This window comes from Bos indicus x Bos taurus, chromosome X (assembly GCF_003369695.1).
Source record: "Bos indicus x Bos taurus breed Angus x Brahman F1 hybrid chromosome X, Bos_hybrid_MaternalHap_v2.0, whole genome shotgun sequence".
In the NCBI taxonomy this organism is placed as follows: Eukaryota; Metazoa; Chordata; class Mammalia; order Artiodactyla; family Bovidae; genus Bos; species Bos indicus x Bos taurus.
This window is the reverse complement of record NC_040105.1, coordinates 23,501,927-23,646,105: the sequence shown is the minus strand read 5'-3', so window position 1 is coordinate 23,646,105 and position 144,179 is coordinate 23,501,927. Positions and strand designations below refer to the sequence as shown.

Genomic DNA, 144,179 nt, shown 5'->3' with positions numbered 1-144,179 from the left:
AGTCATGTCCAACTCTTTGCAACCCCATGGACTGTAGCCCACCAGGATCCTCTGTCCATGGGATTCCCCAGGCAAGAATACTGGAGTGTGTTGTCATTCACTTTTCCAGGGGATCTTCCCAACCCAGGGATCGAACCCAGGTCTCCTGCACTGCAGGCAGATTCTTTACCATTGAGCCACCAAGGACAGTTAAGACAGAGATATTCAGATAAGTCAGAGACAAATACTGTGCACTATCACCTATATATGTCTTCCCTGGTGGCTCAGAGGTTAAAGCACCTGCCTGCATTGCAGGAGACCTGGGTTCGATCCCTGGGTCGGGAAGATCACCTATACGTGGAATCTAAGAAATACAACAAACTAGTGAATATAATAAAAAAAAGAAGCAGACTCACAGATACAAAGAACAAACTACTGGTTTCCAGTGATGGGGGAAGGGGCTATTAAGGGAGTGGGAGGTACAATCTGTGGGTGTAAGATAGGGTCAAAAATGTATTGTACACCGTGGGGAATACAGCCAGTGATTTTGTAATAACAAAATGGAAAGTAACCTTTAAAAAATGTATAAAAAAATTGTATCAGGGCTTCCCTGATAGCTCAGGGTAAAGAATCCGCCTGCAATGCAGGAGACCCCAGTTCGATTCCTGCATTGGGGAGATCCCCTGGAGAAGGGATAGGCTACCCACTCCATTATTCTGGCCTGGAGAATTCCATGGACTGTATAGTCTATGGGGTCGCAAAGAGTTGGACATGACTGAGCGACTTTCACTTCACTTACAAAAATTAAATAAACCTCAAGATAAATTTCCATTCAGTGACTTTCCATCATATCACCATGATCTAATTCTCTCCATAAACAGCACTATATGCTATTTTCTTATTTGTACTTGTTTATTTTGCATTTTAAAGTTAAATTTACAAAATAATTCAAAACTATTTGTTCACAATAAGCACAACACCATTTAAAATCCCTGCCATGCCATGCCTTGCTTAGTCGCTCAATCATGTCCGACTCTTTGCGATACCATGGACTATAGCCTCCCAGGCTCCTTTGGATTCTACAGGCAAGAATACTGGAGTGGATTGAAAATCTATGCAAAATATGCAAAGAAACATCTAAAACTAATACTAATATGTGGATTTACCTGGTAAAATCATGGGTTGTTCATATTTTATTATTCATGTTTTCTGCATCTTCCAGACTCTCTTATTTATTGTGCTTTCATAATTTTGGAATCAAACAAACTAAAAATCAAATTTATCCTGGAAGAGTTGTAGCCTCGGGTCTGGCCTCTGCCTAGAAGCCTTGCTGCCTTCCCCATCGGGGTTTTAGAGGCCACACCCCCTACTTCACTTGTTTTCTTTGTATATGTCTATCATGTTACTTCTTGGGTCATTCAGGATATCTTCTTTCCCTGCTGGTCTCTCTGTCTAGAGTGTGAACTCCCCTGAGGAACAGAAATGAAGGTCTGTGTCTTTGAGGTTGTATTCCTGATACCTACAGTACATATATATAAACTCATTCTGCCTTTAAACATTTATATTCATATCTATGCTATGCTACTCTCTAATCATAATGAAAAAAAGCTTTCAACATGTCCAGTTCCTATCTACATGATTGTCTGCATCATTTTTCTCAAAAGAAGAACATGAACACAGGTCAATAAATTGTCCACACAAGTCACTCATAATTGCTCAATCTAATGATTCATGCCTCTCTTAAATTAGAACAATCATACACAGCCAACCTCCAGGGCAGGTTGGGATTTCCTGGATTCTGTTGCATTATTTACATAAACAGATCCTAAGTGGATTGATTATGTGTTTCAATATCTGCCCTCTTTACATTTTGAGGGTGTACTATTACGACCACTGAGTTGAATGACTTCAAATGAAATTCACAAATGATCTCTGACAAATGACTTAACACAGAAAAGAATACCACGCAGGTGTCAAGCTTCAGAATAGCTTTTGATGGTACACTGGAGAGTCTTACTGGTTTAGAGAAGCAATTAGAATTGCAAGGGTCCTGTAGACCTTAAAAGTTATCCATAATTCTCCTAAGAGTTAAAAGTGCAAGAATAAGGAGGATCCTTAGGGAACAATATCAAATCGTAAAGCATTCAGACACAAAATAGGTAATAAAATAGACAAGTTGGTCATCAGCATTGTTCTTTGGATGGTTTCTAGTTGCTAGTGGAAAAATCAACATGAGATACATATGTTTACAAGGAACTTGATCTATAGAAGAGTAAAAATAGAATGTGATCATTTCAAGCAGTCTATTAACACAGACAACAAAAACCCACTTGCTTACTGACACCTCACATTCTTCTAAAAGGATGAAAGCCTTTAATTACATATTAATAGGTAAAGTTCTCTGCTCCTAAAGATTGTTACAAGTTCATATAAATTCACAGTTCAGTTCAGTTCAGTCGCTCAGTTGTGTCCGACTCTTTGCGACCCCATGAATCGCAGCATGCCAGGCCTCCCTGTCCATCACCAACTCCCAGAGTTCACTCAGACTCATGTCCATCAAGTCAGTGATGCCATCTAGCCATCTCATCCTCTGTCGTCCCCTTCTCCTCCTGCCCCCAATCCCTCCCAGCATCAGAGTCTTTTCCAATGAGTCAACTCTTTACATGAGGTGGCCAAAGTACTGGAGTTTCAGCTTTAGCATCATTCCTTCCAAAGAAATCCCAGAGCTTATCTCCTTCAGAATGGACTGGTTGGATCTCCTTGCAGTCCAAGGGACTCTTGAGAGTCTTCTCCAACACCACAGTTCAAAAGCATCAATTCTTTGGCGCTCAGCCTTCTTCACAGTCCAACTCTCACATCCATACATGACCACAGGAAAAACCATAGCCTTGACTAGACGGACCTTTGTTGGCAAAGTAATGTCTCTGCTTTTGAATATGCTATCTAGGTTGGTCATAACTTTCCTTCCAAGGAGTAAGCGTCTTTTAATTCCAAATAACTGATATTATAGTATTATAGTCTTTTCTGTGAACAATTTATTTTTAAAAAATCATTGGCTTCCTGCTTACATTTTTTAAACATTAAGGTCCATAGCAGAAAGTTTAGGGGAAAAAAAGAAAATGATTTCTAATCCTATCACACAAGATTAAAAATTTTAAATCTTGGCAGTAATATTTCTGAAATTAATATATCTTTGTGTCTGTGGAATTGTCTTTCTCTTCACCAAGCATGCACAGAAAATAACACAAAAACTTATAAAAATCTAGTGATGTGAACAGATATAAATCTATCACAAGACAATATTGCAGATCCTATGATTGCAGTGTAAATCATTTGCCACTGACTTAACCATATAGGAAATGCTAAAAATATTAGCAATTCTAATTCTATCATTCTAATTTATACCAAGTGTTGTGAATATAAAAGAGAGGTGGATAACTAAACTTTTCTTGGAAAATTAGGCAAGGTAATCTGTGTGTTGGGGCATACAAATGAGTAGGAGGTTCCTGAGTAAAGAGTAGGATAAAGACGATTTAAAGGTAGCAACAGCAATATGAAATGTAGAAACTTGGGGAGAAGCTAGAACATAGGGTTTCAGATGAAAATGGTAGTAGAGAGGGTTACAGATAAAGATAGGAGAGAATTACACTGTGAAGAAATGCATTTCAGTGTGGAAGTGGAGGAGTGTATTTTTTTTTTTTTTTAACCAGGAAACTGATAGCCATTTGGAGATAAGATTAGAAGTTTTTAGATGATTAATTTGGGAGAAAATTAGAAGGAAGTGGAGGAGTGTATTTTTTTTTTTTTTAACCAGGAAACTGATAGCCATTTGAAGATAAGATTAGAAGTTTTTAGATGATTAATTTGGGAGAAAATTAGAAGGTGAACTAAATAAAGGGACTTAATGTTAAGAAGATCAGATAAGTATCTTACAATATACCTATAAAAATTACTGCTGAAATAGCTCTGAATTCTCTCTTTAACATTATTTATATTTATCAAGCCTTTTATTATCAAACCATTTCTTTCTCATTTCATTTTCTGTTTGGTTTGTTTTTCCTGCTACAAAATCATGACATATTTTTCCAATCAAGCATACATGAACTAAAATCATCTTTTAAGACAGTATGAAATATCTTATCCATTTAGTAGTGAAAAATACTAACATTAGAAAAGACTGATACCAAATAAAACTTAAGCCCTCTAAATTCGTCCATTCTATGCAATTCTGATTACCATACTAAAATGGCTGCAATTTAACATTTGTGTCAGCTAGATTCAAAATGTTTTTTTTCCACAATAGTGATTGTAATTTTCACACACATAAGGAGTATTTTAAAAAGCCACTCAAGATCTAATATTACCCCTTAACTTGCCATATTATTCTTTAGAACTTTGAGTGAAAGTAAATATGAGACATAAATACCATTTCCTTTATTTCTAGGTGAGGTTTTTAATCTTACTTGCAAAACAGGAATTGTACTTACGCCCGAAGGTAATTAGCTGTATTATTTTAGAATGACAATAATAAACATATGGAGGCAAACACATCTCTAGGTCACTCCTGAAGACACTGGGGAGATACCAAGGCAGTTAAGACCCCAAGGGTTAAGACACCAGAGAGAAGAAAATTCTGAGTAAGAAGCCTCAAATCCCATGCTGCATTTCCTAGCTGAGAAGCCAAGCAGGAAGCAGTGAGTGAGAGGATGAGCAGATGAGCAGAGCTTCTAGTGGTCTTAGATAGCCAACTGGGCAAAAAGTGAGGTTGTGGCCCTGATAATCACTCGATATACAGTTGTGATGGCCAGAGAACTCAGAGTGAAACAGAAATAGAGTAGCCTATACAAACATTAAAGCCCTGTGATGAATCAGCTCAATTCACAGTTGCTTGTTTACTTGCCTCAAACATTACATGTGCTAGAACCTAAAGCAAGTTCTCTCAGAAGTATATCATCCAGCCATTCAAATCATTGCTACTGCATTTTCTATGTAATGTTCAGCCATCAATAAAAAAGAAACAAGCATATGAAAATTAGACCAAATGAACAAAAAAGTAAGAGGACATATGAAGTAGAACCAAAGAGATCCAGGTACTGAGGTTGTCAGAGGTTGACTTTAAAATGACTGTAATTAATACTCAAGAAACAAAAAGTGAGTGGAATCATCTGTAGCAGATATGCAATGATAAAAATGTCCGGGGAAGTACTTAGGTAGATAAAAATGAACTCATACAGAAGCAGAAAGAAATAGTCACCAAAACAATACATGAATGTGGATGAATAGTGGCCATTTAAAAAATAAAATACTGTGATGTGTGGTCTAAATATATATATAAATTATAAAGTTACATAAAAAGTTAACAAAAACATGATAGGATAGTGAAAGGAGTTAGAGTATTGTATGGTGTTTGTGTCATTCTGGAAGTGGTTAACGTACTAATTTATAATAGACTCATGACTCAGTGATCAATATGGTAATCACTAAAATTAATACTCAAGAGAGTTTAAAATAATGTATATGCTGACACAGGGAAAACAGGCTATATTTTAAAAATCGAAAGAAGAAGAAATGAATGAAAAAAAGGTGGGGGGAATTAGAAATTACATTGTTTGGTAGCTGATTCAAGTGCAAATATATCAGTAATGACATTAAATATAGTGAGTGAGTGAATGTGGGTCAGGTTTGAATCAAGTTTGGAAGCAAGGACCAACTGTGATGGTATACAGAGAGAGACAGTATACCATGATGGCAGAAAATACTAAGGAAGAGACAGTTCTGAGATGTAAAGCAGAAAACAAATCAGTTAGGCAAATGAAGATTTGTATGGCTGGCTGGGGAGAGGATGGCAAGAACATAAAGTAGCTATAAGACGTTTAAACTACTTTAAGATTGTACATTAGTCTGCTTGGGCTGCCATAATCAAGTACCACAGACTGGGTGGCTTAAACAACTGAAATTTATTACAGCACCATTCTGGAGGCTGGAAGTTGAAATCAGGGAATCAGCAGGGTTTGTTCCTTCTGAAACTTTGAGGGAAGATTCTGCTCCAAGCCCTTCTCATTAGTTTGTCAATGGCTGTCTTCTACCTGTCTTTTTTCACATCATTTCCCTCTATGCATGTCTGTGTCCAAATTGCCTCTTACTATAAAGGACACAGTCATCTCTGACTACAATCCACCAGAATATCCTCATTTTAACTTGCTTATTTTTGTAAAGCCACTTCATGGATCACAGCCTTGTGCATGGCAAAGGAGCTGGCATAACTCAATGAAGCTATGAACCATATGCTGCAGGGACACCCAAGATGGAAGGGTCATAGTGGAGAGTTCTGATAAAATGTGGTCCACGGTAGGAGGAAATGGCAACTCACTCCAGCATTCTGGGCGAAAGCAGAAACAATGCCCAGTTGTGGATGTGTCTGGTGGTGAAAGAAAAGTCCAGTGGTGGAAAGAACAATATTAAATAGGAACCTGGAATGTTAGGTCCATGAATCAAGATAAATTGGATGTGGTCAAACAGGAGATGGCAAGAGTGAGCATCAACATCTTAGGAATCAGTGAACTAAAATGGACGGGAATGAGTGAATTTAATTCAGATGACCATTATATCTACTACTGTAGGCAAGACTCCCTTAGAAGAAATGGAGTAGCCATCACAGTAAACAAAAGAGTCCAAAATACAATATGTGGGTGCACTCTCAAAAACAACAGAATGATCTCGGTTTATTTCCAAGGCAAACCATTCAACATCACAGAATCCAAGTCTATGCCCCATCCAGTGAGGCTGAAGAAGCTCAAGTTGGCAAGTTCTATGATGACCTACAAGACCTTCTAGAACTGACACCAAAAAATAGATATCCTTTTCATCATAGGGGATTAGAATGCACAAGTAGGAAGTCAAGAAATACCTGGAGTAACAGGCAAATTTGGCCTTGAAGTACAGAATGAAGCAGGGCAAAGGCAGATAGAGTTTTGCCAAAAGTATGCACTGGTCATTGCAAACACCCTCTTCCAACAACACAAGAGCAGACTCTACACATGGACATCACCAGATGGTCAACACTGAAATCAGATTGATTATATTCTTTGCAGCCAAAGATGGAGAAGCTCTATACAGTCAACAAAAACAAGACTGGGTGCTGACTGGCTCAGATCATGAACTCCTTATTGCAAAATTCAAACTTAAATTGCAGAAAGTAGGGAAAACCACTAGGCCATTCAGGTATGACCTAAATCAAATCCCTTACAATTATACAGTGGAGGTGACAAATAGATTCAAGGGATTCAATCTAATAGACAGAATGCCTGAAGAACTATGGACGGAGGTTCATAACACTGTACAGGAGGCAATGATCAAAACTATCCCCAAGAAAAAGATATGCAAGAAGGCAAAATGGTTGTCTGAGGAGGCCTTACAAATAGCTGAGAAAGGAAGAGAAGTGAAAGGCAAAGGAAAAAGGGAAACAGATACCAAACTGAATCCAGAGTTCCAAAGAATAGCATGGAGAGGTAAGAAACCCTTCTTAATTGAACAATGCAAAGAAATAGAGGAAAAAAACAGAAGGGGAAAAAGTGGAAGCTGTGGCTGATTTTCTTTTCTTGGGGTCCAAAATCACTGCATATGATGACTGCAACCATAAAATTAAAAGACGCTTGCTCCTTGGAAGAAAAGCTATGAGAAACCTAGACAGCATATGAAAAAGCAGAGACATCACTTTGCCAGCAAAGGTGTGTATAGTCAAAGCTACTTTTTTTCCAGTTCAGTTCAGTTCAGTTCAGTTGCTCAGTCGTGTCCAGGACTGCAAGCACGCCAAGCTTCTCTGTCCATCACCAACTCCCTGAGTTTGCTCAAACTCATGTCCATTGAGCTTGGAATGCAATCCAACCATCTCATTCTCTGTTGTCCCCTTCTCCTCCTGCCTTCAATCTTTCCCAGCATCAGGGTCTTTTCCAATGAATCAGCTCTTTGCATCAGGTGGCCAAAGTACTGGAGTTTCAGTTTCAGCATAAGTCCTTCCAATGAATATTCAGGACTGATTTCCTTTAGGATGGATTGGTTGGATCTCCTTGCAGACCAAGGGATTCTCAAGAGTCTTCTCCAACACCACAGTTCAAAAGCATTAATTCTTCGGTGCTCAGCTTGCTTTATGGTCCAATTCTCACATCTGTACATGACTACTGGAAAAACAATAGCTTTGACTAGATGGATCTTTGTCAGTAATGTCTCTGCTTTTTAATATGCTGTCTAGGTTGGTCGTAGCTTTTCTTCCAAGGAGTAAGCGTCTTTTAATTTCATGGCTGCAGTCACCATCTGCAGTGATTTTGGAGCCAAGAAAATAAAGTCTGTCATGCTTTCCATTGTTTCCCCAGCTATTGCTGTGAAGTAATAGGACTGGTTGCCAGGATCTTCGATTTTTGAATTTTGAGTTTTAAGACAGCTTTTTCACTCCCCTCTTTTAATTTCATCAAGAGGCTCTTTAGTTCTTCACTTTCTGCCATAAGGGTGGTGTCATCTGTGTACCTGAGGTTATTGAAATTTCTCCCAGTGATCTTGATTCCAGTTTGTACTTCATCCAGCCCAGCATTTTTTTTCCAGTACTCAGGTACAGATGTGAGAGTTGGATCATAAAAAAGGCTGAGTGCTAAAGAACTGATGCTTTCGAATTGTGGTGCTGGAAAAGACTCTTGAGAGTCCCTTGGACTGCAGGGAGATAAAACCCCAGTCAATCCTAAAGGAAATCAACCCTGAGTATTCATTGGAAGGACTAAAGCTGAAGGCCTAATACTTTGGCCACTTGATGTGAAGAGCCAACTCATTTGAAAAGACCCTGATGCTGGGAAAGATGGAGGGGAGCAGGAGAAGGGAGAGACAGAGGATGAGATGGTTAGATAGCATCACTGACTCAATGGACATGAATTTGAGCAAGCTCCAGGAGATAGTGAAGGACAGGGAAGCCTGGCGTGCTTCAGTCCATGGGCTCAGAGTAAGACATAACTTAGCAACATAACGACAAGAAGCTTTGTAAAGACCATATCTCTAAATTAGGTCACAGTGTGAGGCACTAGAGGTTAGGACTTCAACATATAAATTTGTGGTGGGGCACAATTCAATCTATAACACAGTGTTTATCATTATCGTCGTGGTTTGAAAGTCAAATGTGTTTGGAATGCTTTACAAGGCAACAGAAAATGTTTTTAGAAACATAAAAATGTTAATAGAGATATATAATTCCTGTTATACTTGAGTATGAGCAGAATCTGCTATCAGCAGTAGTGAATCACCTTAAGGATGTTTTATTTGTGTTCAATTCTGAGTTGCACACATAGGAAAGATTTCAAAATCTTAGGAAGGATCAGTGAAGAGCCCCTAAGTATTAGTGAACATCAGTTAATATCATTTTCAAAGAACAAAAGATATGAATTAGTTCAGTTGTTTGATGAATGACATTTACCACTCCCCGTGCCCAGAATATACCTCATACCCACCTCAAAAGTGTTGGCTATATTTTTACAGTCCCATCCCAGACATCTTACTCTTTGTGGCATTTTAAATACACAACAATTAGGCACACACTGATAAATACTGATTTTTCCTAAGTTATATTTTTGTTAAATAGCTGCTCAAATAGCCTGCTCCGCTTGGATTGTCACACAACACCTTAATTCAACCATGTGAAATTATACTTTTGTTCTCCAGAGTGTATTGTGTTTAATCCAAGAGGTTTGCAAGATACTCAGTTTGTGAAGATGCAACTTATATATTGCTATTTAATTGTAAAAATAAAAGAGAAATGAAGATTTATTGATATTTTTACATTAAGATGAATAACTTTGTCTACCCCATATTGGTCACATGTCATAGTTGCTATGTGAACTACTTTGAGGGCAATGTTTAGAGTTCCATGAGAGGGCTTATAGGCCCTATGCCCCAACCCCCATCTCCATCCATCTATAGCATCATGAGATGATTTGTAGACTTTGTATGCCTAGTTAAGATTCTTTGATTATTTGTCTAGTTTTAACCAATCAAACCCTTTGAAAATGGATGTGACCTAATAAGATTTCTGAAAAGTAACATTAGAGTGAAGATACTATGAAAAATTCCAGCACAAGAGAAGAGCAATAAAGAGAGTGCACTGGCACTTCTAGCAAGGATTTCTCAGCTGGGACAGGAAGGAAAACTATGTCAACCTAATTATTTCTGCTCAAAGTTTAAAAAATACAAATCCTGGAGAATACTATTAGAAAACTGAGTTTGACCTTTGACCATCTTTCAAGCCATAAAACACTGTAAGACTCTAAAAACTAAGCTTCTAGAACATGAAAATAAATCTCAATAATTGGAAGTAAAAAGTTTTATATGTATATTAATGAGAAAATAATGTTAAATGTTAACTCAATAATTATCTTCTTTTCTGTGTCTATTTTGGTGTTTTAAAAATGCATATATTATTATATTATATGTATATATTAAACATAATGAAATAGATATACATATATTGAGATGCTCTAAACCGTTTTGTGCCGGGGACCAGCCCCGGCTGAACCAGGGTATTCGAAGGAGAGACGGCGTAGGCGAAGATCAGGAAACAACTGCTTAATTAAACGTTAATTAAGGATATAAAGAGTAATAGAATGAGGATAGCTCAGTAGGAAAATTTAGTGGAGAAAAGAGGCTGAAATAAGGATAGCTCAGTGAGGAAATTCAGTGGAGAAAAGAGGCTGAAATAAGGATAGCTCAGTGAGGAAATTTAGTGCAGAAAAGAGGCTGAATAATTCAGCCAGAAGGTAAGAGAAAGAACGACATGGTGAGACCAAGTTTCGGTGAACAAGGCCCGCACTTTATTTTTCAAAGTAGTTTTTATACCTTAAGTTATGCACAGAGGATAATGGGGGAAGGGGTAGAGTCTTGCAGCAAGCCAGGCTTTCTTCCTGCAAACTTATCATATGCAAAAGCTTAGGTGATTTGCATCATCTTCTGGCCCGGAGGCCTGTTAACATTTTAAGACCTTTTCTTCAGAAAACTTATTTTTCTCTAAAGGTGATTGGTCAGGAGCCACCCTCCAAAAGCATTAGATAAAGTTGCATTCCTACAGCGAAAAGGTGTGGTGGGCTACAACAAGAAAAAGAATTAACTCAAGGGTCCCAGGTTACAAACATTAAAGCTACTATTTACACCAATTATATTAACCAATACACTGCCAGGGACACAGTAGGTAAGGGATATGGAAACTTAGCAGCAAACATTGGCCCAACAAGTGAAAATCCCTTCACCAATACAATTTCTAATCAATCTTTTAACTACTCAAAAGAATCTGTGTTTAGACAGTTTAGAACATCTCCTGCCTCTCACAGTTGGGAGGCTCTGAACAATCACATGTGGCCGGAAAAACCTATTCAGGCAGGCTAGAGGATTTCCAAAGGAGTTTGTAGGTTAAACACTGTCACACCCAGGAATTATTAACTGGAGCTGTAAGCTAACTTTTTTCAGAGAGGTAGTGGGGGACAGCCCCCCGTAAAGTCAGAGGTGTAGGTGAAAGCACAAAGCAGAAAGTAGGCAGACTGGTTTTGGGGGTATATGCTCGAGAATTTCCAGGGGGACTCCTGAAGCTCGATCCCGCCTTTGCGTATGCCGAGCCTCCTTCCTCATGACCTTTGTCATGGGCGGAGTTCCTCACACTGGCTACCGGCAGTGATAGAATTTCCAGTTGAGCTATTCCAGATCCTGAAAAGTGCTGCACTCAATATGCAATATGCACTCAATATGCAATATGCCGGCTCCCGGCATCTCCCCCTTTTTTATTTCTTAAAACAGCCAGATGCAGCTCAGTCGCGAGCTTTTGAATGTTCTGCCGAAGAATCCTGACAATACAAGGAAGAATGATTATGAGAAGCACAACTAGAACTAAAGATATTAGACAGAATGTTTTTTCCAGAAGTTAGAGAAGGTGTGAAATAAGTCATTAGCTGCTCCAGCGGTGGTAAAATCCAGTCGAGAGTGTTCCAGGGTCTGTATTTGATTATGAAATTTCCCTAAGTCCAGGCCAATGTCAGAGCTGTTCCAAACACCTGAGATACGATTTTTGATTTTTTCCCATTCATAATTTGTCTCGTTTACCTTTAAAGATGTCACGCATATCCACCGTTAATCAGCGTGGCAAGACAGAGCCATTTTCACTTTTAAAGCCTGTAACTCAGTCCCAATATGCATTATTGCCTCTTCTAAGGCGTCTACTCTCATCTCCAATTTTCTATCTATAACTTCCTGTGTTGCTAGAGTTAAAGAAACATTTTTAGACATGGTATCAACATATTGGGCAGTATGCACTTGTTGAGTCAATGATATTGCTGCCGCAGTAACAGAAGTAATTGCTGCTATTAAAGCTGATATTCCTAAAATAAGTAAAGCCCACAAATCGTCGTGATCACATTAAATCTTGTAGTTGTTGTAACATAGCAAGACTATAGTTATATCAATAAGTGGTTACATCATAAGATAAGGTGGACATTGTAACACTACCAAAGAGCAAACATTATATTGAGGGTTTAAACAAAATGAGAGCATGCATTGTTCACAAGTCACTACATTGGGTCCACCAGTGAAAGTCACATGTACATTAAGTTTTCCAGAACCATTGGTAAAGAGAAAAACATAAGGAGAGGGTAGACAAGCCAAAACAGAATAAGTAGAATTATTTTCTGGTTGGAGTTCGCGCTGCAGCAGCCCCATCGGTCGTGCCAGGATCTCAATGTTTATATTGCCTCCCCTTCTGGCGGGCTTCTCTTTTGTGATCGAAGCAATGGGGGAACTGGATGTCTGGGGGTCTGCAACATGGCGAATCAACCTGTCTTGGATCTAAATTGGAGAATCTGCATCCTGTGGAAAAATACAAGCACATCCTCGACCGCTAGTTAATAATGGGTCAGGACCCTTCCATTGTCCTGAGAGGAGGTCCTTCCATTTGACTAATGGTTTTGCATTTAATTGCTCCAGGCATCAATGACGAAGCGTTGCAGTAGTTCCAGCCAGATCAGTATTTAGAATATTTATTACGAAAAGAGCATGTTGCAAGATTTGATGGGGAGAACTATACTTAAACTCCCCTTCTTTTAGTTTTTGAATTTGGATTTTTAATGTTTGATGCGCTCTTTCAACAATGGTCTGTCCCTGGGGATTATAAGGGATGACAGTATTATGTTTAATTTGAAACTTTATACAAAAATTCTTGAAAAGACTTAGACGCAGGAGCATTGTCAGTTTTCAGAGCTTTTAGCAGGCTCAAATATGAAAAACAAGTAAAGAGATGTTGTATTACATCTTTAATTGCTTCCCCTGTATGAGCAGTTGCAATAATAACATGAGAAAAGGTGTCTACAGTTAAAGAACAAAGGACAGTTTTCCAAATGAAGAGACATGAGTTACATCCATTTGCCAGAGTACGTTAGGTTTGAGATCGCGAGTATTAACTCCCATAGGTAGACTATTATAAACAGTGGGGCAATATAAGCAAGAACACACAATCTCTTGAGCAGCCTCTCTGGGAATTTGGAATTGATATCTTAAGGCAGTAGCATATTGACGATAAAGTAAGTGAGAGGCTCTGGCCTCCTCAATCACAGTAGCCACTGTATTTCAGGTTAACAAGTCAGCCAAATCATTAAAGGCATTTTAAGGGCCGGGCAATCTGGAATGAGCCCGAATGTGTCCAATGAAAAATATTTTATTTCTTTTCCAAATTTGTTGCTGTAATTTAGTTAACAAATGAAATATGGTAGTTTTATTTTCAGGCAAAACCGCAGTTTCAATGTGTGGAAACAACCTGACAATATACTGAGAATCAGAATAAAGGTTAAATTCCTCATCTGCAAACATAGCAAAAGCCTCTATGACTGCTGTTATTTCAGCTCTTTGAGCTGAAGTTTCCTGTGTTTTTAAAACCTTTTGGTGATTTTTAGTAACTATGGAGGCTTTACCGTTTGCTGACCCATCAGTAAAAACTATTTGAGCATTTGGAATAGGAGACTGTTTACATCTGACAGAAAAAATAACTGGATGTCTGGATATAAAATTCAGCAAAACATGTGAGGGTAAATGATGCAAAATTTTGACCAAAATGGTTTCCTATAGCAATCTGCCAATTTTTATCAAACATTAGAAGAGCAACAAGTTGTTCCTTATTATATGGAATTACAATTTCTGATGGCTCTTTACCAAATAATTTAATGTTCCGCTTTTTTCCTTTAATATCAAAGTAGCTATCAATCCCGGATAAGAAGAAACTACCTTTTTAGTTTGAGCGGGAAGATGGACCCACTCTAGGGGGCTGTTTTGCTATAAAACCAATTTTTTGTCTGGCCACCCCAATTACACCTATGGGGGTTTTATTGCAAAGGAATTATCAAGCAGTTGTCAATTTAATTTTTAAAATTTTTTTAAAATTTACATTTTAACAACATAAATTTAGAGATATGTTAATTTAGGTCTAATGTTTAGTTTAGGTCTCTATAAATTTAAATAAATGTATAACCTCCTTATCTCATTTTGGTATACAGATATACCTAAATGCAAAATGTATTTATATATGGCAACAAGTATAAACTTATTGACATACAATATATATAAATCAATATACTTGAATTAATCTTATAATTAATATATCAATTCATACATATTACAGCAATACAACACACACACAGCCAATACCAACCAACACAAACCAATGTACTGTAATAATACATGTCACACATATATAATTATACAGCATACAGAACATATATCATCACAGCACATCAATCCATACCAATTAATATCAGCCACACACATTATATTACTGCAATATACATTTAATTATACAGTATATATATAATACATATATTGATTTATATACAAATTAAGTAAGTATAGATCTATAAATAGAATTAGGTATACCTTTATTATATTTTATTTATACCCATATCTAATTAGGCAAACTGTAATTAGGCAAATATATTTATATTATGTATTTATAACAATATATAAAGTATTGTTAATTGTACCACCTGTTGATAACTAAGAAATTGAGAAAACCCTTCTCTGAGTATCTCCTATTTGAGACAGCACGTCCCTCCCCCATAGGGTAAAGGGGAGCGTAGGAACTACATACGGTTGGAAAGTTCCACAGGTATCTTCAAACTGCCAATCTAACATTTTTGAACTTTTAACTACTGTGGGGGCTTGAGGGCAAATGAAACAAAATTTGACCCCTGAAATCTATCAGGGCAACTTGCCAATTATCACTATTTTATAAAAGACTTGCAGTTGATCCTTATTGAGTGAAATTATTATATTTGCTACTTCTTTTCTAAAAAGTTCCACACTTCTTTTTTCCTCCTTTTATAATTAATTGTGCCACCAAGCTGGGATAAGATAAAACTATTTTTCTTGGGATCACTGGTAGATGGAACCAATGGGCCTTTTTGTCACAATCACCCTGTAGGTGTATGTTTTATGGCAAGAATAATTTAATTTCATCTTTTGGTAATATTAATCCTAATTAACTGATCATTTAAAGTCTCATCTACTTTAACAAGAGCCGTCTGTCTTATTAGTCAACTTTCTCTTAGAACTGGAATTAGGATCGCTTTTTAAGCAATTAAACAAAGGCTTTAAATCTGCAGTAGTCAGTTTTAAATGTGGGCATATCCAATTAATGTCCCCTAATAATTTTTGGAAATCATTTAAAGTTAGTAAACAATCTCTCCGCAGCTTCAAAGGGGCATTATCAGTTTTTTAAAACTTTTGGCCGACCTAAATATGAGAAGTAAGTAAAGAGGTGTTGCACAACATGTTTATAAGCTTTTCCAGTTATCGTTTTGTAACCTAAATCTGATCTATAGCTTTTTAGATGACAAGCAACCATCTAATCTTTGCTTGAATACTTCCAACAACAGGAAACTCACTACTCTTCAAGGTTTTAAACTCTCCCTCACCTTTTTCTCTACAGCATTCCCACCCCGCATACCAGTTTTTCTAATCTCAACTCATTTTCAGTAGTATGTGTTGGCCAGGAGCTGGGTCAGTCTTTCCCAGCAATGTTAAGAGACGTCTGTTCCTGTGTCTAATAGCCCTGACATTTTATTTTCTTGAATTAAAAGATTTTTTAAAGGCCTTGGAGCTGTACTTTCCTGCACCCAAAAGGCTAGATCACTAGATCTAAATACTCTGTGGCTCTTAGCTTGAGAAGTCAAGTTTTTCTTGTCTGATACTAAGGTAAAAGCAAAAACTGTGTTATTCTTTGACCTTTATTAATTTGCACAGTTTTGGTAGGCAGCGAGATCAAAACTTTAATTTCTCCAATATAATCAGAATCTACTACACCATACACCACCCAAATTCCTTGAAAAGAAAGCGACCTACACCCTAGCACAAGTCCTACAATGCCCTCAGGCAGGGGGCCAGCCACTCCCATTGGAATCGTATCAGGGGTTAATATTGTTGCTAAATCCCTTTACTGTCCGCTTTTTTCTTAGCCTGGGTGAGACCCCCCTGAGGTAGGGTTTTCTCCAAGGAGCACGCTCTGCATATTGTGCAGGCAGTCTGTTTTAAAATCTCCACTGTTCAAAAAACTTTTTATCTTCCTCAGGCTTAGGCAACACTTTGAGAGGCTTTGGGGGCAAAGTGGGGAACTCTTGGGCCCTGGAAGGCGCAAACGGAGGCGGCGGCGATCGCCTTAAATCAGAAAGTGGTGGATAAGTTTTTTTTTTTTTTTTTTTTTTTAAGGTTTGTGCAGTGGGGGTGGGGGGGAGGGGGAGCTCGCCAGGACACCTGGTCACAGCGTCTCTTACAGTCTCTCTCTCTCTTCCTCTCTTCCTGCTTTTCTCACTTTTCTCTCCCCCTTCCTTTTTCGCTACCCTTCTCTTTCCTTCGTTTCTTTCCCTTTACCCTCTTCTCTTCCCTAATCTTTTTTTTTTTTTTTCTCCCTATCTTTTTCTCTGTTATCTCCTTTTTTAACTTCCTTTCTCTATCTTGCTGCGTTCCCTGATTCCTTCCTTCTCCGTTCCTCTCCTTTTCACTCTTTAGCTCTTTCTCTATCTTTAGATCTTTCTTTATTTTCTTTCCTTTTTTCTTTTTCACTTTTTTTGTTTTTGTTTTTCTTTTTTTGCTTGGGTGAGGCCCCCCTGAGGGGGTTTTCTGCAAGGAGCAGGCTCTGTATATTGTGTATTTTTTTAAAAAAAGCTCCTTTGTTTGAAAGAAATCTTTTTTATCTTTTTCAGCCTTATGCAATGCTCTGGGAGACTTTGGATGTAAACTGGGGAATTTTTAGGCCCTGGGAGGTGCAAGCGGAGGTGGAGTAGTCGCCTTAATTCAGAAATTGTTGGATAATTTTTAAAGGTTTGTGTAGAGGGGGAGGGAGCTCTCCAGGGCGCCCGGCCGCAGCGTCCTGTAAGCCCTCTCCTACCTCCGGAGGTAGAGCACAGTCTCCCTCCTTTTCTTCGTCAATGGCAGAAAATATGATCTGCGCAGAAGGTGGAGACCCACTACCATCCACCGCTATAGCCTCTCCCATAGACTATCCCACAGCCTCATGATGAGGGTCCAGAACATTTTTAATCATATTTATAGGATAAGCTTTTAGTTGTTTTTTACCTTCACCCAAGTATCTAAATTAACAGTAGCCTCTTTAACAGTTTCAAGATTACTTGTATAAAGAGTTGCCATTCTTAGTTTCAGTGTTACCCATGTCAGAAAATTAAGTATAATAGAAGATAAAGCTTTTAGCTTTTAAAAGATCAGGCTCTTCTTTGGCCTTTTAACTTCAGAAAACCGTTTTCTTTCTCTAAGTCTAACTCTTTAACACTTTCAACACTTCCCACTCCTCTCGCCCTGTCTATCCTACAGGGGGGTCCGCGGCACCCTTGAGTGGGGTCCTAGCCGTCCCGAACACTGGAAGAACAATAGGGCTGGTGACCCAGATTGTTCCGGGGGAGGAACAGTAGGCTGATGGCCCAAACTGTTCCAAGGGAGGAGCAGTAGGGCTGGTCACCCAAACTGCTCCGTGGGGGAACAAGAGGGCTGGTCACCCAGTTGTTCCGAGAACGGGGAGCAATAGGGCTGATGGCTCTGATTGCTTTGGGGAGCTTACCTTCGAAAGTCCCTGTTTCGGGCGCCACCTGCCGGGGACCAGCCCCGGCTGAACCAGGGTATTCGAAGGAGAGACGGCGTAGGCGAAGATCAGGAAACAACTGCTTAATTAAACGTTAATTAAGGATATAAAGAGTAATAGAATGAGGATAGCTCAGTAGGAAAATTTAGTGGAGAAAAGAGGCTGAAATAAGGATAGCTCAGTGAGGAAATTCAGTGGAGAAAAGAGGCTGAAATAAGGATAGCTCAGTGAGGAAATTTAGTGCAGAAAAGAGGCTGAATAATTCAGCCAGAAGGTAAGAGAAAGAACGACATGGTGAGACCAAGTTTCGGTGAACAAGGCCCGCACTTTATTTTTCAAAGTAGTTTTTATACCTTAAGTTATGCACAGAGGATAATGGGGGAAGGGGTAGAGTCTTGCAGCAAGCCAGGCTTTCTTCCTGCAAACTTATCATATGCAAAAGCTTAGGTGATTTGCATCATCTTCTGGCCCGGAGGCCTGTTAACATTTTAAGACCTTTTCTTCAGAAAACTTATTTTTCTCTAAAGGTGATTGGTCAGGAGCCACCCTCCAAAAGCATTAGATAAAGTTGCATTCCTACAGCGAAAAGGTGTGGTGGGCTACAACAAGAAAAAGAATTAACTCAAGGGTCCCAGGTTACAAACATTAAAGCTACTATTTACACCAATTATATTAACCAATACACTGCCAGGGACACAGTAGGTAAGGGATATGGAAACTTAGCAGCAAACATTGGCCCAACAAGTGAAAATCCCTTCACCAATACAATTTCTAATCAATCTTTTAACTACTCAAAAGAATCTGTGTTTAGACAGTTTAGAACATCTCCTGCCTCTCACAGTTGGGAGGCTCTGAACAATCACATGTGGCCGGAAAAACCTATTCAGGCAGGCTAGAGGATTTCCAAAGGAGTTTGTAGGTTAAACACTGTCACACCCAGGAATTATTAACTGGAGCTGTAAGCTAACTTTTTTCAGAGAGGTAGTGGGGGACAGCCCCCCGTAAAGTCAGAGGTGTAGGTGAAAGCACAAAGCAGAAAGTAGGCAGACTGGTTTTGGGGGTATATGCTCGAGAATTTCCAGGGGGACTCCTGAAGCTCGATCCCGCCTTTGCGTATGCCGAGCCTCCTTCCTCATGACCTTTGTCATGGGCGGAGTTCCTCACACTGGCTACCGGCAGTGATAGAATTTCCAGTTGAGCTATTCCAGATCCTGAAAAGTGCTGCACTCAATATGCAATATGCACTCAATATGCAATATGCCGGCTCCCGGCAGTTTTGCTAGCATTAGGGTCTGATAAAACAATTGGGAGATTTATACTCTACATATGCTTTATTTGGAAGTAGATATATCAAGTGAATTTCCAACTGAAATTTCTCCATTTTAAAAAATCACACTTACTTTGACAAAGTGAAGCTAGAGAGTTCTGACTAGTAAGTTTCTGAAGTTCCAAGATCAATTCAGAAGCAAATTCTATACAAATATAACTAGCTCATTAAAATGGACATAGGCCACAATGTGCTTAGCTAAAAAAAAAAATAACAGAGTTGAATATACTTTTCACTTAATCACAATATGTACTGAATGTTTATTGTATGTCAGGGACTTGTTGGACTCCTTTCTGGTGGAAATGACAAAACAATAAATACATGATGTGTCAAATGTGATAAATGCTAGCTAGGGAGATACCTATATTAGGATGCACTGGCTAAAGAATGCTAGTGAAGGCGACTATTCATCAAAGATGATCAGCAAAACCCTGACTGATGAAATGAGTTGAACAGTGACTGCAAGAAGTGCAGCAGAAAGCCATGAGCTGGCTGGCTGTTCCAGGCAGAGGGAAATGCAGGACAAACTCCCTGCATGATGTGTTCCAGTAACAGCAAGGATGCCAGTGGAAGAAGTGGAGGCAGCAAGGTTGGTACTAGTAAGACAGTAACAGGCAGCAGAAGACTAGATCAAGAGCAAGCCTTCAGCCACTGGAAGAGGTCTGTATTTAGCTCTGAATGAAATGGCAAAGCCACTGGAGGATAAAGAGACAATAAGTGACATAACTGAAAAGGATGGACATGTTTTAGAAGTATGACTCTGGCCTGTTGAGTCATAGTCATCTGAGGATAGAGAACTTAGCAGAGAGACCATTTCTGAAAATGTAATAATCAAAGTGAGTGACAATGATGACTAGACCAGGATGGCAGCCATGGAAGGGTGGGAAAAGGTTGAATTCTGGACATATTTTGAAAGTAGAACAAAAAGTATTTGCTGAGGAGTTGGGAGAGAAAGACCAAAAAATCAAAGCTCCCTCTCAAGTTTGAGGCCAAAGCAACTAGAGATTGGGAGGAACACATGTTGGGGGAGGGGAAGTTGGTAGAAGGGTAGCCTGGAAGTGCTGGTAAGGAACAAGGAGGGTCCCCATCCCTAGGACCATGGCACAAGCAGGTGGAGGGGGGAGGCTATGAAATAATGGAGTAGTAAAGAAGGAAGCTGCAGAGGAAGTATTTTCTCAGTGGAAATTCAGGCTTGGGATAGAGTAAGAAGGTAAATGGACGGTTTTGGAAAGAAAATTAGTATAAATGATTCACTTTGCTATTCAGCAGAAAATAACACAACATTGTAAATGAACTATACTCCAATAAAAAGTAATTAAAAAAAGAGAATTAGGCTATATGGAGTTATGACATATGGAATTTTTTCTGGTTCAAGAATAACAGGAGTTCTGGAGATCAGTGGAAGGGATTGGGGCAGTGGGTTTTGGGACATGGGGACAGACTGAGGGTGTGCAGACTCATGTGGGGATGAGAGTCAGGGTAAGGAAGTCAGTCACTGATATAATGAAAATAAATGGCATCATTTAGTAATCCTATCTATCTAATATTTTGGTAATTGATATTAGGATATCATTCAATTCAAATATAATATATTATGGTTTTTGAAACATAAATAAATTTCCAAAGAACCCTTGACCCAGAGGGATGGTATGGGGAGGGAGGTGGGAGGGGGGTTCAGGATGGGGAACACATGTGCACCCGTGGCAGATTCATGTTGATGTATGGCAAAACCAATACAATATTGTAAGTAATTACCCTCCAATTAAAATAAATTTTAAAAAAATTTTAAAAAAAGAACCCTTGAGGATGAACCATGTGAAAAATTGAATGCTAGGGATAAGAATAACAAAACATAAATTCTCACCTTCCATGAAATCTTAATTTAGTTGGGGATTTAAGCCAAATAACTGAGAATTTCTATAACCTACTATTTTATAAAAATGAAAAACAATACAATTCATATACGGCTATATTTATTTAAACAAGTACCACACAGGTGGTATATTTTAAAAACTTCAAGTTCAGAGGAGAGATACATAACTGTGGCCTGGGTCAAGAGGTGTCTTGACAAAGCGATAAAGAAGCAGTAAAAAGGGGAGGATGCATTCCAGGCAGAGAGAAAAGATCAAAATTTAAGGAACTTTTCTGAGTTTCTTGGTAGATGTTCTTCCTTCTATCTAAAGCATACATTATCCATAAATATCTAAATATTTCACTAGTATGGTTATTAACTATTGGATGATTATATTTCAGGGATATTAACCAGCTTGTCTCTACTGACAAAGCTGTACATTTTTATTTTTAATTATGCTACTGACATCAAAAAAATCTGAAAGCAAAGAGAGCAGATGTGTACTCCACGGGATTTAAAGAGTAGTCCATCGTCCATTGCACCCACTTAGGTTCAGGCAGGAAGAAACACTTGCTAATGAGTCAGATGATTAGCAGCATTGAGTTTATTTAGAGGAATTCCATGTGTGAGGGTGGGCCTGGAGTGAGTACACCCAGAAATAGAAATGTGAATGCCACCCTGTCAACATTATGAAAGTACAGATATACTGACTCAGCTTCGTACAACTGAAGTTTATCAATTGTTACTGTTCTAGGCTGCAGCTTAAATCTAGATGTTCTCCTAACATGGACTCAGCTTATAGGTGCTGTTTGGCTAGGCTGCCCACACGGCAGAGGTATATACTATAAAAAGCTGAACTGAGATAATGCCATGCACTTGGAAAGTCTATGACAAGAATTCTACTGCCATCAAGAGCATCTTTCCTTCATAGCAGGTCAAACAAGACTCTAATTCAATTTGTGGGATGCTAAAATCTTTGGTAGAGAAATAACCATACCAGCTCCCTCGAAGCAGCAGGAAATACTCCCTCTTCACCAAGCTGCAAATTATTTCACAATCACTATTTGATTTTAGACATAAACTGAACTATTCACTGCAATGATTGACACTATTAATCATTAACTGGCTCTAAGTGTTAAGGAGAATACACACACAGTAACTGTCTGCCACAAAAATAAAGAAAACCATCCTTTTTGGTTTCAAATTGTAATATCTGCTTAACTATTCTGTTTCAGTGAAATGTTGAGTACAAAGTCACTGTGTCTGTTTTCAAAATATGTGGGTTTCTTTTTACTCTGAATTTTTTTAAACTACATTTTAAAATGCTGTTTTAATTTCTGTCTTTTCTCCAAATGATTGTCTTGTCCCTCTTTAAGAAACCTGCTGATTTCCAAAAATGTTTGAGATATCTGATAATCTGAAAGGGATTCCCAAGGTCCATTTCTGTCAGCATTTAATTCTAGTCAATCTCAGGTAATACTTACTGTTGTGCAGTTACAGTGAAAAAATCATTAACCTTCCCAGAGTAAATCAAACATATCCTCAAACAAAAGCTTTACGCGGGGGACCATCTCCTTAAAGATTATCGCATCACACAGCTCAAAGTACAGTTACTCTGTAGTTTATACCACTAGGTGATTCTGAACATAATCACAGATATTGACATTTGTCTGAGGATGTAGATTCTTTAAAAATTTTTAGGTTAATGACTGTGTATATCATAATTATGCAAATAGTTGAATCCATTAACAAAAAAGAGTTACCTACAAGATTTTTTTGTGGTCAAAACCTATAAATAAGCTCTATGCTCAAAAGGAAAGAAGGTTCGACACTGGAATCCAAATACCTAGGTTTGAATCCTATGTATTTTGTCTTTTAAAAAAAAATTAATTTACTTATTTTAATTGGAGGCTAATTACTTTACAGTATTGTGGTGGGTTTTGCCATACATAGACATGAATCAGCCATGGGTGTACAGGTACACCCACATACACCCATGGCTGAATCCTGTTTGTCTTTAGGAAAGCTAACTGACCTCTCTGAATCTATTTTCTTTCCTTTGGTTTTTTTTTTTTATTGTGTGTGGGGGGTAATCTTTATAACAGTGATCTTACCTTCTGTTTCATGGTTGTTGAAAAAATTAAATAATTGCCTGTTACATATGTGATAGGTAGTGACTAAAGCTAACTGCCAGTTTTGGCTGTAACCTCAGAAAAATTATTTAAATCTATTACATAGCTACAAGAGACAAAGGAAGGGAAATACTTAGTATTAGGTAATAACCAGTATCTGGGAAAATAATTATTTTTACAAGCATCAATTCAATATTATATGCTCTCCATCCTCGACTGTTCCATGTACCACCACGGCCTCCACACTATCAGAAGGCACCCGGTTCCCATTTAAAGGCAACGCCAGTATCTTCAAAAGAGAAATAAAATTAGGATTTGGCTGGAGGGGAGGCAAAGATCTAAAACCAGACAGCATGACAGTCAAGAGGTACGACTGGGAAAGGGGACCTTCAGGGCAGTGAATAACCAAACTCTTCGGATTCTGTCTTTAGCAATCTGTGGAACCTCTGGAAGAGGCAAAGCCAATAGACAGTGGCTATGGATATCTGGAGCTCAGGGATGAATTCTAGATTAGAAGATTCATGAGGAATTCAACAGCATTTAGGAAGGCGCTGAAGCCATGTGTCAGGGGGAGGTAACCCAGGAAAAAAACACAGGATGAATACAGAGGATTTAGGCAGTATCTACAAGATAGGATTTGGCCGGAGGGATACTTAAAATTGAGCTTACTCAGAGGAAAAAAACTCACATTGGGAAATACAATCACTGGCAGATATATACAAAGAAAACCAAGATGAGTACTCTCACAGAAATCTGAGAAGGAAACTTTTAAAGAGGAAACAGTAGAAAAGTCATTGGATTCAGTGATGTGTTGGGACATATTTCTAAGAAACCTAAGAACAAAAGCCACCCTTCTTTGAGTGAGGAACAAATTAGTAACTGAGAAACTGCAAAGATAGTAAATGTAAAATATTTCATGAGGAAGCTTGGTTGAGAAGGGAGGAGAGAAGTTGGACACTGCTTATCATGGGACATGTGCTCCAGATGTAATAGTTTCTGAGTATGTTTTAGGCCGAGGAAACATTTAGTGCAGAGAAAAAAAGTAGACAAGGCAGAGGAGACCAGATCTGACAGAGGAACGGAGATGATTCCTGAAGAGAAGGAATGGACTGAAATCTAATCCTTAATGTGATTTCCCTTGACCTCCAAGTGGGAACAAAGACAGTCTGTCATTAATGCCCAATTTGAAACTGTCAAGAGACCCAACACAGCAGCAGCATCTGGTCATCTGCTAGAAGTCACATTCTGTTAAGTGGAGATTATACAATAAATTCATGACTTTCAGTGTTGATAATTCCATTGCTCTGCCAATTGAAGAGACAGCATGCAAACATGCTCATTTCCATTCACTAGAAAATTGAGGGTAAAGTAGAAGACATAAAACTGGGAGAAAGCGATGGATCAGATGAAAATTTCCAACTGAAATTAAAGGAATGTACTGAGCCTGAAATGGGCTATGTGTGCTGTGTGCTAAGTCACTTCTGTTGTGTCTGACTCTCTGGACTGTAGCCCACCAGGCTCTTCTGTCCATGGGATTCTCTAGGCAAGAATACTGGAGTAGGTTGCCATGCCCTCCTCCAGCTGATTCCCAACCCAGGGATTGAGCCTGAGTCTCTTACATCTCCTGCATTGGCAGCGGGGTTCTTGACCACTAGCACCACCTGGGAAATGGGCTATAGGACATGAGAATAGTTTCTAGAAAATTCAGGGTAAAAGGCACTGTGATGTGTTGGCTGGAGATTACAAACAGAAGGTTCATCCTAAAGGATAAAAGCTATCTGGGAAAGTTAGAGCTCAAAATTTGTTCAACTTATAATACCTGGGGCAAGAAAGAGGACTCTATGAATCCAGAAAAAAGCATGGTGTCTGGAAGTCAGTGGTTTTATCTGAGAATGTGGAACCTCTCAACATTTATTTTGATTGAATCTTCGCTATCAAGGACCATGATTTTCAAACTAAAAAGAATAAAACAAACATGGTCCAGAGATATTTGAAGTACACAAGAGGTGATAAGATAAGAGAGAATGAGTTCAATTCACACAGGATACATAAAACATTCGCAGAGCACAGAAAGAACTAGCAAACCCCGCAAATGGAACTTTTTGAGACCTTTTTTTTTAAATTTTATTTTATTTTTAAACTTTACAATATTGTATTAGTTAAGAAAAAGAATATCACCTTAATTTTCAGGAAAAAAAAGAGATAGAGATCATAGAATCTAGGAACCATAGTGACAAAGGCAAAAATACTAGGTGTGTCAATATACAGATATACAGATCATTTGTCCATATGAGAGATCAAAGTAGGAAAAAGTGAACATACATAGCCTGTACAGACATCTGCAAAGGCTCTTTAGGAGAAATGGCTTTTGAAGATTGGGGACATTTTAACAGATGGAAAGGAGGAGGGAGTGGGACAGTGGGTGGGGCACGTCAGACAAATGGGAGCAGCACGACAGAGAAGGCAGCAAGACTGGCCTTGTTAGGTTTGGAAAAAATAAATGGTATAAATATGGTAGAACAGAAAGGAAATCTGGTGCCTAAAAACTTACCACTTTTTAAGTGGGTATATTATGCCAGAGGCCCCCAACCTTTCTGGCACCCAGGATGGGTTTCGTGGAAGACAATTTTTCCATGGATGGGGGTGGGGGGAGTGGTTTCAGGATGATTCAGGCACATTACATTTATTGTGCATTTATTATTATTACATCAGCTCCACCTCAGACCTTCAGGCATTAGATCCTGGAGGCTGGGGACCCCTGCATTATGCTCTTCCTGCTAACAATAACATTAGCAAAAGATAGGAGAATGTGAATGCCAAGCTAAAGCACACTTCATATTGACCTTTGGTTTTTATGTAGAGACTGCCTTGGTAATTTTAAAGTCTGTCTCTACCTGAACTCAACCAATCCAAGAGGGAAGAAGAATGTCACTATGAAGACATTCTTGCAAATTCTCACACTTTATGGATCCTTTAATTTAAAGGAAGCTTCACACCTCTATACTATATCTGGCCCTCCAGGTCAGTGATCCAAAACTTCCCACACACTCTAAAGGTTTTCATTACTCATTTCTTAATATGCCACGGGTCTTCTGTGACACATCACTTCAGAGTGTAGGTGTTCTGATGTGGAACAGATGTCAGCCCGGCAGGCAGAGCTGTGAAAACAGGATGGAAACTATGGTATTTGACGTTTGTATGACCTAATTATCAATTTTTAATGGTGTGCATTTTGTTGATTTTAAGTAAAAAATTCAGTAAAAGTCCCATATTTCAAAGACAGTCACCCATCAATACTAATTCCCTTATTGTCAAGATGCTGTCACCTGCCAGCCTTCTTAAGACCAAATGTGGAATGCAGTATGGCAGTTTTATTTATGTGTAAATAAACTCACACCATTGCCTTAAGGTTCCAGAGTAAAGCAAACAATATATTTTTCTGAGCAGTTGGGAACAATACTAGTACATTCCAATGGCAACATTCCAGCAGGTGTCCTGGTAGATATTTTACCAGCTCTAGCAGTAAATTAAGCAATGACAGTGATCACAGAGATGGAAAATTCAATCAAGGCTGCACACTGACCTCAACTTTTAAATCATATAAACACATAAATTGGATTTAGGATAGTAGCAAAGGCTGCATGGTAAAGACAGACATAAATGTGGACAAACATATACCTGGTTTGGATACTAAAGACAGTACCTGGGGTCGAACTAGGGATTCCCAAATTTGAATCAGATTCTGCTTTCGGGTTAATCATCTCTAAAATGGGAATAAGTTGCATGATTGGGATAGTTCAGACAGAGTTTTCACAGCAGGGAAATATGCCTGGTGCATGCACAGTAGGTGAGCATTAATTTTATTGTAACATTTGTATTTTCATCTGTTAATATTTCTTGATCCACCTTTGATCCACAGGCCTATTGTCTAAGTGATGATTTAAATGATTTGAAGTTTTTGGAAAGCCTATTAAATATGAACTTCAAGTCTGTTAATATCATTTTGTTATGAAATACCAATTTTTCTCAAACAAATAATATTAATTATCTCACAAGGGCTTCTGTTTTGTCTTCAGTACAGCCCATTTCTGCACAAGTAACTCAGCTTCTACTTGCAGGGAATTTTTCACCTAATCAAGTATTGACATAGAAAATGTATTCCTGTCCTAACCCAAGCAATAAACAGCTGACACAAAGAGGTTCAATATTTGTGCACCAAGTGTTATACAGATGATTTGTGATGACACAAAAGTGTAGTTTTCATCTTCTGAAAGCATTTCCTTGGCTTTCTGCTGAAAGAAGGGGAAAAATCTGCCATCACTCCTTTCTATTTAGACACCTGAATTTCATTGAGAAGGAGACTTGGTGACAAGAGTGACATGATTATATGCTGCCTCGTGCCTTGCTGAGCAGGCGGGGGTACCAAGGCCAGTGGAGATAAGGGAGAATGTGAGAAATGAGGAGTGAGTTCATGCATCTGGTGTTTGTTGATTCTCTAATAATCAGAAAGATTATATTTAGTTAGAAAAGACGCTGCTGTGTTTTTCTGCATTTTTTACATGGCCATATTTTAACCCCTAATTAGCTGAAGTTGCCTTGGTTTTCCCTAATGGCCAGCCAGCTGGCTTCAGAGTATAATATGGCCTGATGCCAAAGCCTGGAGTATGAGGCACCTCTGGGTCTAATGACTGCCTGTGGCCTCAGGTCACCTCCATCCACCAAGCACGAGTGACAATCTGATTTGTATATCTCTTGTCATTACAATAAAGCAGACTCACATCGCTTATGGCATCCATTTCCTGTCATTCAGAAAAGGAAATGGTGCCTTTTTTCTCCCATGTCAGTTTACTTGCCAATGAAAACAGGTTTTCCTGAAAGAGCCAATAACCTCAAGGCACCTGTATGGGACAAATTCGTTCAAAATACGGACATACTTTCTTCTCAAGCTGTTGAATCAGTGCAGCCTCAGGCCAGAGGAAACTTGGAATGCAAGCCAATCACCAAAGACAGACTCAGGACATAACCCTGCAGTGTAGAGATCTCATTGTACAACACAGACTTCTCCCAGTTCTTTTAAGTATGTGGAACAGCTACAGTTTTGCCCATTTCATATATATCGTCTCATCTCTATAGTCCCCAGTTTTCCTTAAGAAATTGATAAAAGGGGAATACCCATCCCAACAAAATGCTCCCCACAGTCCACAGTATGGAAGAAATGGGCAGCAAAATACAGTCATCTATCACTAACAGCCACCACTGAGCTACTTTTAGCTTATTTGGAAGCCAGCAGCGAATCCCACTCAGAACTCCCACGTGCAGAGCCAGGCTCCTACCTACACAGTAAAATCAAGACACTTTTTCTCCTCGGCTGATCATTTAACATTTCTAAAGTCTTCTGAAGCCTACCAAAAAGTTGAATAAGTAACATTTTCATTAATGTCCTTGATCTACAACTCTAAACACAGACACTGAATAAATCAAACCCCAAAGTCCTTTAGCACCAAAGTAATGTTTTTCATTTGAAATATCTTACTCTTCTTTGAAAATGGAAATATCTCTTGAAATGAAACACAGATCTAAACTGCTAAGGGTTACAATTACTAAGAGAGAGAGAGAGAGATGTGCTATTTCCTCAGGAGAATATATTTCACTTTTTTTCTGTAATCTAAAGAAAAATGTTAAGTTTCATTTTACTTTTGGTTTTGACTCCCTTCTCAATGGTTCTTTATTAGTATATATCTTTAGGAATAAGGGACTTCAACATTATGTAGTTATTCGTGTTTCCCCAATATAACAGGACTTCAAGCAAGTTCAAGGTTAAAAGGGCATCAATCCCAACCTGAGAGTCATTCTATATTCAACACAGAAAAAAACTAGTATGAAGAGAGGCAAATGTCTGTTCTCCCATTTTGCCTGGTGAGGTGTGTGCATTTCCTGTTTCTGTTTCTCTCCTTGTTCAATCTCTTATATATTGTGGACCTTATCTCCCTGAACTTTAACAGACATAATTCAGACCCTGCAAAGAGTGACCCAATGCCTTGGGAATTGGCATCAGGCCAGGCTGACAGATGGCTATCAGTTCAACAAGAAATATGCTAGGTTAGAGCATTACCAGCCAAATTCTTCTTTGAAACCACTCAAAGGGAAGCCTGTGAACACGTGCATACTTTTATACACAGAGATTTTCCAATTAGGCTATTCTAGTGTTAGCTTAAATAGAGGACTTAGAAGTAAATTTAGTTGTCTGTTTTTGTGGATTTACTTGTTTCCTGGATTTTGAATTTATGTGGTTATTCATACACAGCAGGGAATGGGTTTTATATTTCTGAAATTCATGGAAGGCACTCAGAAACTGCATCCAAAAGGCTTCTTCCTCCTGTGCAAGCCTCCAGCCAAAGCAGGAAAACAACTGCTCAGGATCGTTTTTTTCTAGATGCTGAAGCTTGCTACGGAACTGCTTGTGTATTTTTACCCCATCTTAGACTCGACTGAATCTGCTACACAAACTAAATGAAGATGAAATATCACCTTCTTTGATTATCAGTAAATAGTTCACAAATTAACACTAAACTGCAAATGAGGGAATAATGTGTCTTTTTGAGAAAACCAGATGCTTTCTCTTCTGTAGTACGTGCAATAACAGGGTGGAATGGTTAATGTACAATGCATGCCATCTGCTGACTAATACAGAGTATTTACAAGCATAAATTCTCCCAATAACTGTGTTTGGTAAATGGTTATGTGAATTAATACAACTATATTTGAACCACAACTTGGATCTTGCCAATTTTGTTTCACTTTCCTAGTCAGGACTCGGCATTCTCTCTAATTAGAAAAAAATGATAATAAAAGGCAGGGGCTCTAAGGTTAAATTCGATGGTAAGTTTTCAAATGCCTCTCAGATATGCAATTAATAATGAATAAATCTGAATGTTTCTCCCTTTATCCATGTCAATTAAAGGAATAAAATATGTTTCTTAAAACCCCATAGTAGAGCCATGAATCTCTGAGCTTTACCTGTTCCTGATATATGTGTTGTGCTACTTTACACATCAATTTGAATTAGATGGAAACCATATCGCTGGAGAAATGTAATTTGTATTTTTGTTTGGACACAGCAAGTACTATAGATAATTATTAGATATTGTGTACAATTTATATTCAGCAGAAACAGTTCAAAAAAATAATAAAGATTACCGATCTCTGTTGTTAATTTAATAGTTCAATCAGTACCACTGAAATGTGTTCAAATGTACACCATTCACAGGTACTAATCTCATGTACATAATAATTTCCATCTTTAAAAATAAACAGAATAACAGAATATTAATTTTGTATTTTTCTAACCTAAAATTTCACCTGTAATGACAGCCTCTGATTTACTGCCACAGATAACTCACAGTTTGATTTTCTAAGTTCAAATATCATTTTCAGTGTCTTGGAAACTTTATCACAAACTTCATTTGACTGGCATATAAGTTAACAGATAACTAATCTCACCACCTCTATTTTTTTTCCATTAGCATTGCAAATACTCCCTTTTAAAGGATCATAGGGAAAGCAAGTATGCACCAGGCAGAAAGTGATGATAGTTTGGATCTTGAAACAAGGGACTCTCACATCTCACTTTGTGAACAATTAAGCACCTTTCTACCTAAGGGCACTTTTCAGTCTGTACAATGAAAATAGTCTTAACTGGCTTGAGGAGTCACAAGACAAAGTTTGAGGCTGCCTGGATGGCTGGAAATTAAAGAGAAAATTTCCAGAAAAGAAAGCCAAATAGAAGGGAGCTCCAAAATCTGCATGGAAATGCCATTCAAATACTTGGCTGACCTTCAGACTATCATGTGCATGGGAGACTCGAGGAGCAACATATGGAAGGCTAAACTAATTGAACAAAGACTTCAGCTGCTGTCCATTTCAGGCAAGACAGGGTTTGAGTCCAACAAAGGTAACTGCCTGCTACAAGAAAATTGACACTGTTCTGGGAAAGAAAACACCCTTCAGAGTCTCTAACATATAACTCATGCTGTCTACTAATACAGGCTTTCCAGCTGGCACTAGCTTCCAGGAAACACAAAAGATGCAGGTTCGGTCCCTGGGTTGGGAAGATCCCCTGGAGGAGGAAATGACAACCCACTCCAGTATTCTTGCGTGGGAAGTCCCATGGACAGAGGCACCTGGAAGGCTAGTCTATGAGGTCACAAAGAGTCAGACATGTCTGAACAGGTCTACTAAAGAATCAAAATTTATTAGATGCGAAACACTGAAATGTGACTCGTGTTCAAGAAGAGAGGCAGTCAACAGAAATCACCCTGGAAATGACCCAGGTAATGGAATTAGCAAGCAAAGATCAGCTATTAGAAATACATTCAAATACTTAAAGAAAAACTATGGTCATAATGAGCACACTGATGAGAAATGTCAGGAGAGAAATTGAAGTTTGCTTTCTTTTTAAAGGACCAAATAGAAAGTCTGTAAGGGAAAACAATATCTTAAATGAAAAATTCAGTGGATGGGCTTAAAAAGAGATTGGAAAAGCAAAGAAGGATTCCGTAAACTTGAAGTTAGATCAATAGCAATCACCTAGTCAAGTAAACAGGAAGAAAATACACTGAAAAACCAAAAGAGACTCAGTGATTTGTGGGACAGTAGTAAATGGTCTAAGATATATGCAATTAGTATCTTAGAAAAGAATATTATGAGAGAATGAGGCAGAAAAAAAGTTTAAAATGGTCAATTTTTTATGAATTTTATGAGAAATATTCACTTATAAACTCAAGAGGCCCAGAAAACCCAAAGCAGGATAACACAAAGAAAAACATGCCAGTCAAACTTCTGAAAACCAAACATCAACAGAAAATTTTAATGCAGACAGAAAAGGAGCCAAAACATTACACATACAGGGGCACAATTAATATGAATGATGACTAAGTTCTCATTAATGGAGGCTAGATGTCATATTTAAATTGCCCTAGGAGGAAAACAAAATAACTTTTATTCCACAATTTTGTATACACTGAAAATACCCTTTAAAATGAAGGTGAAATAAAATCATTCTTTTAAAAAATTTTTAAAAGACCTGAATTATTTTAAAAAAATGCTCAACAGTATTTCTTCAACCTAAAGAGAAAGTATATCATAAAAACCGAAATGTAAAGGAAATAAAGGTAGCATCAGAGGTTAATATCTGGGCAAATACAAATGATAACTTGTTCGTGCCATTTTTCTTAAATTTATTTAATAGACCTATGAGTGTTTAAATCAAAATAGAAAAAGTAATTGTGAGTTTCATAGAAGTATCAGAAAAATATAAGACAACAAAACATTAGTAGGTGTAAATGGAGTTGCAAAGGTGTAGTACGGTCCTTAGACTTCTTGTGAAGTACTAAAATACTATTTGAATTTTGCCTGTGGTAACTTAAAGATGTATACTGTAATCTCTAGATCAGCCACTAAAATAGCTAAAGACATACTGTATATTTGAACAAGAATGTCTATACACCTTATCTATGATAGGTAAAATTGAGATAAAACCAAAATGTCCATCAACAAGAAAAACAAATTATGACATATCCATGAAATGGAGGTATGTAATTACAAAACAGTGAACTAGGGATATACAATAACAATAATGAATCTCAAGTAGTCTATGTTAAGTGAAAGAAGTCAGGCACAACAGAGTATATTCTAAATGATTCCATTTCTAGGATGTTCAAGGAATAAGTAAAAGTAATGTATGGTGACAGAATTAAAAAAATAAGTTGCCAATGAAGTATTGTGCGACTTTGGTCACCTGATGTAAAGAACTGACTCATTGGAAAAGACCCTGATGCTGGGAAAGATTGAAGGCAGGAGAAGGGGACAACAGAGGATGAGATGGTTGGATGGCATCACCGACTCAATGGACATGAGTTTGAGCAAGCTCTGGGAGTTGTTGATGGACAAGGAAGCCTGGTGTGCTGCAGTCCATGGGGTCACAAAGAGTCAGACCCAACTGAGCAACTGAACTGAACTGAACTGAGCTGAAGTATTGTGGGTTGACTATAAGTGGGTACGAGGAAACTCTCTGGGATCAAGGAACTCTCCTATTTATTGAATAGGTGAATCATTACAGAATTGTATATATTCATCCAAACTTACCCTTCATAACTGAACTATACCCTTCATAACTGAACATTTCACTGTGTGTAAATATAGCCTCAATGAGGAACTGTAAACAAGTGCTGAACTCTAGTTAGTAGGTTTTCTTTTTGTACTGGCTGCTGCTGCTGCTAAATCACTTCAGTCGTGTCCGACTCTGTGCGACCCCATAGATGGCATGGGTTAGCAATTCTGAAACAACTTTTGAATCTCAGGTGTGAACAAATAAGTATATTAAAGATATTAGGTGAAAGATTTTTCATTGTTGAGAAGAGAGATACAAAGATGGAAAGAGAAGACTGTTATAGGGAATTGAAGTTGTCAGGTAAATGTGTGTCTTTCCTAGTTCAGGCCACTGAAAAAGAAAATAGCTCTCCAGCAACAGGACCATCTAGCACCTAGATCTTGGTTTCTGAATACTGTTTTCCACTAAAAGGAAATATAACTCCTTAGAAAACTGGCTGACACCAGCACTGAGATTATGCCAAAAAATAATTCTTGTTGTTTAGTCACTAAGTCATGTCAGACTCTTTGTGACCCTATAGACTGTAGCCCATCAGGCTCCTCTGTCCATGGGATTTCCCAGGCAAGAATACTGGAGTGGTTAGCCGTTTCCTCCTCCAGGGGATCTTCCTGACCCAGGGATCAAACCCGTGTTTCCTGCATTGGCAGGCAGATGTTGTTGTTGTTGTTGTTTTTTATCACTGAGCCACCAAAGAGCCCCCCAGAATAATGAAATGCTTAAAAAATCATGAGAACACATTAAAGCACGCAATAGCCAACCAGAAGGTACTCACAACAAGCCAAATCTGAGGAAATTTGAGCATTAAAATAAACAATAACAGTAAAAGATTATAACCCATTGAAGAAAATAAGAATCTATGTTTGCAAATTAATATAATGAACAAGCAAATAAACAAATGGAGAAGGAAAAGCTCTTCCTCATAGTACAATAGAATGCCAACTAATAGATGTAAAGGAATAATGCAGTTAGAATGTCATCAATGAGAAATGAAATTAATGGATATAATGTGATGAAAGAGAGGATATTTCTATAGCTTCAATGCATCACTCCACAAATTACTTATGCATTACAAAGAAAAATGCAGTTACTTTATATTTATGAATTCTGGGAGATAGCACTTTAACCAAATTCAGAAAATAACGCATACCTATACATATACGCATACACTTACAGAAAGAGGGAACGATAAAGTAAAGGGGGGCAAAATAAAACATAAACAATTGGTGACCTTGATGAGGGATAATGGAAGATCTGCCAAAGTATAATTCTTAAACAAAAAACATAGGAGAAACAGAAGGAAATTTAAAAATCAAATATCAAGTATGTAAATTTCATTATTGGGGCTTCCCAGGTGCCGCTAGTGGCAAAGAACCCACCTGCCAATGCAAGAGACATAAGAGATGCAGGTTCGATCTCTGGGTCAGGAAGATCCCCTGGAGAAGGAAATGGCAACCCACTCCAGTATTCTTGCCTAGAGAGAGTCCCATGGACAGAGGAGCCTGGTGGGCTACAGTCCATGGGATCACAAAGAGTTGGACACAACTGAAGCAAGAAACAGAAGTAAATTTAAAAATCAAGTATCAAGTATGTAAATTTCATTATAGGTATTATTATTATTGCTTGGTTTTTACTAAGCATCGTGATCATAATTTTCATTTAACTACAGCACTAAGGATCACTCTGAGAGGAGATCTTGGAAATGTGCTATTTTCTTTGGAAACATATCAAAGTGCTGAACCTGGAGAAAGCAGTTCCCTTCATTTCCTGTACATTAATAGAGAGCAAGCATTAAGATGCATATCATTGTAAGAACTGATCATAAATTGTAACCAAAAGTCCCACCTGCTTGTGGGAAGAGGATATGAAGAACTGAGTGAGTCTTCTCATGACAAGATGGAGGACAGGTTAGAGCAGGTTAAGTTCTAAAGTGATGTTTCAAAATACCTATGCATTTTAACTAATCATCATTATAAATGCAACATGAGGAGCTAGTCTATATTTAATTTACATATTCTCTACTACTTGAAAACTGCCTGTTGCTTGGACCCTATATAAGATGACCATGATGAAGACCATGTACAGCTATCCAACTTACTTTTTAAAATTGTTTCTGATCCATGATGCACTGAAAAACATGCCAGCTTCTCTGCTGAACTTGATTGACTTGATTTCTATTACTAAAAAGAGTAGTACTTTTTTATAAATATTATTTTTAATTTATATTTTAATTGAAGGATAATTGCTTTACAGAATTTTGTTGTTTTCTGCCAAACCTCAGCATGAATCAGTCATAGGTGTACATATATTCCCTCCCTTTTGGACCTCCCTCCCATCTCCCTCCTCATCCCACCCCTCTAGGTTGATACAGAGCCCCTGTTCGAGTTTCCTGAGCCATACAGCAAATTCCCATTGGCTATCTATTTTACATATGGTCATGTAAGTTTCCATGTTACTAAAAGAGCAGTACTTTCTAAAATCTAATTTTTACATAATTCAACATCCCTTTCTTTTATATATTCCTTATAATGTGCCTTCAAAAAATAGTCATCAGTCATGAGTTGTTTCAAATTCATTTTTCTTCATTCCTTTCTGCCAAAATGCCCCAATCCTCTGAGTTCCAATACTTCTAGGTTTGCATTTGAAAACCTCAGTAGCCCAAGTCTCAACCCCTGTAACTTTTACTTCCTTGCAACCCTCATTTATTCTGCTTTCCCTGGTGTACTTTTTCTGATGCTGGTGCTTCATGTCTTTAAAGTGCAACTAGATTTTTAACCCTAGCTCATCCCTCCAGAGCCTCCCTCAGCAAAGACTTCTAGAGCCACCTGGGATTGGTACAGAAGACATTCTCATAATATAGAACAAGCTCAAGACTTTTCACTGGGGCTGCATCTAAAGAGGGCCTATGAGCCTTTATCAGAGAGATGCTCATGGGGAAAATGGAGTTAGAGTTCTAAGAAAAAAGGGGAAAAAACTGAGCCCCCTCCAAGTCAGGGAAATAGAAAATATTCAAAAGGGTGACACATGTAAGTTAGATTTGAAGAAAATACATAAATTATATTTGAACATAAAAGATGGCAGAAAATACTTTTTTCAATTTCAGGAATAGAGATGCAGATGTAGTGACAGACTTTAGACGTGGGGTGGGGGGAAGGGAAGGGTGGGACTTGAGGAAGGGAATTAAGAGAGTAGCACTGACGTATATTTACTACCATGTATAAGATAGAGAGCTAGTGGGAAGTTGCTATATAGCACAGGGAGCTCAGCTCTGTGCTCTGTGATGACCTAGAGGGTGGGTGGGGAGGGAGTGGGAGGGAGGTCTGAGAGGGAGGGGATATATGTACACATATAGCTGATAGTCAAAGCTATGGCTTTCCCAGTAGTCATGTAGGATGTGAGAGTTGGACCATAAAGTAGGCTGAGCGCTGACAAACTGATGCTTTCAAACTGTGGCATTAGAGAAGACTCTTTAGAGTCCCTTGGACTGCAAGGAGATCCAACCAGTCAATCCTGAAGGAAATCAACTCTGAATATTCATTGGAAGGACTGATGCTGAAGGTCCAATACTTTAGCCACCTGATGTGAGGAGCCGACTCATTGGAAAAGACCCTGATACTGGGAAAGATTGAGAGTAGGAGAAGGGGGCGACAGAGGATGAGATGGTTGGATGGCATCATCAACTCAATGGACATGAGTCTGAGCAAACTCTGGGAGATAGTGAACAACAAGGAAGGCTGGCGAGCTGCAGTTCATGGGGTTGCAAAGAGTTGGACACGACTGAGCAACTGAACAACAAAAACAATAGCTGATTCATGTTGTATAACAGAAACCAACAGAACATTGTGAAGCAATTATACACCAATAAAAAAATGTTTTTCTATGCAATGCTGAAATAAGGGTTGAAAACAAAACATTCAGTAAAAACATTTACTTGGTCAATATGAGAAAAACTGTATTTTTGTATACATATGTGTGTACTTATATATATATCATACACACACACACACAAATACCTTTATCTATGGTTAGTATTTAAATGAGGCATAAAATATTTCCATATAAAATATTATAAATATAAAATAGATTAGTGCTGTTAGCCACAAAAAGTATCAAAACACAAACATTTCACAATTATGAGACTTTGATGGAATCCATCCAAGGACACACCTACACAGAGTCTGCTAAACCTCAAAAAACCCTTAACTAATCCTTAAATTGAAAGCTGACAATCAAATTGTATTCCAGTGATTGGGTGCTTTATTTGTATATAAACTTTAAATTTTTTAAAAACTTTCTGTACGTATAAGATACTATTTTTACCCTCAGGCCTCGCTCAAAAACTTAGCCATTTGTTTAGAACAAAATCTGCAGCATTTAAAATTAATCTCTCTCATCCTTAAATAACATTTGCTAAAATAAATATTTCCTAAGTGAAATAAATTATTCATTCACTATAAAAGACATATACCTCATGGTTAAATAAAACACAACAATATCAAGCTACCAATCTGTTCGGGCAATGCATTATTGTAATGATAAACAAATTACTGTCTTTGATAAATTCAATGAATACCATTTAAAAGGAGGACTGAAGCCAAATAGAAAGTACTAATAGAGATAAAGCAGGGAGTTAGCAATGTCCTTTGAAATTGAACATACGCATTTTAACAGGCATTATCAGCCTTCCATGTTTTAAAGAATGATACATTAGGCACCACTCAATGGTCCAAGGGAAAACCTTTAAGTTTTATTAAGCATGATTTGGTATGCCTAGTTTTAATGTGAATACTTCTTATGAAGTGTTAACATTATGCTTTAAAGCAATCGCAACAATAGAATAAAGCATATTGATTCAACAACACACATTTATTCAGCAACTATGTATAATGTGTAAGGTACCATCAAAGTCTGTTCTAGATCTCAATTCTAAAATTTGTTTTGTTTTCCTCTGAACAGGAAGTTCTTCATTATGTTTTAGGATATCAAAAAAATTTGTAAACTGGTGATCAAGAGATTTTCTCCTTCCTAAAATTTATACTGAAGTATATTATAATATGTAAAAGGACACATTTCATAAGTTTGCTGTGTTGTGTTTAGTCGTGTCCGACTCTTTGTGACCCCATGGACTGTAGCCCGCTGGGCTCCTCTGTCCATAGAATTCTCCAGGCAAGTATACTGGAAAGGGTTGCCATGCCCTCCTCCAGGGGATCTTTCTGACTCAGGAATTGAACCCAGGTCTCCCACATTGCAGGCGGATTCTTTACTATCTGAGTCACTGGGGAAGCCCAAGAATACTGGAGTGAGTAGCCTATCCCTTCTCCAGGGAAACTTTTCGACCCAAGGATCGAACCCAGGTTCCCCACATTGCAGACAGATTCTTTACCATCTGAGCCACCAGGGAAGCCTATGAAACTCAAGTTCATTCTCTGACTCTGTGCTGTCCTTTTTATTAATAATTACATATCTGTAATTAATAAAGGCAGAACAATTATGAAAAGGGACAGCACAGACTTAGAGAACAAACTCACAGTTCCTAGGGGGAAGGGATAGATAAGGAGTTTTGGATAGACATAGTAAATTGGATAACCAATAAGGACCTACTTACTGTATGGCACATAGAACTCTGCTCCATGTTATGTGGCATCCAGGAGGGGATGGGGGTTAGGGGGAGAATGGACACATGTATATGTATGGCTGAGTCCCTTCCCTGTTCACCTGAAACTATCACAACATTGTTAATCAGCTATGCTGCTGCTGCTGCTAAGTCGCTTCAGTCGTGTCCGACTCTGTGCAACCCCATAGACGGCAGCCCACCAGGCTTCCCGTCCCTGGGATTCTCCAGGCAAGAACACTGGAGTGGGTTGCCATTTCCTTCTCCAGTGCATGAAAGTGAAAAGTGAAAGTGAAGTCGCTCAGTCGTGTCCAACTCTAGCGACCCCATGGACTACAGCCTACCAGGCTCCTCCGCCCATGGGATTTTCTAGGCAAAAGTACTGGAGTGGGGTGCTATTGCCTACTCCGTAATCAGCTATACTCCAATACAAAATAAAAAGTTCAAGATATTGTTTAAATAAATTGCATTCCAAACAGTCAGGAGTGAAATTCTACCATGTATTAAGTGAGAATACTAATTCATGTTTCAAAAAACCTCATCACCAAAATAACAGGCAATATTTCTGACCATATCATAATAACTGAGCTAAGAAGCATACACCATAAGATTGAGAGGCTATTGTTGTCTTCATCAGTAGATAGCCAACAGCTCAAGAAATGAGTTTAGTGACATTTTAAAGTGCTTTCAGTGATCTCATAATTTGAATTGCACTCAACTATGATCTCTGATGGCTAGAGCAAAGTTTTAGAGTTTATGGGTATTGTACAAGCATCTGAATGAAAGCACTTCCAGCTCAAATTCTAAGACACACATTACCAGAAAAAATAAACTTTAATTCATCATTTTTAATATTTAAATTGAAGTATTTGGCACTATCTCTTCATATAAAGAAAATATATCTATATGAACAATGAGATCCTTAAATACCCTTCCCTCAAAAAAAAAAAAAAAAAACCCGCTTCCTTTCCTGATACACAAGTATTTTGAAATATTCCTACCACTTTAAATTTGCAATGACCTCATCATTCTCATCCTGGTTTCTTGCAGTTCTCTTTTTTCCCACTATTTAAATCTTGAATAAATAATAGGTCTTTGTTGAACCTCACTTGATTCTCTTATTCTTCTCTATTCTCTTTTTCTCTACTTTGAAGTTTTCTAAATATTTTGAAATATCACAAGAAAACAGAAGACAGTATCTTACTTTTCAATTTTAGACTAAAATTGCAGATATTTTCAAGCATCTTTGTGCTTTCAGATAAACAACTGTATTGATACAGTTCACCTTAGAACAATGTGGGTTTGAACTGCCCAGGGTCCACTTATACGTGGATATTTTTCAATAGTAAATACTACAGTACTACATGGTCGGTCCATAGTTGTTTGAACTGTGGATGCTGAGGAACCCTGATGTCGTAAGCCAACTGTAAGTTATACATGGATTATACATTGTTCAAGGGTCGCTGTGCTGTGAAGATGGTTAATTCCTCCAAAGTACCCTTAAAAGGGTCTCATTGTCTAAGATCCCTGTCTCTTTTTCCTGAAGTTACCAATACATGCAACTCTAAAGTAAAATTAACATCTTAAGAGCTTTAAAAACAATTCCCATGGAAACCAAATTGAAAAATATTTTTAAGAAAAGTATATTTTCCTTTATATCCAAAATTTATTGAGTGCTTACATATACCATATCTAACCCAAGAAGTTTGTATGTATCATCTCATTTATTCCTCACCTCAAAAAGGGAAGAAACACTCTAAGATAAATTATATCAGTATTGTGGTTGATATTCTTGTTTAATAAATAAAATATAGTGAGGTTAAGTAACTTTCCAAAGACCATGCACTATCAAATGTTGGGGCCAAGATCTGATCCCATGCAGAGTGACAAAGAAGTTCACCTACTTAACCACCATGCCCTGTTGTTTTCCGGATTTGTACACCTGCCTGCATATTCCAAATACTTATAATTTATTCACTGCTCCATCACAGGACTCTCAAGAATAATAAGAACTTTCTTCAACACCCACAATCTAGAGTAATTACTTTTAGGAAGCTCCAACTTCTCTAAAGCCTGGTCTGTCAAAAAACTAAGTTGACATCATTGACATCAACCGAACATCTTAAGACTAATGGTCCATGGGCATATTCCAAAGGAAGATGGAACAGTTTAGGCATGCAAAGTCCAAGGAAAAAATTAGTAACTTGGGGATGTGTGGTAGTTACAAAGGAAGAACAAAATATGTCTAAGATTCAGGGAAAGCAGGTACAAGAAAACTAGAAGTTGGAGCATGGGAAGCAAATAAGGTACAGAACATATCATCAGCACTTAAAGCTTAGAAAGGATGTTTTTGAACCTACAAGACCATCCCCTTATTTCTACCTTTCCTACTCAACCCCCTAGAGTCAATGCCAAATAAGCCTGTGTGAAGGCTGGTGGGAGGTAATCACATACTCATAGTCTGCATGGGCAGGAGGCCAACATCATTTAAGAATAAGTTTTCCTCATGGCAAGCTAGCATGGGAGCCCTGGAAAACAGGCAGTGACAAATCAAACACTGTAATACACTTTCAGTGGGAAAAGGGTAAAATATCAGGTATCAGAGTCTCCACAGGTAAACTTTCCCTACTTACTAGTTTCATATTGGGCCAGCCCTGGGGAATACTCAGAATTAATGGGATCACAATATTAACAGGATTTCACACAGTCTAGGGATGCATATCTCTAATTAACTTGCTTACCCTCATATCCCCACTGCTTTTTCCTTCTCCTTTTCCAATCAGAAATCAACAGAGAAAGGTAAGTAAAGAGGTGTAAAGTTGGAGAGACTGAATTCCTTGGGAAGTCTAGAATAGCTTCAACCAAATGGCAGAATGGAAGAGGATGAGGGTATGGAGATTAGACATGTGCACTCAATAAAAGGGGTGTATTCAGACCAATTAAGCACTGTGTCCAAGCTGTGCAATGTTCTAGGGCAAATGACTTCATAATTGTGTGCCTCAATTTCCTTAGTTGGAAAAATAGGTATGACAATGCTTTCTTCATGGGGTTATGAGGCATTGAAGTAAGACATGTGACAGTATCTGGTATATCTTAGGCACTCAAAGAACTCCACTATTCTTTCTCTGAACAACCACACAGATATCTATGCCTCTCTTAAGGCATTAATTTACTTCCTACTTGCACTATAGTTATTTCTACACACATCCTATCTCTTGAACTAGTGTGTGAGCTCACTGACAGCAGGATATGTCTCTGATTTACGAGTATCTTTCTTAGTTGGAATTTAGTAAATGTTTATTTGGATGGATATGTTTAAAACAGAAAAGATCACTGAATGACAATAGAGTGCATAATAATCAGCCAAGTAAAGATTGGGAATAGAACCTGTCAAATTGCCCATTCACAGAACTAGAACAAATAATCCTAAAATTCATATGGGACCATAAAAGACTCAGAGTTTCCAGAGGAATCCTGAAGAAAAACAAAGAAGGAAACATAACCATCCCAGACTTCAGACAAAAATACAAAGCTACAGTAATCAAAACAGTGTGGTACTGGCACAAAAACAGACATAGAGATCAATGGAACAGAAAAGAAAGCCCAGAAATAAAGCCACATACCTACAGTCAATTAATCCTTGACAAAGGAGGCAGGAATATATAGTACAATGGGAAAAAGACAATCTCTTTAGTCAGTGGCATTGGGTAAGCTGAACAGCTGAATGTTAATCAATGAAGTCAGAACATACCTTTGAACCATACACAAAAATAAACTCAAAATGGCTTAAAGACTTAAACATAACACATAACACTATAAAACTCCTAGAAAAGAAAATAGGCAAAGCATTCTCTGACATAAACCGTACCAATGTTTTCTTAGGGCTGTCTTCCAAGGCAATAGAAATAAAAGTGACAACAAATGGGACCTAATTAAACTTACAAGTGTTTGCACAACAAAGGAACCATAAGTAAAATGAAAAGACAACCAACAGAATGGGAGAAAATACTTGCCAACAATGTGACCAAGAAGGGCTCAATTTCCAAAATATATAAACAGCTCATAAAACACAACAAGAACAACAACAACAACCCAATAGTAAAGTGGGCAGGAGACCTAATGACACATTTTACCAAAGAAGATACAGATGGCCAATAGACAAGGGAAAAGATGCTCACCATCACTAATTATTATAGAGAAATGCAAATCAAAACTACAGTGAGGTACCATCTCACACCAGTTAGAATGGTCATCATTAAAAAAAACCTACAAATAACAAATGCTGGGGAGGGTGTGGGGAAAAGTGAACCCTCCTACACTGTTCGTAGGAATGTAAGTTGGTGCAGCCACTGTGGAAAACAGCATGGAGGTTTCTCACAAAACTAAAAATAGAATTATAAAATGATCAAGCAATCCCACCCCCGGACATATATCCAGACAAAACTATAATTCAAAGAGATACCTGCACCCCTATGTTCACAGCAGCACTATTCATAATAACAAGCCATGGAAGCAACCTAAATGCCCATAAACAGACAAAGATAAACAGACAAAGAAGATGTGGTGCACGTATAAAATGGAATACTACTCCACCATAAAAAAGAATGAAACAATGCCATTTTCAGCAACATTGGTGGATCTAGAGATTATAATACCAAGTGAATTAAGTCAGAAAGATAAATACCATATGATATCACTTATATGTAGAATATAAAATATGATAAAATGAACCTATCTATGAAACAGAAGCAGTGGTGGTGGTTTAGGCGCTAAGTCATGTCCAACTCTTGCGACCCCATGAACTATAGCCCGGCATGCTCCTCTGTCCATGGGATTTTCCAGGCAAGAATGCTGGAGTGGATTGCCATTTCCTTCTCCAACAAAAGTAGAGACATAGAGAACAAATAAGCGATTGCCAGGGGGAAGCAAAGTGCAGCAGGTTGGATTTGAAGTTGGGGTTGAGAAAATGCAATCTAGTATATACAGAATAGATAGACAGCAAGGTCCTACTGTATACCACAGGGAACTCTATTTAATATCCTGTGATAAGCCATATTGGAAAAGAATATGAAAAAGAATGTATATACGTGTATAATTGAGTCACTTTGCTGTACCACGGTAAGTTATACAACATTGTAGTGCAACTATTCTTCAATAAAAACAAAAAAAAGGTTGGAAAGGGAGATGTTCAAGGCAGGAGATATCTAAACATTCAATCCAGTGGATAAAGAGCTAGAAAATCCTTATAAGTGATGGAGGGACTCAGAAAATGGACTGTGCTCATGGGAAGCAAGCAAGATGCTACAGTGGGATACCTGACTGGGTCTTAAGCTTGTGACTTGAGTACAGTTGAACTAGTACAAATTTAAACAAAAAAAATTCTGAACAAAATCAAGTTACTGGGGGCAATGGGAGGAAATAAGTAAACATATATATAATTTTAATGTTAATAAAAATTTTTAGAAGCAATGACTGTGCTTCTGGAGTTAGTGAATTCTAGGTTTGACTCTTATGTCACTTATTAGCTATTTAATTGTGGGCATATTATGTAATTTCTTATGTACAATATATGCAGGTTAACAGTACCTATTTCAGGGAAATGATTAGGGGATTAAATGAGATAATTCATCCTAAAGCACTTAGCACAGTGGAAGCAATATAGCAAGTACCCAATAAATGTCAGCTTTAACAACAATAATAATTATCATTGTTACTTTCATTTTACAGGTGAAAAATCTGGAAACATAAAGTAATTTTTCCAAAGTCATATAGCTAGTAAGTGTTAGAACCTGGAATTAAGCCCAGGTTGGACAGCCAGCACAGGCCATATTGTTTAGACTTACAGTGAAAGCAAGATGTTTGGACACATGAACAAAACAAAACAGTACTCCTTAGAAGAGGAGAGTTTGCACAGGGCTGACCCTGTTGGTGGTGTGTATTCTCTTGTTCCACTCTGTCCTAACATAAAGATTAGTCTCACAGTCAGCAGAAGGGTGGCTTGAACCTGAGGGCTCTGGTCCCTGACTCAACCATGGGGGCTGGGAAAGGTATAAATAGGGAGTTAGTTTGGTCATTTCAATCTCCCTAAAATGTCTCTGATAATTGGGAAATCCATCAGTTGGGAAAATACCAACATAATAACTATTTATTGTTGGGAGGTAGAATAAAAACCCGGTCCTTAAATTAATACAGACATCGTCTTAATAATTCAAACTATATGTGAGTCATTTAACATTTTACTGTTCAGTTTTATCATCTGGAAAGTGGCGATATTAAAAGCAGGTACAGAGACTTACCTGCTGGTCCAGCAGCTAAAACTCCATGCTCCCAATGCAGGGGACCTGGGTTCAATCCTCGGTCAGGGAACTAGATCCCACATATTGCAACTAAGAGTTCACATGCTGCAACAAAAAGATACCACATGTCCCAACTCAATAAAAAAATAAATATGTAATTTTTAAAAAGTAGGTACAATATAAGTAGCTTTGAAAGTTACATGTAATAATGTACATGCTGTGTATTCAATAAATTTAGTTATTTTGGACACATTGTTAGTACTCACCCATAACTGGTTCTCCTCTCCTCCTTTGACTCCTGGGAGGCTGACTTCCCAGCTGTCTTGAAGTAGGTGTGGCCAGGGAAATAGCTCCAACCAATGAAGTGTAAGGTGACAAGAGGTAAGTTACTTAGTAAGAGAAAGTGTGACCTCCCAGCTCTCCCTCCCTCTGCTGTGGCAGTCTATCCTGTCCAATACAGGTATTATTATAATCACCCAATATCATTGTACTGTTCATTAGCATTTTCATGATATCTATCACTGTACTTAGTATATTTTATGTTATGAATTTTGCTCTATATTTTGCAGCATATTAAATGTGAACTAGAATAAGTATGATTTTGATCAACAATAAGTATGTTTAAATGTTTTGTCACCTTGACCTAACTTACGGGACATTGAAATTTCATACTATGGACAATTCAAGAGGTGAGAGTTAATTTTTTAAAAAAATTTGAGTACCTTTAAAAAGTATGTGACATGTACAATATGACAAAAGCTCAAATTCCAAATGAAGGAAATCTTTTGAAATACTGATTATATATATATAGTGAGAGACATATATATATATGTATGTCTAGGAATCTATTCCTAAGATACAGAATAAACTTACTTAATTTTTAAAGTAGCTACTGAAAACTTATAATGAGTAATGAATTGTTTTGGGTGCTGAATGATAACAATGATAATTATAGTAAAGGCATAGATAAGTAGACAAACTTTGCATCGTTCTTGATAACAGTGAAGTTTGAAACCATGAGATGAGAAGAAATGAGATGCAAGTAAGACTATGTTAGATTTTTACTAGATTTTTTATCTAGTACTATGAAATGTCAGCATTATAGTAGATATTTTGGTATAATATCTGCATTAGTTAACGAACACCAATTGCTTTAGGAAGTAACCCCCAAATCTCCGTAGCTCACCCAATCAATGTTTATTTCTCTCATGCAAAGTCCTGGTCAGGAGGTTCTCCTTCAGGTGGTGACTCATGGATCCAGTCTCCAACCATCTAATGGCTGTTCATCTGGCTGGCTGATAAACAAAGAGAAAGAACATGCAAAATGGTAAGGAAACTTAAGAGCACAGGCCTAGAAATGTCCAGAGTTAATCAAATATCTTCACCCATATTCAATTACGTTGAAATAAGAATATTCACTAATATGCAATGATTATATATACAGAATTAAGGATTTTACATGGTTAAATATTGAATTTAAACTCTAGAAAACAACACTCAGAGTCATCCAAAAATATACAGCAAGTGATAATGTACTAACAAGTATGGGGGAAAAAATGCTAAGTAGAACACACAATGAATTCAGAGCCTTCAATGTCCATCTAGTGGGACTTCCAAAAAGACAAGAAAGAATTGTGAGAGAAAATACAATGCTTAGGAATTTCTCTGAGCTGAAAATATTTACTATACTTGGCATTGAAACAACCAAAACTTGCACTGTAAAGCAGGATTTTAAAACCCATTCTTAGGCACATTAGAGTGTAACTTCAGACAGAAGTTACAAGGAAAAGCCAGATTACTTATAAAATGTTTAAAAAATGGACATCAAGCTTCTAATCAGAAGTATTTGAAACAAAAAGTCTGTGAAGAAAGCTTAAAATTTTAAGAGATAAAAAGAGAAAAACTTTGAACATGGCCATTAAAGAGTGAGAGAAAGAAAAACATTTTAATACATGCAAGAAGTCAAAACTGAACAGTCTGGAGGTGCCTTAAAAAACTAAAAAGAGAGCTATCATATGATCCTACAATCCCATTCCTGGGCATATACCCAGAGAAAAACATGATCCAAAATGATACATGCATCCCAATGTTCATTGCAGCACTGTTTACAATAGCCAAGATATGAAAGCAACTTAAATGTCCATCGAGGAATGGATGAAGATGTGGTACATATATACAATGGAATATTAACTCAGACATTAAAAAGAATGAAATAATGCCATTTGCAGCAACATGGACGGACCTAGAGAATGTGATACTGAGTGAAGTAAGAGTCAGATAAGGAGAAATGTCATATAACATCCCTTATATGTGGAATCTAAAAAGAAATTATACAAATCACCTTACTTACAAAACAGAAAGAACTCACAAACTTAGAAAATGAACTTATGGTTGCTGGGGAGAAGGGATAGTTAGGGATTTGGGGAAGGTCATATACACACTGCTATATTTATAATGGATAACCAACAAAGACCTATTGTATAGCACATCAGACTCTGCTCAGTGTTATGTCCCAGCCTGGATGGGACAGGGTTTGGGGGATTGGGGGGAGAATGGATACACATATATGTATGGCTGAGTCCCTTCACTGTCAACCTGAAACTACCACAACATTGTTAATCAGCTACACCCCAACACAAAATAAAAAGTTTTAAGTTACAAAAAAATAAAGAACTCAAAATTATTACCATTAAAGAACACATTCTGAAAGAGCAAATAAAAGATGTATTCCAACAAAAAAGAAAAGAAAATTAGAAATAAGGGATGAGGACAAGAAGTAATGGTAAACAAAGTAAAAAAAAAAAATCAGGAACTGTTAAATTTAAGAATTTATTGCAAAATATCATGCTTATAAAAATCTAGAACTTAAATTCTAAATAATGACTGCATTAGAATTTTAAATGATAAGGGAGAAAAGTAGACAATAATTTAACCATGTTCTTTTTGTCTTGTTTGCTGTAAAGTTTTAAGTACAGATTTATTGGAAAATCATAAGTTAAATATTTGAAAACTTAAGAGCAAATCACAGAAATATAAAAATTAGAATATTAGAAAATTGGGATAGAATAAAAAATTAAAATTTGAAAACCCAGGAGAAGGAAAGAAACAGACAAATTCAGTAAATCCAACAAAAATCCAAAAAGAGATAAAGGAGAAAATATAGAAAATATACCATGACACACACAAAAATAACAGAAGTTGTCAAAATTCAATTAAAATCATAGAATATGTGGAAGGTTCAAAACTGCCCCTTGACTCCTCATAATATATAGAAATATTTGAGAGCTTTATCCTTATTTTCAGTATACTTTATTAATCCTTAATTATTCAAGTCATTCATTTCTAAAGATTTTTTACAGTTGTTTTGAATTGTGATTTCAGTATATTTTTGAAGTTTATGACAGTGAGGGGAAGACTAACCTAAGAGACACTAGTGTTAAGCAGAGAAGGATTTGTGGGGTAAGAGACAATGGCATAACTCTCTTTTCACCAGTTTTGAGATATAATTGGCATATTGCACTGTGCAAGTTGAAGATATAAAACATAACAATTTAATAGATGTATACATTTCTAAATTATTAGAACTGTCTATCCTTCTCAAACTCTTCAAAAAAAAAAAAACTGAAGAGGAGGGAATACTCCCCAATGTATCGTACCCTGATACCAAAGCCACATAAGAACACTACAGGAAAACATCACAAGCAACAACAAGAAAAACCTGACAAGCCAATATCCCTGGTGCATACAGATGCAAAGACTGTCAACAAACTACTAGCATATCTAATTTAAAAATATATTTAAAAGATTGTATATTATGATCAAGTAGGAGTCATCCTGGGATGCAAGGATAGTGTAATATATGCACATAAGTATACGTGCTCTAACACATTAATAGAATGAGATAAAAATCATATGATCATCTAATGCAGAAAAGGCATTTGACAAAACTCAACAGCTACTTGTGATAAAATCTCTCAACAATTGATATAGAAAGAATATACTTCAACATAATGAAGGCCATATATGTGTAATTCTTTATCCATTCGCAGATACTTTAATATTGCAATGACTTTTGTTTTTCTACAGAATACCTAAAGAGGAGCCTTTGATGATCAGCCCTCAGATAACTAAGACTCAGTATATTCAGTTACTGTTGGCACATGTATATGCTTGTGCTTTACTGACTATGCCAAAGCCTTTGACTGTGTGGATCACAATAAACTGTGGAAAATTCTGAAAGAGATGGGAATACCAGACCACCTGACCTGCCTCTTGAGAAACCTGTATGCAGGTCAGGAAGCAACAGTTAGAACTGGACATGGAAAAACAGACTGGTTCCAAAAGGAAAAGGAGTACATCAAGGCTATATATTGTCACCCTGCTTATTTACCTTTATGCAGAGTACATCATGAGAAATGCTGGGTTGGAAGAAGCACAAGCTGGAATCAAGATTGCTGGGAGAAATACCAATAACCTCAGATATGCAGATGAGACCACCCTTATGGCAGAAAGTGAAGAGGAACTAAAAAGCCTCTTGATGAAAGTGAAAAAGGAGAGTGAAAAAGTTGGCGTAACGTTCAACATTCAGAAAACTAAGATCATGGCATCTGGTCCCATCACTTCATGGGAAATAGATGGGGAAACAGTGGAAACAGTGTCAGACTTTATTTTGGGGGGCTCCAAAATCACTGCAGATGGTGATTGCAGCCATGAAATTAAAAGACACTTACTCCTTGGAAGGAAAGTTATGACCAACCTAGATTCAAAAGCAGAGACATTACTTTGCCAACAAAGTTCCATCTAGTCAAGGCTACGGTTTTTCCAGTGGTCATGTATGGATGAGAGAGTTGGACTGTGAAGAAAGCTGAGCACCGAGAATTGATGCTTTTGAACTGTGGTGTTGAAGAAGACTCTTGAGAGTCCCTTGGACTGCAAGGAGGTCCAACCAGTCCATCCTAAAGGAGATCAGTCCTAGGTGTTCATTGGAAGTACTGATGCTAAAACTGAAACTCCACTGTTTTGGCCACCTCGTGCAAACAGTTGACTCATTGGAAAAGACTCTGATGCTGGGAAGGATTGAGGGCAGGAGGAGAAGGGGACGACAGAGGATGAGATGGCTGGATGGCATCACCGACTCGATGGACATGAGTTTGAGTGAATTCCAGGAGTTGGTGATGGACAGGGAGGCCTGGCATGCTGCAATTCATGGGGTCGCAAAGAGTCAGACACAACTGAGCGACTGAACTGAACTGAAAGACATAGAATCAAGATTGGAATCAAAAGCTGGAATCAAGACTGCCAGAAGAAATATCAGTAACCTCAGATATGCAGATGATACCACCCTTATGGCAGAAAGTGAAGAATTAAAGAGCCTCTTGATGAAAGTGAAAGAGGAGAATGAAAAAGTTGGCTTGAAACTCAACATTCCAAAAACTAAGATCATGGCATCTGGTTCCATCACTTCATGGCAAATAGAGGGGGAAACAGTGGAAATAGTGGCTGACTTTATTTTTCTGGGCTCCAAAATCACTGCAGATGGTGATTGCAGCCATGAAATTAAAAAACACTTGCTCCTTGGAAGAAAAGGCTATGACAAACCTAGATAGCATATTAAAAAGCAGAGACATTACTTTGCTGACAAAGGTCCGTCTAGTCAAAGCTATGGTTTTTCCAGTAGTCATGTATGGTTGTGAGAGTTGGAATATAAAGAAACCTGAGCACCAAAGAATTGATGCTTTTGAACTGTGGTGTTGGAGAAGACTCTTGAGAGTCTCTTGGACTGCAAGGAAATCAAAACCAGTCCATCCTAAAGGAAACCAGTCCTGAATATTCATTGGAAGGACTGGTGCTGAAACTGAAACTCAAATACTTTGGCCACCTGATGCGAAGAACGGACTATTTGGAAAAGACCCTGATGCTGGGAAAGATTGAAGGCAGGAGGAGAAGGGGATGACAGAGAATGAGATGGTTGGATGGCATCACTGATTCAATGAACATGAATTTGAGTAAGCTCCGGGAATTGGTGATGGACAGAGAAGCCTGGTGTGCTGCAGTCCATGGGGTCGCGAAGAGTTGAACATGACTGAGTGACTGAACTGACTCACTGAAAGGCAAAGAATGTCATCTAAAAGGACATCTACCAATCACATATATGTGCATACTAATATGGCAGATATCTGTGTCAATTCAGGGTCAGTTTTGATTTATCTCCTCATCATGGGTCTTATTTTCCTACCACTTTGCATGCTTGGTAAATTTTGATTGTATTATAGATATTTCGAGTTTTACCTTTTTGGGTGCTGGATATTCTTCTATACCTATAATATTTTTCATCTGTGCTATAGGATGCCATTAAGTTCTTGGAATAGTTTGATTTTTTTCAGATTTTCTTTTTAAGACTTGTTTGGCAGGACCAGAGCAGAGCTCCAGCTAGGTTTTCTTATTCCTCTTTATTAAGATAAGACTTCTCTGTTTTCTACCTAATTCCCCGTGAGTCACAAGGTTTCCCAGCCTCTTTGGTGCAGACAGCCACATTTCCCAGCCCTGTGTGCATATTGAGCACTTCCACCTCCCATGTGAAATAGATCAATTCACCTGTAGTAATATAATTTAGAAATTTGATCTGGTCCTGTTGTGGGTCCTGTTCTTCTCGGTTTTGATTCCTGTTTATCTTTTAGCCCTTTAACTTTCCTTTGCATTTGAAAAAAGATTTACTTTACTTGTATCATCCCTGTCTCCTTTAGCACTTCAAACTTATTTTCCCATCACTGGTTACCTTTGAATATACTTGGTATCAAGTAAAGTACTGGTAACAATTGAAGAATTTATTTTATTTAGCTTGCCTTTTCCCTAATCCATTAATAATTGCCTAGCAGGCCCATAAAATTGAAAAGTGAGAGACTGAATAGCACATTCTTATTTGTTTTATCCACAGAGAAATAAATCTACTTGTAAGATTTAATCCTACAATCTGTTAAAAAAAACTGGTCCAAGCGTCACTGACTTCCAACTGAGAAGTCAATGCTTTCAATTTAGGAAGATAATGCACCATCTTTCATGACAAAAATCTTTTTCACTTTTCAGTTTTTAAGAGTATTATCAATAAACATCAACTTAAAGCACACTTAATGTCAGAGTGTACAGAACAATCAGGAAGAGTTATTCATCCCAGGTTCATACTATATAAGCTTTTAGATGATATGCTTGCATGTGTATATATGTATGTGCGTCTTGGCTATTATTTACAGAGTAAATAAAATCATTATAAGAAGATCTTTTCTTTTTGATGGGTAGATGGATCAATGAATGGATGGCACTCAAAAAGGCCGTAACTTTCTCTATTACAAAAGGCACTACACAGAAAACTTTGTATAGATTTACAGCAAGCCAGATTCACAGCAAATCCTGTTTTTACCACAGTCTTTATACTACTGGGGGCTTCTCTGATAGCTCAGTTGGTAAAGAATCCACATGCAATGTGGGAGACCTGGGTTCAATCCCTGGGTTGGAAGGATCTCCTGGAGAAGAGAAAGGCTACCCACTCCAGTATTCTGGCCTGAAGAATTCCATGGACTGTGTAGTCCATAGGGTCACAAAGAGTCGAACATGACTGAGCGACTTTCACTTCACTTACTATTGATTGAAACGGTAAATTCTCACCTTTGGGAGGCTAGAATAAGGGAGGTAAGTGGCCAAGGAACAGGCCTGACAAACACTGAATCTATTAACATGATCTGGATTCTGGAAACAAAGAAAGAATTAAGACCTGGCTGGGTGTCAAAACAAGTTTGAAATTAGGGAAATAAGAAATCAAAAAGAGCCTAAAATTACATGTTGGAATCCTATAGTATTAATAGACAGGGAATAATGAGAAGGAGACTTGAGGGAAATGTGTAAAATTCAATTCCCCAGAGAATCATGGTGAGACCCTTGGAAAAACAAACCCTTTCATGAAGATAGTATTGAAATCAGGGATATCCATTTACTTGAACTGATCTGAAAGCAGTTCTGCCAAGAATCAAGAAAGACTAACTGGAAAACACTTACAATATTTTATATGCTTATCTTGCCTTTTTTATTGAGGTATAATTGACTAATATAATATTATATTAGTTTCAGGTACACAATATAATGATTCGACTTATCTATATATGGCAAAATGATCACTACACTAAGTCTAATTAACATCTGTCACCATACAGTTACATTATGAGAAAATTTAAGGTCTATTTCTCTCACCTATTTTCAAATATACAATACAGCATTATTAACTATAATCATCATGGTATACAATACATCTCTATTTATTTTATAACTGGAAGTTTGTTAAAATATTTTAAATCTTATAAGCCTAAGTCATAAGTCATAGGTGGAAAATTCATTTTACTTCATTTTTATTTTTTTCAACAAGAACTTCTTAATGGTTTAAGAGAACCAATTTGTTCAGAATACAATACAAAAGAGAGGTGGCTCATGAAGTAAGGAACTTCCTTTCCTTCATCAAGGCAGCACTGGATAAATAGCTGTATTTCATATGGGTTTAGGTTTAAACCATGTAAAATGAAAAATGGCACTGTCACCACTGCTAGGACACACATCAAACCAATCTCAAGACATACACACCCATGTACCACTGTACATCCCACCAAAACCCCTAGCAATTGCGGTGCTACATTTCCCTCTGAGTTATTCAAATGGTGAGGAACATTTACCCAGGTAATGAAACCCAGTCCATCTCTCTGGTACACAGTCCCCCTAGTGACCACAGCATGCTGTTCTGAAGGAAATACCTAAATGTAGTCAGAAGCTACAGGAGATTTTAATTCATTGGTTCACAAGAGCATTAAGCATACCCCTGGAATCATGAGAAACTCTTAACATAAAAGCTAGTGAAACAGAAAAAGAGATCAAACTAAATAAAGCCTTCAGAGTTGGAATGGTTAAAGATTTTTATCATGATTAGTGAGATAGTCTATTTCTAAGATGCCTATTTAACCCTAATAGTTTAATCTTTCCAAAATAGAAGAGGATAATCTCTCAAAAACAGCAGAGAAAAGAGGGGGAAATTAGAATATAAGCCCCAGCTGTGTGTATGACTGTGTGACCTTGTGTATGTGTAGCTTAGAAAGTGGACATGAGATATAAAACTTACTCTAAGATTGCAATCTTGATCACCTAAGTTTTAGGCTGAAGGTTAGTTTCCATATATATTTAAATTATTCAGTGGACATTCTTATGAAAAGGATTGTGTGGTCCAAAGGAATTCCTCCTGCTTATATTAAAATGCTTGCTATGATTCTCTATGATATTTCCAGTGGCATTTTTTGTTTGTTTCTTGGTAAAATATCTATAAGAGGGTGACAAACTATTACCATTGTACACATATTTGTTTCACAGCTGTGAAGAAAGTATAAAACAAACAGAATAAATAGGATCACACATGAAACTCTGAAATGTGTCACCACTATAAATGAAATATGTATTCAATGATTCCATAATTATCATGATTGAAAAGGTAATATACATAGAAAGCTTTAAAAGAAAAAGCTATTGCACATTCTCCAGAATAAATAACTGAGCTAATACAAAATTATTCACTTTTCCAGTAGAAAATTGTGGGGAAATTTTTTTATCAATATCAAATTTTTATCAATATCATTTTTTATCAATATCATCTTTCTTCTTTGTTTTATACATTGTCATAAATGGAAAAATTTGAGAGGGAGTGAATTTCCCACTTAGAGCACTGTTCAAGTGGGATTAGCTACTTTATTCTTAATGAACTCTTGGTAGAATCAATATCACAGAAGGCCAAAAAGCAGAATGATACAGTGCCCACCCTCAAGACATACCCAGCTACATACAGTCTAGCCCAAACTCCTTGCAATAGTAGTGGTAGGTCTCCCAGCAGGACGGTGCCTCACTCAGGTCATTTTGATTAACGTATCTCCATTTCCAACACACAGTAGTGAAATTTTACACGCCCAGTATTCTAGTCTGTACCTCAGGCTTCCTAGTAGATGTTCCCTAAGCTTCCTTTCTGGCCTATGTGGATTGCTCCCAACAAATTTGAAGAAGTATCTACACTCTGATTCACCAAGTAAATAGTCTCTCCATCTTGCCCTCAAGTCTCTCACTTCCCATTTGCATTTAAATAGTTCAGAGGGGGCTCAAATAGCAGTTACGGTCTGCCACTGGGAAATTTCTAGAGAGCTAAATATTATTAATAACAATAGCTACTGTTTATTAGCAATTTCTAGCTGCCAGAGACTTTGCCGTTTCACATATTTTATCAACCAAATCTTAGAAGAAACAGAGGATTAGAAAGATTGAATACTTTATTCAAAATCACTGCGATAATAACCATGAAGCTGGAATTTGAACTCTGTGTATGTCCTACTCAAGATAACAAGCACTTAAATACTCCTTCACTGCCTATTGTCCAAACAATATAGTGGATGTAAGCCAATTCCTGATGGCCTAAGGCAAAACAGAATATACTGAAGATGACTCAGAAGACTTCTAGAATCACACACAACACCCTAGGACCTAATTCATTACCAGAGATTTCAAGCAAGGTTACTTAAGCTTCCATAGGTGGCACATGCAAGGGGTAAAAAATTCAGGTAAAGACCTATGTCAACAAGAATAACATTTGTGGAGCCCTAACAGACAGCTTGTTCAGAACATGGTTCATTGGACATATGATGGTGGCCCTTAGTCCGGTGTCAGTCATAAGTTCAATATATATCTGTGTGAAGTCAGGCAGTGAAATATTGTTAGACCACTGGAGACATTCTGATCATGGATATCTGCTCTCATGTCTAAGTACTTAGAGTGTTTCCTATAGATACAAGTTCAAGATCCGCATCATTCCCTCGCCTAACTTTAAACTCTGTGACATCTTTATATTAGCTATATTTTGAAAAATGCAAGAGTCCCCTTTTGTATATTACAACAAAATTCTTTCTTATTTTACTTAGAAAAATATTCTCTTTGGAGGAGCACTAACAGATTTTTATATGTTTCAGGGGCTTTCTTGAAGATGTGGGGATATGGAAGAAATAGCTCAATGGCTTTTTTCCCACTTCTAAAGCTGCACCTAAATGCAAGGAGCTGTAGTCATTTATCTTACCATCATCCCAGAGAGCAATGTGGCCATCAGGTGTGGCCATCAAAGTAGATTCAATTATGCACCTATAGAACTTTCTTGACTCAGAGCACAGAAACGTCACTTAGTACAGATTTTAAAATCTATGCAGTAGAATTATAGTATATTAGAAAACTTTCTTCAAACTGAGCAACTCTGAAAGCTGTGAAAACCTTCCTACTCCACATGTCTCACAGAATATAAATGGAACAGAGATGTCAGTAAGAAAAGTCAGTTTTCTTTTTCTGCAGATTCATCAGCATATGTTTGCTTAAAGTCCATTGGCAAGATTAGAAGTTTGTTGCTATTCATTTTCTATCTTCTCAAGAGGGACTTTATTCATGGTTTCCATATCACTAAAACTTAATCATTTAATCTTCTACCAGGTCCCGAGAAAACACAAAGTAAATAATGCTTTACTGAACAACAAGAGGAAAGTTAATGAAAAGGTGAGGGTGGGGAAAGGAAAAGAGCAGGACCCCACAGAGGAAAAAGAGTTGCATTTCTTACATTTAGTCCTGATATATCATGAAAACTAATGATGTAACACCCATGAGCTGCATGCAAATCAGAGCATTAATCTCTAGCAAAATGGTTTATGTTATAGGAACCCAAAAACAGATCTCCTTCAACTGCAGTAAATCAAATATGGTGGGTAGTTTCCGTTTGACTGATGAGTACACATGTCACTGGCAGGAGAGCGGTGACATATGGAAGAGCAATAAATATTTTCTCTGACACTCCAGCGGCCCTCATTCAACGACACTAAAGGAAGATAGAAGACTTCAGGAGAAAATGCAAGCTTGTCTCTATTAGCTGTCGGGCCAGTGCCGAGGCAGCAACTCCAAGGTGATTTGGTGTTCTGTGGTATAGCCTGCACATTTAGTCTTAAACAAATGCGTTGCCTGAAAGCCAAGAATCAATAGTTCTCTCGGAACTGTGTCTCAGTGTTTCAGATTATGGCATTCTCCCAATAACTTAGATTTCCTTTAAGGTTAGTGATCTTGGGCATCTTCAGATTGTCTGACCCAGTGCCCAACCAAACCTTGTTAGAGATTTTATTTGTCCCCCTCAACACTACAGTTTATGTGCTGTCTGCATAAGTTCCTTTTTCTCAGTAGGAAGAACATCAGAGGCAAATGTGTTAGAATGTATTATGTTACAATCCATGTCCAAGAGATTTTGAGGTATTTTATTCCAAACCACTTGTACTAATTTTTCAATTATCTTAGTATTTCCTCAAACCTCCTCAAATATTATGATTTTGGCCCCTACTGAGCATGGTTATTGCTTCCTGGGTACTCAGTGGTAAAGAATCCGCCTGCCAATGCAGGAGACACAGGAGACTCGGGTTCAATCCCTGGGTTGGGAAGATCCCCTGGAGAAGGGCATGACAATGTAGTATTGTCCAATATAAAAAGAAGTGAAGAATTGGACTTAAAATTTTCTTCTACTATTAACTTACCTTTATGACTTTGGGTAAATCACTTATCATTTGCAAGTATTTATTTTAACGTCTCTTGGTTGTGCTAAATTCAACTGATGGATGTTCCAGCTCTGAAATCCTCACTTTTTAGTTCTACTAATTATTGAACAAATTTACAACCATATCTTTCTACTGAGCTGCTGTTACAATCACAATTCATAATTAATGAGGCATTCATGCTTATAAATTATGTTATGCAGTCTCAGTTTTACAAAAGATATTCATAGATTGAAAGTTGACATGAATTGCAAGCATCTCTTCAATATCAGTTCAGTTCAGTTGCTAGTGGTGTCTGGCTCTTTGAGACCCCATGAACCGAAGCACACCAGGCCTCCCTGTCCATCACCACTCCTGGAGTCCACCCAAAACCATGTCCATTGAGTTGGTGATGCCATCCAACCAACTCATCCTCTGTCATCCCCTTCTCCTGCCCCCAATCTTTCCCAGCATCAGGGTCTTTTCAAATGAGTCAGCTCTTCACATCAGGTGGCCAAAGTATTGGAGTTTCAGCTGCAACATCAGTCCTACCCAGGACTGATCTCATTTAGGATGGACTGGTTGGATCTCCTTGCAGTCCATGGGACTCTCAAGAGTCTTCTTCAATACCATAGTTCAAAAGCATCAGTCCTTCGGGGCTCAGCTTTCTTTATAGTCCAACTCTCACATTCATACATGACCATTGGAAAAACCATAGCCTTGACTAGATGGACCTTTGCCGGCAAAGTAATGTCTCTGCTTTTCAATATGCTGTCTAGGTTGGTTATAACTTTGCTTCCAAGGAGTAAGTGTCTTCTAATTTTATGGCTGTAATCACCATCTGCAGTGATTTTGGAGCCCCCAAAAATAAAGTCAGCCACTGTTTCCACTGTTTCCCATCTATTTTCCATGAAGTGATGGGACCAAATGCCGTGATCTTAGTTTTCTGAATGTTGAGCTTTAAGCCAATTTTTTCACTCTCCTCTTTCACTTTCATCAGGAGCCTCTTTAGTTCCTCTTCACTTTCTACCATAGAGTGGTATCATCTGCATATCTGAGGTTATTGATATTTCTCCTGGCAATCTTGATTCCAGCTTGTGCTTCTTCCAGCCCAGCGTTTCTCATGATGGACTCTGCATAGAAGTCAAATAAGCAGGGTGACAATATACAGCCTTGATGAACTCCTTTTCCTATTTGGAACCAGTCTGTTGTTCCATGTCCAGTTCTAACTGTTGCTTCCTGACCTGCATACAGGTTTCTCAAGAGGCAGGTCAGGCGGTCTGGTATTCCCATCTCTTTCAGACTTTTCCACAGTTTATTGTGATCCACACAGTCAAAGTCTTTGGCATAGTCAATAAAGCAGAAATAGATGTTTTTCTGGAACTCTCTTCCTTTTTCCATGATCCAGCAGATGTTGGCAATTTGATCTCTGGCTCCTCTGCCTTTTCTAAAACCAGCTTGAACATCTGGAAGTTCATGATTCACGTATTGCTGAAGCCTGGCTTGGAGAATTTTAAGCATTACTTTACTAGCATGTGAGATGAGTGCAATTGTGTGGTAGTTTGAACATTCTTTGGCATTGCCTTTCTTTGGGATTATAATGAAAATGACCTTTTCCAGTCTGGTGGCCACTGCTGAGTTTTCCAGATTTGCTGGCATATTGAGTGCAGCACTTTCACAGCATCATCTTCCAGGATTTGAAATAGCTCAACTGGAATTCCATCACCTCCACTAGCTTTGTTTGTAGTGATGCTTTCTAAGGCCCACTTGACTTCACATTCTAGGATGTCTGGCTCTAGGTGAGTGATCACACCATCCTGATTATCTGGGTTATGAGGATTTTTTTTATACAGTTCTTCTGTGTATTCTTGCCACCTCTTCTTAATATCTTCTGCTTCTGTTAGGTCCATACCATTTCTGTCCTTTTTCGAGCCCATCTTTGCATGAAATGTTCCTTGGTATCTCTAATTTTCTTGAAGAGATCTCTAGTCTTTCCCATTCTATTGTTTTCCTCTATTTCTTTGCACTGATCACTGAGGAAGGCTTTCTTATCTCTCCTTGCTATTCTTTGGAACTCTGCATTCAAATGGGTATATCTTTCCTTTTCTCCTTTGCTTTTTGCTTCCCTTCTTTTCACCGCTATTTGTAAGGCCTCCTCAGACAGCCATTTTGCTTTTTTGCATTTCTTTTCCATGGGGATAGTCTTGATCCCTGTCTCCTGTACAACGTCACGAACCTCCGTCCTTAGTTCATCAGGTACTCTGTCTATCAGATCTAGGCCCTTAAATCTATTTCTCACTTCCACTGTATAGTCATAAGGGATTTAACTCTTCAATATACCTAATATGCAAATATCCAAACAACTAGAAATTTTTTTAAAAACCTGCTATATGAAAGTTTTAAACCTTGACAAAACAGATAGACAATTCTGCGTATTAAAAGTTGATGAGTTTCAGTCATAAATTCACTCATTCATTCAACCATCATTTATTGAACAAATACCATAAGCCAGATGCTATATCAAGGGGCTAAGAATAGAGGAGTGAATAACAAAGATCAGGGGCTTATCTCCATAGATCCCGCATTTAGGGCGGGAGGAGTTGAAACCAACTAGAGAACAATAATATCGTTATTTACAAATGTCCTGTGTAGCACAGCCCTTCCCTCATGGAACCTTCAGTCCAGGTGGGAGAAGATGTTAAGTAAGCACATGAATATTTCACTTGGACAAGTGCTATGAAGAAGTATTGGCAGCAGGGAGAGCATACACAATGGAAAGAAACCCACTCTGGGGATCAAAGGATGCTTTTCCAAAGTGACTTCCTCCTATGATCAAATTTGTTTCTTAAAAGTGAGAAAAGAAACTAGAGGTGGAGAAGAATGTTTCCCATGGGGAACATTTGCCAAAGCCTGAGGCAGAATGGTTTGTGGAGCTTTGCAAATCAAACTAAGATTGGCGAAGAGTAAATGAGAGCTAGAATGGCAGGCATGTCAGTCAGTCTCCCAGGGACAAGGGCAGAGACCAGGTCGGCAAGGGCCAGGTGGTCAATTTTCATAGTTTTTTGACTTTATAGTAACAAATACATTTTAACGAGAAATCAACTTATTGAAAGTATTGAGTTAAAATAATTTCACATGTATCTCTTGTATCTCACATGTGAAGAAGAAGAATGATCAAAATGACTGAAATATTGATGTCAACTTGACCTAAATTGTTTACACAGTATCATTTCAACTATGTGTGTGTGTGTGTGTGTGTGTGTGTGGATTCTATTGCTGATAATCTCAGAATTATATAAGCCCTTTCTCCAAACACACAGACTGCTCCTATAACTATTCAAAATAAAATGCTATTTTGTGGGAAAGACATTCTTTTTTAATATTAGGATAGTTATGATCCTGATGGGGAGATGATATGAATTGTAAAAACATGACTTCCATGTTCTAGGGCAGTGCTAAACATCACATATACTTAGTTCACATGCTAAATGTCAAAGAAAGAAAACTAAAGTTACTAACCCAGATTCTGACTCACATATTTCATTTTTCCTCATGCAGAGGCTTAATCAGGCCAACTGAACACAATAATGAATTCAATCTTATTTTATATGAGTCATCTTGAACAATAATAAATTATTCATAGACATAAGGGAAAAAATTATGCTCCTTAGTCATTTTACCATGAAGATATATACCCTTTCTGTAAACAATTAGTAGGATTCACCCTAAAATGGACTTAGATATTCCAAGGTTTAAACTTTTAAAAAGGACACTAGCAAAGCTCGATTCATTGATGAAGACTGGAAGAAACCAATGCTCCATCAGAGTAGTAGGTAACCCCTAGATCATTCCATTTTCTAAGTTCTGAAAACTTAATGGTTATGACATGAATTTGCACCCATTCTTTACATTAAGTGCAAGCTAGGAACATGCGGTCATAAATTGATGAGGAAAGCACTGCACTTTGAGTGTAAACATTTCTTTCTGAGGTTTTTAAGCCTCCTATTTCAATTCCACTAAGTCTAGCTATATTTCCACTTCCTTTTTTCATAGTTTTTTTTTCTGATTCATCCCTCTATCACATACTGACAAATGGATGAGATAAATAAATGCATTAGTTTATTTTTCTGCAGTATAATGTCAAACTGTATAAACTATGGGTTCTCATTCCAACTTTGCCTCTAACACTATTTTCATCCTTCTTTTTTTTTTTTCAGAATTTTCAGGGCAGGAAATTTAGACTTCAAATGAATAACAGTTAAACCCAATCTAGTACATATTTTAGATTCAGCCTGTAAACTTTCAGAATAAGGTTTTTTTCCTCCTATGTTTTATTCTCCTTATTTCAGAGGCAAGATTAGAGAAGAAAAATAAAACCCAATTTAGATCCCTTATATAACAACGTGTTAAAATTAAAGTGTAAACCAAGTCATCAATGCCCAGTAAATGTTAAATTCCAAAGTGAGGTGTCAGATTAGTATATGCAGAAATTATAAAGGAAAGAGAAGGGGTTGTCAACACTTGGATGCACATAGAAATCACCCAAGGACCTCAAGGAACCACTGATGCCTGGGTTTCAGCCCCAGGAATTTGTATTACATTACATATGGTCTGGGCATTGAAAGTTTTTATAAGTTATCTAAGAGATTCTAGTTGAGAACCACTATTTTATCCAATAGTAATGGTGGCTCAGTGGTAAAAAGCCACTGCACGGGCTGCCAATTGCCAATTGCCACCTGCCAATGCACGGGTTCAATCCCTCGGTTGGGAAGATCCTCTGGAGAAGGGAATTGCAACCCACTCCAGTATTCCTGGCCTGGAAAACCCCATGGACAGAGGAGCCTTGTGGGTTACAGTCCATGGGGTTGCCAAGAGTTGGATATGACTAAGCGACTGAGTACACACGCACAAAATGATTTACAGAACACTGAAGGGCTACACTTTCCAGACAAACACTGTGACTGTTCAAGAGTATTTGTTGATTTAAACCAGTAACATGATGCTTCAATTCATTAAGTCTAGTGAAATATTCATGTAGGAATTACATTTAAACTATTGAAGTAGAAACTGAAGCACCCCTCAGCTGATACTGCTATGGACTTTCTAGGAATAAAGTTTAGATGTCTTTATGGAGTCCTTTTCCTACAGAGATTCTAAGACCATAGCTAGTCCTTCTGTTACTTCCTGAATCCTAATAGTTAGGTTTGTTAATGTCTACATTGGCTAAAATTTGTTCACGTATAGAAACTGTTTTTTAAGTTTAAAAATATTATTTTTGAAGTAAATGTTATCTAAAAGTTCCAGTTCCAACACAGATCCTGTCTATTAAATCTGTCGTTATCATGATACACAGAAGTAAGAGGTATTTTCCTGCCTGGGATCACAAAATAAGTTTCAGGTCAGGATTTGAGAAAGAATTTGAAACTGTTAGAAATCCCTGTTATTTCCGTGGTTCTAATAAAATGAAATAAATTAAGTCTGTTTCCCTTCAAGCCTTCTACAGCTTACAATGTACCTTTAAATGTGTGTGTGTGCATGTGTGTTTTACTGTCATCTCTCACATTTTGGCACAACCAGATTTTGTTTTACTTAAATTCTATTTGCCTCTTTTTTATTTAATACTAGTCAACTTTATTCACTTCATATATTTTAAGCAACTTCAAAACATTAATCTGACAGATGCTGTATGGTAATGGGATGGACAGATGTATCAACAAGAAAGCTGTAAACACACACACACACACACACACACACACACACACACACACATCCCTCTGGACGTTTAGAAAAGAACAGGGAATCAGTGAATGTTAATACCACCCATGTAGCAGCTTTACTAGACAGATTTCGTGTAGATGTCCTGTTTTATAGCCAATAGCCATATAAGTTCTTTCAAGGATCCCTCTGCTTCCAATATTATAGCTATTTCATTGATAGGCTCTCAGATCTCTGAGACTAGAGGACTTTTGAATTAATTAGCAGTTAATTTTCACCTCTCAATAAGCAAAGTGAGGACTTTCTTAGCTGGTGGACATTTGACAAGACTGTACATTCTTTAATGACACTGGTTGAAGACCAGTTAAAGACTTCAGTATTTCCTTCAGTTAAGATAGATGTATTATTACTTGTGTTAAGAAATTCCTCAGGGCTTCCCTAGTAGCTCAGTGGTAAAGAATCTGCCTGCCAATGCAGGGGACACAGGTTTGATCCCTGGTCTGGAAGGATCCCACATGCCACTAGACAACTAAGCCCATGCACCACAACTACTAAGTCAGTGCTCTGGAGCCCGTGAACCACAACTCCTGAAGCCTGCATGCCCTAGAGCCCGTGCTCAACAAGAGAAGCCACCACAATAAGAAGCCCATGCACCACGAGAGAGTAGCCCCCACTAAAGCAACTGAAGAAAGCCTGCGTGCAGCAGCAAAGACTCAGCACAGCCAAAAATAAAAAATCTTGAAAAATTCTTCTCTTTCTACTGAGGTGATAACCCTAGAAAACATGAAATATAATGGTGGGAAAGCACTATGTTGTAAACTTGGTTCAAATATCACTGTAACATTTTAACAATTATTTATTTAGAGTCTCTATTGTCAGCCTGCACTTCACCATAGCTTTGCTTGTTCATAAATAAGGGCAAGAGCAGGGGGGACAAGTAGTTAAAAAGATGTTTTCCTCCCTGCAGTGGCCTCCTGGGATCCAGGAGGAGTGAGAATCTGGCAGAACTAAGGCTAGGTGGACAGGATTGAAGACATGAGTGGGAATTTGCTTATTGATTCCATATGCTTCCATCCTGATGTGCCTGACGGATTTGGTCAAGCAAAGTTCAGGAACTCCTGAAGCTAAGCTAAAGAATGTCTTCATGGATCTGTTAGTTAAGTGTAGTCAACCAATAAAGGAACAGCCCCTGATAAGGAGGATGTCATTACCCCACCAGCAAACAATCCTGATACTAAATGCTAAGTCTACAAGTTACTAATAATTGAAGACATCTAAGCCGCAGATTATCATTAGTAAAATAGAGAGGAGCTGCTGAGAAGACTGAGAGGTATTTTGTTGGGTCAGAAGGTCAGACTGTTATTCCATGAATATTTATATTTACTGTACTTCAGGTATGACACAAGGGCTGAGAAGATGAAGATAAAAAGACAGACCCTGCAAACAAGGGGTCTATCGGGTGGTAGGGACACAGACCTGTAAACCATTACAGTAGAATAGTAATCAGTGTAATTATAATATGTAGAGGGAAGAGAGGAGGAAGATGTTCAGAAATGCCTAGAGAAAAAACAAGGAACTCATCATAAGGAAGGTAACCTTGGGCTGAGACTTTTAGGACTTAGATAAGTCTTTATATTAGAGATACTAACGTAAGGATGACATCTTAGGTGGAAAGAATAATGGTGTACATGACATGAAGGTATAAGAATGCTCTTGGGCAAGAGGTTTGTGAGAGGATATGAAAGAGCAGTTACAGAAAATTTGGTTGATCAGGTAGGTGAAGGCCGGAGGATGAAAAGAACAGTATGTCATGCCAAGCAACTTTTTTTCTCTAAAGGTGATGAGAAGCCAATGACATAGTTTGAACAAAGAGCTGATGTCATATTTGTTCTCAAAAGGTCATTCTTGAGAGATGCTGGAGGATGGATTGAAAAAGGGTAAAATTAAGGAGGAGAGAACAGTGAATAGGATATTCAATACTGTGGGTAGGGTCTGCTGAGAATGGTAGCAGAAGGGATGGAGATCGATATGTCAAGAATTTATTGTGGAGCACAGTGAATAAATATGCAGACAAATTGCGTGTGGGAGATGAAGATCTACAAGAAGTTTTACAATTGGAACTTGCATAACTGAGTGGATGGTAGCTGTTGCTCACCAATATAAGGAATTTCAAAAGAAGCATGTAGAAATGGGAAGATGATGAGTTTGCTGATAAGCCTCCAGAATATGAGGGCTTCATAAGATATTCATTTAGAAATGCAAAGCATCAGGAAAAGAGCCTGGCACATAGTAGATGGTCAAGAAATTATGGTTCACTTTCCTTTTGAAACAAGAGTAATTGTCATTAAGCAATTGAATATATGTAAATAAAACCTGAAGAGAAATATTTGGTCTCTTTTCAGTTTCAAAACTGATTCTTCCCTACTATATATTTGCACATGCTATTCCCTTCACCTAGATGATCCTGCCTACACAGGCCTCCAGGCCTTTTCATCCTTCCAGTATTGGCTGAACATCATCTAAGTCAGGCCTTTTGTAATCACGTTCAGAAACCGTTACCTCCCAACTCAGTACACATCACATGTTCCTATTGATGACTTGCACAGAAAATTTCTCAATTTTCAAATACGTGATTCATATTAGCTTATTTGCCTATCCCTTTAAGTTCTATTCTAAGGTGTGGAAAGAAAAAGGAAGGGGCAGGAGAAAGAAAGGAGGAAGGAAAAAGAGAAAGAGGGAAAGAACAGAAGGAAGAAAGCAATAGACTGTGCCTAACTTGGAAATTAATTATCCAATTTGTAGATATAAAAATGCCATTACCTGTTCTTATTACAAATATACGCAAAACCCACATTGTTTTCAGTTTTTATATATTTCACTCCTTAACATCTCAGAATAAGGCAGGGAATAAAGAGGAAGTTTACAAAGCACACACATGAAATTGTCGAACAGCCTCTTTTACAAGTAATGATTGCCTGAGGTTTGGGCCCCACACTATGGCAAGTGTATTGCTGATTAGAATTCTAACAAAAATGATCGGCCAGAAAGGAAATCACTCCACAATAACATCAGCCAGCTGAATGCATCTACAGCCATTGCTGTTGTTTACTTGCTAAGTCATGATGGATTCTTTTGCAGCCTCATGAACTGTAGCCCACCAGGCTTCTCTGTCCATGAGATTTCCCAGGCAAGAATACTGGAGTGGGTTGCCATCTCCTTCATCAGGGGATCTTCCCAACCAAGGAATCAAACCCATGTCTCCTGAATTAGCAGGAGAATTCTTGACCACTGAGCCATCCAGAAGCCCCATCTACAGCCGTACAAGTCAAAAAAATCCTATTCAAACATCTATTACAGGCAAATCAGAGTGCCATTTTTGGCAGGTGATAGAAAATGATTTAAAGCACAGGATCTTCCTTAAATTAATTTACAATTTAGTAATGAGGGTGAGGAAATTATGAAGAACTAAACCATATGGCAGATTATGAAACAAGCTATAGAGATGTTCAAGCGCAACACCGTCAGAAGCCATAAAACTCCTTTTCCAAGTCAACAGTGTCCTTTCTTAAATGATAGTGGCATCATTTTTAATTCAAGAATAGACAAGGAAACAAACCAGAGTGCAGGGGAATAATGCAGGTCGTGGGAATGTGATATTCGTCTTGGAAATATAAAGTACAGAAAGGAGAACAATCACAGGGTCAGAAACCACAGAATAGGTTAATGGCAAACAGTACCTATTTGAAATCCATCTCCTCATCAATTTTTTGTGACTTTTTAAAGCATCTATATGAAACTGGTTTTCATAAAATCTAACAGTGACTTAACGTATTTTAAAGAATTCTGTATTATACGCACGTGATACTGTTATTACATATGTTACAATCCTCTGCTTGTTAGTTTTGACTCTCAAATACCCATAAAAGACCCATAATGTCTGTATCCTGAGAAATTACACTTGAGATTTTTATACTTTATAGTCTGTTTAATGCTTACCTTAACACTTAAAGAACTAGAACCTGAATTCAAAGGCCAGTCAGTTCATTTTCCTTAATGATATAAGAGCAAATAAAATCCACTCCAATTGTCCTGGTTCATAAGCAATGGGAAGGAGTTTTGTCAAAGTAAATAGGATGTGAATGCACTGAATGATGATATATTAAATAAGACTCCAATCATATAGTTATTTTCTCACTAATTTCATAATTATTAATTATGATCCTTGAATTTTCACACTGAATTTTAATACATCAAGAAAAAATTTTAAACCTAAGGAAGAAATTCCATAGTAAAATATTTAAATCTAACTTGTTTAATTACAAAGCTATTCTCAGGCAAATATTTTAATAATGCTTATAACTCCCTAAGAAAATGAAATGCAAAAAGGCAAAATGGTTGTCTGAGGAGGCCTTACACTTACCTGAGAAAAGAAGAGAAGCGTACGACAAAGGAGAAAAGGAAAGATATACCCATCTGAATGCAGAGTTCCAAAGAATAGCAAGGAGAGATAAGAAAGCCTTCTTAAGTGAACAATGCAAAGAAATAGAGGAAAACAACGAATGAGAAAGACTAGAGATCTCTTCAAGAAAATTAGAGATACCAAGGGAACATTTCATGCAAAGATGGGCACAATAAAGGACAGAAATGGTATGGACCTAATAGAAGTAGAAGATATTAAAAAAAGGTGGCAAGAATACACAGAAGAACTGTACCAAAAAAGTGTTAATGACTGATATAACCACAATGGTATGGTCACTCACCTAGAGCCAGACATCCTGGAGTGTGAAGTCAAGTGGGCCTTAGGAAGAATTACTACAAATAAAGCTAATGGAGGTGATAGAATTCCTGCTGAGGTATTTCAATTCCTAAAAGATGATGCTGTCAAAGTGCTACACTCAATATGCCAGAAAATTTGGAAAACACAGCAGTGGTCACAGGACTGGAAAAAGTCAGCTTTCATTACAATAGCAAAGAAGGGCAAGGCAAAAGAATATTCAAACTACTGCACAATTGAAATCATTTCACATGCTAGTAAGGTCATGATCAAATCCTTCAAGCTAAGCTTTAACAGTACATGAATCAAGAGCTTCCAGATGTACAAGCTGGATTTAGAAAAGGCAGAGGAACCAGAGATCAAATCACCAACATCAACTGGATCATGGAAAAAGCAAAAGAATTCCAGAAAAACATCTGCTACATTGACTACACCAAAGCCTTTGACTGTGTGGATCAAAACCAACTGTGGAAAAATCTGAAAGAGATGGGAATACCAGACCACCTTACCTGCCTTCCGGGAAACTTTTAAGTCAAGAAGCAACAGTTAGAACTGGACATGAAACAAGGGACTGGTTCAAAATTGGGACAGGAGTATGTCACCTGTCATATTTAGCATTGTCACCCTACATATTTAGCTTATATGCAGAGTACCTCGTCCGAAATTCTGGGCTGGATGAACCTCAAACTGGAATCAAGATTGCTAGGACAAAATCAACAACCTGAGATATGCAGATGACACCACCCTAATGGCAAAAGTAAAGAGGAACTAAAGAGTCTCTTGATGAAGGTGAAAGAGGAGAGTGCAAAAGCTGGCTTACAACTCAATGTTCAAAAACTAAGATCATGGCATCTGGTCCTATCACTTCGTGGCAAATAGATGAAGAACAAGTGGAAACAGTGACAGACTATTTTCTTGGGCTCCAAAGTCACTGAAGATTGTGACTGCAGCCATGAAATTAAAAGATGCTTGCTCCTTGGAAGAAAAGCTATGACAAACCTAGACAATGTATTCAAAAGCAGCAACATTTTGCCAACAAAGGTCTGTACAGTCAAAGCTATGGTTTTAATAGTCGTCATGTATGGATGTGAAAGTTGGAACATAAAGAAGGCTGAGCACCAAAGAACTGATGCTTTTGAACTCTAATGTTGGAGAAGACTCTTGAGAGTCCATTGAACAGCAAGGAGATCAAACCAGTCAATCCTAAAGGAAATCAGTCCTGAATATTCATTGGAAGGATTGCTGCTAAAGCTCCCATCCTTTGGCCACCCGATGGGAAGGGCCAACTCATTGGAAAGACCCTGATGTGGGGAATGACTGAACTGCTGTACGTTAGATAACTGGAAGTTGGTACCCCTTTGACCAACATCTCCTTTCCCCCACACCAATTCAGTTGCTCAGTTCTGTCTGACTCTTTGAGACTCCATGGACTGCAGCACACCAGGTCTCCCTGTCCATCACCAACTCCCAGTTTACTCAAATTCATGTCCATTGAGTTGGTGATGCCATCCAACCATCTCATCCTCTGTTGTCCCCTTCTCCTCCTGCCTTCAATCTTTCCCAGCATCAGGGTCTTTTCCAATGAGTCAGCTCTTTGCATCAGGTGGCCAAAGTATTGGAGTTTCAGCTTCAACATCAGCCCTTCCAATGAACATTCAGGACTGATTTCCTTTAGGATGAACTGGATGGATCTCCTTGCAGTCCAAGGGACTCTCAAGAGTCTTCTCCAACACCACAGTTCAAAAGCATCAATTCTTCAGCGCTCAACTTTCTTTATAGTCCAACTCTCACATGACTACTGGAAAAACCATAGTCTTGACTAGACAGACCTTTGTTGGCAAAGTAATGTCTCTGCTTGTTAATATGCTGTCTAGGTTGGTCATAAATTTTCTTCCAAGGAGTAAGTGTCTTTTAATTTCATGGCTGCAATCACCATCTGCAGTGATTTTGGAGCCCAGAAAAATAAAGTCTGCCACTGTTTTCACTGTTTCTCCATCTATTTGCCATGAAGTGATGGGACCAGATGCCATGATCTTCGTTTTCTGAATGTTGAGCTTTAAGCCAACTTTTATACTCTCCTCTTTCACTTTCATCAAGAGGCTCTTTAGTTCTTCTTCACTTTCTGCCATAAGGGTGGTCTCATCTGCATATCTAAGGTTATTGATATTTTTCCCAGCAATATTGATTTCAGTTTGTGCTCTCTCCAGTGCAGCATTTATCATGATGTATTCTACACATAAGTTAAATAAGCAGGGTGACAATATACAGCCTTGACGTACTCCTTTTCCTATTTGGAACCAATCTGTTGTTCCACGTCCAGTTCTAACTGTTGCTTCCTGACCTGCATATAGGTTTCTCAAGAGGCAGGTCAGGTGGTCTGGTATTACCATCTCTTTCAGAATTTTCCACAGTTTCTTGTGATCCACACAGTCAAAGACTTTGGCATAGTCAATAAAGCAGAAATAGATGTTTTTCTGGAACTCTCTTCCATTTTCGATGAGCCAGCGGATGTTGGCAATTTGATCTCTTGTGCCTCTGCCTTTTCTAAAACCAGCTTGAACGTCTGGAAGTTCATGGATCATGTATTGTTAAAATCTGGCTTTGAGAATTTTGAACATTACTTTGCTAGTGTGTGAGATGAGTGCAACTGTGCGGTAGTTTGAGCATTCTTTGGCATTGCCTTTCTTAGGGACTGGAATGAAAACTGACCTTTTCCAGTCCTGTGGACACAGCTGAGTTTTCCAAACTTGCTGGCATATTGAGTGCAGCACTTTCACAGCATCATCTTTCAGGATTTGAAATAGCTCAACTTGAACTCAATCACCTCCACTAGCTTTGTTTGTAGTGATGCTTCCTAAGGTCAACTTGACTTCACATTCCAGGATGTCTGGCTCTAGGTGAGTGATCATACCATCCTGATTATATGGGTCATGAAGATCTTTTTTTGTACAGTTCTTCTGTGTATTCTTGCCACCTCTTCTTAATATCTTCTGCTTCTGTTAGGTCCATACCATTTCTGTCCTTTTTCGAGCCCATCTTTGCATGAAATGTTCCCTTGGTATCTCTGATTTCCTTGACGAGATCTCTAGTCTTTCCCATTCTGTTGTTTTCCTCTATTTCTTTGCATTGATTGCTGAGGAAGGCTTTCTTATCTCTCCTTGCTATTCTTTGGAATTCTGCATTCAGATGCTTATATCTTTCCTTTTCTCCTTTGCTTTTTGCTTCTCTTCTTTTCACAGCTATTTGTGAGGCCTCCTTAGACAGCCATTTTGCCTTTTTGCATTTCTTTTTCTTGGGGATGGTCTTGCTCCCTCTCTCCTCTACAATGTCACAAGCCTCCATCCATAGTTCATCAGGCACTCTATCACATCTAGTCCCTTAAATCTATTTCTCACTTCCAGTGTATAATCACAAGGGATTTGATTTAGGTCATACCTGAATGGTCTAGTGGTTTTCCCTACTTTCTTCAATTTCAGTCTGAATTTGGGAATAAGGAGTTCATGATCTGAGCCACAGTCAGCTCCTGGTCTTGTTTTTGCTGACTGTATAGAGCTTCTCCATCTTTGGCTGCAAAGAATATAATCAATCTGATTTTGGTGTTGACCATCTGGTGATGTCCATGTGTAGAGTCTTCTCTTGTGTTGTTGGAAGAGGGTGTTTGCTATGACCAGTGCATTCTCTTGGCAGAACTCTATTAGCCTTTGCCCTGTTTCATTCTGTACTCCAAGGCCAAATTTGCCTGTTACTCCAGGTATTTCTTGACTTCCTACTTTTGCATTCCAGTCGCCTATAATGAAAAGGACATCTTTCTGGGGTGTTATTTCTAAAAGGTCTTGTAGATCTTCATAGAACCATTTAACTTCAGCTTCTTCAGCATCACTGGTCAGGGCATAGATTTGGATTACTATGATACTGAATGGTTTGCCTTGGAGATGAACAGAGATTATTCTGTCATTTTTGAGATTGCATCCAAGTACTGCATTTCGGACTCTTTTGTTGACTCTGATGGCTACTCCATTTCTTCTAAGGGAGTCTTGCCCACAGTAGTAGATATAATGGTCATCTGAGTTAAATTCAGCCATTCCAGTCCATTTTAGTTCGCTGATTCCTAAAATGTCGACATTCACTCTTGCCATCTCTTGTTCGATCACTTCCAATTTCTAGAGCGGCTGTGAGGAGCTACCCCACGTCCAAGGGCAAAGGAGAAGCCCCAGCAAGATGGTAGGAGGGGGAATTCACGTTTAGAATCAAACCCTGTTCCCTCCAGAGACGCTCTGAGGGTTCAAACAAACCTTGCACACCAGGACCCAGGGACCCCAGAGAGACAGAGACAGAACTGTGTTCGAGCATCTCCTGTGGAGGTACAGGTCGGCAGTGGTCTGCCGCAGGGACAGAGGCTCTGGGTGTGGGTATGGCATAAGTGCTCTTGGAGGAAGTCACCATTAAACCCACTTACATAGGACTGGGAAATAGACTCTTGGAGGGCATAACAGAACCTTGTGCACCAGGACCCAGGAGAAAGGAACAGTGACCCCACAGGAAACTTGCCTGTGGGTGTCCGGGAGCCTCTAGCAAAGGTGTGCATTGGTGGTGGCCTGCTGCAAGGTTGGGGGCACGGACTGTAGCAGTACATGCATGGGATCTTTTGAGGGAGGTCACCACTATCTTCATTACCTCCACCATAGTTTGGCCCCAGGTAAATAGCAGGGAGGGAACACAGCTCCACCCATCAACAGAAAATTGGATTAAAGATTTACTGAGCAGGAGTACCCATCAGAACAAGACCTAGTATCCCCCTCAGTCAGTCTATCCCATCAGGAAGCTTTCATAACCTCTTATCCTTCTCCATCAGAGGGCAGACAGACTGAAAACCACCATCACAGCAAACTAACCAATCTAATTACATGGATCACAGCCTTGTCTAACTCAGTCAAACTATGTGCCATGCTGTGTAGGGCCACCCAAGACGGATGGGTCATGGTGGAGAGTTCTGAGAAAATGTGGTCCACTGGAGAAGGGAACGGCAAACCATTTCAGTATCCCTGCCTTGAGAACCCCATGAACAGTATGAAAAGGCAAAAAGATAGGACACCGAAAGATGAACTCCCCAGGTCGGTAGGTGCCCAATATGCTACTGGAGATCAGTGGAGAAATAACTCCAGAAAGAATGAAGAGATGGAGCCAAAGGAGAAACAACACCCAGTTGTGTGTGTGACTGGTGATGGAAGCAAGGTCCGATGCTGTAAAGAGCAATATTGCATAGGAACCTGGAATGTCAGGTCCATGAATCAAGGCAATGTACAGCAGGGTGAGTATAATTAATAATACTGATATATGTACTTGAAAGTTGGTAATCTCATAAATCTTAAATATTCTAACCTTAAAAAAATGGTAATTACATGACATCATGCAGGTGCTAGATAACCTACGGTGGTAATCATTTTATAATACATAAGTGTATCAAATCAACATGTACATCTTAAATTTACATAATGTTCTATGTCAACTGTATCTCAATCAAGTTGTTGGGGGAAGTCATAACCTTTGAGGAAGCAAGTTTAGCCAACACCTTTACCTCTTTTATTCCTGTTGAATTCAGATAAAATTTAATTTCAAATTTGCATGCACAGTATAAGTTTATTTTTATAAGAATATTCTCTATCCTTCCAGATATCCTTCTCTCCATATCTATTAATAAGATATTTGGAATGAAAAATGTTATAGTTTAATTCCATTTATTAAGAAAATTTTTATTTCTTTCTATTTTGGATGAGTCCTTTTTTGTACTTTTGTTCTAATTTTGAGCATGTATAATTTATTTAAAAATTAACATCATTAATATAAAAGGCATAGACAACACTTTATTTTAAACAATTATCTTCATGCTTAAAATTTATTTGAAAGATGTTTTGATTTGTTTTGGCTCTTCTATATGTTTTCAGGGAGTTTTACTTTGTTGTTACTTTTCTGCATTTACTTTTTTTAAAATTTTATTTATTTTTTTAAATTTAAATTTATTTATTTTAATTGGAGGCTAATTACTTTACAATATTGTATTGGTTTTGCCATACATCAACATGAATCTGCCACGGGTGTACACGTGTTCCCAATCCTGAACCCCCCTCCCACCTCCCTCCCAATACCATCTCTCTGGGTCATCCCAGTGCACCAGCCCCAAGCATCCTGTATCCTGCATCGAAAATGGACTGGTGATTCGTTTCATATATGATATTATACATGTTTCAATGCCATTCTCCCAAATCATCCCACCCTCTCCTTCTCCCACAGAGTCCAAAAGACTGTTCTATTTTAATTGTACACCATTAATTTATTTTTTAAATTTTATTTTATTTTTAAACTTTACAATATTGTATTAGTTTTGCCAAATATCGAAATGAATCCGCCACAGGTACACCCGTGTTCCCCATCCTGAACCCTCCTCCCTCCTCCCTCCCCTACCCTCCCTCTGGGTCGTCCCAGTGCACCAGCCCCAAGCATCCAGTACCGTGCATTGAACCTGGACTGGCGACTCGTTTCATAGATGATATTATACATGTTTCAATGCTATTCTCCCAAATCTCCCCACCCTCTCCCTCTCCCACAGAGTCCATAAGACTGATCTATACATCGGTGTCTCTTTTGCAGTCTTGTACACAGGGTTATTGTTACCATCTTTCTAAATTCCATATATATGTGTTAGTATACTGTATTGGTGTTTTTCTTTCTGGCTTACTTCACTCTGTATAATAGGTTCCAGTTTTATCCAACTCATTAGAACTGATTCAAATGTATTCTTTTTAATGGCTGAGTAATACTCCATTGTGTAATTGTACACCATTAATTTAAAAAGAAAGTGATTATTGTTAAAAACGGAGATGTGAGATGTTATGCATAGTACAGAAAATATTTCCATTCTTAAAAATGATGAAGATGTTAATGGTACCTAAATGTTATTTCTAAATATACCCACCATTTTATCATAATTTTCTAATACCTGCTAATTTCTTTAAAGTAATCTAAGTTATGGTCACAATGACTCTTTTAATCCACTGTGATACTTAAGATTTGTGAAGGATATATTTTAATATTCCTTAGAACACTGACAGGATATAGATTTATTGTTAAAAAATAAGAATAAAGTAAAATCAGAAGAAAATGGAAAATCCTGAAGTTAACTTAACAGAATTTGACAACTGAAAGTGATCACTATGAGAGAAATGGAATAAAATGAGATACTCTTTTTTTTTTTTTTTCCTAAACGTCCTTGACTATGCTTAATGACTACATTATTATTATTTGGTCTCCTTGACTGTTTGCCTCTGTTTTCGTATGTTCTCATTTCCCTGATTAAACTTATTCTTTTTTTTTAATTTTATTTTATTTTTAAACTTTACATAATTGTATTAGTTTTGCCAAACATCAAAATGAATCCATCACAGGTATACATGTGCTCCCTCTCCTGAACCCTCCTCCCTCCTCCCTCCCCATACCATCCCTCCAGGTCTTCTCATTGTCATCCATACTGTTATGTGAGAAAGACCAGCAAGTGTGCAGATAAAAAAAAGAAAGAAAGAAAGAAAGAAAAGCAGAAGGAAATTCCACTTCTACTGATTTGTGAGTAACTCCATGAGCTTCCACTGAATCCAAATCTAAACAGCATGGCAGGAGAAGACGTCTAAACCATAGATGGCTAGGACAGTGGGCAAGCTTATAGCTCATCCACTCCTGTGGTCCAGCAAAGACCACTTGCCCTTTGACTATATTCTCAGACAACAAATTATCCCTTCCTCGGTCAAATGAAGCTATTAACACATTAGCAGTATATGTTTTCTTGAAGATGAACAGCATGTTAAACGGGTAAAAATCTATTTCGATTGCACAATTGCCTGGAGCAGAGTGAGAATGGAACTTTCCAACTCCCTAACCTCATGCAGTAACCATCTTGCCAAATGCTAGTTCTCTTTCTAGTTTTATGGCCCAGCAGCTATCCTAGCAGTAAAAAGTTCTTAAGAAACCTAGTAAAACATTCAGCTGCCATTTCAAATTTCTGAGGGAAAAATCAGCACGACTGGCAGCAAACAAATTTTGCAAAGACGAAAACCACTAGACTTTATAAAATTAATCAAACAACTGTTTGACAACATCACTAAACTCCATCTCACTAAAGCCAAGATGTAGCTACAAAAATTTATTTTGATGTTAGAAGATCTTCATGTAAGCATAGAATTAACATCAAATTTACTCATGTACTTAAAAATCATTAATAAAAAAAGATCTTAGACTATGAATGGAAAAGTAAAACTCTTCTAGATAGAATGTTTAATCTTTACATTTTCCCACTTATCCCTTGCCAAGCTGCAATGACAAGAAACAGAGGCACAGTGTAAATATGAGACAAAAATGTAGAAAAATGCACTCATTAGGATGAGGGCAAAGATGATTCTGGCTGTTAAAGTATGAAGAATAGTCTCCAAATTTTACTTATTTTTAAATGAGTGTAGTAAAAAATGCAAAGCAAGCTAGTAGATTTAACTCTTTCTGCCATCCAGCTGGTCTTGGTTAGGCATGATTTATGAGAAGTATACTAATTACATGTAAATGTATCCTTCCAAAAATGCTTTAGAAAGCTATGAAGGACTTTTAACACAGTCCTCAAAATTCTCAAAATCTCAATCACAGTCAAGAATCTGCTAAGCAGGGATTTCCCTGGTGGTCCAGTGGTTAAGAATCCACCTTGCACGGTGGTTCACCTGGTAAAGAATCTGCCTGCAATGCGGGAGGCCTGGGTTCGATCCCTGGGTTGGGAAGATCTCTTGGAGAAGGGAAAGGCTACCCACTCTAGTATTCTGGCCTGGAGAATTTCATGGATTGTATAGTCCATGGAGTTGCAAAGAGTCAGACACGACTGAGGGACTTTCACTTTGCAATGCAGGGGACATAGGTTTGATCCCTGGTCAGGGAACTAAGATCCCACATACCGTAGAGTAACTAAGCCCTTGCACCACAACTACTGAGCCCACAGGCTTTGGAGTCTGAATGACGCAATGAAAGATCCCACATGAGGCAACAAAGATCCCATGCACTGTAATTAAGACCTGACACAGCCAAATAAATAAATATGTTTTTAAAAGAGTCTTCCAAACAAATCCAGTTGGATTGCCTGAAACTTTCATTGTGTAAGCCTCAGGCACCTGTTGAAGAAAGTGGTCAGACTCTAAGTACCTTCAGGCCAAGCCTGTGCCTGCTTTTTGAGTTTCGTACCCATAGTAGACATTTTTAAATCTTTATCAAAGGAAGACCAAAATAAGGAAGTAAAGATGGAAAGCAGGGAGGGAAAGAAGGAGGAGGGAAGGAAAAAAGAAAGGAAGGGAAAGAAGGAAATTAAGGAATCTGAAGAGCAAAATCATGTTCAATTTCTTCTGAGAACTGCTCAAAAATGATGTCTTATTTACATACATCTAAATACAAACTGATACAATGAGAGGAAAGCAGGATGAACTACATCAATTACAGGGCTGTATAAAGTGGGAAGCTGATACTGCAGTGGATAAATCCTAAGTACAGAATTTCTGGGGCTTGCTACTTCTCCAAGTTGTGTCATCCTTATAGGAAACCTCAGTACTGCCAATGAAGACCCTGAAGCAAATGTTTCACTATGTCTCCATACTGAAAAATAAATCAAGTCTAAATAAAAATAACTTCATCGACCCATCCAAATGCCACATGTTATAATGCAACTTGTAAACAAACTGTAGAGACTCAGTCTTGTCTTTCTGGTTCCAGGCTGTCACAATGTCTAAGGGATCTGCATGTAGAAGGGGTCATCTTAATTGGGAGAAATTTTTATTTACCAAAAATCACAAATATTAATTTAAATAGAATATTTAAAAAATGTAAATATTCCCAGAGGTAGAGAGAATATATGAAGAGATAAAACTATAGGAACCAGGAACTAAATTTGTGAGCAGGGAGATGGTAGACTAGATTTCTGCAGACTTGTATATGCTCTTAGAAATGCAATTCTCCATGTCAACTCTTCAGTTTCTTTATAATCATGTAATATTTGCCAAGCATATACCATCTGATAAGCTGGAAGAGAATGGTTACAGCTTTGATAGCTGAAAGAAATCAACCTGAAGCAAAATGCCACTTAAAACACAACACAATAAAGTGAAAAATTCTCATTGAGACAAATTATCTTATATACCCCTTTTTCCTCAATGTATTTTGGAAAGAATATTCAATGTACACTCTACCAGTTACCTTCTTTACTAGGAACTCGCTTTATGGTGTTTGTAAACTTGTTAATTTAATCCAAAGCCATGGAAGTTTTTTAAAATGACATGAGTAGCACAAAATCTCACTGAAAATAACAATTTTGTTCAACCAGCAGATTATTTTTTTTCCCATTTCTATTCAGGTAGTTTATATAGTCGGAGAAGGCCGTGGCACCCCACTCTAGTACTCTTGCCTGGAAAATCCCATGGATGGAGGAGCCCGGTGGGCTGCAGTCCACGGGGTCGCTAAGAGTCGGACACGACTGAGCGACTTCACTTTCACTTTTCACTTTCATGCACTGGAGAAGGAAATGGCAACCCACTCCAGTGTTCTTGCCTGGAGAATCCCAGGGATGGGGGAGCCTGGTGGGCTGCCGTCTATGGGGTTGCACAGAGTCGGACACGACTGAAGTGACTTAGCAGTAGTTTATATAGTACATGTGAAAATCAGTACCATTAGCAGGGATATGAGAATGGATTGATGAATGTGCTAAAAGACAAATGACTGATTTTTTTTTCCCCCAACTAAGCACAGCAGGAGCAAGGCCATTTATGGCTATTAGGAAACTTGGGAGAAATAAATGATTATCACCTTCAGTGAAGACAATGAGAACCATGCTAATATCAATCCCGGTTCCCATCAGGCTAATAAAGCAGCACTGAGACCACAAACTCAGAAACTCTCCAGTTTGTCTCAAGGATTTGCGCAAGTGACCATTGTGAGCTTAAGATGTGACACTCAATCCTGGGGCCCATGACCAGACAGTGTAACTACTGCGGAGGGTGTTAAATTCAGTAATTTGTTCCAACTATTATCGTCTGAATAAATACCTTCAAATCATGCTGAACCCCCAAATTCCATATGCTTGACATAAAATACTTAGAGAACTGGAGAGAAAATGCCCTCAACCTCCTAAATATTCTCTGATTAGCCTAAGTTCACACTTTCACCTGTTCTTGACTTCCAATAGCACTCTTTCAGACTTTGCCTATTCAGATTCAGCCTTAGTATTTCAAGTTTTGCCTAATTTCTCCCTGCAACTCACTTCCCTTCACTCCCCAAACACTGCTCTCACTTGGCTTTTCTCCTGCAGTCTTTCAAACTCCACTGTGACTCCCTCTGACAGATTCTTAAAATTTTCTCTGCACTGGCATTCTATCTTCACCTCTATTTTCTTTAGTTATTTAGTGACAGCTTTGAAATACCCTCTGCATAATTATGGAGAAGGCAATGGCACCCCACTCCAGTACTCTTGCCTGGAAAATCCCATGGACAGAGGAGCCTCGAAGGCTGCAGTCCATGGGATCGCTGAGGGTCGGATACGACTGAGTGACTTCACTTTCACTTTTCACTTTCAAGCATTGGAGAAGGAAATGGCAACCCACTCCAGCGTTCTTGCCTGGAGAATCCCAGGGACAGGGGAGCCTGGTGGGCTGCCATCTATGGGGTTGCACAGAGTCGGACACGACTGAAGTGACTTAGCAGCAGCTGCATAATTATGAACCTTGCTTACTATTTCCAGACCTCTCTGTTGCCCTCCAGATCCGTATATTTGATACATCTCTTAGACACTTCACTTGACTCAATCACAGATGGTGACACCTGCTATTCACCACTAATATTCAGCCTCCTTCTCTTTGGCCAGTAACACAAGAGAAATTAGAGAAGCCAGGTACTTTATCCTCTCTTGCAACTAGAGTTTTCCAAGTGACAAGTTCTGGCCGATGAGATACAAATAGTAGTTTTATGCAAAGACTTCTGGGAAAGCAAACTCTGTTGTTTGTTCCCCGCCCTCCTCCCCGTCTTCTTTTTTCTAATGCCTGGTGATAGTTTAGAGCCTTTTCACATATTTCTCAGCCTTTTAGATGTCCTCTTTTGTGATTTGTCTGTTCAACTCTTTTCCTTATTTTTCTATTATGGCACAGCTTTTAATTGATTGGTAGGAATCTGTCTGTATTCGAAAACAAGTCCCTGTTGGATATAGATCTTGAAAATATTCTATTATAGTCTCTGGGTTGCTTTTTCACTTTCTTACCAGTGTCCTTCAATGAACAAAAGTTCCTAATCCTAGTGTACTCTAATTTGTCATTTTTCTTTCCTTTATGGGTAATATTTTTCAAATCTTGTCCAGAAAATCTCTACTGACTCCAGAATCATGAAGATATTTTCTATTTCCCCTAAAAATTTGGTGGCTTTAATTTTGTTATTAGTACTGAAATCAATCTGGAATTGAGCACATATACCAAAATGGGAATGAAGCAGAGAAGATTAGCATGGCCCCTGTGCAAGGATGACACACATATCCATGAAACATTCCATATTTGGGGGCTTCCCTGATGGCTCAATGGTAAAGAATCCACCTGCAAGGCGGGAGACCTGGGTTTGATCCCTGGGGTGGGAAGATCCCCTGGAGGAGGGCATGGCAACCCACTCCAGTATTCTTGCCTGGAGAATCCCCATGGACAGAGGAGCCTGGTGAGCTACAGTCCATGGTGTCACAAAGAGTCGAACTTTTAAGCACACACACCATGTACCAACACCAGACTGTTTTAATCATCATAGCTTTATAATAGGACTTGGTATCTCGGAAGAACATCTTCCCACTTAGTTCTCCCTAAAGACTGTCTTGGCTAGTTTTTGGCCCTTTGATGTCCATATACATTTTAGAATCATTTTGTTAGATTCTTCAGAAGTAAAGAAATAATCTGCTCTGGTTTTGACTGTGATTCCATTGAGTCCACAGAAAAAAACTGGGAAAACTGCCATCTCTTAACATTGCATTTTCCAACCCATAAATTTATTATAGCCCTCCATTTATTTGGGTCTTGATTTTATTTTGAGAATGTTTTGTACTTTATGTTGTACATAGTTAGTTGCACATATTTTGGCATATTTTGTTAACTTTATTCCTAGGTATTTTATGCTATTGGAAGTAGTATATTTTAACATTTCATTTCCTATGTGTTTGCTTCTGCTATAACTGACTTTTGTAAATGTTGTAAGTTCCTAAGTAATTATGTTTGTTTGAAGATGCTTCTGAGTTTTTCTCATTTATACTCCACTTTTATTTCTTCAGTTACAACCCATATTTTTATTTCTTCTAATCTATATGCCTACTATTTCTTTTTCTTTACTTATTACACGGGTTCAAACTTCTTTTATAATGTTGAAAATAAGTGGTCAGAGCAGGTATCCTGTCTCATTCCCAGTCTCTGGGGGAAAGGTTTCAATATTTTGCAATCAATTATATGGATTACTATAGAATTTTTTTAGATATGCTTTATAAAATTATGGAATTTCCTACTGTTCCTGATCTACTAACATATTTTATAATCACATGATTTCTCTCCCCTTTTCTGTTAATGTATTGAATCACATTGACTTTTAGATATAAATTACTTTTTCACCCCAATAATAAATCCTCCGTTTTAATCTATTATCCTTTTTCTTCATTGCCAGATTAGCAGTTGTATTCATTTGCTACAGCTGCCATAACAAAGTACCAGAAACTAGGTGATGCAATAGAAATCTATTATCTCCCAGTTTTGGAGACTGGAAGTGTGAAATCAAGGTGTGTGCAGAGGTGCTTCTTTCCTAGGACTTTGAAGGAAGGATATGTTCCAGGCCCATCTCTTTGGCTTGCAGATAGCCATCCATGTGTTCACAGGGCACTCTCCCTGTATACTTGTCTCCAAATTTCCTCTTTATATAAGAATATCAGTCAGATTAGGGCCCATTCTATTGTCTTCCTCTTAACCTCTGTAAAAACCGTATTTTCAAATAAGGTCACATTCTGAGGTACCAGGGGTTAAGAGGTTAACATAGGAATGTGGGTTGCCAAGGGAGGTGGGAAGGTGGAATGGACAGTAATTAACCCATAACAGATATATAAACATATTTTGTTTAGAATTTATCTGTCAGTTTTCATGAGAGATTTTACTGTAATATTCCCTTGTCTTTATCTTAATATTAAGGTTATACTAATTTATATTTGCAAATTCAAATTTTTCTGATTACCACAATGATTTGGGATTTTTACATGTTTTTGTATTTTGTGGATTACTTCTTCATGTCTCATATCTTTTGCTTTGAGGATACATATTTTTCTTATTACTTGGTAAGAATTTTTATTGTCAGTCTTTCTGTCTATTGCACTATGCTGTATTTTTCCAGGAGACTTTACCTGTATTTAGGTAAACAGACATTATTAAAACATAGGTATTCACGTTTATAATTCTCTTCATGGTATCTGTTGTTTACTGTCATGTCCCTCCTAATGAAACGCCCCCTTGTGTCAAAATTATAACATTTTCAATACGACTTTCACTACACATTAAATTGCTTAATTTTTGTATCTGTATCTTTAACGTGGGCCTCTGTGATGGCTCAGTGGTAAAGAATCCACCTGCCAATGCTGGAGATGTGGGTTCAGTCCCCAGGTTGGGAAGATCCCCTGGAGAAGGAAATGGCAACCCACTCCAGTATGCTTGCATGGGAAATCCCATGGACAGGAACCTGGCAGGCTACAGTTTATGGAGCTGCAAAAGAGTTGGACACGACTTAGCAACTAAATAACAACAACATTTTTAAACATATCTGCAATTTCTCTAAGGTAACATATAACCATCTAAATTGTATCTTATATACTTAACCTGCTGCTTCTATATCATTTATTGGAGTCCAACATTTAAAGCCTGATTTGAAATGCTAACTTCATAGTATGATAAATTTATATTCAAATTATGATTACTTTTATACTTTGACATCTTCTCAATTTTCTATCTATATGTAAACTAATACTCACTTTAATCGCTGTAGTTTTCTAATACATTATAATATGCTTTAGATTAAATATTATGGCAATGTTACATATTTCTCTATACATTTCTTTTAAAATTTTGCCCATGCTATTCTCATGTGTATATTTGTTCAGATAAACTATAGAGAGTGAAGGACAGGGAATCCTGATGTGCTGCAGTCCGTGGGATGGCAAAGATTCAGACACGACTTAGCGACTTAACAACAAACTAAAGAATCCCTATTGTCAAGATCAGGAAAAAATAACATACTATTGGGATTTTTATAGGAATTGTGTTACATGTATAAACTGATGAGGTATAATTATCATCTTTATAATTCTAAGGCATCCATTGGAAAAATAGTATGTATCTCCATTTAACAATTCTAAGACTCTGCTTAAAGTTTCATAATTTTCTTCATGTAAGTCTTGTACATTCGTCATTTTGTTCTTTGGCTTTACATTTGTTTGATGGGAATAGAATATTTGGTTTCATTTTACTTCTAATTAGTCATATTTGTTGACTTTCAAATCGTGTTATTTTAAAATTTGTTTCTGAATGCTTTTTTGATATCATCAAGGAAAGCTGCTCAGATTGTATAATGTAATGTTCTAATGTACTGATTTCATACACACAGCCACATATATGTTATGCCCTGGAGCTGTCTACAGCCTCAGTATCTTAATATACTTAATTGAATTCAGTTTTCTAGCTTAAAGATTGTATACTTCAACATCCTTTATTTTTAATTTTAAATGAGTATTATTAAGAAGGGCAATTATTCTTTCTAAGTTTAAATGTTTTGCCTTCTTCATTTTCATCTCAGTAGTTCGCTCAGGACTGCAAGCTACAGAAATGTTACTGTTGCCAACAAAATGGTTATGTAGAAAAGGAAAGAACGTTCACAGCAGAGAGACATGCAGTAACATTTCTCATATGGCACACTGGTTTATATCACCATTTCTACAATCACATTAAACACATCCTCCTCATCGCAAATAGCCACTCCTATCAGCCTATCTTTTTCTATTCACTGGTCTCAGGCACACTAAATTTAAAAAGCTCACAGGCCCCTTCCCAACCTCCAACAAACCCACAAATTCAATCAATTCTTCCCTCATGATCCATTTCAAACCTACCTTTGAATTTTCTCTTTTGCTGCCAGCATCCTAGACAAGGCTCATGTTACAATAATCTGGCTTCTTTTATCATAATACTCTAATACAGGACTTCCCCAGTGGTTCAGTGGCTAAGAATCTGCCTGCCAATGTAGGTGGCACGGGTTGGATCCCTGGTCTGGGAAGATCACACATGCCACGGGGCAACTAAGCCTTGTGCGCCACCACTATTGAAGCCCATGCACCTAGAGCCTGTGCTCTGCAACAAGAGAAGTCACCACAATGAGAAGCCAATTCTGATGCTTGTTTTCCGGGCTGAGTACTAATGTTGTACTAGAGAGTAGCCCCCTGCTCACTGCAACTAGAGAAAGCCCACGTGCAGCAACAAAAACTTGGCTTGACCATTTGTTTTTTCTGAATCCTCAGTAGCTGGATTCCCTTCACTGTTCCCTGATCATATCTGATTACTTTCTACCACTGTTCCTGCAGCCACTCTTCTAACTTCACTGACTTTGCCTGCAGCCTAGTTTCCTAGAGTCTGGGTCCCCACAACGCCCCACCAGAGCTCCCCACTGAACACAACTGCTTGAGCTTCTGCTGTCTCTGAAAGGCTTCAGCCTCTGCCAAGGACCAGTCAACTATGATCTTAGAACTGGTTTGGATTCTTCTGTAACATAACTGGCCCCAGTTTCACGTCAGTCTTTGACCTTAGAAAAATGTCTCAATCCTGGTCCCATATTCAAAACACTGACCTTGGCTTTACCTACGGATGTTCCCAGAGCACTTAAATATTATAACATCAGCAATCAGTGATTGCTTAAAATAAAGAAAGAAACCTCACTTTTTTTTTTTTCCCCCAAGGCAACTCAGTGTTTTACCTGTGTTGAAAGAGTAACTTCTTGCATGGCAGAAACAATTGATGCTCTATGTAAACTTTTGTACACTGCTTCTCACTTTTTGACCAGCCTTACCAATATTTAAAGACTGGCTTTGAACTTAGAATCCTTAATTTCAAGGCAAAATTTCATTAATTTTTTAAATGTTATTTTATTTTTAATTGGAGGATAATTACTCTACAATGTTGTGACAGTTTCCACCATACACTAACATGAATCAGTCATAGGTATTCATATGTCTCCTTCTCCTCCTAAAACTCCTTCCCATCTCTCTCCCCATCCCACTCCTCTAAGTCATCACAGAGCACCAGCTTTGGGTTCCTTACATTACACAGCAAATTCCCACCAGCTATCCACTGGTGGGTAATATGTATGTTTCAATACTACTCTCTTAAGTCACCTCACTCTCTCCCTCCCCTACCATGACCATAAATCTGTAAAGAAGCTGACATGTTTAAAACAAATGGCTACACAGGGACACTAACCAGATTCAGTAATAGAAAAAAAAAATGCAGTTTTCAGTTTCCTGAAATAAGCATCTCTCATGATTCAACCATGAGAATCAATCAGCCAAATGTTTTCATTAATTTTTTTTATTTTTATTTTTTGTTAATTTATTATTATTATTTTTTTACTTTACAATATTGTATTGGTTTTGCCATACATCAACATGCATCTGCCACGGGTGTACAAATGCTTTCATTTATAAATGTTAAAACTGTGCAAATTTTTACTTCAAAGGAAGTGCTTAAAACAATACTGCAAATCCCCATGGACAGAGGAGCCTGGTGGTCTACAGTCCATGGAAGTCGAAAAGAGTCGAACGTGACTGAGTGACTAAGCACAGCACAGCATGGGATGTAAGACACCAAGAGTGAACCCTGATATAAACTATGGCCTTTGGGTGATTATGATGTGTCAATGAAGGTTCATTGATGGTGACAAATGTACCACTCAGTGCAGGATGCTGAGAGTGGGGGAGGTTGTGTGTGTTGTGGGGGATGGTGGATAGATGGGAACCCTCTGTGCTTTCCACTCAATTTTTCTGTGAATCTAAAACTACTCTAAAGAATAAAGTCTATTTTTGAAAAATAAAAAAAAAAACAACATTGCTAATTGAAAACTGAAAATGTCAACACTTTCCATTGTATTTTATTATTTGAGACTGTGTTTTATGTCAAACATATAAATAAAACAATGAGAAACTTTTCATTTCTATGGTGATACTTGAAAATCACACAGAATTTAATCATGCCTACAAAAATGCTTGTTGGAAAACTGACCTCAAATATCATAGTCCGTGCTCAGTCACGTCTGACTCTTTGTGACCTCATGAACTGTAGCCCGCCAGGCTCCTCTGGCCAAGGGATTTTTCAGGCAAGAATACTTGAGCAGGTTGCCATTTTCTTCTCTAGGGCAGCTTTCTGACCCAGGGATCAAACCCACATCTCCAGCATCTCCTACGTTGGCAGGCAAATTCTTTGTCACTCTGCCACCTGGGAAGCCCCTTGAAAGATACCTTTCAAGTATCATGAAAGCTCTCTAATCTGACACTTTGAAGTTTATGTTGCTTGCATTTTCTTCTGTGTGGCAGAAATAGCAAGACTTTTCTAATAACCATCAACATTGATAGAAGATGGCATTAGTGCCAAGCTTTTTTACAGCATAAGTATATAGCTACATTTTTTATGTCTATAAAAATGTGGTATTTGATAGTAATGCAGAATAGAGAAAGGGACAAATGACAGCCATGTAACCCCTAGAATTTTACATAAAACTCTATTCTTCAAATAACGTTTTTCCTAAAATGTCAAGCATTTATTTTGACTTACAAAGTCTGTTTTCCCCCAAGAGTAATTGACGGTTGTTAAGGGAAATGATTCTGCATCAGTTCAAAGCTTCTCATAGAGCCCGGGTGAACATGACCATTTCTCAATGCTTTTTGGCATCACTGAATCCACTGGCCAGTCAAGCCAGCTTGTTGTTGGTCCAGCTTATTAGAGGCAAGGAAATAGACTCTGAAGAAAGCAGTACATTCAGGATGCTCTGAAGAGCTTCCTGTCAAAAGCCAGGCCAAAGTCTTTGAGGAGAAGCCAAGAGTCAAAGCCAGGTAGACCAGAAAGAGGCACCAAGTCCAGAGAGAGAAGCAGGGTCATAATAGCAGAGAAAGAGCCAAGAGTCAGAAGCCAGATAGATAGTGAATTTGAGTGTGATCAAATAGAGGCAAACAAGACAGCCTTGGCACAACTGCTTTTCAAACAGGGCAAGATCAACATGGATACCAGTGCTCTTCCAATAGCTACCATTGATATTTGCAGAAAAGGCACCACAGCAGTAGCTTCTAATATGAGACACTCCATTTAGATGACCACTTATGGAGAAAAGGTTACTAAAAGAAAAAGGAAACTGTTCCTTCCAATAATGAAAGAAATTTTGTTAAGGAATTAAAGATGAATCAGACCACACAATACACTCTGCTGTATCCATGACTCTATTGATAACATTGACTCACCTACAAATCCATAATGCAATCATAACATATGGTTATAAGACCCTCAGGCTTTACAGCATTCTGAAATACTTTCATAGTAATTGATAAACAAATTATATTTCAAATAATCTGGAAGTGAACTGTAATCTATTTTCTTAAATGAGAAACTAAGTTAATTAAGCATTTTAGCTGCCTACTTATTATGTACAACTGAATGATAGATATGGTACTTTTCTTAATCAGAGTATTTTATTCATCACACCAATACCATACGACAGAAAGTTTTCTGATTAGACAGAAAAGTAAAGATAGGACTAAACATGAGGAATAATGCTTTATTTCTGCTCTGAAGGTATAAAAGTAATACTCGACATTTGTTAAACAGCCAGGTCAGAGAAGGCAATGGCACCCCACTCCAGTACTCTTGCCTGGAGAATCCCATGGATGGAGGAGCCTCATAGGCTGCAGTCCATGGGGCTGCTGAGGGTCAGACATGACTGAGCGACTTCACTTTCACTTTTCACTTTCACGCATTGGAGAAGGAAATGGCAACCCACTCCAGTGTTCTTGCCTGGAGAATCCCAGGGACAGGGGAGCCCGGTGGGCTGCCGTCTATGGGGTCGCACGGAGTCGAACACGACTGAAGTGACTCAGCAGCAGCAGCAAGTGCCAGGTACTATTTTATATACTTAATACAAGTTGCCTCCTTTAATCTGAATAGTGGTTTGATTTAGTATTTACTATTATTATTCTACAGTTGAAAATAAGGTTAAAAGTCTTGAATAACTTGGTCAACTTCACAGAGCCAGTAAATAAAGGATTTATCAGTCTTTATAGACAGACAAGTAGGAGAAACATACAGAGGGATGTATAGACAAAAATATTCCCACTCATTCTTACACCTTTTAAATGGCAGACTATATCACACCCAACTTAAAATTGAGAAATTAGGTAGGATTTAGAGATTAAAATAATTAGCTAGGGTAAAGAATGGAAATAGAATTAATCTTTGGCCTTAATTTAGGCTAAACTACATGAAATTCCTAGTACTTTAACATTTTGACCTACAAAAATGGTCCTCATATGACTTAATCTAATATATCCTCTACAAAGCACTTACAAGCACAATTACACCCCTGAATATTAGAAGTCCTATTACCCATATTACCACTTTCTGTGAAATTACTAATTTGCATTGATATCTAAATTATTCATTTGGGCATGCACAGAATATTAAAAACTATTTAAAATTCAGATAGTATCTATTACTAAAATGATTTGATTCAAGAAGTAACTTAGTAATGATATTTAAAATAATCTTACATTTTACCCCAAAATTTCAAAGTATTTAAAAACCAATACATAAATCCCAGATCTCTGTGATGTGGGCAGGTGCTTATAATTATTCTTAAACAGCTTAGAAGCCAAATCATGAAAAAATGTAAGTGGCTTCCAGCTCTTTCCATGAGTCAGTGGTGATAGTAACAGCCAGAGTTACAGAACATTATTTATTTTGTGCCATACAGTCAACTTCACAATGTCACATCAGGGGACATATTTTGTTTGGCTTTCATATAATAACTGATATCCCTCCAACACTACTCTACCTAAGTGAAAATATTAAAAATAATTTGGTGATTATAAGTAATGAATGAACCAGATGAAAATGATAAAACACTGGCAGTTCAGTTTGGCTCATCTGCATAGCAGCACCACAGCTGGTGTCCAGCAGCACCATTCTCTCCTTCAGTGCACAGTTACAGCCACCTGCAATTGCTCTGTCTCATTTTATTCACAATCTTCCACCTGGCTCGCTTCCCTTTTAGACCTGGTCCACAGTCAGGTTAAGTGAAATTTCTTGGTTCCATTAACACTCATGAGTCATTCTGCATTTGTGAACTGTCAAGTATCTGAATTGTTTCATATTCTATTTGGCCAACACGGCATTCTAAACTTAGTACCTCATTAAATGTTATTTGAATAAAGGAATCTCTCATTATGCAAAGAGGAACTAGAAATACTGAGATGCCAGCAGGCCATAAAAGTCAAGCAACTGAATTTGTCATCTATTGAAATGCCTGCTCAAAAGCCTGAGAAAAGTGTCACTTCATGGTGACTTCACCAGCCTGTTTCACTCATGGTAAGAGATTTACACTCAGCAGAAAATACTTGCATTATACATAAAATTTTCCCTTCACATGGTCCTCTTACACAAAAATTTCCATTATCCCAGTTTAGTTAAAAAATACCAGTCCTAGACAAAACAATTCAAATTTCAGTTACCACAGTATATTAACTGTGAGAAATTGACTAAAGTACAAACCAAGATGCTAGCTCTTCAGTTCACAGATGATTCTGGAAAACAGCTTTATATAATGATTAAGGACAAATCAAGTCCCTTCTTTTAAATCTGTCAGTGATTAGTCACTGAGCATCTATTATTCAGTTCACACACATAGCAAAGTATATAGTTGTGTTGCCTCTTGTTTCCCCATGATAAATCCATGTGACATTGCTTTAATGGATTATCCAAATAGGGAATTGGGCAACAAAATGTAAGTGCAACAAAGAAATAGAAAGTTTGTTGTACACCTGAAACTAACACAACATTGCAAATCAACTATACTCCAATAAATTTTTTTAAAAAATGAAAGTGATATTAGAGCATGGTTCCCATCACACACAAAGCCTTTGACCAATGAAGAGGTAAGAAGAAGCCTTGTGGTTTAAGCCTCACCTCCCCCCTTAACTCCGTACATACACGTGAGCAAGTTACTTAACCCCTCCCTGCCTCAATTTTCTTATAAAATGCACAAAATATGTCCTATCATACAGAGTTGCAGTAAAAATAAACCCATTAGTATAAACAAACAAACAAAAAACCCACAAAGTGATCATCCTAGAAGTGAAATTCAAATAGAACATACATAGATGTATGAAAGAAATAGTTGACTGTGGGAATGGTATCACCACCACTGAAGGGACTCTCAAGATGCAGTCAGAGGAAGTTTGGGAAGGTGAACTTAGTGATATAATCAAGAGCAGTGGCTGTGACAAAAAGGATGCTAAGGTCCACGGGAAGTGATGCCAACAACAAAATCTTTACAAGAGTTCTAGGGAACTCTTGGAGATATTTCATGACACTGAATGAAAAAAGAATAAAACACTGGAAGTTGATCCACTCTTAGAAGAAAAGTATGATAATTCACCAAAGCATAGAAAAGACTTGTTCTGTGATACAAGTTACATGATAAGAAGAAAGCAAGGACTATTCAAATTGCTTTTGATAATCTGTTCAAGAGAAATGCAACACTTAATTCTCAATGTCTCCATTTTAAGTAACAGTACTACACAATTATTATTTTATCTCCATATACATTTAAACTGAAAATAAGACAGTTTTAAGGAGATCCAACCAGTCCATTCTAAAGGAGATCGGTCCTGGGATTTCTTTGGAAGGAATGATGCTAAAGCTGAAACTCCAGTACTTTGGCCACCTCATGTGAAGAGTTGACTCATTGGAAAAGACTCTGATGCTGGGAGGGATTGGGGGCAGGAGGAGAAGGGGACGACAGAGGATGAGATGGCTGGATGGCATCATCGACTCGATGGACGTGAGTCTGAGTGAACTCCGGGAGTTGGTGATGGACAGGGAGGCCTGGTGTGCTGCGATTCATGGGGTTGCAAAGAGTCGGACACGACTGAGTGACTGAACTGAACTGAATATTTTGATAAGAATTTTCAAAGGTGTGAGAATAATCACAATTTTCTCAACTGATTATTAAGATCATTTTTCATGATTTTGCACTACACAGTCATTTTTATGGTTCTGTACTCTGAAAAGACACAAAGTGAGTACAGAGTAGTTTTTAGGGGTCAAAAATCAATATTCTGCTAAGAACTAGAAATTTTGCATTAAAACAAATGGATACATTTAAAAATTATCTGGTCGAAGGCATGAGAGAACCATCAAAGCAATGATGACTATTTTGGACACGAGTAGAGATCCAGGTAAAAGGAAGTTCTAGGGAGCTACAGAGTCTCTGGAGCCCCAAAAGTGCTCAGGACCTGAGTATCGAATGAGTTGGTGAATGAATAATGAAGGAAAGAATTGAGCTTCCAGCTATTATTATTACCCAGGTTAGGAGAGTAGTGTTAAATAATTATTCTTTGTGCAATATGGAAATCTCCACAAGGGTTCTCAACTTACCAGGAATAGAAACAGCTGGTAAATTACCCTATTGACAGCATCATCAACTGGTAGGGCAGGGCGGGGGCAGAATGTCACAGAAAGCTTCATTAAAGAGTGTCAACAATAAAGACAGAATGATAGTTTGAGTTCTGATTTCTCATCTGATATTCTGATTACTGTCTACCATCAGTATGCTTTAAATAAAGAAGCAAATACATTACATCTTGAAGACACAATTCACTAAGGATTCACCCATATGTGCACATAGAAGAAACTTGCCTATCACAGTGGAAACTGTCATGATCTTCCTCTCCTGTTCCAATCCCTTATTAAATGAAATGCTCTTTGTTTCCTGCAACACCAGAGGAAGAAAGACCATAGCCTCTGATGCTCACCACTTCTAATTTGAGTTCAGCACTCTCTTCCTATGACTTAATCATCAGTTCAGAGTCTGGACCTGAGAAATCAATGAGCAGCGATTAAATCATGGCTCTCAATTCTCTATCCTCTCTGTACAAATTCTGATTCAAACTGTCTAACCTTTAAGCAAAACCAATCCTTAATGCTTTAAGTTCATTGTCATACAAGCCCATATATACTTGAGCATACAAGTGGCTGGTGCCTGAGTCTAAGGAGGAGCAATGCAAAACACATTTGAAATAAAAATGTAATAAGTCAATTTCAGTTATCACTTCAATAGTAGTCAAGAGATTTTTATGGGAAGAAATCACTTCCATATGATATCACATTTTGACACAATATGACACTGTGGTTTCACAGTCTACGTACTTTGATGACACTCTTTGGTTAGCTTAGAAATAAATCCAAATAACTTTATTAGGGAGAGAAGTAAGGAAGGATTTTTCCCTTTAAGTTCCCATGCTTGTACTGCAACATTTATCTAAGAAAACCCTAGGGAGAAATTAGAGGAGCGAAAGTACACTCTCCTAATAGAAACAATAAAGACTACATTAAAACAACACATTTTTAGTAAAATATGTAATATATAGTATAATATACAGAAATTAGTATATCATAAAACATTGAAAGAACAAAATTTATACTTATAACTTTTGACAGATGAAGAAACTAACAAATTACTGTGTTCTTAGATTTTCCTTGAATAACCCCATTAATTTGGGTTCTATTTAAGTCGTATTCCATAGATCTTGAGTTCTAACAATGAGAGAATAGGTTGATTCAGAGCAACTTTTCTACCAAGAATAACCAGAAAATGTGGATAAAATCACTGCAGATGGTTTCCGCAGCCATGAAATTAAAAGATGCTTGCTACTTGGAAGAAAAGCTATGATAAATCTAGACAGCATATTGAAAAGCAGAGACATTACTTTGCCAACAAAGGTCTGTATAGTCTAAGCTATGATTTTTCTAGTAGTCATGTATGGGTGTGAGATTTGGACCATGTAGAAGACTAAACACCGAAGAATTGATGCTTTTGAGCTGTGGTGTTGGAGAAGACTCTTGAGAGTTCCTTGGACTGCAAGGAGATCAAACCAGTCAATCCTCAAGGAAATCAGTCCCGAATATTCATTGGAAGGACTGATGCTGAAACTGAGCTAACTCATTAGAAAAGACCCTGACGCTGGAAAAGACTGAAGGCAAGAGGAAAAGGGGATGACAGAGGACAAGATGGTAGGATGGCATCATTGACTCAGTGGACATGAGTTTGAGAAAACTCTGGGAGATGGTGAAGGACAGGGAAGCCTGGCATGCTGCAGTCCATGGAGTCACAAAGAGTCAGACATGACTAAGCAACTGAACGACAAAATGGATAAAATACTTAACAAAAGTACACAGCTATTTATAGGCATTAGAACACTACCAAGGCGGTAAGCATTTGTAAAACTAAGATCCAGAAAGTGTGTCAGCTTAGAATTTGATGCCTCACAGAGAGGTAAAGTGGATTGAATCTCTGTTTGAAGACATAATTCCTGATAATTTTCCTAATTTGATGAAAATCATTAGCCACAGATTAAAGAATATGAATTTCTAGCAAGACAAATTCAAATAAAATTATCTATAGAAATATTGTAATAAAACTGATTAAAGTCAAGACAAAAAAGCAAATCTACTAAGTGTCCAGAGAGAAAATAATATATTATCTTCTAAGGAGTAAAAACAAGACTGAAAGCTGACTTCCCAACAAAATGAGAGAAATCAAAGAACAATGGGATGATGGGACCAAAGGACTGAAAGAAATTACTGCCAATTTGTATTTCTATTTCCAGTAAAATGTTCCTCAAAAATAAAAGATAAAACCATTTTCAGACAAAGAAAACACTATTCATCATAAACAGGTCTTCCCTCCTACAGAAAGAATTACCAAGGGGATTTTTTTTTTCTGGCATAATAAAAATGATGCCAATGGAAATCCCAAAGATGCAATAAGAGGGAAAGAGACATTCAAAAAATAAGAGGTTATTATGAAACATTTTAAGTCAGTGCATTTTAAAACTATATGGTATGGACTCAATTTCCTTGTAAAAAAAAAATTTACTGAAACTGCCACAAGAAATAGAAAATATGAGTATTTCCCATCATTAGGAAAACTTCTGGCTCAGATAAATTTGATCAGTAATTATACCATACATTTAAGAAGAAATAACATGCATTTCAAACTAAGTATTTCAAAGAACAGGGGGAAAAGGAATTTATTTAACTCATTTTATGACCATCATAATCCAGATACCTTAACAGAACAGAGATTTTACAAGAAAGGAAAATTAAAGGCCAATTCTTCTCATAAATATGAACACAAAAATATTAAACAATGCATTAATAAATCAAACCCAGTAATATATAAAGAGGATAAACTATTAAGTGCACATTAGAAGAATGCCAAGTTGGTTTAACTTTGAAAATTGATCAACATAAGCTACTATATTAAAAAAGTAACTACACAGCTTCTCAATACATGCAGTGAAGAAAAAAAACTTATAACCCAGAAATGCTGCTGCTGCTAAGTCGCTTCAGTTGTGTCTGACTCGGTGCAACCCCAAAGACGGCAGCCCACCAGGCTCCCTGGTCCCTGGGATTCTCCAGGCAAGAACACTGGAGTGGGTTGCCATTTCCTTCTCCAGTGCATGAAAGTGAAAAGTGAAAGTGAAGTCACTCAGTCATGTCCGACTCTTAGCGACCCCATGGACTGTAGTCCACCAGGCTCCTCCATCCATGGGATTCTCCAGGCAAGAGTACTGGAGTGGGTTGCCATTGCCTTCTCCAGAAATAGAGGGACAAATACCTAATTAGATAAGTTATTGGGGGAACAGTCATTATATTTAGTGATACAATGATGGATGATTTTCCTCTGATAAAGGGATAAAATAAGAATACCTGTTAGCATCTCATCTAGTCAGTATTATACTGGAAATTTTAGTCAGTGCTAACAAGGAAAGAAAAAGAAACACATATTATAAGAACTGGAAATAAATAAATAAAATATTTGCTATTCAAAGTAATGTTTCTTTAGGAACTCCAAATGAGAGGGAGTGTGTGTGTACACACACACACACACACATATATATAATAATTTAGCAAGATCTCAAATGTAAATTAATATTTAAAAGTCATTTGAATTTCTATAAACCAGGACAATAAGTATAAAAGAACATTTTAAAGCCAATATTGTTTGCACTTAAGTGTAAAACTTGGAGTAATCTTGTCAGTTTCTACAAACTTTGTCAACTTTAACAATAGGGACTTCCCTGGTGGTCCAGTGGTTAAGACTCCAAGCTTCCATTGCAGGGGGCATGGGTTTGATCCCTGGTTGAGGAACTAAGACCCCACATGTCATGCAGTGCAGCCAAACAAATAAATAAAAAATAATAATAAAGCCAATACTTTTTGCATTTCCACATAAAATTTAGAGTAACCTTTTCAATTTCTTGGGATTTTGATTGGGATTGTATTGAATCTATATATGAGTTTGAAGACATTTTCTAGTAAGTTTTCTATTCCATGAACATGGGACTTATTTACATTAATTCAGCAATTCTTAAATGTTTAAAGTAATTTATTATTATTACTATAAAAATATCCTGTTTTATAGAGGTATTAATGGCACCCCACTCCAGTACTCTTGCCTGGAGAATCCCATGGACGGAGGAGCCTGGTTGGCTGCAGTCCATGGGGTCGCTAAGAGTCGGACATGACTGAGCGACTTCACTTTCACTTTTCACTTTCATGCATTGGAGAAGGAAATGGCAACCCACTCCAGTGTTCTTGCCTGGAGAATCCCAGGGAAGGGGGAGCCTGGTGGGCTGCCGTCTATGGGGTCGCACAGAGTTGGACACGACTGAAGCGACTTAGCAGCAGCAGCAGCAGCAGAAACATTTTACATCTTGTGTTAAAATCGACCATAAGTATTTTATATTTCTTGATGCTATTTTATTTTTGTTCAGTCGCTAAGTCATGTCTGACTCTGTGACCCCATGGGCTGCAGCATAACAGACTTTCTTATCCTTCACCAACTCCTGGAATCTGCTCAAACTCATGTCCACTGAGTCCTTGGTGCTATCATCTATTTCTATAAATTATTAATTTTCAATTGTTCAGTCTATAAAAATAAATTGTTACACATTGACTCATTATTCTGAAACACTGCTGAATTCGTTTATTTGCTCTGTTTGCTATTTTGTAGATTTTGTTGATGTTATATACAGTGCAATGATTTTGGACAAAGGCATTAAAACAATTCAATACAAAAAATATATCATTTTGACCAACAACCGTAGAATAACTGAATATGTATATATTGAAAAAAATATCATGAAGCTTTGTTCTACCTAAAACACAACAACTAATTCACTATTGATCATAGACCTAGATATATAGGCTACAAATATAACTTCTAGAAGAAACTACTAAAAACTATCTTCATACATCTGAGGGACACAGTGCTTATTAAATAGGACAACACAAGCATTAACTATAACACAAGGAATTTATGAAGTGGGCATCATTTTTAAAATAATTTTCCTCATCAGAAAACATCATAAGAAAATATACACAGACTGGGAGAAAATATTCACAAAGCACATATCAAATAGAATTTGTATGCAGAATATACAAAGCATTCTACAATCCTAAAAATCAATGAAAAAACCGAGAAAAGACAATTTACAAAGATATTTACAAAGGTATATAGCAAATAAGCATGTGAAAATACTGAATATCATTACTGACAAAATGGAAATTAAACCCACAATGAACTACTACTTCAGATCAGCTAGGTTGGCTAAAATAGAAGGGATAATACCAGCACATACACCAAGCTGAAAACTACCAAATGCCCATCAAGAGTAAAATGGATAATTAAATTGCAATAAATTTCATAAAGAAGCACTATACAACTATTAGCACAAATGATCTACAATTACATGTACTTATATGCACGAGTTATTAATAGTATATTGGGCAAAAGAGTAACCACCAAGAGGAGGACATACTATATGATTCTAGTTTTATGGAAAAACTAATTTCTGCTGGTAAAAATCAGGGTAAGGGATATAACTAGGGATATAGGTGCTGATTGGGAGAACAGTAAGGTCTTTTGGTAAAGTTCTGTTGCTTGGCATGGGTGCTGGCTACACAGGTGTGTTCAGTTTGTGAAAGTTCCTCTAGCTGTACATATATATTCAACTTTATGTATGTATGTTTTACTTGTACAAACAGTTTTAAAAGCTGTTTTGAACCAATACTGCTTGTAATATGACAATAAAATAGAGATAAATTAAAATAATGTAAGACCCCTACACAAAAATACTATTACTAGAAGTTAAAGAAGACCTAAATAAATGAAGGAATACATTGTGGTCATCAACTGGAACACTAAATGTTGAAAGATATCAATTCTCCTTCAAAATGATCTGTATCCGAGTTATTATAAACCTAGCATCTGTGGAAATTTATTTGTGGAAATTAATAAATGTGTTCTACATTTCACATCAAAATGTAAAGAGTCAAGAAAATCCTTGGGAAGTCAAATAAGTTGAAGGAATTACTCTACTTGCTATGAAGACTTGTTATGAAGTTTCAGTAATTAAGAGACTATGTTATTCTCCCAAGGATAGCCTATAAAACTCTAGAACATAACAGAAAGTACCTAAGAACAAAACATAAATGGACACCTGCATAGTCAAAAAGATGAAAGTGAAGTGGAGAAAAGATCATTTTATAATAATAAACGATATTGTGTCAATTTGTTAAACACATGGATAGGGGAAAATATTCGCAACCACATAACTGACAAGGAACTCATACCATAATATGTAATAGATACAGAATCATTGTAATATAAAAATAATTCCTACATATAAAAAAGATATAGACCTAGAAGCTGATGTTAAAAAGGGAAAGAGAAATGAAGAGGCCCTTTTAAAATGATCCCAGAGTAGTAAATAAACATAAATATTTCCTACCTTCATTTGTAATCATTGAAGTGCAAATTCAGACTTCAGTGGCATACTATTACACACTCACTAGAAATGCTAAAATTACAAAGTTTGACAACTCTAAGACATACATATGTGCTAACTATAATGCACTACAGGTGGGAGTATAAATTGGTACAGTTTTTAATATCTACTACAGCTGACCATACTCACACACTTTGATCTAGCAGTCACGCTCTTATTACTATAACCTAGAGAAATAGATACATAAGCACCTGAAAAGTCACACTCAAGAGCATGTGCAACAGCAATATTCAAAATACCCAAAGATGGGACAATCCAAATGTCCTTTAACAGTAAAAGTGACCAGGAATCTGGTGTAATCATTTAATGGAAAACTGAATAGCAAAGAAAATGAATTAACTACTTCCACATGCAACATCATGGATGACTCTCACAAAGTTTAGCAAACAAGGCCAAACAGAAATATATATGTATATATATCCCTGGAGAAGGAAATGGCAACCCACTCCAGTATTCTTGCCTGGAAAATTCCATGAACAGAGGAGCCTGCTGGGCTACAGTCCATGGGGGTCATAAGTCAGACACAGCTGAGCAACTTAGCACATCCAGTATCCAGGTCTGGATTCAATGAGCAAATAACTATTTAGGTAAAAGGTAAGGGCCTCCAAAGTGAGAGAGAGGACAGAAAGGAGGGAGGAAGAAAGGACGGAAGGAAGATGGTTGAACGGAGCAGCTTCCAGAACATACACACCATACCATCCCCTTTATAACATAAAGTTCAAAAACAGGCAAAAGTTACGCAGACATGACTTAGCAACTAAACAACAACGATGGTAGAGCTAACAAATAAGAAAAGGCTGAAGGAGGGTTTCAGAGGTGCTAGTACATATTATTGACTTTGGTAGTGTTTACATGTGTGTGCCCAACTTGTGATAATACACTGAGCTAGACACTTGCTTTCTTTCTTTTCTTTGGCGGTGCTGCTTGGCATGTGACATCTAGCTCCCCAACCAGGATTCAAACACATGCTCTCTGCAGTGGAAGCATGGAGTCTTAACCAGTGGACCACCAGGGCACCTACTTTCTTTTTGCACATTATAATTCAATAAAAGCTTATTAAAATATAATTCATAAAAATTAAAATTATGGTTTTGAGGTAGGTGTTTACCTTTGCAATTATTAAAGCAATTTTCACAGCAATTTGTTACAAAAAAGAGCAAGAGAGGTATTCAACATACTAAAAAGAACAAACTGTTTTTTAAAATGTTTGCAGTCCCTATATGGAATAAAATGCTAATTAGTAAATATTCTGATGTGAGCAATTTGGCACAACAAAAAATAAAAACACTGTATATGATGACTAGTTACTATGTTTTTCTGAAAGTAATAAAGTCCATTAATTTTAATTATATTTTAGAAATCAGATTTTCCATTAAATCAAGCTGGCCTCTCTCATTTGCCAGGACTAAATTTTGATGCATTTGGGTATTTCTACACATCATTAACGTGGTGAATGGAACCAACTTTGGTAAAATTCAGACAAATTGGTCTGTCTATGCAATTCTGACATAAGTCATATTAATATTTCTCTTCTGATTTACTCTTTCTTTTCTAAGTCTTTGGTTGTCTTTGTGTGTACATCATTTCTATGTGGGAAACTGTTAACATTTAAAATGTCATCTTTAGATCACACATGAAGTCACTTGTTCTTTGTTAACATTAGAGGGGACAGAACACTGAACTGAAAGCCAAGCGGTGTGCTCTGCCCTGAACACATGGGTGATCTTGGGTGAATCATTTCACCACATCAGGCCTGGTGGCCATGCATGTTAAAGAAATGAACTCTGACCTGCTAGTGTTTAAGGAGCCTACACATCTATTCTGGTTTTGCCTTTTGCTATTTGATAATGAGGATAGTGAGAATACTGGGAAAGACTGAAAGCAAAAGGAGAAGAGGGCGGGCAGAGGATGAGATGGTTGGATGGCATCACCGACTCAATGGACTTGAGTCTGAGCAAGTTCCAGAAGTTGGTAATGGACAGGGAAGCCTGGCATGCTGCAGTCCATGGGGTCGCAGAGAGTCGGACACAACTGAGCGACTGAACAACAACAACAAACTGAGCATTTACTAAAAGACTTGTGATTCTTCTTCCCCTGTTCTACTTGACCCTATCTTGACTGACAGAATGAAACTCCCCTGCTTGCTTGTATTACTTTGAATTCAAGGCACATGACCCAGGTTTTTTCCAGGCTGAGTTCCTAAGGGATTCTTCAAGCAGTGAAGCCAACAAGTGTAATGTCTAGGACGATATACTACATTATTTGAAAATCCCACTAATTTGAGCAGAGAGAATAGGAGATGCAGGACTGTAGTACCTAGAAACCTCATTAAGCTTATGTTCATGTTTTTGTACATAACTCATATTCACCAAATGACATTACTCCTCTGTCTCCCATACAAATCTTTGCCAAATTTGGTCCTAAACCTTACATCTAGATCTCCAAAGAGAGACATCTATCCTTCCCAACAAATACCACTTAAATGTGATTTTTTTCCTTTAATCATGTTTCCATTAGCATGAGGATGGGGACCCACTGCCACTGTCACAAAACTGGAACATACACAGTTCACCTCCTATCTGGTTAAGAACTCCATTTCATTTGACCTTTACTGTTAATATGTTTTTCACTGCCTTCATTCCTGTGGCCAAAAAAAATGCAAACCATTCCACAGCTATGCTTGTTTTCTTCTCTCTCTCCTCCCAAAGGTCAGCCTAATCTCTAAAATTTATTTTAAATGTATAAAGTCACTCCTTCTACTTCTATTAGGTAATATGTATGCTCTTCTCTTCTCTGGTACACTAGCTTGCCCTTTTAAATCCCCTTTGTTACTTCCCATTCTACTTCCCACTCAGCATTCTCATTTTAAAGTTTTTATTCCTCTATTTTTTAAAGTCTGTGTTTTACAGCCTAATAGTCTATTAGTCCAGTGTAGGAATTATATAGTTTATATTAATTGGCATATAACAGTTTATATACACTATTGAAAATGCATAACAATTACATTCAACACGTGTTGAATTCTCTTATTCTTTACAGTATCAACATGAAACCAGGACTTATAAACTCATTCTATTTGACTTTAATCATTCTATCCATTTTTAATGTCAAATTTTCACTACTTTGCAAACTGCAGCTCTTTCTATGATGACCACTTTGTCTTCTAAACACTCTAGATCAGGGGTCCCCAACATCTGGGATCTAATGCCTGATGATCTGAGATGGAGCTTATGCATTAATAATAATATAAATAAGGTACACAATAAATTTAATGTGCTTGAATCATTTTAAAGCCATACCCCCTCCCTGGTGCATGGAAAAATTTTCTTCCATGAAACACTTCCCTTGTGCCAAAAAGGTTGGGGACCACTGCTCTAGATGAATCCTAGCTTTCTGATGATAATAAAGTATTCAAAGGTCCATCTAGTCAAGGCTATGGTTTTTCCAGTGGTCATGTATGGATGTGAGAGTTGGACTATAAAGAAAGCTGAGCACCGAAGAATTGATGCTTTTGAACTGTGGTGTTGGAGGAAACTCTTGAGAGTCCCTTGGACTGCAAGGAGATCCAACCAGTCCATATTAAAGGAGATCAGTCCTGGGTGTTCATCGGAAGGACTGATGTTGAAGCTGAAACTCCAATACTTTGGCCACCTAATGTGAAGAGCTGACTCATTTGAAAAGACCCTGCAAAGTCAACTAAGTTGAAAATAAAGATAAAGAAATCAAGAAAAAGAAAAGAAAAGACCCTGATGCTGGGAAAGATTGAGGGCAGGAAGAGAAGGGGACGACAGAGGATGAGATGGTTGGATGGCATCACCAACTCAATGAACATGGGTTTGGGTGAACTCCGGGAGTTGGTGATGGACAGGGAGGCCTGGCGTGCTGCGATTCATGGGGTTGCAAAGAGTTGGACACAACTGAGCGACTGAACTGAACTGAAGCTCATCTTTACTTTTTCTTCCCCAAATGAGAATTTTTTCCTTTTAGTAGGATATAAAGGTGGGTTCAAAAACAGGGGAAAATAGAGTACACAGGAGAATGTTGCATTTAATGACCTGAGTAGCCAGGATGGCATCAGAGATGACCGAGGTAACTTTATTGAAAAAGAAAGAGCTCCCTTAAAAAGGGAGAGTCAGAAGGTCAAGAGTTCATACTGATTTTTCAAACTTAACTCTGCCTTTACTTATCTTTAGATTCTACGATGAGAGTTTATTATGTCAGTCTTTTTATGTCCTTTGAGTGGTAAGTCTTTTAGAGTTACCCACTCTTAAAAATGCCATGCTATATAGTATGTATGTGATTAAAATTATAGTGATTTTTCCCCCTGCCCCATGAAAGACTTCATATCTCCTTTCCTAAGTATTTCTTTTTGTTTATTTGGATCTGTGGCCAGACTATCCTGAAGCTGGCCTGAAACTGCACAGGTTAAGGTAACCTGTTGTACCAGCTCCACCTGAGCCAGCCTCTCTAAAAAGAGAGATTCAAACTAGTCCCAGAGGAACACAAAAATATTAAAGACAGACAGCACTTAGATCAACAAATAAAACTCACACACTCAGTGGGAAAAAAAATGAAAGAGTTCCAATGTTCTTCCATAAAATCTTCCAGTTTTCATTCTCAAGAACCAAAATATGTACATGAAACCCCATTTTTGAGATCTGTTATTTTAACTACTTTCTAATTTCCTGTCCTTTCATCAATGTTCATACAGAGCACAAGAATTCTAGTGAACTCTGAGTTTTACAGACAACCTTAGTCATATACTTTCCACTCAAAGTTGTCCCAACCCAGACAAAAGATACCTGCAGAAAAATCCAAATTAATACTCAGAATTATCAAATAAATATAAAAGCTCCAATACTTTAGCCACCTGATGTGAAGAGCCAACTCATGGAAAAGACCCTGATATTGGGGAAAACTAAGGGCCAGAGAAGGGGATGACAGAGGATGAGATGGTTGGATGGCATCACCGACTCAATGGACATGAATCTGAGCAAACTCCAGGAGATACTGAAGGACAAGGAAACCTGGCGAGCTGCAGTCTATAGGGTTGCAAAGAGTCGGACATGACTTAGTGACTGAACAACATTATTCTGATTAGAAAGTTGACATATTAGCTATCCAAAATACTTTCATAATGAGTATATTATATCCCACAAGATTTAGCTCATAAAATACAAAAGTACAAATAATTATAACACATTTCAGTTAGAATTCCCTGATAGCTCCCAATTCCACTGACCCATTTCCAAATTGTTTTAGTCTCCATAAAACAAATGTCAAGCATTGAAAAAGCTACATCTAAAGGAAAGCTAATTGATTGCCCAGCTCTGTGTTCCTAGGTTTCCTTCAATTAGAGATGAGAATGAATATTAGAATCTGTGAGAAAATGTAGAAAATCTACATTGTTTATTTCTTACAACAACTGACCAAAGTAAGTTGGAGAATTAGGAGATCTGCAGTGTCCAAAACTGTCATAAGTATGGCAGAAAGTGAAAAGGAATTAAACAGCCTCTTGATGAAACTGAAAGAGGAGAGTGAAAAAGCTGGCTTAAAACTCAACATTCAAAAAATTAAGATCATGGCATCCGGTCCCATCACTTCATGGCAAATAGATGGGGAAACAATGACAGACTTTATTTTCTTGGACTGCAAAATCACGACAGATGGTGACTGCAGCCATGAAATTAAAAGGCACTTGCTCTTTGGAAGAAAAGCTATGACCAAACTAGATGGCATATTAAAAAGCAGAGACGTTACTTTGCCGACAAAGGTTCATCTAGTCAAAGCTATGGTTTTTCCAGTAGTTATGTATGGATATGAGAGTTGGACCATACAGAAAGCTAAGCACCAAAGAATTGATGCTTTTGAACTGTGGTGTTGGAGAAGACTCTTGAGAGTCCCTTGGACTGCAAGGAGATCCAACCAGTCCATTCTAAAGGAAATCAGTCCTGAATATTCATTGGAAGGACTGATGCTGAAGCTGAAACTCCAATACTTTGTCCACCCGATACGAAGAGTCAACTCATTAGACCCTGATGCTGGTACTGTACTACTATAGGAGGAGGAGAAGGGGACAACAGATGAGATGGTTGGATGGCATCACTGAGTCGATGGACATGAGTTTGAGCAAGCTTCAGGACATGGTGATAGACAGGGAAGCCTGGCATGCTGCAGTCCACAGAGTCACAAAGAGTTCGACATGACTCAGAGAATGAACTGAACTGAACACCAGTCCACATAAATCCTTTAATGTTTGTTGTAGTTGTTGCTTAGTTGCTGAGTCATGTCTGACTCTTTGCAACCCCGTGGACTATAGTCCACCAGGCTCCTCTGTCCATGGGATTTCCCAGGCAAGAATACTGGAGTGGGGTGCCATTTCCTTCTCCAGGGAATCTACTCGACCTAGGGATCAAACCTGTATCTCCTGCATTGTCAGGCAGATTCTTTACCACTGAGGCAAGGAGGAAGCAAATTTTTAAATATATGATCCAAATTATATTCCTGAGCATATTCCTCATCAATTTTTTTGTCTTGTAAACCCCTTCCAAATTTCTCTGGAGACTTACCCACCTGAGTGAAATTACCTAAATGTGTGTTCCTGCCTCTAGTTAATCTTTACTTCATCTGTGTATGATTGTTTATATTTCCATCCCCATATGATGTGGTCCCACCAAAAAGTATTTGTAATACTTTTCACACAAATGATACATAAAAAAACATGCAAAAAAACCCACTTTTTATAGTAGAGTACTTTGAAAAGTACAGTAGTACAGTAGAATAGCTAGCGTTTCTTAGCAGTACCAGCTACATCACCCTTCCTTTTACATTTGCTTCTGGACACCCTGTTCTTGAAGTAAAGATACTGTGCTATTGTACTTTACAGAGTACAGTAAAGTACACAAAAGCACAACCACTTGTAGAGGACGCACGCACGAGACACTGCACACCAGACATGTAAACTAACCGACATGATTGGTTACAGATGCATGTTCACATCTTTAAAAGTCATTCCATTCTCCAGGGGATCTTCCCAACCCAGGGACTGAACCCAGGTCTCCTACGTTGCAGGCAGATTCTTTATCATCTGAGCCACCAGGAAGCCCAAAGGTTCAGGTACAGGGGAGTTACTGTTCTTCTCTTTTCACAAGACTCAAGTTTTAGCTTCATATAACTACTGTGACAGAAAGGATATTATAAGAAATCTCAACTCTAAAATTCAAAACCTCTTTTAAGTCCAAAATTCTTGGAGAAAATATAGTTAGGATTCCCTGGGAAAGATAATGGTTTTATGTAATCATCATTAACTACTTCATTAAGTAATCTTGTCTGTGGTAATACATAAAGTAAGCCATGTAGTCAACTAATACCTCACAAATTCTGTCTTATCTGGGACGTTACTTAGGTATACCAATAATAATAATGATTAAAGAAACAAGAATTGCCTCAGAAAATTAGACAATGTAAGAGTTCAGTTCAGTTCAGTTGCTCAGTCGTGTCCGACTCTTTGCGACCCCATGAATCGCAGCACGCCAGGCCTCCCTGTCCATCACCAACTCCCGGAGTTCACCCAGACTCACGTCCATCGAGTCAGTGATGCCATCCAGCCATTTCATCCTCTGTTGTCCCCTTCTCCTCCTGCCCCCAATCCCTCCAAGCATCAGAGTCTTTTCCAATGAGTCAACTCTTCCCATGAGGTGGCCAAAGTACTGGAGTTTCAGCTTTAGCATCATTCCTTCCAAAGAAATCCCAGGGCTGATCTCCTTCAGAATGGACTGGTTGGATCAATGTAAGAGAGATAGTACTAATTAATAGCCTCAAAGAGAAGTTATTTTGTTGATTTCAGTGAGTCCAATTTGGTTAGCTGAGGTTGAACTTTATAGACATGATATGCATTCTTCTTTTTCTACACTGTTTAAACTTTGGCTGAAAAGGTTCGTATTTCTGCCAGCTGATAGAATTACATACTGCCCATTCATCTTCATTATTGCCTTTATTTTAGATGATAGATTCTGTAGTACTTTGGCTGCTATCCATGTCACAGCTTCTTTGAAGTAATCAGTGTTTTGGCATCATTACTTAATTCATCTTTTTTTGTTTAATAGCTTTATTGATACTATAATTAACTTATCATAAACTTCACCCTTTTAAAGTATATAATTCAGTACCATTTCCTATATTCACAGAGTTATGTAAATAAATCCACTACTGAATTTAAGAACATTTTCATCACTCCTCAAATGAAGCCCTATTCACCCTAGCAGTCATCCCACACCCTGTTCCCCCTTAAGCACCCCTCCCCCTTCCACCACAGCCCTGGAGAACCACTAATCTACTTTATGTCTCTATAGATTTGCCTACTCTGGATATTTAATATTAATATAAAAGAAATCATAACGTGATCTTTTGTGACTGGCTTCTTTCATTTAGCAAAATGTTTTCGAGGTTCATCCATGTAGCATTTATCAGTACTTCATTACTTTTTAGGGCATAATAATATTCTATACTGTGGCTATAACACATTTTGTTTATATATTAATCAGGTGATGAACATTTTGGTTACTTTCTTTTTTTGGCTATTATGAATAATGCTGTTATGAGCATGCACGAACATATTTTTGTGTGGTCATAGATTTTCATTCCTCTTGCGTATATACCTAGTAGTGGAATCACTGAGTCATATGGTGACTGTATCTAACATTTTCAGGACCTATCAAATTTTCCAAAGGAGCTGCACCATTTTACAATTCCACCAGCAATGCATGAGTCTCCCAATACTTGGTTCATCTTTAATTACCATAAAACACTAATTATTTTCTCATTGATAAATGTGGATTTCATTAAAATCAAAATACTGCTTCTTTTTTTTTTTTACATTGTCTGGGGCTTTTATTTCCTCCATGCCCTTTTCAGGTTTTTATAGCATGAAAATAAACCCCAGATTTTAATGCATAATAAAGCTTAACATGCCCTTCCAGACTTTTAGGTCCCTCTCATGCCCCCAGTCCTTCCTTAGCCCCAGCAAGCTTTCCACCCTCCTTTTTCCATTTCATTACTATCGCTCGCTGTCTTAAAGTAATAAAGAACTAGGAGGCTCGTGACTCTCAGCAATGTCAGGCTTTTAGAACCTCCATGAATTATGAGACAGAAACATTGAATGTTTTAGTTAGTGATGAATTTCAAATCACTGGGACTACAAACAGGGAGCCATAGTTTAAATTATATTCTGTCAATATGTCTTGTTTATGGATGCTTCTGTTCACATTTAATATGAGGTCTCAGAACCCAGACCTCTGTAACAATTGTTCCTGTTGTTTAAAGTAGCTTGTTTCTCACTCTTGTAAAAAGAATGCTACTCAAAGCTATAACTGCTGCTTGTTCGGTTGCTTCCCTTTTAATACTGAAGGTGGGCACATTCAAAGGCGAATATTCATTTTGTGGCTTCATATTTCTGTTCACTTTCAGCCCAACAGGCAGCAAGAGCGGGGGTGTCAGTGGCACAGTTGTAACCACATAAACTGGATCAGTGCTGCTCTTGGTTCACTCTGCCGAGGCTGCATAATCTAGACTGTGTTTCTGGTGCCTATTACGTGTGGGAAAGAGGCTACATGGCCTAGTGTATTTTACCCTTTGAGTCACTTAAGTCACAAATATTTGTGACTGTGAACAAATGCTTCCTATCCAGATTTTCAGATTGGCCCCCTCACTTCTCATGCTGCTCATCAACATCTGGGCCAACAGAGAAATTGTGCTACATGCATGCGAACGAGTAAAACTAGGTTGGTGCCACAGAAATACTTCATTTATTAAGCAGGTCCCTTTGCACCTGTTCGGTGATCAGCCCAGTTTAATCCAGCTCTTCACTAAATATTCATGAAGTCGAGCGGGCAAAATTTTTAAAATCCTTGGCATCCTTGAGAAAGGACTCCTCAAAGAATATTATGAAAAGTTAACACACTTAGAGCATCCTAATTGTGTCTGTGCTTAGTGTCCACATTATTGAGGAAAGACAAGTGTAATTACTTTACCATAAATTGCAGACAGACTCTTAAAAAGAACAGAGAAATTAAAATGTGAGTTCCATGGATAAAGGAAAAAGGTTAATAAGAATAAGAGGTTTTTAATGCTTTTCCTGCTCAGTATGGGTACTCAACCCTGGCTCCATGTGACAATCACCTAAGGGACTTTTTAAAAATATTAACACCATGACTATAAGATGGTGCTTAGACTGTATATTGCATGTATAGTATGCTTCAGTAAAGCATTAAGAAAACATAACCAAGGCATGGGTTCCATCTCACAGAAACTGAAACCTAAGAAAGCCTAGTAATTGGATCCGGGCGGGGGTGGGGGGCGGCAGGGGGTGTCTCAGTGGTTATTCAAATGTAATGTGCACAGGAAACTGCTGGGGATCTTGAAGTGTAGAGTCTGATTGATTAATTCTGGACCGTAGCCCAAGATTCCAGATTTCTAATAGGCATAAATGGAATTCCTACTGTTTCACCACTCACACTTTAAAAAGCAAGACTCTAGTCCAGCGGTTCCCAGACCTGAACATGTGTCAGAGCTCTCTGGATGATTTGTTAAAACACAGTGCTGCATCCCACTCCACAGTTCCTAGTCCATCAGATCTGAGATGGGATCCAAGATGTGCATTCTTAGGTGCAGCTGGGGAGGCTGGTCTGGGAGCACATGTTGAGACTCACCATGCGAGGGCATAGGTAAATCTTCCCATGCTCAAAAATAAAAGTCAATGAAACACAAAAATAGTTCAGAAAGTATGCATGCGTGCTTAGTCACTCAGTCATGTCCAGTTCTTTGCAACCCTATGGACTGTAGCCTGCCAGGCTCCTCTGTCCTTGGGATTCTCCAGGCAAGAATACTGCAGTGGGTTGCCATTCCCTTCTCCAGAGGATCTTCCCAACCCCAGGAATCGGACCCGCATCTCTTACGTCTCCTGCATTAACAGGTGGGTTCTTTACCACTAAGTCACTGGGGAAGCCCTCACAAAGTATAGCTAGCACTACCTTGCTCAGAATATATTGTGAACAGGTTGAGTTATCTGATTTTCCACACAGATATGGAAATGAAAGCTTCAATTTGCAACAAAGTAAATACCCTGCTGGAACAGTGTTCCAGTTGTCAAGTCAGCAGTGAGAGAGGAGCAGAAATATTAGAAAGTAGGTGACAGTGAATGGTCTCTGCCAAGAAGAAAATCAGTTCCTTGGCCTCACTATGTAGCCAATTGTCATCAACTACCAGCGACCTGTAGACATCTACTCGGGGCTTAGTCAGGAGTGACACTCAGTAAGGTTGAGGGGTGGATGGTACACAGGGTCTTCTCTTCCCCTAGTAACTTGCATCTGTATGTCTATCTGCACAAATAAAAACAAATATTTGCCAAAATCCTAGAATAGGAGCTGCTCAACAAATGTTGGGCTTACCAGGTGACTCAGTGATAGAGAATCTGTCTGCCTATGAAGGGATGTGGGTTCAATCCCTGGGTTGGAAAGATCCCCTGAAAAGGAAATGGCTACCCACTCCACTATTCTTGCCGGGAAACCCCATGGACAGAGGAGCCTGGTGGGCTCCATGGTGTTGCCAAGATTTGGACACAACTGAGTGACTGACACAGCACAATAAATGTCAGTGCTCTGGTTTCCATTATACATTTGCCAAGTGCTTACTGCCTGAACTGAACCCTGCAAGTAATTTCTGCACACACTTCCCACCCTCCCTAGCCTCCAGACATATATGCATCTTTTTTTTTCTTAATTTTACTTATCTTGCTGACCCACCACTAAAGAGACCCTTAAATTCAGTCTAACCATTTCCCCAGCCCTTCCTCCTTCTTTGAAGACCTAAGCTGATGGCACCTTTAACCAGCATGAAACTTGTCTGCAGTCAAAATGTGCATGTAGGAGTGAAGTTCACCTCCCTTAAATTCTGTCAGACTCAGAACATTTCTGCTTCATCGTCCAGAGGTAGGAAGTGGGGTGGGGAGGGGGGCAGTATCACCAGGGAACTTCTGACCTTTTATCCACTTCTCCACTAATCACTTTTAGGAGGAGGAATGGGTCACCTGAATGGAGCCTGTTTAGAGCCTGATACTCCGTGGGCCACATTCAGGCCTGCCTGTCTACCCCTCTCTCTGAAACCACCTACCCCCAAGCTCCTGGCAGGCCCATCCCAGGTGTTAACATCTTTCTCCATTCTCTCTGACATATTGATTCAATAGTTTACAGACAAGAAGGTCCCAAGATGTAGGCTAGGAAATGGAGGCCATAGGCCCTGGCCTGTTCTCCATTCCAGCTTTTCTTGTCATAAAGTTGAAATGTGAACCCTTTTTGATTCCAATAACTATTTTCAGTTGATCAGAATTTAAGAGGGGTAGAGGGTGTCTGAAATTTATATTCACTCATTCCCTGACTCTTGCATATATTTGCTGCTTGTCATATTTATTCCTATAAAATTGCTTTAATAAAAATCATTTCTCATATATCTCAGATATTTGATTTTCTCCTAGCAAAAGTTTCTATAAGTAGTATTACTGAATAAAAACGTATAAGCACTGGGACTTCCGTGGCGGTCCAGTGGTTAAGACTTTGTCTTTCGATGCATGGGGTGTGGGATCAAACCCTGGTCAGGAAGCTAAGATCCCATATGTCTCATGGCCAAAAATCCAAAACATAAAACAGAAACAATACTGTAATAAATTCCATAAAGACTTTTAAAAAAAAATCTTAAAAAAGTATAAGCATTAAAAGGTAAAAACTTCACTTATCAAATAAATAAGTCCTGGGAATGTGATGTACAGCATAGCAACTATGATTCATAATAGTGAGTTGTATATTTGAAATCTGCTAAGAGAGTAAAACTTCAAATTTTTCAATGCAAGAAAAAAAAATTTTTAACTATGTGTGGAGATGGATGTAAACTAGACTTACTGTGATGATCATTTAACTATATATGCAAATATCAAATGATTGTGTTACATATCCGAAACTAATATATGTTAATTGTATCTCAATTTAAAAAGCATGACTTCCCTGGTAGCTCAGACTGTAAAGAATCTGCCTGCGAGGCAGGAGACCTGAATTTGATCCCTGGGTCAAGAAGATCCCCTGGAGAAGGAAATGGCAATCAACCCCAGTATTCTTAGCTGCAGGATCCCATGGACAGAAGAGCCTGGCGGGCTGCAGTCCATGAGGTCACGAAGAGTAGGACATGACTGAGCAACTAACATTTAAAAAGTATGAGCATTATAAGGTCTTTGATAAATAATGACAATTTTTTTTCCACCACCAGTAATATAGGAATGCTATCTTATTTTATCCTCATCAGCATGTCTGCACTATTACTATTTTTTAACATTTGTCAATATTATGCATGTGGTCAGTCGCTCAGTTTTGTCCAACTCTTTTGCAACCCTATGGACTGTAGCCCACCAGGCTCCTTTGTCCATGGGATTCTCCAGGCAAGAATACTGAAGTGGGTTGCCATTTCCTCCCCCAGGGGATCTTCCTGATGCATAGATTGAACTTGCATCTCCTGCACTGGCCGGTGGATTCTTTATCACTGAGCCACCTGGGAAGCCCCTATCAATATTATAGGAGAAAATAAAATCTCTCCTTTGATATTATCAGATTGAATATGTTGACTTAATATGTTTATTATCCATTTGTATTTCTTTGGTGAGTTATTGCTCTATACGTTTTGTAATTTTCACACTAGACACTGAAAGCTAAAAGTTTTAAAATTATTTTCAAGGGACCATTTTCAGATAAGATATGCTTGGCAATGACTGTGAGATTAGTTTACCACGCCACTATTTGCCTCTGCACACAGGAAACTTATTTTCTTCATTGCACTTAGATTGGGGTGATATGACTGCTAGGTCATCAACTGTAACATGAGAAGAAGTCATGCATCACTTCTCATCTGAGGCCATTAAAAGTGGGAACTCTTCTCTCTTTCTCATCCATACAGCAAGAAGGGAAGAACACTTAAGGTTGTAAAATTGCAGTAAGACTCGATGGATGTGAGTTTGAGTGAACTCCGGGAGTTGGTGATGGACAGGGAGGCCTGGCATGCTGCGATTCATGGGGTCGCAAAGAGTCGGACACGACTGAGTGACTGAACTGAACTGAAACCCAAATTTGCAACACAGAGGCCTAGATAATCAATATGGAAGCTGTCCCAGACAGCCTTCTTTGGGGAAAAGGTAGAGAACAGGGAGTTGACCTGCAAAGGACTGTGATGTGACTAAAAATTATAAACATTTTGCACTAAGACCTTACATCAGTCAGTTCAGTTCAGTTCAGTCACTCAGTCATATCTGACTCTTTGCAACCCCGTGAATCGCAGCACACCAGGCCTCCCTGTCCATCACCTTCTCCCAGAGTTAACCTAACTAATAAAACATAGCACAGCCTAGCTAACATAGGAGACTAGCTCTAAATCTGTGGTTCACAACTGGAGGTGGATATTGCACACCACATGAACTACTGGCATTGACATCTTTATTTGTGACAACTAGGGGTCTATGACTGGCATCATAGAGACCAAGGATGCTACTTGTAGAGACCAAGGATGCTACATTGTAGAGACCAAGGATGCTACTAAAGCATCCTACAATGTACAGAACCAAGCCCCACGATCACAGTTTATCCCACTCAAAATGTTGATAGGACTTCCCAGGTGGTCCAGTGGTTAAGAATCCACCTACCAATGCAGGGGACACGGGTTCAATCTCTGGTCTGACAGCTAAAGCCGGGCACCACAACTACTGAAGCCCATGCACCTTAGAGCCCGTGCTCTGTAACAAGAGAAGCCACCGCAATGAGAAACCCACACACCATAACTAGAGTGTAGTCCCCGCTTGTCACAACTAGAGAAAGCCTGTGCGCAGCAGCAGAGATCCAGAACAGCCAAAACTAATAAAATAAATTAAAAATAAATAAAACTGGGAGCTTTATTTAAAAATAAATGTTGATAGTCCTTAAGTTGGGCCTGCCCTGATTCTATCATATCTGCAGATAATAACTTCCCAGTTTACCTTTGGCTCTTAAATTCTCTTTGTAGGAGGGTTTTTGAAGTATATAAAACTTTTCCCATACACTGTGTGTGTGGTCATAATAGATTATTTGGAAAATCGAGCATATCCTAGCTAATGAGCCAGCCTAAGAACAAGGAGGGAATAGTGACCTCTGTGCCCAAAGGGAAACAGAGTAGGGAAGATTCTTCCTCTGGAGCTGAACTAAAATAGTTTCAAATGTATGACATGACTTTCAGCTTGGAGAAAAGTCACTTGGGGACAGTGCCACTCTGGCTAAGAGAAGGAGGGCTGGAAGGTAGTAAGTGAGTAAAAGAAGACCAGAAAACCCTGTCAGGGCGTCTGAGCCTGGAATGGAGTAAAGGTGGGGACTCTATTACAGCACTTTTTCCTTCTGAGGACAACTTCACTCAGTGGCTCTTCAAGAGGGGGAGACTAACCCAAGAGAAAGCTTTCCAGCAGCACTTTCACAGGCACCCATCTCCTTAGCAGGCACTTAGCATCATTCTGATGTAGAGAAGCACTTCCTGGAATTAGAAGGTTGCCCTGATTTAGAAGGGTAAGTATTGGAGGTAAAGTGTGAGTTACAGGTGAAGGTGAAAGAGGAATTCTTCTCCAAAGAACCACGTTTACTGTGGCATTCGGAAAGAACACAGTAAGTGAGAAAAGTATGTAGCGATTACAAACTGAAAGCAAAGAAGATGTGTTCTGGGTATCTAGTGCTGAGTGAGAAATGGCGATCGCATTTGTTGGTGGTGGTGGTGGTGGTGGTGGTTGAAAACGTTTTCTCTGCTCAGGAATTTTCTGAGGGCAGGACTGGGCAGGACTCAGTCAAGAAAGTCTGTCTCTGCTCAACCCAGCAGCCACCTGAGGTAGGAGACAGATGGGCCCCGGGCTGCTGCTGCTAAGTCACTTCAGTCGTGTGTGACTCTGTGCGACCCCATAGATGGCAGCCCACCAGGCTCCCCCATCCCTGGGATTCTCCAGGCAAGAACACTAGAATGGGTTGCCATTTCCTTCTCCAATGCATGAAAGTAAAAAGTGAAAGTGAAGCTGTTCAGTCATGTCCAACTGTTCATGACCCCATGGACTGCAGCCTACCAGGCTCCTCCATCCATGGGATTTTCCAGGAAAGAGTACTGGAGTGGGTTGCCATTGCCTTCTCCAGGGCCCCAGGCTGAGCAGCTCGCATCTGTCTCTTGAGGACACACACATCAAGATAAAGATAATGGCTGGATTAGAGAGCAGTGGCGCCCTGCTTGGGTAAAAAGATCAAGAGGCTCTGTATTTCTCATTCTTGATCTCAAAACCTCCTCAAACTATGCATGCACAGAAAGGTTCCTGAGGGGTCAGAGAAGGGAGAGGGTGCTAGCCTATAATATGTTCTGCCAACCAGTCAGAGACCCTTGTGCTGGAATTCATGCTCAATAACACATCCAGGAGGGCCCTGAGCCAGACCACTTATGGACACAGAGTCAGAAAAAGCAAGATGACTGGCCAGAGGGAACTTGGAAAACTGCTCTTATTGTTGTTTAGTCTCTCAGTCATGTCAACTCTTTTGGGACCCTATGGACTGTAGTCCACCCTATGGACTGTAGCCCACCAGGCTCCTCTGTCCATGGGATTCTCCAGGCAAGAATACTCGAGTGGGTAACCATTTCCTTCTCCAGGGCATCTTCCCCATTCCAGGGACAGAACCTGTATCTCCTGCATTTGCAGACTGATTCTTTACTGCTGAGACATCAGGGAAGCCCCATCATGATTTCAGTTCAGCCGTGAACTGAAATCAGAGATTTCAGTCTCTCAGCCGTGTCTGACTCTTTGTGACCCCATGGACTGCAGCATGCCAGGCTTCCCTGTCCATCACTAACTCCCGTAGCTTGCTCAGACTCATATCCATTGAGTCAGTGATGACATCCAACCATCTTATCTTCTGTTGTCCCCTTCTCCTCCTGCCTTCAATCCTTCCCAGAATCAGAGTCTTTTCCAATGAGTCAGCTCTTCTCATCAGGTGGCCAAAGTATTGGAGTTTCAGCTTTACCATCAGTCCTTCCAATGAATATGCAGGACTAATTTCCTTTGGGATGGACTGGTTGGATCTCCTTGCAGTCCAAGAGACTCTCAAGAGTCTTCTCCAAACACCACAGCTCAAAAGCATCAATTTTTTGGCACTCAGCTTTCTTTACAGTCCAACTCTCACATCCATACATGACTACTGGTAAGACCATAGCTTTGACTAGATGATTCTTTGTCAGCAAAGTAATGTCTCTGCTTTTTAATATGCTGTCTAGGTTGGTCATAGCTTTTCTTCCAAGGAGCAAGTGTCTTTTAATTTCATGTCTTCAGTCACCATCTGCAGTGATTTTGGAGCCCCGCAAAATAATAGTCTCTCACTCTTTCCATTGTTTCCCCATCTATTTGCCATGAAGTGATGGGACCAGATGCCATGATCTTTGTTTTCTGAATGTTGAGTTTTAAGCCAACTTTTTCACTCTCCTCTTTCACTTTCATCGAGAGGCTCTTTGGTTCTTCTTTACTTTCTGCCATCAATGATTTAAACCACCCCTAAAGCACTCGACTCCCTTTCAGCCTGCCATGTATCTTTCCACACATTCTCTGCTCTTAATAAATGCTTTTATCCGCTTTACCAATTTCCACCTTTTTGCTGAAATTCTTTAAAAAAAACAAAGAAGACAAGAGCCAACGCCCTGCTTCTAGCTGCTAGTCCCTGGTGGTCTAGTGGTTAGGATTCGGTGCTTTCACCACCACGGCCCAGGTTTGATTCCCAGTTAGGGAATTGAGACCCCATTTCAAGCCGCCACACACCACAGCCAGCCCAGAGCAAGCAAGGATGGTGCCAAGGCTGGGTGCTGGAATCATCTAAGGCTTGCTCACTCCCATGTCTCATGGGTGATGCCATGAATACAAAAACAGCTGGGACTAGAACAGTGGTCTGAGGCTAACTGTTGGTGCTCTCTGACTTCTAGTAGCTGTTCAGCTTACAGTTTTCTGGTTGATTGTTGCCCAGCTTCATGGAATTTCTACTCCCACACACGTCAGTTCTCAGGAAGAGACTCCAGGGGACTCTGGTGCAGGTTCCTGAAACATTTTCCTCATGAAGCTTCTCCTCATTCATGCCTTGCCCTGCAAGCCCCAGACACCTCAGCCTTTCTGTCTCTTCAAGTCATGGAAACTTCCCTGCTCTATTTGGGATTTGCATCACTATGAGTGAAAAGGACTGATAGGGAACATGAAAACTAAAATAGAATCAAGCTTAAATGATCAGAGCAATTACTACACACACACTCTCTGTCACCGTCTCTCTCTCTCACACACACAAATACACATGAATACATATGTATATGTAAACATGCTCACATATATACACACATGTTGCTGCTGCTGCTAAGTCGCTTCAGTCGTGTCCGACTCTGTGCGACCCCATAGACAGCAGCCCACTAGGCTCCCCTGTCCCTGGGATTCTCCAGGCAAGAACACTGGAGTGAGTTGCCATTTCCTTCTCCAATGCATGAAAGTGAAAAGTGAAAGTGAAGTCGCTTGGTCTTGTCCAACTCTTTGCGACCCCATGGACTGTAGCCCACCAGGCTCCTCCATCCATGGGAGTTTCCAGGCAAGAGTACTGGAGTGGGGTGCCAGGGCCTTCTCCGTATATACATACATACATGTATGCATATTCATGTACACATATATGGCTTCCAAGGTGGCTCATTGGTAAAGAATCTGCCTGCCAGTGCAGGAGATGCAAGAGACGCAGGTTCGATCCCTGTGTCAGGCAGATGCCCTGGCGAAGTGTATGGCAACCCACTGCAGTATTCTTGCCTGGGAAATCCCATGGACAGAGGAGCCTGGCGGTCTATAGCCCCTGTGGTCACAAAGAATCAGACATGATTGAGCACAACCACAACACACACACACACACATGTATTCATATGTGTATATGCACATTAAATGTTGTAAAGCACTGTGACTTAACTTGGAGATTAATATGTGTGAAAGATAAGAGTTAGTCACTCAGTTGCATCCAATTCTTTGCAACCCCATGGACGGTAGCCCACCAGGCTTCTCTGTCAGGCAAGGATGCTGGAGTGGGTAACCATTCCCTTCCCCAGGAGATCTTCCTGACCCAGGGATCCAACCCAGGTCTCCTGCATTGCAGGCAGATTCCTTACCATCTGACCAGCAGAGAAGCCCCATAAGGTAAAAGTTACCCTTAAAAGTCCTAATAGAGTTCAACATATACAGCTTTGTGCCTACAACCTAAAATGGTAAATATTCTAAATACTGGCACTTATTTGAAAACAACTCCCTAGACACATGGAAGGAACAAAAGCAAATATATGTGCAGATAACGGTACTCTAACAATTCTGCCTTTAAGCTAGTTATCAAATACTTATGTGAATGGGGCATTGGGAGAGAATTCAAAACTATTTCTGATCTCCTGGAGTGTCAATTCCATTCTGTCTAAATACTGTGCATTGATTCACTCTACAGCTCTCTGGGAATTCAAAACAATAAAATCCAGGCGTGGATGGAAAAGAGATCAAGAATTCTAAAGAGTTTCTCCTTGTCTACAGATTTTACTTCAATTTGTTTAAATATCCAGCATTTGTAAACATAATAAATATTAGTAAATCTGCTTGTGATTGTAAAGATTAAAGGTTAGCCTGTAAAATCAGTGTTTAAAGATTCTACTGTATATCTTTGCAAATTTAAAAATAAATGCACTACAAAAATCAAAAGGTGGAATAATTTAAGAATGTTAACTACATTATCTTTAATAAAGAGGGTAAAGCTAATACCACCTAAAAATGAAACTTAGCTTCTAAAAAGGGCATAATAAAAGTCAATTATTTGCTTTATATAACCTTTAATCTAGGTCTTTTTAAATGGATAATTTAGGAACTTGTACATCTTGTCCTGAAGAATACAAACAATAACTTTAGTTTCACTTCATTTCCCTTGTGTTCAGTTAAATAAATCAAGTCAAATTTAACAGTTTTCTTTAAAGTAGTATATATAATATGATCTAGTTTTTATAAAGTTATTTCTCTCTATGCATTTTTCTATCTGTACATGTACAATTGTGCCTCGGTATCCACAGACCCCTCCACAGATATCAAAATTTGTGGATGCTCAAGTCCCTTGTATATTGGTTGGTTTAGTTGCTTCAGTCATGTCTGACTCTTGTGACCCCATGGACGGTAGCCCTCCAGGTTCCTCTCTCCATGCGATTCTCCAGGCAAGAATACTGGAGTGGGTTGCCATTCCCTTCTCCAGGGGATCTTCCTGATGCAGGAATTGAACCTGGGTCTCCTGCATTGCAGGTAGATTCTTTACCGACTGAGCTATGAGAGAAGCCTAGTATATAATGTTGCAGAATTTGCATATATGCAAATACACTCACAGCCTCCCATATAATGTAAGGGAGTCTCTCTTCTCCCTTAGGAAAAACAAAAACCAAACTCTCTATATAATCACCAGCTGATACCCAAAGAGACCTAGTTCAGGACTAACCAGGACATTATAAAAAATTTATACCCACAGGACAGATCTGTTTAAATCTGTCTTCATAGAACATGTTTGATATTCGAACTGTATAATGCAAAGATTAAAAGGTTAAAAACTGACATTTGCCATTTACCCATACCTGATTATAACAGTTCTCTGATATAATTCAGTATGTTTTGTTCAATTGGAGATTAATATAGTATATGCATGAATGACCACCTAATTATTTCACAAAGTTACAGAGCTTTTATTCTGTTGCCTACAATCAACAACATGGATGCTTCTTAATGATGACAGTTTATCATTTTTAAGCTTCATTTTTCTTCTTGGCTTTGTCATTTTCAGGACCATTAAAAACACACTTTAGTGGTGTTTACTACATCATGTTTTATAGACTGTCTGTGCTCCCACCTCCCAAATTCCTATGTTAAAACCTAAGCTCCAGGGAACTTCCCTGGTGGTAAAGTGGGTAAGAATCTGCCTGCCAATGCAGACGATCCCACATGCTGTGCAGCAACTAAGCCTATGCTACAACTACTGAACCTATGCACCCTATAGCCCGAGCTTCACAACGGGAGAAGCCACCACAATGAGAAGTCCGTGCACTGCAACTAGAGAAAAGCCCTTGCAGACGCAACACAGCCAATAAAAAACAAAACAAACAAACAAACAAACCCCTAAGCCCTGATGGTATCAAGAGGTGGAGTACTGATTAGGGAAGTGATCAGGCCATGAGGTGGATTCTTCAGGAATGGGGATAGTGCCCTTATAAAAGAAAACCCCGAGAGCTCTCTCCCTCTCTCCACCATGTGAGGATACAGCAAGAGGAAAGCCATCTCTGAACCAGGAAGGAGGCCTTCACCGTATATCACATCCGCTGGTGCCTTGATCCTGGACTTCCCGCCTCCAGACTGTGAGAAATAAATTCTATTGTTTATAAGCCACCCAGTCTATGGCACTATATTATAGCAGCCTGAAGTGACTAAGACAACCCACACATCTTTCAGGAGAACCATTTCTTTTTATAATTAACTCCTCAACTAGTTCTTGTTCTCTCTGGATTCTTCTGTTTTAGTCTACAAAACTTGGCTTTATCTTTGGAACATAAGAGTAACATGGTCAGTTCAGTTCAGTAGCTCAGTCATGTCATGGTCAGAAACATCTAATATATTCAAGAGTATAGCTAGTTTCTTCATCTGAAGTGTATCATTAGAGAATACACATTTTTTTAATATATTACCCCTTATGTACAACTAAAACACTCTTTTTTTCCATAATTCATATTTTACTGTACTTGGAGGTGCAAATTTCCTTATTGGCACTTGCCACGACTGGGCAGTGCTAAACAAAAAGGTAATTGGCACAGCAAACCCCTGTGGTAATAATTAAAATAAAGTCATGATAGACCTTGTGGATTTCACTTTATTGTTAGCTTTTCACTGTGACCCTAAATTTTCTATATATTCTATGTGTAGCTCACCACAAGTTCACCATGCTGGGGCCTGTTGGGGAAAAAAGTTATGAACATAAAGCATACAGACAGGACATAAGTGCATGCAGACTGTCAAGGATTTGATGGTAAGAAAGAGTTACACTAGACAGACTACATCCAGACCACGTGTCCTGTTTCGCACTCTATAGTTTACTAGGAGTATTGAACTAGAGAAAGTCAATTCACCTCATCCTGGAAGGTGAACAAAATGAGGAAGATCTAGCAATCATGAGGGATATGGAGTGACCCCTCAAGTAAGAAGAGCCAAGGTAAAACCATGGGAAGCTGGCATATAGGGTCCTTGATAGGAAGAATTAGAACCAATATGTGAATATTTTAGAAAACAGGCTTCAAGTTAGTAAAGAAAAAACTACTAAGACTAAGAGTCTTAATAGAGAATGAAGTTACATATAAAGAAATTAAATTCTCATCATTGGAACAGTTTAAAAGGAAGTTGAGATGATCTGCTAAGTTCTCAGAAAAATAGCATGAAGGATGCCTCAAGTGAACAGGCAGTCTTCCTACATGGCCCCCTAATTATTTTGTCAATCTAGGAATTTTACCACTCTATTAAGAAGGAAACAGAACTCCAGTTTTCAAAAGCGTAACAAAGACTCAGCTTTCCGGAAACTGTCCAATTATGAATAGGGACTGTGAAACTGGAATCCAGATCTTAGAGAACTACAAATATGTGCCACTTCTCTATGTGTGTGTGTGTGTTCGTTTGTTTTTCTTAATGATAAAACCAAACTCTGTGTGTGTGTGTCTCAGCAATATATGAAAACATTTAACATCATGGTCATAGGAATACAAAGAGGAATTATTAATGTATCTCCCTGTATCTTAATATTACATAACCCAACTTTAACAGATTCAGCTTTTAGAGATTTCATTAAATCCAGTCTTCCTGAGCGAAGTACCTTCTGGATTTATCTCACAAGTACAGGCATTTGCAGTTAAGACAGTCTACTAACAGATTATTTAGATGATGCAAAGCCAGCCGCAGGAGCCTACTGAGTTTAAGATTCATGAGGGCAGGCATTTTAGACTGTCCCCTGATCTCTGGTGCCAAGAATACAGTTTTCCAAATAGTAGGTGCTAAATAAATATTTATGAATGAATGAATGGATGGAGGTCGAGGCATTTTTAGGTTCATTTTGGGTTGTCTCCTGGCTTCCTCAAGGGAAAGAGAGAATGGTCTTGACCTAAGGAGATAAGAAGCCACTCTTGCAGAAGCAAAGAGGAAGGGGTGTGGTCAGCAGAGAGGACTAGACCGAAGCTGGCAGCTACAGAGGGCGAGGGCAAGGAGACAAGGCAGGACACTCTCTCATTCCAAGCTCCAATAGTTCTTTGAATAAATCTAGGACTTACAAAGGCATTTTAAAACTTGAGTGATAAAAGTCAATGAATTTCAAACAGTGTCTGGCAACGTTAAGTTTATAAATAAAAATATGTATGAGCAAAGTCCAGAGAAGAAATTGTCTGCTCTGAAGAATTCCTCTTGGAATTTTTTTTTTCCTTCTAAAAAGAAAAATGGGATGGTTAGTCAGCAGAGCCAGGGCTTTTATAACAATGTCCTTTCTCTAACCATTGATTTGTTTTCATTAGGTAAGTAGTTCATTTTCTAAAGCTCTTTCCCCCACTTTTGCTCTTGGCCATAACAAAATTGGTGGTTCTGGCACTGTCATTAATTCCATAGTTGCGAAATTCCCTTAGGGAAACATAGTAACCTTAGTTTATTGAAAATACTAAGGGAAAGATAGTTTATTAGGTATTTGGATGACTGGATGTTGAGAAACATATCATTTATCACTTAAAGTATCTCTAGTGCAAGGACACTGTTAAGTGTGTGCATATAAAACATAGAACATCTGGATTAAAACAGAAAAAAAAAAAGCATTTAACAAAAGGCAATGAGATGTGCTATCTTCATTCTACCATATAACTGGATACCTAGGGACACATGGCTGAATTTTTCATATTTCAATCAGCATGTTTGTCAACCTACAGAAAGACCTTAGGTGCTCCCGTCCTGTCACAGAAGATGAACATTTTTTTCTTCTATCTTATATATCGGTAACTATTGGGGACAAACAGGGAAATGTCCCATGTCACAGCTGTATGAGATTCAATCAGGAACAGACACAAACGTGTCTAAACTGACAAATCATAAATAGTAGCCCAGCCACGTTGACAACCAAATCAGACCAGTCAATACCTATGCACTTTATCATTAAATATTGCCTAAAATGTCAAGTCGAGAATTACATTTATCTTGAAATTAAGAGCTGGGAGGAATTTTAGAGATCATCTCCTCTGCTCCATCAATTTTGTGGAAGATGTAATCAAAATGATGATAGTAACACACACTCCCTGTTCTCAGGGAGCTATCAGTTTCATAAGAAAAGAATCCCTAAACAGAAAATTACAAGATACTATAAAGGAGGGAAAATAGGTATAAGCATGTAATATTAGAGGATTACATGGAAATGACATTATGTCTTGCTTTGGGGACCATGTGAGAATCAAAAATAACCTCCGTGAAGAGGTGACTCTGAAGCTCAATCAATATAGAAAGAATAAGAGTTGTGCAGGTCACAGGAAGCAAGGTATTTTGGGAGGCAGAGATAGAAATCACAAAAGGAAAGAAAACCCATATATGTTTTGGGAGATACAAGCAGTCTACTTGGGTTGTCAGCACAGAGAAATGACAGAAAGATGGAGGATTCTGGGTGTCAGGATAAAAACTAAATTTTCCATCTAGAGTCTCTACGTATGTATTGAATATATGTACAGGTGTGTCTATGTATGGATGTGTGAATCAAAAGGTCATGACATAATACTTAGCCAGACTACAAGCAATGTACTTTTTTCTTGTCCTATGGTTTTTCATTTAAAAGTGTCAGTCAACACCCAAAACACAAAGGTCATGAGATACCATGGTGTCATGACTTACTGTTTGAAAGACATGTGAAGGCTGAGAGGGTGATAAGCAAAGGTCAAATCACAATCAGCTGTTTAGATTAGACATGATAGACCAGGGAGTGGGGAGTCATGGAAGAGTTTTAAACAGGGAAATGAAGTATTATTATCTGGATTTAGAAAGATCACTCTAAATTGTTCAAAAGGGAAATTCTCTGGCAGTCCAGTGGACTCCACACTTCCACTGCAGGGGAGCATGGGTTCAGTCCCTAATCATGGAACTAAGATCCCACAGGCAGTGTGGTGTGGCCAAAAAAATAAAATAAAATAAAAAACCATTCCAAAAAAGACTGGAAATGTTATAGGAAAGAAGGTCAATATCAGGAATTTCTTACACTACTATGTATATAACAGATAATTAATAAGTACCTATTGTATAACACCAGAAACTATTCTCAATATTTTGTAATAACCTATAAAGGAAAAGAATAGGAAAAAGAATAAATATATATATGCAACTGAATACATATAGGTGTATGTATGTGTGTGTATAATATATAATTGAATTGTGCTATACACCTGAAACTTACATGATACTGTAAATCAACTATATTTCAACTAAAATTTTTTTTAAATGTTAAAGGAGTTCCTTGAGGCTATTTAAGCAACTGCTAATGGTAACGGATTCAAGAGTTGTTTTGAGGATGAAACCACAATGAGGTATCATCTCACACTGGTCAGAATGGCTGCCATCAAAAAGTCTACAAACAATAAATGCTAGAGAGGGTGTGGAGAAAAGGGAACCCTCTTACAAACTGTTGGTGGGAATGCAAACTGGTACAGCCTCTATGGAAAACAGTGTGGAGATTCCTTACACAGCTGGGAATAGAACTGCCATACAATCCAGCAATCCCACTGCTGGGCATATACCCCGAGGAAACCAGAAGTGAAAGAGACACATGTACCCCAATGTTCATTGCAGCACTCTTTACAATAGCTAGGACATGGAAGCAACCTAGATGTCCATTGGCAGATGAATGGATAAGGAAGTCGTGGTACATATACACAATGGAGTATTACTCAGTTATAAAAAAGAAGGCATTTGAGTTAGTTCTAATGAGGTGGGTGAAACTGGAGTCTATTATACAGAGTGAAGTAAGTCAGAAAGAGAAACACAAATACAGAAAGAGAAACACAAATATTAACGCATATATATGGAATTTAGAAAGACAGTAATGACAATCCTATATGCAAGGCAGCAAAGGAGACATAGATGTAAAGAACAGACTTTCAAACTCAGTGGGAGAAGGCAAGGGTGGGATGATTTGAGAGAATAGCATTGAAACATATATATTACCATATGTAAAACACAGGACCATTGCAAGTTTGATGCATGAAGCAGGGCACTCAAAGTCGGTGCTCTGGGACAACCCAGAGGGATGGGGTGGGGAGGGAGGTGGGAGAGGGGTTCAGAATGGGTGGACACATGTGCTGATTCATGTCGATATATGGCAAAAACCACCATAATATTGTAATTATCCTCCAATTAAAATAAATAAATCAATATTTAAAAAATAAAGAAATAATTATTTATATACATTAACCAAAAAAAGATAGTCATTTTGAGGATGAATAAGAGCAATTAAGAAGCTGTAACTAACATACATCATTACTGTTTGGAAGAGGGGTTAAATGAGAGAGGAAAGATAGCGGTTCAGTTCTGAGGAGTCTGTCTTAGGAAGTATGTGGACAGTAATATTGTTCACAGAGAGAGGGGAAAATTAAGAAGAACAGGCAGAAAGAACTGAGAATAATGATTCAGTTTAGGACATTCTGAATTTAGGTATCTGCTGAATATCCAAGTAGAGATATCAAGTGAGAAGTTAAGTCTGATTCTGAAGAGAAATGAAAGTCACAGCTGGACAGATGTGGGATCTAGCAGCATACACAAAATAAAATTGAAGCCATCTGTGGTAGAGGGCAGAGAAGGCAATGGCACCCCACTCCAGTACTCTTACCTGGAAAATCCCATGGATGGAGGAGCCTGGTGGGCTACAGTCCATGGGGTAGCTAAGAGTCAGACACGACTGAGAGACTTCACTTTCACTTTTCACTTTCATGCATTGGAGAAGGAAATGGCAAGCCACTCCAGTGTTCTTGCCTGGAGAATCCCAGGGACAGGGGAGCCTGGTGGGCTGCCATCTATGGGGTCACACAGAGTCAGACACAACTGAAGTGACTTAGCAGCAGCAGCAGTGGCAGAGGGAGTGGGTGGGATGATTTGGGAGAATGGCATTAAACATGTATAATGTCATATATGAAACAAATCACCAGTCCAGGTTTGATGCATGATACTGGATGCTTGGGGCTGGTGCACTGGGACGACCCAGAGGAATGGTACGGGGAGGGAGGAGGGAGGGGGGTTCAGGATGGGGAACACGTGTATACCTGTGGCAGATTCATGTTTATGTATGGCAAAACCAATACAATATTGTAAAGTAATTAACCTTCAATTAAAATAAATAAATTTATATTTTTTAAAAACCATTTATGAACTGTAAACAGTTATAATATTTTTTCTGACCTTTAAAAATGCATAAAGCACCACTGATGTGTGTGTGATAAATTATTATCATTTTCACATACAAATCAGGAGCACGAGACTCAGTTTAAATCATGTGCACAGCTGACATTGTGCTGCCACAACCCAAGACTCAACCTGTTTTGTATACTGTATCTTTCAAAGCTTCTCCATCCTACCAGGATGCCACTCTCCATCATGCCATGTGCTTTACTTGAGGTCATGAAAACAAACAAACCTCCCCTTGTTCAAATGACACTTACTTCATCTGCATTTATAAGTCATTAATCATTAGGCTGTTTGCTTTTGGTGTGCATGGGTTTGAATTAATCATACTCTATAATTCATTGCACATCATCATCGTTCCTCCCTGGAAGACCCATCTCTTCTTCTTGTATCGATTCTCTTTTATCCCCAATGTACTATTTTCATCTCCTACCACTGACTCATTTCCTAATATGTGAGATATTCATTCTTTCCTCTGTATTATATTATATGCATGCATGTTCGTTTGTTTTCTCTTTTTAACTCAGCACTATCCTTTTCAAGAGCTATTGATCACTTGGTAGGCTTATCTAGTTGGATCTAACTGCTACACATATCTTTCCACATGGTACTTATCACTTCCCTCTGGGGCCTGCATCTAGTAGTCTCCAGCTATTTTTTCCCCAGCTTGATCAAGATATAAATGATGTATAACACTGGGTAAGTTTACAGTGTACAATGCGATGATCTGATACACATACATACTGCAAAAGGATTAATTATCATGATAAGCAGCTATCTCTAACTGCCTGTTACCAAAAACAACCCTGTAACAAATTTCAAATTTAAATATCTTCTTGATGGACTTGCATGAAACTTCTCTGAGCTACACATCCTGGATACAGATGTAAGGACATAGGGTATGTTAACACTTCATTTTACTAAATGTTATCAGATTTTTCTTCAGAATGGCACATGAACTTTAGGAATTTTATTTAAGAAGCTCTTTTCATCCCAGGTTACCAAAATAGTCTTCAATTTTTCTCCTCCTAATTCTATAGTTTTACCTCTCATATTTAATTATTAATCCACTTGACTATATATATATTCATGATGTTTTACATAAAATAAGCTAGTTTTAATGTTATCTACAACCCAATCCAATCTATACTTTCTCCATTGATTTTCAGTCACACTATAATCATATATTAATTTCTCATATCAACATACTCTTGTCCTCTCTGAAGCATGTCTCCCAAGCCTTAGAAAGAATCATCTAACAGGTTTATTGGGCTTCCCTGAAGGCTCAGGCAGTAAAGAAACTGCCTGCAATGCAGGAGCCCCAGCTTCAATCCCTGGGTCAGAAAGATCCCCTGGAGAAGGAAATGGCAACCCACTCCAGTATTCTTGCCTGAATAATCCCATGGACAGAGGAGCCTGGTGGGCTACATTCCATGGGGTCACAAAGAGTTAGACACAACTTAGCAACTGAACAACAACAAAATGGGTTTATTATTTAGTTCAATCACCTTATCTCAAGTTTTCACATTTTCCTGGAATGAGCCCTCTATGGAAATGGTTAAGACACCTTATTTTAAAATGATTCAATGCAGTTGTGTCATGCCTCCATGAACCTTTGAATTTGGCAAAGGTCTCTATAACTGGAGAGATACAAACATGTTCCTGAAGAACAGCACAGGAAATGAATATAAGAATGGACACAGAGCTCTGGGCTGCAATACTACAACTGTTTCATTGATTTAAGGGGTAATATTCAGCCCTTTCTTCTTTCTTCCTGGGTAAAATTAATACGATAACTGCCACCTCCATACCTATAAAGATTTTCAGATTTCATTGACTGATACTTACTGTAAAGTACCACAAGACATTTCCTGGCATAAAATCTCTTGATTTCCAACTGATGAATTAGACATTCTGAACAATTACTGAAGATGTTTTATGACTCTTTCCCCTAAAACAAATCCCAGTAAAAATAAACACATAAAATTTTTGTACATAATGTTACTTGATGCTTTCTCTTTTCTAAAAGTCTACATCTCTCATAAGACACTTTTAAAATTCTCATTTAACTAACAAGATGTCCCCGAGTTATGGATAAACTTTAAAAGCAGAGTTTTACATATTGTCCTCTGAACACCTTCACTGTCTGAAAACTGTTTTGGACCAACAGGAAACATTGAACTTTCCTTACCTTCTTCTCTCACCACCAGCGGCCCCAGTAGTTGCTAGTTCTTGTGAGTTATCTCTGTTTATAAACACTAGCTTAATAGCTGTTACTCCCCCAATACTTGTAGAAGACTATGCAAATTTATTCCAGATGAGGGCGGCCAATAGCTACTTCTAATGCTGCTGTTCTCTGTTTGTTATCATGATGCCCACCTCAGTTCTGCGTAACAATTTGAACTTTTCATTTGCCATAGGCTGCTAGAAACATCTGTTGACTTATTTCTCCCCAAATAGCTCTGGGCGTCCAACCTTAGTCACCTCTGTTCCAAAAGGTCAGCCCATTTCTACTTCCACTAACTGCCACGTTCCCTCCCCCAGTCGGCATCACTTCGAAACAAACTATCCCTTCCTCTGCTCTCTTTATCATAATCCTTTGAGTAATTTTCATCCAATTTTTGAATCTTTTCAAGTGATTGATAGTATTCATTTGAAGAGGAATCTCATCTCCACTTTCAGATATTTCTCAATACTTCAGTTTTAGAAAAGTGAATGCAAAAGACGACACAAGCTGATTAATTTCCCACTCCTTTTACCTCTTTGTAAACATTTATGCATTATTTTTCCTAGAGAAATTCTATCACATGACAATTAATTCAAAACCACTCTCATTTTCTCTGCTTCATATCCTTATGAGAACAGTCGAGTTAATATCTCCCCAGCCAAACTTCAAATCTATCAAAATATTTATAAGTTATTATTAATAAAAGAGTTATCTTCCAATTATTTTTCCTGTCATTGTTCCTTTGAAAACATTATTTTAAAAGAGTTTTTCATTTCTATCCTTTTCATGGTGCTTGTTTTGGTTTCCTCAAGCACAGTTATGTCTGAAAGCTACAGCACTCTAAAATGCTGAAACAGAGTAAGACAAAAAACAGCAGAGGAATGGCAAAAAAAAAAAATCACATCTGTTTTCCAGCATTGTGAACAAATTTATTGATCTTCAGAATGCATGGCTGCGAGCAGATAAGGATGAAAGGGTTGGGTCTCGTTTGTTACAAGTAAAGACAGGACCCAGATTACTGTAATTAATGTCAACATCCAAATGAAAAAAAGCAGTAAGTTATTTGGGAGACTGATTCAGCATTTTAGTTGTTATGTCTCCAGTAATAGGAAAAAAAAAAAAAAAACAACTAAGGAGTTATCTCTTGTGGAAAAGGAACAAATGACCTAGATAATTATAAAGGGAATGCTCAGGAAGGAGGATCACAGAAACGCTGATGAAAATACTTGGAAGAAGAAGAATTGGTGAAACAGAAGGAGAAAAATGGAAAAGCCAGAGTGTAACGGAGGGAAGGAAGAAGAGAAGGAAAAGGGGGAGAGAGAGGTGAAGAAAGAAGCAACAATGGAGGGTTGAAAAGAGTATTCTCAGAACCGCTGTGCGAGTCACGGTCCTGCTCACCAGACAAATGTCCTGCAAAGGGTCCTGTCAGAAGAATCTTAGTTAAACATCCTCAGTCATGTTCTAAACATACATCATTGATTGTACATATGCATGTGTGTGTGATAGAGAGAGAGAGAAGACTGGGTGGGTAGGGGGCAAGACAGATGCAGCTCACGGCATCTACCACGCAATTCTACATCTCATGGATTCAATCAGAGTGGACTATCTGAATGCTTAAGGGATTTATTTTATTACAATAATTATCAACTAGGGCTATGACCTCAAGCACGACACTCGATCTCTTTAAATTTCAATCCCTTCACCTATAACAGGAGGATTATGATGAATCTATCCTGGAATCTGTGTGAAACTGAAATTAGCTAACATAGGTAAGTAATTGAGAACAGGACCTGACATATAGTGGGGGCTTTATCATTGTTAGTTAGAATTAGTAGTAGAGGTAAATAGTAGTAATGGTAGCACTGAAGAAGCTGTGAATGAACTGGGGCGTAGAACTCATTGATTTTCGTCCCAGGGAATGGAGAGAATGATATATACAAGAAGGATCCAAGAGGAGGAATCAGGGGATAAGGATTAGGGTTTGGATCTTCTACTATACCAGTATGTGACCTTTTACTTTAATTACCCTGAGCTTGGCTTTTTTCTTTTCTGACAAGAATGCACTGGGCTGATTTATCCCTAAGTTCTTCAGATACTGATCTTCAATGGTAGTTTTTATCTGTGATTTACGTTGTCCTGGGCTCCACAGTGTAGCAGATCCATCATGAAAGGGAGTGCTGGATGCTCCACACAACCCTTGGCTCTGGTTTCACAGGGTGGAATGGCACTTGCTCACCCAGATTACAGGATGAGCCACTTTCATGGACTCTCCCTGTGATCACTGCACAAAAGCCCTTCGAAGAGGGTCCTGCCTAGACAAGGTATGAAGAGAACTCAGATATTCCCACCGAAGGCATGGATCAAGTCTTTCCAGGAACCGCCATCTCGTGCTCCCTGTCCTGCCCTCTTTGCCTATCTCTCAGTCTTCCCCGGGATGCATCCATAATGAGAGTTTGAACACAAGAGCTAATAATTGAGTATCTTTTTCCAAGTGTCTTAGATGAATCAGACGTGATTTAAGACTCAATTGTCAGGACTTCTCTGGTGCTCCAGAGGTTAAGAATCCACTTTCCAATGCAGAGGAAACAGGTTCAATCCCTGACTGGGGCACTAACATCCCACATGCTGTGGGGCAACTAAGCCCATGTGTCACAACTACAGAGTCCACTTGCCACAACCAGGGCCTGACACAGCCAAATATAAATAAATAAATGTTTTTAAAAATAAGAAATAAAGTAAAATTCGATTGCCTTGGGGATTGGGGAAGCTCCCTTAAGCCACCAGGCTGTATGTACCAACCCCTTTTAAACATACATCACTATCTCTAAGGCTCTGAAGTATGCGCCATATCTTAAGAGTTTCCATTCTTGTGTTCCAAATTATTTGTTAAAAACGAGGCAGACAGACCAAAATGAATCCAATATCTTATCCTTGAGTTAGCTTTGAATAGATAGCTATGAGTAGATAGGTGATATTATTGTTAAAAAGCCCATTCGTAAGGTTAGAAAAAAGGAAATGACTTTATTTTAAATTATACCATTGGTGCAAAAAGTCAGCTTGACAATAATTTTTAGTGACAACATTTATTGATGAAATCTAGCAGTAACAAAACCGTGGAGAGAAAATTTAAGTGAAACTTTGAAAAAAAAAAAAAATAGAACAAACTACTAAAACCCTGGAGTGGTGCTAAAGATTTGACTACCATGATCTCAGAGGCCACCCAATATCTAATTATATGAAATTTCCATACTTATTTTTAAAGTTCATAGTTTGATCTCACACTCACACACACACACACACACACACACACACACACACACACGGGCTTCCCTGGTGGCTCAGATGGTGAAGAATCCACCTGCAATGCAGGAGACCCAGGTTTGATCCTTGGATCAGGAAGATCCCCTGGAGAAGGGAATGGCTACCTACTCCAGTATTCTTGCCCAGAGAATCCCATGGACAGAGGAATCTGGTAGGCTACAGTCCATGGGGTCACAAAGAGTTGGAAATGATTTATGTGTGTATATGTACACATGCATATGTGTGTGTGTGTGTGTGTGTGTGTATGCCTTATTCTAACTAGGCTTTCCAATACATATTTCCCATTGGACTTGAGAAACAAACATTTTTAATAACAATATATAGAGCTATGACTAGAAACATATTTTATAGCCCTCATTTCCCTGAGTTATTCACAAATGAGTAACATTAGTAAGTTTTTCTTATTAATTCAAGCAACTTTTAATATTACAACCTTAAATTATATTCCCATGAACTTCACAATATATTGTATTTGTTTTCTTGATATCACACATTGAAATTCAGCATGAGTTATCTCTTAATTTTCCACTTTGCCTTTGTTCACTCTTGTATTCTTTTCCTCCATCAGTACTCAAACTACGAAAATTTACTTTTTTTTTCATTCAATAAGCATATATTGATTCCTTAGTAGTTACGTAAGTTTCTGGGAACCTTTATACATCAGACATCTCAGCCTTCTCTATGTTCTTTTCTTGACTAAGTCTGAAATCTGCTTCACCATTTCTTAAGCTTAATAAAGTAGAAAAGTGTTTAATGAATTCACTATACCCCTTCAAGCTAATCAATATTAGGAAGTATATTCAACTGTCAGTAATTAACTTTCCAGACAATAATTAGCACAATAGCTCATTCCTCAATGTAAAAACAAGGTCCAGAGGAGGAAAAAATAAGCATGTGAGATTTTGCTTCTGAAACATACTTTTTTGGACACATACCCATTAGTTGGCCTTAGTTGGGGAGAGTTTGCTTTAAAAAACATACATGCCATTACAAGTAAGTGGTTCATTATGTCAGCTATTGCTCAGCATAATGACTTCACAGATGACAAAGGATTTGCTCAGACTGTTAACATCATAGTTTATTATCATCCTTTGGTGAGGGAGCTTCTAACACATTAAGAGAGTTTTAAACTTTTTTTTTTCCCCAAGAGTAGTATCAGAGTTTGGTGAAAATATTTAGTCAGACATAACAGTGACTGATGGAGAAGGCAATGGCACCCCACTCCAGTACTCTTGCCTGGAAAATCCCATGGACGCAGGAGCCTGGTAGGCTGCAGTCCATGGGGTCGATAATAGTCCGACATGACTGAGCGACTTCACTTTCACTTTTCACTTTCATCCATTGGAGAAGGAAATGGAAAGCCACTCCAGTGTTCTTGCCTGGAGAATCCCAGGGACAGGGGAGCCTGGTGGGCTGCCCTCTATGGGATCGCACAGAGTCAGACACGACTGAAGCGACTTAGCAGCAGCAGCAGCAACAGTGACTGAACAACAACAACAAATTTATGTAGCAAGCCTATATTCACATTATTGACATATTGAACATAAGTCAAAAATATAAACCAAATGTTTAAATGGAATGAATCAGAAAAATATGTTTGGTCACGAGGAGAGCTGAGCAAATGCACACAGCTAGTTCCAAGCTACTCTAAGTGCACATATCACTGACTATGACGGAGCATCATCTTTTTCTTTTTTGGTTTTAAGGATCACAATTTTCCCTTTATTGAATTTAACAGCAAGAATATTAGCTTTCTTCTCTTTTCAAAGCAAGTCATAAAAAATCTATTATATTTTATATTCTCTCTTCTTTAGAGCACTGGAATTATGAAAAATTAAACTCTTCCTTATCAAAATTGTATGTCACCTTGTAGATCACAGGAAAAGCATAGAAAATAGAAGAAAATTCACACAATGAACTTCATGAAAAATGACTATAGAACTTAGCTCATTGTCACAGAACCACTTCTTTGCTAACTTCCTTTCACTAAAACTGGGATCTAAATTTTAAAAATAAAAGAAAAAATAGAAATAAAATAATAAAGATAAAAAAGCAAAATTCAATTAGGTTGAAAACAGATAAAATGGAAGCAATAAGCTTTTCTAAAGAAATTTACAGATCAGCCACTAGTTAACCTCATCAGGAAAATAATCCTTCCCTGGTAGTTCAGTGGCTAAGACTCCAAGCTCCCAATTCAGGAGGCCGGGGTTCTATCCCTGGTAAGGGAACAGGATCCCACATGTAGCCATGAAGATCAAGGATCCCATAGTGCCAAACCTAAGACCTGGTACTGCGAAATAAATGAATAAAGTTAGTTTAAAAAAAAAAAGAAAGAAAGAAAAGAAAGCACAAAATATACAAAATAAGAAATGGCATGGATAAAACAATAACTAAAAGACTAAATTTTAAAAATTGTGCTAGACTGCTCCCATCACCCCTCCCTACTTTCTGTTCCCTGCTCTGTGTAGAGGGAGGGCTGACTCATGACCATTGCAAGCTTTTTGGCCCCCCTGGTTTCCATCTGGGTTTGGCTAAATGGAGAATCAGAGAATGGTAAGGAAATGACATTGGGCTATTTATTCCCCTAAGGGCCCTCCCACTAGGCTGCATTCCTCTCAAAAGCTACTGCTCCTGCCAGGTGGCCAGCACTAGAAAACCACCCTCTCTGGGCTCCAGTAATCAGACCTTCTCTGTACCCCATCCCTGGATCACTGAGAGTTCCTCACTGTTACAAGCCCAGAGTTCTATACTCTTGCTCTTTGATTTTCTTAAACTTTGCCCACATATTTGTACACTGCCCTTCAATTTAACTTTCTTCCAAATTGTTTGTTTAGTCACTAAGTCATGTCCAACTCCTTTGCGACCCCATGGATTGGAGCCTGGCAGGCTCCTATGTCCATGGAATTTTCCAGGCAAGAACAGTGGAGTGGGTTGCCGTTTCCTTCTCCTTCCTCAAAATACTCAGGTTAAACATACCATCTGTTTCTTGCCAGGATTAGAACTGATGGAAAAATCTTAACTAAGGTATTCTTTGCAAATATCTGAGAAATGTAGGTTAAATTTATAATTTTTAAGAAATATAATTTACTAAAATTAATCCTAACAGAGAAAGTTTAGAGAGACCAACAAAAGTAGAAGAAACAGAGAAAGACATCAAATAATGCCCCCTCCCCAAAAGATCTGGCCCAGATACAAGGGAATACAGTCAACTCAGCAAAGGCTAAAGAAATGCAATGCCATTTAATGGTTTCAGAGCACAGAAAAAGAAACATTTACAAAGTATTTTTACAAAGGGAATGAAACATTGATACCAAAACTTAAGAAAAAGTGGACAATAATGAAACGCATAGATCACTGTCACTTCTGACTACCAAGGCAAAATTTCTAAATGAAATATTAGCAAACAGAATTCATTATATGACAAGTAGAGTTTTCTCAAAAAGTTTAACTTATTAAAACAGTTCACTGTATTAACAGGGCTCAGTAGAAAGATTATGTGATAAACTTTACAGAGGCCAAAAAGGTACTCAATAATACTCAGCATCCCATTAATGATTAAATGATTATGTTTCTAAATATGATTATACACAGGGCCCAAATCCAGCATTTTATTTAAGAAAGAAACACTATGAGCATGAAAGCTATAAGGAATAAGACAAAGATGTCCACATTCCCTTTACTATTTACACTTTATTTGAGGTATTAGAAACTTCTACAAAGCAAAGGAAACAAACAACAGAGTGTAAAGGCAGCCTACAGAATGGGAGAAAATATTTGAAAGGGGTCAAGATCCAAACTATACACTCATAAAACAAGTAACTCAATTAAAAAAATGGTCAAAGGATCTGAATAGACATTTCTCATGTGGCCAACAGGTACATGAAAAGATGCTCAGTATCACTAACCATCAGGAAAATGAAAATCAAAACCACAGTGAGTTATTACCACAAACTTGATTGGATGACTATTATCAAAAAGACAAATGAAAGAAATAGTTAGTGATGGCAAGTGAGTAGAAAAAGAGAACCCTTGTGCACTGTCACTGGGAGGATAAAGTGGTACCAATATTATGGAAAACAGTCTGAAGATTCCTCAAAAAATTAAAAACAGAACTACAGTTGGTCCAGCAATCCCACTTCTGGGTATATATCCAAAGGAAATGAAAACAGAGTATCAAAAAGATACATGTACTCGCATAATGGCTGCAACATTATTCACAATTGTCAAGATACAGAATCTACCTAAGTACCTATCAACAGATGAGTGGATTAAGAAGATGTGGTTAATAGCTACAAGGAAATGCTATTCAGTCATGAAGAAGAAGAAAATCCAACCATCCATAACAACATGGATCAACCTTAAAGACATTATGCTAAGTGAGATAAGTCATACAGAGAAAGGCAAACACTCTATGATCTCACTTATATGTTGGCTTTAAACAAGCTGAACTCATAAATATGGAGTAGAATGGTGGTTACCAGGGGGTGAGGTGAGGGGATAAAATGGATGTTGTTTAAGGATACAAACTTACAACTAGTAGACAAGTAACTCCTAGAGGTCTGATGCACAGTGTGGTGAATATAGAAAACATTCTGTTATAATCAAACTTGGAAAGAGACTAGATGTTATAATAATTATTCTCACTACAAAAAAATTATAATTATGTGACATGATAGAGGTTTTTAACTATCATTACAATGGCAATCATATTACATATGCTGCTGCTGCTAAGTCGCTTCAGTCGTGTCCAACTCTGTGCTACCCCGTAGACGGCAGCCCACTAGGCTCCTCTTTCCCTGGGATTCTCCAAGCAAGAATACTGGAGTGGATTGCCATTTCCTTCTCCTTTATTACATCAAATCAAATTTTTTTTAATTTTAAATACATTTCCAAAGGCAGGAAAGAGGGGAAAATATTAGGAAATTCTATAGAAGTTCAGATTTCTGAGGCTATGAATAGCAATCTAAGGTTTAGGGTAAGACCAAATGGAAGCTATCAATAGAATCTTTCATCAAATTTATCACTAAGGAGTTGAGCAGACAAATAAAATGTAAAATAAATTGTGGGTGAGTCCTTTTTCCTTGAAAATAAATGATTAACAGACTTGTCTGACATCTTAGAATAGATGGATGTTAGATTACTTGACCTCAAATACTGAAAGAATATAGTCACAGAATCAAAGAGATGAAAATTTTTTTCATAAATTATAAGACTAGGGCCAAAAAAGGGTTACAAATCTCACTAATATTCTTTGGAATAGTTATAGAACTTTTAAAATGATCAGCAATGTCTGGGTTTATGCCCCAAAAGACTTCCAAAGCAGGATCTCAAACAGATCTTTATGCACCCGTGTCCAATGCAGCATTATCAAAACAGTCAAGAGATGAAAGCAACCTAATGTCTGTCCCAGGATCAATAGATAAAGAAAAATGGTACATACATCAAGAGAATGTCATTCAACCTTAGGAAGGAAATCCCATCTCATGTTACAACATGGATGAAACTTAAAGGCATTGTGCTAAGTGAAATGAAGAAATAAGTCAGTCTGAAAAAGACAAAAACTGTATAATTCGACTCCTACAAGGTATCTGAAGTAGTCAAACTCTTAGAAACAAAAAGTAGAAAGGTGGCTACCAGGGGTTGGGGGAAGGGAGAATGAGGACTTGGTGCTTCATGGGGATAGAGTTTCAGTTTTGCAAGATGAGAAGTTCCAGAGATCTGGTGCACCATGTGAATATACTTAACACTGCTAAACTGTACCCTTCAAAATGGTGAAGACAGTATGTTACATGGAGTTTTTTACTATAATCTTTTAAAAAGATAAACCATGGATTTGGCTCACCACATTTACTATAGTGATAAAAAATAAGGACTTTACGATTGATCAAAACTGGATCTGAACCCTGGCTCTATTGCATTCTAGCACTGTGACCTTGAAAACATGACCCAAGCTTTCTGTCCTATTATACTATCTATAAAATGGACCATTTAACAGCCCAGATTCGCAAGACAGAATGTCCAGATTTCAGTTACATCTCGACCACTGTTTGTAATTTTGTGAAATTTACTTAGCTTATAGCTTCAGTTTTCTAACATGTAAAATGTGGATAATAACATGATATTTTCTCTGTGAGGATACAATGAGATAATGTATTAATACTGTATCACAGTATGTCGGGCACATTGTATTCATTAATTAAACAAATATTTATTAAACACCCAGTATGTGCCAGGCACTGTTCCAGTGCTGAGCATGAAGCAGTGACTTTCGTCATGTCACAGAGCTTAAGAAAGGAATAAAGCGATACATTAATAAAGCTGACAGTGATAGATGCTATGGGGTAAGGGCACAAAGAAGGAGCAGCTGGTGGCAAGAGAGTGGGGGCTGCTTTAAGCAGGTTGATCAAGGCAGGCAGGCCTCTCTGTAAGGTGACATTTATGCAGAGACCTGAATAAGGCACACATATTCCTGGCTGCTGTGCAAAGGGCCTGAGGCTGGAGCAGTCTTGGCAAAATCCAGAAACAGGAAGGGCGGGGGCGGGGTGCATGTCACAGCAGCAGGAGAGGAAGTTTAAGGAGTAACAGGGGCCAGATCCCTTAGGGTCTCAAAGTCCACGGTAAAGAAGTTGATTTTGATGCTGAGTGAGATGCAGAGCTATAGGAGGATTTTGAGCAAAGGACTAACAACTGACATATGCTTAACAAAAATCCTTCTGGCTGCTGGGTTGAGAATAGATCATAGAAGCCACTAGTAGTGGCAGGGACTTGATTAAAAAAAATAATAACAACAATAGCTGCCTTCGATGCTGTATTTTATTCTCTTGTTATCATGTCAGCCTTACTGTACAACAGGCCTGAAATGCTCAGTAAGACCATGTTGAAAATCCCTGCTTGCACAGAAGATCACAGGCAATAAATGCAGAGTCAGTGTGGACAGAAAAACTAGCCCATGCCATAAGGACATTCTTTGCACTGAGGATGGACTCTGAATGTTTCTCCTCCAGGCAGAAAAGGAATCTATACACAATAAATACAGACTGCATGAAAGCACTGACCTGGCACTGTGACCTGGAATGCTGAGCTAAAAGACTTCTACCTTCAAAGGCAGAAGACAGACACGGGAGCTGACCTGCACCTTCCAGGGAGCGGGGTGCGGGGGGTGCTTATCTTCCCTCTTCCAACTGAGATATGACCGGTCCAAAGATGCGCTGGTGAATGGTGGTGATCTAGTCTAGGAAGTGACTTAGGGAAGCTGTTTACCTTCTCAGTTTTGCTTGAGCTTCAAATGAAAAACACTACAGTTTTTCAGCCTTGATGAAGAAATAACAAAAGGCACACAACCAAACACTCTAGCTGCTTTTCCCCAATTTTTTAAACCTTAAACTTGTCAAGCAATCAACTCCTAATGAATAGCCCATGTACTCCTTCTAACTCAGAGTGACAGCCGGAGCCTGGACAGCGATCTCTGAGGCCCCATGTTATCCTTACCCTTTCTACTTGGATTCTTTTCCAACACCATCTCCTACTTCTCTTACTCTCCACCTCTCCAGTCCAGCCCTGCTGACCTCCGTCCTGCTGCCCAAACACACATGCAGTGGGTTGAATGGTGGCCTCAAAAAGATGTATCCCCCATCACCTGTAAATACAGCCTGATCTGGGGGAAGATAAAAAAGGAAAAGGCTCTTTGCAGATATAATGAAGGCAAGCATCTTGAGGTGCGATCATTCTGAATAATATGGGGAGACCCTAAATCCAATGATACATCCTTATAAATAACAGAAGAGGAGGAGACACAGATATACAGAGGAGAAGGCCAAGCCAGAGACACAGAGGAGAAAGTCATGTGAAGACAAACGATAAGATTCATGCAACCACAGGTAACAAACACCTTGAACCACCAGAAGCTGGAAGAAGCCAGGAAGGCTTCTCTTATGGAAACTTCAGTGAGCATGTGGCCTTGCTGGCGTCTTGCTTTCAGACTTCTGACTCCCAGACCTGTGAGAGAATAAGTTTCTGTTGTTTTAAGCCACCCTGTTTGTGGTCATTTTTACAGCAGCCCTAGGAAACTAATACAACACCAAAACTCTCCTGCCTCAGAACTTTTGCACCTGCTGTTTCCTCTGCCTGGACCAATCAATCTTTTCAAATAATTATATGGCTGTATCCATCAATTCCTTTAATTCTTTGTGCAAATGTCACCTTCTCAGCAAGGTCTCCTCTGACTACTCTATTTAAAATCGCAACTTGGGACTTCTCTAGTGGTAGAGTAGATAGGAATCTGCCTGCCAGTGCAGGAGACACAGGTTCAACCCCTGGTCCAGCAAGATTCCAAATGCCCTGGAGCAACTAAGCCCATGCATCATAACTACTGAGCCTGAGTGCTCCAACTACTGAAGCTCATATGCCTAGAGCCTGTGCTCCACAACAAGAAAAGCCACCGCGATGAGAAGCCTGCGCACCATGACAGAGTACTAGAGAAAGTCCACATGCAGTAATGAAGCTCCAGCACAGCCAAAAATAAAATAAAATTGCAACTTGCCAGATACTCTCTTTCCCCCTTCCTAGCATTATTTTTTGGAAACTACTTCTTAATATATTATCTAATTTGCTACTTTTTTCTTACCTGTTGTATTAGTTTCCCAGGATTGGTGTAACAAATTACCACAAACTGGGTAGCTTATAACAATAGAAGTCTAGTTTCTCAACATCTTGGAGGCTACAATTCCAAAAGCAAGGTGCTCAGGTACTCCCACCGAAGGTTCTAAGGGTGGATCCTTCCTTGCCTCTTCCAAGCTTCAGGGGTTTCTGGCAATTCTTGGCATTCCTTGGCTTCTAGACTCATCTCTCCAATCTCTACCTCTGTCCTCACATGGCGTTTTTCCCCTCTGGTTGGTGTCTGTGTCCAAATTTCCCCAATCATTGGACTGCAGACCACCCTATTGCAGTACCACCTCATTTTAACTTGATTACATCTACTCAGAAACTATTTCCAAATAAGGTCACATTCACAGATACTGCAGTTTAGGACTACAACCTTTCTCCCAGGGGACACAATGCAACCCACAATTCCTGCCTTCTTCCACTAGGCCGTATGCTCCATTAGAACAGGGATTCTATACTGTGTAGAACCTAGAGCAGTGCCAGTCATGAAATAGACATGAAATAAATATTTGTTGAAAGAACAAGTGAATGACTAGGAGCTAGTGAAACCAAGATATCTAGTAAGATACCATAAAATTCACTGGATATAGATTAAAATGTAGCAAATTAAAAAAAAAAGATGTGCCATGATATGAACATCAACATTCATAAAAATATCCAGTATATTGAGTAATTCTTGGAATTAAGATATTTTAAAAGGAAATATACCACCTCCCTGAAGCATTCACTGTCCATTTGTTTCCAAGCCTCTTATTTTAGGTAGAAATCACTTTTTGTCTTGATTTCATGTCAGTAGTAAATGTTTAGTCCCTATTTCCCTCCATTTTATTTCTTCATGGCCTCACATGAAAGGAGAATGGGAGAAGACTATTACAGCACTAGTTAAGAGGATTTGATCCACTGCTAAAACATCCAGCACCTCGACAGCTGAATACCAAATTTTACATTTCAGTGTGACGTTTCCAGGCATAAAAGAATGTTCAGTCTCTGACATTTATTGAATATTTCACAGTATTAATGTAGTTAAGAAAAAGAAGTCTTTAAAACATAAATAATTTAAAGGCATAAGCTCAAGTTTCAGTGAATGACAGTGTGCACAGTTCATGCATTAAGTGAAACCATTGGTGATATCACTGTTTAAAGCAGAGTCACATATAAGGGGAAAGAAACTGAAAAAAAAAATAGATGCATGCATAACTGGATTGCTTTGCTGTATACCTGAAACTAACTCAACAGTGTAAATCAACTATAATTAAGAAAAAAGTAAAAGCAGTTAAGACAGCTTCTGTGGGGCATCTGTGTCTCTAATATCCGACACTGCTGCCGTCTTCTCAAAAAGTATAACTATTCAGTCCAGTCATCAACTGAGCCCTGATGGTGACAGAGCAGCACAGAGGGTCTCTACCCCTTCTGCCTCAACACAATTCTTTTAATGAGTGAGCTGTGATTTCTTCTATAAAACTAAACATAAGGAAGAAAAGTAATACAGTACGTATTTTCAAATGTCATGTTTTAAATATATTTTTGCCAATATGGATGCCTGGTGTATTATTATGAAATGCTAAAATAGCCACCGAGGCTTTCTGTGTCCTATTTTATGATGCTCTTTTGCTGGCGAAGCAGCAGCAGCGCCATCTTCTGGAATAAATGGAGTAGAACACAATTATGATTGTAAAAATCACGAGTCCTTAGGAAAAATAGATCTCAGAGCACGCAGCAAAATGAGAAGCCTGCATAAATCTGAGTTGTTAATCATCAACGAAGAAATTAACGTGGAATCAATTTCTGACATCAATGAGCAACCGCATGGACAAGGGCAGCAAACCTCTATTCCAGCAGCAAGATTATGTGTGTAGCTCATGCCATTTTGGAATTGTTTTAATGTATAAGATATACACAAAAAGGAGAGAGAACTACAGGGGAAAATATGTGCCACAAATTAACTGAATAAAAGTTAATTGTAAGATCCCAGCAAATTTGTCCCAGAGATGGACAAAAATGTTTTAAATGTTCTTCCTGCCTGCCAGGTGCAATACATATGCAATAGAATAAAGCAGCTGACAAAAGAAAATTACTGCAGCGGACCATACCAAGAGTCACTAAATGATAGAGCAGAGTTCTGTCTGGGATAGGTTAGTCAGGGCACTGGGAGATTAATGTGATGAAGAAACAAGAGATGCTTATGAGACAGTGCTATGCATGGCTCAATGGGACAAAGTCTGTGAAGCCGCCTATTGGACATGGCCACTCTGGGTAGGCAGAATTTGGAGATGCTAGTGCCAGATTCCTGGCTGCTGATGTTTGCTCGCCTTCACTCAGTTACTCCAGCAAACACTAACCCAGGCACTGCCGGAAAGTAATTTTGTAATTAGTTGATCTTAAGATACAGAGAGCAGGAAATCCCCTGGCAGTCCAGTGGTTAGGACTCCACACTTAGACCGCTGAGGGCCCAGGTTCAATCCCTGGGGAACTAGGATATGGCACGGGGAAGTCTCAAAAAAAAGAAAAAAGATACAGAGAGCACTGAAGTGGATCTGACATAATGACATGAGCCCTTGTAAAGCAGTTTTCCTTGACTGAGTGTGGAGGAGTCAGAGATCTGAGGTGCTGTTGCTGGGCTTGAGGATGGAGGGGACCACGTGTCAAGGAATGAACATGCCCTTAAGAACAGAGTGGCCCTGCTGATGGTCTGCATTGGGATGGGGATCTCCACTCTCCAACTGCGTGGAACTGAATCCTCTGCCGGGGACAAGAATGCACTCGGGAGGAGGTTTTCCCTCAGAGTCTCCTGGTAACACAGCCTGGTGGACACCTAGACCTCGGCCCGTGATACCCTAGGCTGGGAACCCTGCCATGCTGTGCTGGACTGAGACCACCACGAGACAATACATGAGGACTGTTTTCAAGCCACTAAGTCTCTGGCAATTTATTATTTAGCAATAGAAAATTAAGAGTCAGATAAGATCAATGCGTTAGTCACTCAGTCCTGTCCAACTCTTTGTGACCCCATGGACTAGCCTGCCAGTCTCCTCTATCCATGGGATTTCCCAGGCAAGAATAATAGAGAGGGTTACCATTTCCTTCTCCAGTGGATCTTCCTGACCCAGGTGATAGAACATGGCTCTCCTGCATTGCAGGCAGACTCTTTACTGACTGAGCCACCAGGGGAGCCCTGAGTCACCAGAGAAGCCCTATATAAAATTGCTTTCTAGAAGCATAGTGTAGGTAAGTCCAAAATATGGCATGGACTCCACAGAAAGCAGTTTACCTCCAGCCAATCACCAAATAGCACAAGAGACAGATTTAAAATGGCAGGAACAGTTACTGTTTGGCTGAAATTCACACTGCACTGAGCAGCCTATAATCTGTTGGGCAACTCTATCATCTTTACCTCTTCTTCCTCCTCACACAGGTCAGTTTTTACTTAAAACAGATCTAAGTTTCAGGTCCTTATCTCTTCCAAGGTATATTACATAAACAACCCCAGTCTTAACCATCCCAGTACCTGG

At 38.4% G+C, this 144,179-nt stretch overlaps 1 long non-coding RNA gene and 1 other non-coding gene across 2 annotated transcripts; one reads left to right on the top strand and one right to left on the bottom strand.

Annotated features, from left to right (window-relative positions):
* Window positions 1–45,572: 45,572 nt before the first annotated feature.
* LOC113887679 lies at window positions 45,573–128,709 on the bottom strand. Its single transcript, XR_003509796.1, has 3 exons — window positions 128,653–128,709; window positions 45,771–46,799; window positions 45,573–45,609 (listed from the first exon to the last, which is right to left on the bottom strand). It is a non-coding gene; the product is annotated as an uncharacterized LOC113887679 (long non-coding RNA).
* LOC113888251 lies at window positions 81,106–81,207 on the top strand. The gene has a single exon (XR_003509891.1). It is a non-coding gene; the product is annotated as a U6 spliceosomal RNA (small nuclear RNA).
* Window positions 128,710–144,179: the final 15,470 nt, after the last annotated feature.